This window comes from Dermacentor variabilis, chromosome 1 (genome assembly GCF_050947875.1).
Source record: "Dermacentor variabilis isolate Ectoservices chromosome 1, ASM5094787v1, whole genome shotgun sequence".
Lineage (NCBI taxonomy): Eukaryota > Metazoa > Arthropoda > Arachnida > Ixodida > Ixodidae > Dermacentor > Dermacentor variabilis.
In genome coordinates, this window is record NC_134568.1 from 183,260,505 (window position 1) to 183,404,683 (window position 144,179).

Sequence of the window (144,179 nt, forward strand, 5' to 3'; positions counted from 1 at the left end):
TTCGATGGGGCCAAGCCACTGCACTGAATATCGATAACCAGATGAAGAGGGTGGTGCCGGCGTATGCGATTGGTCCGTTTTCCCTTATATGGCTTGAGGTGGCTGGTCGAAAATCGCGGCGGCATGCAACGGAAGGTTAAGAATGCAGCTAAAACGGATCCTCAGCAAAGAAGAGTTGGCAGAGCGCGGTCGTAAACGTGTCGAAAGTGTTCGAAAACGTTGCACGCCCACGCAAGAAGGTTTATTTTACGCAAATAAACCCATATTCTCCGACAGGTGCGAGTTGCCAGTGCCTGAGGGATCGGCGGCAGCCATCTTTCATTCCTTTCGGAACAGGGCAGGCCTGCGGTTATTCAGAAAAAATTCACTTTTCTCCCGCATATTATTGCATCTTTAACGCATACACGTCACATTGACGCAATGAGCTTTCGCGATTTTTTGACATCGCGTGACAGGCAGGTGAAGTGGATGCAGACCGAAAACTTTTGACCAATACCCGAGGGTTAATGGCTAGAAGGCTTCGAATCAGAAATAACTTTTTTTTGTTCGGTCGAATGATGCATAATTAGTATGTACGCGTCATATCAGATGGGGAGCTATTGCGGTTCGCATGACGTCGCGTGAAAGACAGGCGAAGTGGGGGTGGTCCAAAAAAGTTTTTGACCAATCGCGAAGGGCTGAGTGCAGAATCGCAATAGAAAAGTTTGGAATAGCTTTACGTTATAGGCACCCCTGCTTCAAGGAACGAGCTTTCATGACCCCAAGGACGATTCCTCGGCAAGCCTCCACGCTCGAGGCCTGAGAGTGTGCGATCAAGACAGATGACCCAGAATGCCAAATCATGCTGGCAGAGGGGGCTAACCGCATCGCGGCAACATGGCCTCCATGCTGCTTCCTCTGCCAGGGTTTCTACTACTAATTCACGCCCCCAATAAAGTTTTCTTCTTTCTCTCTTTCTTAACGTCCTCACGGATCATAAGCCTTCGACGTTCGCTTTTTGCGGTAATCACAACACTTATACCGCAGGAGAGATCATCATCAGCCTGGCTACGCCCACTGAAGGGCAAAGGCCTCTCCCATATTGTTCCGACTACCCCAGTCAGCTGCTTATTGTGGCCATGTTGTCCCTGCAAACCTATCAATCTCATCCGCCCACCTAACTTTTTGCCGCCCCCTGCTATGCTTCCCTTCTCTTGGAATCCAGTCCGTAACCCTTAATGACCATCGGTTATCTTCCCTCCTGATTACATGTCCTGCCCATGCCCATTTCTTTTTGTTGATTTCAACTAAGATGTCATTAACTCGCGTTTGCTCCCTCATCCAATCTGCTTTTTTATTATCCCTTAACGTTGCACCCATCATTCTTCTTTCCATAGCTCGTTGCGTCGTCCTCAATTTAAGTAGAACCCTTTTCGTAAGCCTCCAGGTTTCTGCCCCGTAGGTGCGTACTGGTAAGACACAGCTGTTATACACTTTTCTCTTGAGGGATACTGGCAACCTGCTGTTCAGGATCTGAGAATGCCTGCCAAACGCACCCCAGCCCATTCTTATTCTTTTCATTATTTCAGTCTCATGATCCGGATCCGCGGTCACTACCTGCCCTAAGTAGATGTATTCCCTTACCACTTCCAGTGTCTCGTTACCTATCGTAAACTGCTGTTCTCTTCCGAGACTGTTAAACATTACTTTAGTTTTCTGCAGATAAATTCTTAGACCCACCCATCTGCTTTGCCTGTCCAGGTCAGTGAGCATGCATTGCAAATGGTCCCCTGAGTTACTAAGCAAGGCAATATCATCTGCGAATCGCAAGTTAGTAAGGTATTCTCCATTAAATCTTATCCCCAATTCTTCCCAATCCAGGTCTCTGAATACCTCCTGTAAACACGCTGTGAATAGCAGTGGAGATATCGTATCTCCCTGCCTGACGCCCTTCTTTGGGATTTTGTTGTTTGTTGGGAGGTTGTTGATTGGATTCATTATTGGGACATTGGCAGGCAGCAACTCTATTTCATCTCCGAGTTCACCGTTGTTGCGTACTCCAGGGTAGCGTACCGTACTGCTGCCGAGAAGTAGCGACGCCTGCCTATCGAAGCTCGACCGACATTACTTATTGGGTAGCGTGGCGTTGTCGGCGGGCTGCAGGCATCCGGTAGATCATGGCCCTGAAGCAGGGGTGAGACGATTTGCTAGTGCGAAACTTGCGCTGTTTATTCAAAGGTAGTTGAAAGAAAATAAGAAAAGCATGAAGTATGAAGTCTCAAGTATGAAGTCTCTCAAAGTACATTTCGGAGCCCCTTAAATAGGCTCTCTACAAGTGTGGGCGGGATCTTGCGTCGCGTCGATGACACGTGACAGGCACGGAGAGAGGGCCCCTCCTCCTGCAATACCAAGGGAAGGAGAAGTCGATCCTCTTTACGACGAATCCGGGGAGAAGGTCGGGTGAATGACCTCTCCGGCGCCGTGGGGTCCGGCCAAGAGTAAGAGAAGGGGATGAGGTAAGCACACACAATGCCACGACCATGAGAGGCGACGGGGATGAGGTCGCTCGTGGGCTCCGGCTCAGGGGGTAGGGTGAATGACCTGTCGCCACGTGGTGTCAGACGCCAACCCTAACACCGTGGATATACGATTCATTGAAGGCCCAGTTAACGCAGCAGCAGATGCCCTCTCCCGTATCGACACAGCGTTTATACATCGATCTTCGGAATTACGTCATTAGCCTTGTCCGACGTGCCCCTGCCATTTTCTTCAGGCACTATGACTTGCTATATGTCAAGCGGTCGAAGAAGTGCATTCGTTTCATTCTGACTCCCCTATCAAGTATTTCACAAACTACATGGCGCATGCCAACCCGGATTTCGTGCCACCCAGCGTCTAAATAATTCCCGCTTTGTATGGCCAAGTGTGAATGAACTCTGACGTGCGCCACTGGACTAGCGAATCCCTTCGCTGTCCATGTTCCAAGGCGACACGACACGTGAAGTCGCCAATTCACTCCTTTCGTCCACATAACGCCTGGTTCAATCACATTCACATTCACATCGTTGGCCCACTACCATCCATCCCGAGGTGCTCGCTACATACCCACTTGTGTAGACGGTTATACCCGCTGGCCTGAAGCATTTCCTCTCACTGACGTAATGATACTTACAGTGGCTTGCCCGTTTGTCACTGGTTGGATCTCGCGCTACGTACGGCCCCAGCGTTGTTACGACAGATCGCAGCCGACAGTTCGAATGTGATCTCTTCCGCGAACTCACATGCCTGCTTGGTGTCCGCCATATCCGTACTACCACGTATCACCCATCGGTAAATGGAATGGTTGAACGCCTTCACCGCCAACTTAAAGCTACTTATACTGCCCGCCAGGTTCGACCTTCTTGGGCTGAAGACCTTCCTCCCGTCCTGCTAGGCGTGCACTCCTCTTTCAAGGAAGACCTCAACTGCATGGCTACGGAGTTCGTCTACGGCTCAATGTTGCGGTTTCTCAGTGAATTTTTCGCACTAGCTACTGCCAACACACCCGATCCAGACAGCTATGTTCAGCAGCTCCGCTTCCTGTTTGCACGCTTGCGTCCTTGCCATAGTACTGTTGCATCCTCAAGTAATGCTTTAGAGCCTAGCTCTTAGGCGCCCGTTCCTGGGTTGAGCGTCGGCGTCGGCGTAACCGCGTGCCCTTGTCGCCGTCTTCTACAATAGCTGGCGCTTTGGCGCCACTCTGATAACCGCGCGAACGTGCTCGCGCCACAACTCGCGCTTTCGTCGTCTTCTTCCACAGCTGGGAGTTCCAATCAGTCGGCCGAAGTGAACGGACGTGTCGTCGGCGCGCTCCGCAACAACCGAGACTACGCGACCTCCACCGACCGCCCTTGACCGCCCTTGCCCGGGCCGCTTTCGCCGGGAGTCATATGGGAAGCGGCTTTCTCGCCGTTTCCCACCGACTGCCTTTTCTTCCCGGGACTTTTTTGCCGCTCCCCGCGCCTCTACAGCTCTGAAGCAGTTCCAACGCGGCTGTCCTTGCCGGGGCTATAGATGCCTTGGCGTGTTTTCTACACCATGAACCAAGAGCGCCAAGCGACCAGCTCTTCCGAGGCCCATGTTCTAAACGGGCGTGCAAAGGGCCTTCGGCCAATTCACCGCTCTGTTTCGATGGAGCATTGATCTACCGCAACGTCATTTTCCAACGAGGAGAAGCCGCAATCTGCCACGGAGAACGCCGCCGCGCGTTCCTCGACAACAACGAAGACGCCCGAGGTGGATACCGCGGGAGTGGCCGCCGATCCCATCGTCGCCAATTTTTCCTCCCAACAACCAGAGGTAGACACTCCTACCGGGGAAAGGATGGAGGAAGATGCTACTCCGAACATTTACGACGTCAAAACTGACGACGACACAGGTGGCTGTTGGAAGACAGTCATACATAAGCGACGCATCCGTCAAACGCACGCTAAGACGCAACCCTCCGAGAACATCTTGGGCATTCCGGACGCCTCCCAGCCTACCGTACGCAAGCGCAGTCGGAATCAGAACCTGCCTCAACTTCCTTTGCACGATGAAAAGATAATTCTGTGGCCTCACGGAGGACTTTGCCTCGATAAGTGGACGCGCCCAGAACTCGCCCATGCTCTATGGAGTGCAGCCGGCTTGACCACCGACGATTGTCAGGGCATCATATTCCGACTGCGACCTCAGCAGAACTTGGCAATCATCAGCACACCCCAGTCACATGTAGCCGACGCATTGTACAAGGTGAGGGAGCTGAACCTTGGCCAGCGGGTCTATCCCATCACAACATATTTTGCGGCCCCAGACAACTCATGCAAGGGAATTGTTCCTGGTCTTTTTCCCGGTACACCATCTTCCAAGCTAGTGGATGAGCTTTTGGCTCCTGGAACTCAAATACTTCAAGCACGAATGATAGGTCAAACCAACGTTGCGTTGGTAACATTTGAAGGACTTAAAGTGCCTCGCTACGTGCGTTTCTATGGTGCAGAACTCCGCTGCTACCCCCATCGGCCCCGCCAACTGGTCTGCAAGATATGTCCCAAGCTCGGCCACTGGGCTGATTACTGTCCTACGCCGCATGTGGTCATTTGCGCGACGTGCGGGACTGACAACCCCACCCCGTCACATCCGTGCACCCCACACTGCAGATCCTGTGACGGGACCCACCTTACAGCGGATCCAAACTGCCCGCGGCGTGCTAGGCAGACACTGAACAAAGCTTGGGTGCGGAAAGCTCTCGAGAAAGAGCAGCGTGAACTCCAACCCTCCAGCGACCCGACCACTACCACAGATACGGCGGAGACCCGAACGTCGCGCGCCCCAACGAAGGAGACCAGATAAGACCGGTCGGAGACCCGTTCGGGATCCCGTCGCAAGTTCCGGACCCGCTCCAAGTCTCGGTCCCGATCCCGCGAGGCATCGGTGTGCCTCCCAGAGAAGCGCCCTCCTTCCCCATCTTCCCAACAACCCTACATGAAGGCCCTGCAGACCAACGTACCAGCCAAGGTGACCCTGGTTCCTTCAGGGGTGCAGCGGACCCCGGAGAAAAAAACAGCAATGGAGGCGCCTCGGGAAGTAGGTCGGGCGGAGGGTCCCCCACAGCTGGCTCCGCCCCGTAAATCTCTCCTTACCCCTTTCCCTATTACCAATTCGTTATCAAATCCCGATCCTCTAATAGAAATAGCCCGCCTACGTCGTGACATGGAGGGGCGCTGTGAGCGCCTGCAAAAACAAATGGACGCGCTGGTGGCAGACATGAACACTAGTAGGCGGCTCTGGACAGGATAGAACGCCAAATGGAGGCCCTTCAAATAGGGATTACGGAGCAAGTGAAATCATGTATAGAGCGCACTTTCGCACACATGCAAGTTCCTGAGCTTAGCGGTAACAACGAAAGCGCGCTTTCCGACTAAGGCTCTCGGCCGCAACCTTCAAATGTGGGCACCCGGCGCCCGCATCCCTATGCACGACCGCCTGCCTCCTCTCGCGATGATGATGGCGCCGCGTAACGCGGAGCAACTAGTGGTGTGGCAGTGGAATTGCAAGGGATTCCGCCGAAAATGAGGTTCCCTACAGCAGTATATCGCAACATCCACGAACCCTCCCGATGTCATCCTCTTACAGGAAGTACATTGCACCCCTTCTTTATGCGGCTACAACACGCTCTCGGGTGTCTCTCCTCTTCTGGGAGCCTTAGTTTCGAAACATGTTACATGTCGCATGCATACCACTGACATTGACATTCCTCACCAAATATTGGAAATAATTACGCAAAGTAAACGCAGCGAGAGTCTGTTCATACCCAATGCATACAGTTCCCCCCGTTCGCGAACGCACTGTTTTCAGCACCTACTAACAGAATTTGGTAGGTGCTGAAAACTGTGGTCGGCTCCCGGTGGCGGCACCGGGAGCCGACCACATCCGATTCGCCACCCTTCGAAACCTCAGTGACGCGGATATTAACCACCTCACCCATATCTTCAATGATTGCTGGCCCAAGGGCATGCTTCCCGAAGCATGGCGACACGCCGACATCACACTGATCCCCAAACCGGGAAAGCCTGTTAAGGTTGAAAACTTACGACCCATCTCCCTAACATCCTGCATTGGTAAGCTCATGGAGCATGTACTCTTGCGGCGTCTGCAGCCCTTCCTAAAAGAAAAATCATTCGTTTCTAACTCTCAATTCGGATATCTGGCTCATCTGTCTGCCAAAGATGTGCTTTTACAATTGCGGGAGGAAGTCATAGGACCTGCGTCGTCCGCCCAAACGAGAGCACTCATCGCCTTAGACCTAAAAGGGGCATTCGATAATGTTGAACATGACCTCATCCTACGCAATGTTGCACATTCACACTGTGGAATTCGTATGTACAACTATATCCACGCATTTCTTCGAGATCGCACAGCCACCGTAGGAATGGGACCGCATCGATCCGGTACGATTCGCCTTGTAGGACGTGGGACTCCCCAGGGCTCAGTTCTTTTCCCTACTCTATTCAATATCGCGCTCGCAGGGCTCCCCCGACTACTCGACCAGACCCCTGATGTCGCCCACGCTATTTATGCGGACGACATTACTATCTGGTCGACACGAGGTTCCGACGGAGCCATCCAGGACCGACTGCAACAAGCAGTCGATACAGTTTCCGAGTACGCGAGAAAATGTGGCTTAAGATGTGCTCCGGAAAAGTCGGAGCTCATAATCATTCGCCCCCGGAGCCGTTCCTCTACTCCCCCTATCACTGTGCACGTGGATGGCACACCGATACCACGGTTAATCGTGCTCGTATCCTCGGCCTACACGTCCAAGCGGATGGCAGGTCAAACTACACTGCTTCCCTTCTATCCAGACAGATTGAGCAAATTCTGGCCATGATGCGGAGGGTCTCCAACAGGCGCTCGGGCCTTCGAGAAGAGGACCTGCTGCGCTTGGTGGAGGCATGCGTGATCAGCCGCCTTACATACTATCTCCCATTTCAGCGGTTCACCCAAGCGCAACAACTTCGCATAGACTTAATGATTCGCAAAGCGACGAAGCTGGCCCATGGCCTCCCGAATTATACTTCCACACGCCGTCTCCTTAACTTAGGGACACATAACACATCAGGCGAGCTGCTAGAGGCACATTGGGTCAGCCATCGCCAGCGCCTCCTACTCACTCCTACTGGCCGCCACCTTCTCACACGGCTAGGATAATCTGTCCCACCCGTTGAGTCTGAAACCCGTCCAACGATCTTGTCGTGAGCGATACGCCAAGCACTAAGTATTCATCCATTGCCACGTAATATGCACCCCGAGTATGACAAAGGGCGGCGCAAGGCCCGTGTACGATACATTGGCTGCATGCTTGCAAACATCCCGGAAACACATACTTTATACACGGACACATCACGCACTCAAGAGGGCTATACCTCGGTAGTTTTGGATGGCACCGAATCCCTGAGAGACTCTGCTGCAATGCGCGGAACAAATACCGCTTACGGAGAAATTCTCGGTGTTGCTCTTGCAATTCGATACGCCATCCGTGTTCCTGAGGAAGTGTATATATTGACGGACTCCCAACAGGCATGCCGGGCGTTCCTATCAGGACATGGCATCCCGAGAGCGGCGCACCAAATTCTCAAACAGATCCTGCAAAATACACCAACCACACTTCCCCGCATCCACTTACTCTGGACCCCTGGTCATACCTCGCTGCCGGGTAACGAACGCGCACATGCGGTTGCCCGAGAAATTTCCCTCCGGGCGACTCGGCGTGGTGAGGCGACTAGTTCAGAATGGGGGGATCCCTTGCTTCGTTACAAAGACATACTCCGTCATTATACACGCATTAGTTGCACCCACGCCGCACCACCGCCGTCCTTCTTGCGGGAGGAAGCAGTGGCATTACGCCAGTTACAAACCGCAACTTTTCCAAATTTTGTCTCTCTCAGTAAATTCTACCCACACTTTTATGTAGATCGTTGCCCTGGCTGTGGCAGCTCGCTCACAACTTCCACGTCACGATTGAGTGCACTGCAAACCTCTTTCCTCCCTTGCCAACTCTCCTTTACCCCCTACGCAACAAAGAGTTGTGGGACGATGCCCTCCGCGACGGACCTCCCGAGGTCCTCCGAGCTGTGAAACAACGGGCTCGAAAGATCGCCGGAATCATCTTAGGGACCCTGGACTGAGGGTTTCTCCCACACTGCTCTCGCCATTCAAATATTATTAATAAAGATGGTTTACTCTCTCTCTCCACAGCTGGCTCCGATGCCACTCATCATGCTAGCGTTGCCATACTGCCTTTCCCTCTGCGAAGGCGCTTACGGCACTGATCCCCTGCCTGTCAGTGAGGTAATTTTGGTCTGAAATTATTTGCCTCAGTATATCGCGAAATGAAAATACGCATAAAGCTGCGCTCAACTTTCGCATTAGGAAATATCGTAATGGTCAGACATTTTTTTGTCAGCAAGACATGCCTACAGCGAACAACGTTTTCGTACGGCATGAAGGCATCCGACCATTTCTTACGCTTCCCTATGGCAGCACTTTCAAAGTATTCAAGCAGACAGAAGAAAAAGAACTGTTACCACCGACCTCAACGGCCGTAAACAAGTCGTGGCGTTAGACAGGGCAAAACCAACCTACCTAGCGGCCTCGCCATCGTTATTCGCTTTCAACGACTTTCCAACCGCTGAAATGACTGATCTACCAATCACCCAGCATCAAAGGCTGTTTCCTGGGCACCGCTGTACCGCTGCTTTTCTGCTAAAGGGGGGGTAGATGTAGAGCCTAGACATTAGTGGCACCCACCCACTCTGCAGGATTGGCCAAGAACGGGTTAGCTCCATATAACACTACGAAAAAAGAATGATAAAATAATTGTAAACAAAATTGGGTAATAAGTATATGGGATCTAATGGGTAGATTTTAGCTTATGATTTAATGGAATGTAGAAATAAATTAAAGCAAAAAGACAGCTAATATAACTAATTTTGTATAAATATAACAGAACCTTAAGTTTTGTTTTTATAGTAGAAATCATTTTGATCCTGCAATAAATCCTGGATGGCATCGCCAACCTTCCTGTCGCGGTGCCCAAGGGTCCAGGCACCCAAAGATAGTAAATATTGAACATTTCGGTATAATCTAGAAAGGTGAAACGGCATTTCTAAGGCTCTTTTTCGCAATTCAGGATATTTTTGACAATCAATGAGAAAATGACCTATGTATTGCTTCATGTTCCTACCAAGAGGGGCAGTTCGGTGAGGGAGCAAGACCAGCTCTGTGTAGGTAAAAATTGAGAAATGGAATTCGGCAGCATAGTCTAGTGATTTCGGCTTCAAGTGCTCGGGATTGACAGAGTTTGCTATTTCAATATTGTTGCAAGTGCTGAAAATATGTAGAATTTGTTCAAGAGGAGGCGTGACATTCACGCAGCATCATTTGCCTCCCAGATATCGCCCTCATGATGAAAGCTGATGCCGGTAGGATTTCAATGACTGAACCATTCAGGGACGATTTCGCCAACAAATCTGCAATTTAGAATTGGGCCCTTGTGCCCTGGTACCAAAACAAATCTAATCAAAACCAAATGGAAATGGGGAAAAGAGGGACAGTAACAATGGAAAAGGGGGACAGTTATCATCCTTGCCAATGCCTCCGCCGCGTTGTCCGACTAAACGCCGCACGCAACAGCCGCGTCACACCAGGCAGGAGCTTTGCGCCGATCCTCGCTCTCTTGCATGCGTAATTAAGCGAACGACAATTAAAATTTAGAGTCGGATATCTCGGAGCACAGACACGCTAGAAGAATTCATCCAACTGACACTGCGTAGAAACACGGTGGCCTCTAACTTTTCAATACAAACATATCCCACTTGCTGCAGTCAACAAAAACGTAATTATTCATTTTTAGTTAATTGGGCTGCTGACAGTGACAATTATCATCTCACTTTGTGTCCCCCTGGCCACATAACGTATATGCGCAGGTGGTCTTCGCGTGGGTCCCAGTGCCTAATTTTAAGAAATCCATCAAGCTTAATTTTGAGCACCCTGTATAGCGCTGTTTATTAACGAAACACTAAGTGAATCTTCGAAATCAGTATAGCATTAAGCCTATAGCTATTTCTTTTTCGCGTCGTAAAATCTACTTTTTACACCGATTTCATTTAATCAGTTTATATTATGTTACCACCTCGAGTGTCCGCAATCAGAGGCGAATGCTTTTTAGGTGGATTAAACAAAATCATTTTATAAAGTCTTCCGGGAACTAAAATTTCAGTTTAGTCATTTTGTGGCGTAGATAACACATACGAAGTGCTTCTAGCTTTGCGACCTGCAGCACATGGCTCGTAAAGTTTCAACGCATCAGCATTCTACTAAGTATCGCACAGAAATAACTGTGAGGATCGTAGGCAGGAAGTTTGATAGGCGTATTGTAAGCGTAAAATGAATAAAATGTACAACACTTCGCTGTACTGTATGCTAGTCACTGCATGCTAGAAAAAAAACACCAAATCGCGGAATATTGTACGAAACGGTAAACATTTACTGATGCTGATACTCAGATGTTCTCTGATAAAGAGTTCAACAAGGTTTAGGCAACTGCAAGGATAAAATGTGGCACCCACTCAGACTGGTGCCTGCCCGGGCCATATTTTCCGTCGCGCTCGAACACCCCAGGCTGTGTAATCCAACACTGGATCCTGCTTGTCTTGCCTGTAAGTGCACATAATATCAATCGAAATAAACCGGAGAGTTGAAGCAATATCTTTTCAGAAACGATTCCTCCCAATCCCCGTTTCCTTAGAGATCCGGCAGGCTCTGCGTGCTCATTGAATAATAAGAGGACACAAAAGAGAACAGTCATTTAAGCTGTATTAATAAACTGTCCTTCTACAATACCAAAAAAATATATTACGCTGAGGTCCCGGCGCCTTGGTTTCGCTGCAAAAATCTAAAAATTTCAATCTTGTCCTTCATTTTCTTTTTTAATGACCAACCTATTAGCGCAATAGTAATATAATATATAGGCGTAAAATTATGCTAAATTATTCTAGGCTGATTTAGCGTTCCTCTTTAGCCTGTTTAGCGTTCATTGAAATGCGTTTTGCAAGACACGACACGCTACTAGCATATGTTGTTGTTGTTGTTGTTGTTGTTGTTGTTGTTGTTGTTGTTGTTGTTGTTGTTTGTAAGAGATCATCTTATCCGAGTCGGTAAACGCGACACTAGCTGTGTTGTCTTCACCGCATCGAGCACAACCTGGCTTAATTAACGAGGAACAGTGAAACACTGACTAAGCTGAAGAAATTGTCTTTTATTCACTCCGCTGCGGTAAAGACAAAGAATGGCGGGCATTGCTTGTCGGCAATTTCGTAAAAACCTTGGTCTTGGAAAAGAAAAAAGAAGAAAAAGGATGGCTTTCCAGTCATACGCGAAACCAAACTTTTTTGCAGCTAAGGTGGCAGCGAGCAACAAAAACCGGGTAAGTATAGGAAGAGCTTTGCCGAGCCAGCTTCGAAGGCATATGAACCCACTTAAAGCCCTCAGAACAATGACCGCCCTCAATAAACACTCCAGTCGAATGATGCGTGTCCTACCTGCTTCGCCTTAAGTTGTGTGCTATTCAGAGATCGCACTATTTTGTTGCTCGGCTGTTCTACTTTCGCGTTCTGTAGGGTGATGGACGCAAGCGACGTAACATTTCCATCACTTACAAACGCAAAAGCAAGGCCATCGTTTAGCCCCATTACGATAGTCGATCGAGCGCCGGAATGGCACGTTGGTATGTGCGCTTGCAACTGCTATACCGGAAGTGCCATTGGTTTGAGACAAGTTTGCTTGTTTTTAGCATGTGTCATTCTCAATTAAGCGAGCTTTAGCTTAGTCCCCCACCCCTCCGCCCTCTCTTCCCCGAACGATGACAGCGACAGCGGGGAACCTAGGGTAGGCGGGACAGTAAGCGACCTTTTAATTTCTCTGCTTGGCGACTCTATTGATGAGGCAAACTTCATTTGGCAAACTTGTCCCTAATGACACTACAAGAATGGCCAATTAGAACTGCTTAAGGATAAATGTCATAAAGATCAAAGCATGCTGTACTTTTGCGCACTAAAAATAAAGGTGTTAGATTAACAAACACTATATTTATAGGCGGAACTGCTACAGAAATCGTACCAAGCGTTAAATCAGTAGGAGTACTTTTCCGCACACGGCACTTTCTACCGCGTGGCATTGTGAAACTTATTTTTAACAGTTTGTTTCTATCTAGCGTTTGCTATTGTCGTGTATCATAGGGATAAAACACACAGGTCAACTTGCAGAAATTAAGCATATTACAGAAACGCTTTCTACAAGCTATAGATGCCGTTTCTAATTGTAGTGACATTCCTCCTTTGTTCCGAAAATAAGACATTTTGCAAGAAACCAGGCTTTATGATTATGGGGTCTGCAAAACTTGTAAGCAAGAACTAAAAAATGGCATGCCTTCTTTGCGAAAGCTAGATCATCTTGCAGACAACCTTGCCACGTATCCTACCTGAAATAATGAACTTTGGAAAGTTTGAACGTACAAAACAACCTACGGTAAACCAACGTTACAAAACAAGTAACGCAGACTTCTGAATACATCGCACAAAAGGAAATTTAATTTAGAGAGCGTAACTTTCAAAGAATGTCGCATTAATTGCACACCCACTTAATCTCTCGTATCGTTTCTTTTTTCTTCTTTTTTATTACCACGTCATCATATTGCTCATTTGACATTCGTTTTTTTGCTAGCAGTAACTTTGGTTGCTCTGAATGTCAAATGTTTTCTTTCTGAACTATCGCGATTTATTTATCATGTACAGTCGCGATCAATTTGAAGGTGATCGCTCGAGCTGCGACCGGCGGGACTTCCAAGCAGCATAGCGGCCGATTTCGGAACTGCGAAGATAAAAATTTTGCTACCTTCTTCCCCTTTTACGCTCGTCCAGGCTGTAACCGTCACCCCCAAGACTAACTCGTCGCATTTTTGTGCTTGTTACCCTTTCATGGCAATGATGTGTGTGCGCCCCTGCCTCATGCATACATTGGCTAACAATCACGCCTCTGTGCGATAGCTGATAATGCAGTCGAAATGAATTAGCAGGTTATCTCCCGAAGGGTGACGAAAAGCTGCGAGTTGCCAGACGGGAGTGACAGCTGCTCAGCGAACAGCAAAAGAGAGAGAGGGAAGCTATCTGATGGTTCCCTCTTGACTGACGGTGATGACGTAACGTGGCCCTGCTCCTAGTTTCGGTCGCCGCTCGAGCGATCACCTTCAAATTGATCGCGACTGTACCTTAGCGTTGTTAATACGTCTCTCCAAACTTGACTACTGTTGTACATATGACGTCATGTGGCTGTGCAGCTGCCATCTTATGTTGGCACGTGGCTTTGTCAAGTTGTCGATCTCGAGATCTTTTTCCCCTGGTCTCCAGTATTACGAGTGTTAGTATGACTTGTTGTAGGGCTAGTTAGCACATGATACTTAAAGTGTAATAGGCCCACACCATGAGAAGAAGAAAAACCGACGGTAGGGCAGGAAGTAACTCGCAATTCACTTCAAGTATCATGTACATTGCCTACGATATAAATTTATGTATTATTCATTTATTATTATTGTTAAAGGGAGGGGTCACTGACAAAATGGAGCTTAACAAAAGAATGGACATGATTATTTAAATGGTTCGGCCTTCGAGGAACACCAGCAGTACCACAGTATATGCCGATGCGCTGCTACATGCCTACGATCCGTTTCATCGATTAATTTCATCGAGTTCATTGGTGACGTGAATGCATCATGGCGACATTTAACGATAAATAATTTTCTTTTATAGAATACATGTTTGTTTATAGGTGAAGGATGCTAGAAGCAATGGTTATGGGTGTCCCGGATGACTGCCCTTCATAGGATTAATTTCTCAGTGGCCGGATTCTGCTGATGCGCAAAAGGTTTGATGGACGCCGGTTATGTTTTCAATAGAGATAGAAACAACTTCATGTAGTCGCCTGCAGAACGACACCATGACTAAATGGCGCCGTGACGCGGGCCCTGACGTCTTCTCAGCGGGTGGTCTCTACTCAACTCCAGCGCGTGTTACTCCCGCGGACGGTCGCCCTTAGGGGCAACGTTCCGTCAGTTTCGCTCGGCCTTTGTCTTTCAAGAGCCGCCGAGACCTGCTGGACGGCCCAGGTTTGGCTTTCGTGGTCGTAGCATTGCGCCGCAGCCGCGAGTCGCGACGGAATCGTTGTACTTGTCGAAGCTTCGTCGGGGAAGTTGGTGCAATCCCATAGGATGTGCGTCAGGGTGGCCCTCTCCCGATGGCACACGCAGCACACATCACTCACATATAATTTCGGGTATAGATGAGTCATTAACACTGGGGTGGGTAAAGAACCAGTTTGCAATTGTGTGAACAGCACCGCCTCCGCTCGGCTCAGCCCCGGGTACGGGGGTGGGAAAGTCCTTGAAGTAATACAAAGTTAACCACGAGGCAGGTCGGACTTGTAGGCACGTATTAACAAATAAAAAAGAAATAAAAGAAGTGAAGGCATTTACACGAGAACAGTCCTCAACAGCAGCTGACAGTGAATCGCTAAGTTGGACATATTATTAGCAAAGGCGGCACCAGTTAAGAACGAAGCGTTTTGTGAAATTAGAGCCTGAACTCTTTATTCCAAGCCCGGAGCTCAGCTGACTGAGTCATGATGTATCAGTTAATTAGTAATATGCGTTAGTAAGAATTAGCTCTTAGATGCGAGTGCGTGCACCCGCATTTGGCGATGATTACATCAGTGATGCTGTATTTCTCTTTTTTTTTTTGCTGCAAGGAAGAAAACTCCTAGTCAGCATTTAAGCGCTTCACACTAGAATACATCTCATGCTGCTAGGAACAACATTTCGATATCTACACTGGTGGCTCTGTGACGACTGATTCATCCGCCGTAGCAGTGTGGATTCCATCAACAAGCGTTAGTATGTCCGCGAAGCTAAGCCACAGGACCTCTTCCGTTTCCAGGGAGTTGGTAGAGCTACGAGCAGCTTTCGTTTACATGTTGAAGCAGCCGGTGAGCCCCTGGGTCATCTTTAGAGACTCATGTTCTGCTGTCTTATCCCTGAAATCGCCACGTTCCAACGGCCAGATCATCTACGACATCAACTGCTTACACAGCGAAGCCAGTGGTATGCAGCACAGCGTTCCTCTGCAGTGGCTGCCTTCTGAGTGCGGTGTAGCGGGCAACGCACACGCAGACTGCGCTTCTGGTTCGGCACACAACACAATACAGAGATACTCCCGATACCTTTTTCTAGGAGTGATGGATCAGCTCTGGCGTCGTGTCCTGCTAGGGGCGCGCAGCGTGTGGTCTGGGCTGATTTGGAAAAGCAGCACGGACATATTCGTATAAACGATCATACGTGCGACTTTCGACTGCCATATGTGGCCCTAACAGGTGCGACTTGGAGTGTACTACGTATTCGTCTAAACATCGCAAACGCAAAGTATTTCCTATCTGAAGTCAAGCTGATTACGTCACCGCTGCGCCCTGCGTGCAAAGTACGGGAAGATATTGACCACGTAATCTGCGCTTGCAGGCTATATGCACCACAAAGAACGGCCCTAATGTCCGCATTCAATATGCATCAACTGTCATCCTTTGAACCAAAACACTTCTTTTGCCCGTGGACTGGCACTGCACTTCCGTAGCGAGCAACAAATACACCTTCGTGTTTTCTTATAGACATTAGTCTCAATGAGACACTTTAGTTGGGTCTTGGGTGCTGTGTGTTGTGTATACTGTGTATCTTTGTTGTGAATGGTGCACATCATTTGACTTTTCAACCTATCTATTTAGAATAGCATGCTGGGCACGCTGCTAGTCAAACCTCTCCAGAATTCATTAAACCTCTCTCTCCTCTCGCCACACCAGCTGAGCGCGTAGTGGCTTTCGTGTTGAGAAAATAATGGAAAAACGTGGGTCAACTGCCGGTGAAGTGGGCTGTAAACGGCGTTGCGCTGAGCTTTCACAGCGCAGTAGATATGTGGAACATGGTATGGTGGAATAAGGAGAAGAAGCTTTCCCAAGAGCAGTGGCGTAGCCAGCGTGTGGAACAGCGGGCACGTGCCCCTCCCGAAATTTCTCTATTAGTATGCAGACTTCTCAGTACTGCTCCACCCCTTCCTTCCCTCCCCGTCCTCGGTTCCACGGTGAAGAGGGTGCATCCCCTTCCCCCCCCCCCCCCCACCAAAATAAGATTGCCTACGGCACTGTCAAGGAGCGGCCGAGAAATAGAACGGTTGGGTGCCTAAGCTATGCGTTCGTGTCGAGGAAGGCAGATGAGACAACACTGAACAGCGAGAGCGATAGAAAACCACGTGCGTAGTTGCCGGGCCACTAATTATTTCCAGCCATTTAATCGCACAAGCGAAGAATGCGTGGCTGTGAGAGCCATGGTGGTGTACTCCAGACCCGCGAAGACAGGGGATGGTTTAGTGGTTAAGGGTGAGTTCGAGATATAATTAAGTTGCCCAATTGTCCTTTAGTATATATTTGATGAGTATTATGCACCTGGATTAGGCCTGACATGGCGAACTTGCAGCGGAAATTTGGGAGCGCGGTACCTTGGCCGCGAAGGGCGGAGATCGCAAAGGGCAAACGTCACTCGTTGGAACTCGTGGATTTCGCCAATTGGTTCGCTTCATGCATATGAAAAGAAGATGCCTTGTCAGCCCTTTTCATCCCCTCGAAAGTGTAACTTGCCAAGTGACAACATCGTGTGTAAAGCCCATGAGAAAAAGCTCGTTTTTTCTCACACGGCTGCTCCCGCTTTAGATATGCTCCAAAACATTATCCGTTATCAGATAGAAAATCTGCTTATTTGGCGACAAGTAAAGCTAACATAGAGTTAACGACACGAAAGGCTCATTGCTACATTGTATTCGGCGAATTTATACCCTCGTTCTTGCCATTCCCGTATATGTTCAATCCAGCACTGAGACATTCCGAAGAATAAAATGATTCCTAATGACCGCCCTGCAGACCACATAAAGGTTGTTGCCTCAGTGCTGTTATGTTTGTTTGTGTGTTCGTTTCCTATAATGTGCTATAGGAGATCACAAGCCCAAACAAACCGCTATCCCTGAAAATGCGGTATAAATGTTTACCGTATTCAGAGTCCTTTCATTTCGAGACACAAGCTGAGTGAGAATATGGAATGCCTAGATAGAGGGTTTCCCCCACAACATCCGGAACTAACGAGAGTACATGCTCACAGCGCACAACTATAAAAACCAGGTATCAAACCGAATGCGTGCAAGGGGTCAAGCGGCGCGTAGAGAGAGGGCGGCGCTTCGGGCCCGCGTAGGATATCCCGTGTCCCTGTGCATTGAGTTGTTGGAGTGGGCGGGGAACACGCGGAAGCACGCAGGGATGAAAAGTAAATGCACCTCGCAAAGAAGACGGCATTGATAAATGGCAGCGAGCATTCATTACGGCTGCATTCAGGCCCCGCTTTAGCGGTCCGATTGCTCTAGCATTCGCCAACCCGTTGCGATGAACTTTTTGCATAGGGTTGGTTGCGACATTTATATTCAAGAATGTGCATTATTTTCGCCCACACAGCTCGAACGCCGTAGCACGCGCGAAGGGGAAAGGGTGCAGACGATGCAGTCGAGCGACACCAGCAGCAGAGAGGGAAAACCCCGGAAGTGGCACCCCGACATAAAAACGGGCAACTATAGAGCCGAGAAGAAAAATACCAACGTCCAAGCAGCGTTCGCGGTCGCAGCGCATTCAGAGCTGAAGGTAAACGAACAAGGCCGACAAGTTCAGCCGCTGTAGCACACTCAGCGTAGCGAGGAAAGCAGACACCGACAAGAGCAACAACAGCAGCCAACGACCACCGTCGCGGTCGCCTCGCCAAAAGGTCTGCGTGGGGAGGGGACATTGAGAATGCCGATGCGACGAGCGAGTGCGGATGCGACTCGCCTGAATGCGCTTCGAACGCACGTCCGGGACTTTCAACGAGCGGCCGCGCGTGGCTCCGAAAGCAGAAGCGACGGCCGCCGCTGGGCTGAAAATGGGGCCACCACTTTTATGAGCCCGGCCGCGTCCGGGACGCGGGCGACCGCCAAGCGAGGACAACGTCCCCCGAATGCATTTCTGCGGACCCGAAGCCGGGTGACTGCCACAGCGCTGGGGACAGCCCGGGAGCACGGCCGACCGCCCGACGCGCCAGCAGCCGCCGATCGCCATGCAGGTGAGCAGTGTCGACAGACTGCAGAGGCCGGCCGCTCGCCGGTAATGCCAGCCAGCGGCCTCTGCCAAAGCAGCCTCTCGTTCTTAAATTTGGCGAGGTATTTGCAGGTATTTACACGCACTGGGTCGTCCATTTTCGGCCAACACGCCGTCGTCGGTATGCATTCCAATGTTGAGCATTTATTCCAATTTATGGAGGAAATCCTTCGATATGACGTGTAACAAAAAAGTAGGATCTAGCAAGTTTAGTCCACGGGCCTTAATTTCCAATTGATGCTGTTATGAATATTTCCACGCTAATGAAGTGTTCCCCTCAGTGTGAACAACCCTCTACAAGATCATATGTATAAATATATATATATATATATAGCAATGACACCTTCTCACATGACAACAGCAAGAAACCCAATCTTAGCAATGCTGGCTTTCAATGCACAACGTAGATTTCACCTCATGCCCTGGTTGTGTTTGCGTCGACCTGCAGAGAAACCTGCCACGGTGGCTTAGGGACACGTGGCGTTCTGTAGCTGAGATCGAGTCCCGGATTGGATTCCCGGCCGCGTAGGCCGCATTTCCAGGGGGGCGAAAGGGAAAAACAGATCGTGTAATTAAATGTAGGCAGACATTGAGGAACCCCACGTGGGCAAAATTAATACGGAGCTATCCACTACAGCGTCTCACACAGCCCGAGAAACTGTCTCTGTCCGTTAAACCCCATGAATCAATCAATGAACCGATGGATTCAACAGGTGACCAACTAGGTAAATTAAATAATGAATTCAACAAAAAGAACAGACACTGAAATCTCCCGTTCAAGCAGAAAGGAAAATAATGTTTCCCCACACGCCTTTTGTTCATAGCTGGTTCATTGAAAGAGTTGCATATCTCGCTACACATCAAGCGGGTATTGAGTGGCCTTTTCGCTCTAACAACAGCGTTCGCAGGACCCTGTAGCGATCTGTGATGCGATCTCTTCTTATTGTCATGATTGGTCAAACAATTACCAATGCCCAGAACGAAGGAGCTCTACAACTAAGGAACGCCTTCCAAACTTTGCAAATTCAGGTGTCAAGCGATGCAAATTTCGTGCACGTGATCGCCCACTGAACGGGCACTGATGTCATTGCACACGTACGCAAGTGTTTCCAATCTCGTGAAATTGATTTTACATGACTGTGAATGAAATTGCGACCTCTTCATCGCCACGATCTTTTCTTTATTGAAATGAAAATAAAAGAAAGAGACGTAGTCACTTCATAATGGTGACGGCTACTCCTTTTCGCATAGCGGAAACAACAGTATAAAAAATATATGTAAGAAAATGAAAAGAAACCTGGTCATAGGGTCAAAAATGCATAGCACACAGTCTTATACACTCGTGAACCTATTAATATAAAAGAAAAATGCAAGTTGCACCACAATGACTTTGTAAACAAAGTCACAAACACACACGAGCGGCTTTACTTTATATGCCAGAACATCCAGTCGCGTTGTCGCCTCATGCAACTGCCACTTCAGTTTCAGCAGTAGTAGCTAAACTACTATAAACAAGACCGATATTAACAAGTAACGCGTTTCGGATAACCTCATCCTTTCTATTGTATTCTATCGATAGATGAGAAACGCCAGGTCGTTTCAATCGAACGTCTATGCTGCTAGATCCTTGTTTAGCAAAAGCGCTCGCTGCCTGTAGGCGCCGAGCCTGACGAGCGTGAACCTCGCCTTCAAGCCGTTGTGTAGTAAGTCGGCCAACTTAATTCGCTACAAAGTGATCTAACAGAGTTCGGCACTTCTGCATCAAAAATACTTCTTGTGGAGGAAGAGGAGCGGTGCGGCGGAGGAGAGAATGTGATGCAAGATCCGTAGATCGATTACCAGGCACAAATGCGTAGTATATGAAAGGCTGCATCCTCGAATTTAAACTCGGTCTAAGGGAATGCCTTCGCACAACAGCTAACATAGGCTGAAAGAACTCGCAGCAAAAGAACATCAAATCATAGAAACAGCTAGAGTCAGGAGCATTTTCCCCGACCTCTAGCTCTTGCGTTGCCGTTGTTGCTGACGGCTGATTGTGATGTGAATCGGGAGACACGAATAGCACCAGAAAAGCGTCTTTCTCCCCATGGTCTTCGATGCGCCGAAAAAAGCAAACCGAGCTCCTCTGTTCCAGTTTGCAGCGTCCCTTGGAGCTATAGGCCTGGTCCTGGTGCACTGGTTGCCGGCTGTCACTGCGTGGCCACCGTCACCCGCCGACTTCTGGGCAGCGTACCGGCGTTTCTATCCAGCAGACGGCGGCGTCCCCTGGACGGCCCAGTCGAGCCCCACCAGCGTTGTGTTTCCCACCCAGCGTTACGCACCAGACAGGTATATACGTGCATTCTTTGAAAAGTTTTGGATACTATTCCTTGGCCGTGGTTTTCAATCCTGTGTCAGAATATTCTGTTACTCCCGCAGCTGGATTCACTGTGAGCTATTAACTTGGTTTGCGTGCATGAGATTGATGGACCTTTTCATTTCTGCTTCCTTTCTAATAGTTCAAGTCTGAATGTTACTTTGAATTTGTCAGTGCTATGTTTGCTCTACTTTACCTATTTATAGCGCCTGGTTCTTCGCGTCACTTTGCCGCAGTATGTATTAGATAACATCATTTATGTGTTCGAGGCAAGCTTCAATCTGCAAGTGAAATTGAGAAACCGAAAGTAACAGTGTCGCTTCCAGGCTCTACAGGCAATCATTTATTTAAGCTTAACCGCACGGGCCTACGTTGCTGTGGCGATTTTCGTTCTTTCTACCTGGTTTTTGATCCCCATGTTTAATTGTGAACATCGATGCACTTATGGTTTAGGGAATTCCACGTCAGCCTTTTTTGAGCTAACGCCGAAGTGCCTGCAGCGCAATGTTTAGCCGCCAACCCCCTGGTCCTGCCTGCCCCTCAACGTCTTGACGTGTCTAACTTTCTGTCACAGACTTTCACCACTGCGACAGTTTTCAATAAGCAGCAACATTTCCACGTGCATAATCTGAGCAAAAGGAAGCCGGCGCAGCTGGATTAGCTCTGACATGTTAAAATAAAGCCCTCGGACTTGAAGAACGTAGCGCTGCAACACGTGTAGACGTAAAAGAGGGGACCTTATAACAGTCCTTGCGGAGATATTAATTAAAGCTTTCCACTGCATGCTCCGGCCTCGCGAAAGCCAAGAAGACTCCCACTTTTGTGAAGAAAAACAGCACCAATATTACATAAGACGACCTTCAATCCTTGCTGCTAGTCAAACGGATTTACAATTACTGCACTTGCCTTTTTACCGCAGCTAAAAATATTAGGTTCCCAGAAGCGTCCAATACTTAGGTTCTAACGTTAAGGAGAAACCAATCATAACATATACTGCTGTTTTACGTCTATCACTATTGCTCAATTCTTTCCTCTTCGCACCTGTTGAGTCGAATTGGTTAACTTTATAAAAAGGAAAGAGGTTGTCTGAACACTAAAGATTATCCTTATCAGAAATTCAGGGACACTGTCAATATTACGCTCGATGAAATACCTGGGCGGCTTGGGAATAGGTCGCACTGAAAATCTGCTTGCCCCAAAGAAATAATTCTAATGTACTGAATAGCTTCCCTCAAACAATCATACAGTCATCTCATCCAAAGTAGCGCTTGGCTTTTCTCTCTTTTACATTTGTGTCTCCTATGTAATAGATCATGGTTGCATAAAGATGCACCAACGAGACGACCCACAAATGACGAGTCACGCGCGGCTCTTCTGCGCGTTCTCGTCGCATGTAATTGAACATCCGTTAAGGCAAAAAATTGCATATGAACAAACGAGTGTTCTGCATACACGTAAAAGCAGTGCGAAAAGACAGCACTACAAGGCAGAGAAATACACAGGACGGGCACTGAACTAACAAATGACTGGTTTATTGCACACAGGAGGGAATAGACTACTTATTCTCTACCTAATCAAGCACCATGGTGGTCTCGTTATCAGACTCGTCTTCACCGAAAACAATCAAGTTGTTTCTCCCTCCCCTGTTTTCGAGTTCGTCAACCTTTTCGACGATGGAAGTAAGTTGTTTGTTCAATGCAGATACCGTGGTCTCAACGTCATCGCCTTTTTGCAAAGGGTAGCCCAAAATCGTTGCGGAAAAAGGAGACCTGGACAGGAAAGACGAGCGTCCTTTCTGACCAGGTCTCCTTTTTCCTCACTGATTCTGCTGTACCCTTTTCGAAAATCATGTCAAACCAACTAGCCCAACAGCTTACTATTCTAAAGGTAATTATTATCATTAACCTTGCAGTCCAGCGCAGCCACAGTTGATAATTGCTTCTTAACAAGCTCGATACCACTTGTTAGGACAGAAATTGTTTGTTATATGTTGTTTGAGATGCTCCTCAATAGTGGACAGCATTTTGCTTTGGCCGTCCAGTAATTTATGCAGCATTTCTTTTTCGGTTGTCCCGGGGTTTTCTTTCATATCACTGCAGAGTAAAAGATCGCCAGGCAAACAAGGCACGCAACTGAAAATACACTTAACACGCAGCATATGGGCAGGGCAGTCGCAGCAGCAAGCCGATGAACCAACTCACACAGTTTTCAACCACTTTATTCTTGTTGAGCAGTTAGCGACTGAGTATCGATCTTTACAGGCTCCTTCACGTCTGGGATCGCGTCCCAACGAATGTCTTTTGCAAGTCGACACTCGCCAATGTCTGCACTGCATGGGCCAGATAGCCGCCCCTTTCGCATGTTTGACCTACGCACACCTTAATCAAACCTAATCTACCTTAGTCTACCTTAATCCAATGACCATTCAATCATTAATTAACTCTGCTAATCCTTATACAGGGCTGAACTTGCTTTGGCTCTCGTCTGGCCTTCCTTGGGCCACGTGATATTTTCTGTACCTGAAAACACGACCTTGAAACAAAGATCTAAGGCTTTCGCCTTAAAATTGACAGTCAATTCAGCATACGCCAAAGAGAGTGAAGGCGAAAGCCTGCGCGCTCAAGAGACATCCATGAAATTACTTGACATTCTCATTCGATTGCGTTGTTACTTCTTATTACTTGTTTTCTTCCACTAAAGGTCATGGGTTCGAGTGCCTTGATTAAAGCACCTTAATGAAGTGTGCTTTTTCTGGCATGATTAGCGGCATCGATGTGGCAGCGATGTAGAAGAAGATGACCACGCACGCGCGAGCAGTGGCATGAGCGCTTTGATTTTCTGTACCTCACAGCGTAGAGATCTAGAGCTCTCGCCATTAAATAATTAATGATAAAAATTGGTAAGAAATGTTCACAAAAAGTTCATTATATATGGCACAGATAGAAAAAGTAACCACGCTCAACTCGGACCAGCCTTGACTCTAAAAAAGAGTCTGAAGCGAGGATGAAAGTGTTGAAGGGGAAGCACAGACTATTTCATGGGAGAGAGTATTACGAGAGTGAATCAGAAAGTATTTGCTCCTATTTTTTATTAGCTAAAATAAGATACACAGACGTAATTACAGATCTACGTACCATTCTACGTACCTTACATTATTTATTCACATAGTCCCCACATCGGTTCAGACATTTGTCCCATCGCAGCACTAAATTCGAGATGCCCATTTCGTCAGACAGCGAAGCACGCCGCTTTCCCGCACACTCACTGTCACGCTAGTCTTCACGGTCTTTTGCGAATTCACAACACCACCACCTCACAATTCTCAAAGCGAGACAACTTTCCGCATACATGCATGGGCTGCATTTCTTTGTGGATTTCCATGGGCATTCGTCCCTTGTTAAATAGAAAACGAATCACACTTGGTCGCTCGTACGCCGTGGACGTGTGAAGCACAACCGCTATCTTCAACAATTGACAGCTGCGCCGTGCCGCCGAGCTATCGGCAGATAAGCCAGGGCGGTCCAAGAAAGGTTCACCGCTGGGAATGGATAAGTTGACTTTGCATTTACAGCCGTAGTTTGGCTAAGGAAAAATAGGGGCAAATACTGATTCTGGTTCTGGTTCGCCGTCGCATATTCGCAAACTGTTGGGGGGACGGGGGGGGGGGACGGGGGGGGGACGGCATTTGAATAAGTTAATTCCGCATGCAAACTCTCATACCTTAAAACTGGTCTGTACGGGCAGATATGTACTTAGGCTCTTTTGTGTATTTTTCTTTCGGAATATCCATCTTATAGTGACAAGACATTAGAAATGAGAGGCAGCCGTAAATATGGCCTGAGACGCCAGCCTAACGCAGTTTGGTGATCTCTTATAGAAAAGTCATATTGACCTACGACAAAACGGGCCGCTCTCAGCTGTACGCGGTCCACAGCGTCAATATTAACTTTAGTGAAAGGGTCCGAAGCACCGCATGTGTACTCTAAATGCGTGCGCACGTTGGAGATATACAAGGTCTCTTTTATACTGGCCGGCGCTTGCTTAAAGTTGCGTTCGAAAAAGCTTAATGTGTTACCAGCTTTAGATACTGTGTAGTCAATGTTTGGATACCATGTTAAATTGCCGCAAAAAATAGCGCCTAGATATTTGTTTTCGTTCACAACGGACAGTTCGGTCGTGTTCATGAGATACTTAGCTATAAATGGTTGTTTTTTCTTAGTAAATCTTGATAAATGACTTTGAGAGATTCAGAGTCATGATTCATGTGTCGCACCAAGACATAACATTATTTAACTTATTCTGTAGCTGTTCACTCTCTGCCTTGGATGAAATCTCGCGATAAATTCAACAATAATCCGAATATAATCGACCATGTCAAGACTAGTTTCCAGACGGTCATTTATAAATACGTGGAAAAGCAGCGGGCCCAGGACGAACCCTCGCGGAACACCTTAGGACACGAAGACGTCGGTTGAGCGTACGCCCTCAAGAATTGTACCCTGTTTTCTTTCAAAGAGATATGCTTCCAGCCATTTCAATAATGTAGCCGACAAATTCAGGTTGCTCAACTCCTCTAATAACAGGGTATGGGACACGGCATCGAATGATCTTCCAAAGTCTAAAAGTGTGCCGTAAACCTGAAAACCACGGTTAAGAAATTCTTAAACATCGTGAGAAAAATTCGACCAACTGAGTGTTACAAGGAAAGCCAGCACTACAGCCTTGTTGAAAGGACCGAAGATATTATCTTGCAGATTAGTCATTAAGGTAGTGCAAATGACATGTTCGTGTATTTTACAGGGGACACTAGTGAAAGGATTTTGTCTGTAGTCGCACGTCATGATTTTGGACCACTTTTGTGAATTTGGATTAAGATTTGCAATTTTCCAGTCAGAGAGCAAATCTACTATATTAAAGGACACGTTAAAGAACAAGGTGAGAAAAGGAGCTACAGACACTTCACATTCTTTAAGCCCAAAATTTGATTTAAAGTTCCACCTGGTGAGTAATTCATCGCGGATAAATTCTCCACAGGAACCTCGAGACATCACATCCCTGGTTGTCGAGAATCTCGGCGTTTTCAGTTCTTCTTTCCGTTTTCGACGATAGGTCCTACGCACGTGAAAGCCCTCCATGCTGTTGGTTCTCTAATTTATAATTTATTATTTCTTGCCTCTTCACAATTGGCGACAAGTTGGCCAACACAGCCCGCGACAGTACGATGAACGGGCTCGAGGCAGCGCGGCCAAACTGGAAGACTAACAAATGTTGGCAAACATATCTCAGTTGCGCAACGCGCTTGCAGAACGAAACAAATACGTTTTTGGTGCGTAAAAATTCCAAAATATAACACCAAATGTTGCACAACGCGCTCGGGGGCTGTTCCGCGGTTTTCTTCGGCTCGTGTCTCGCCACCATAGCAATACATGTACATTGGCTGTGCATGGAAGAGAAAAATGAGAGTAGGGCTGTAGGCCACGTCACTGATTCATCAGAGAGATCCCTCCGTGCGCTGTGTCAACCGCAGTAAGCGGTGTCCGCCCAGATATCTGCCGGCTCCACAAAGTAAAGCTGCAGTTATAACCAAACACAAACATTTCAGTGACGTATATTCGTACCAAGTACATAAGCCAAGAACAAGAAATAGTGGTATTCGAGCCGTCATGATATCATCAGGCAGGTTCCACACGCTCAATACTGTCCGTTTTGCTGCGCGGCACATGGGAAACCCATTCTGTCCGTAGTCTTCGTCTATTAAGATTTTTGTTGGCAGAAGAAAATGCGGTGCTTGCATTTGCGAGAGGAGTCAGCATAATATATTGACACGTGTGCTTGTTTACCTTTTCCGGGTAACGGCTTTTTCACCGTCTAACAAATGCTATTGCTCAGCGCGGGACGCGCCTGCATATATGGGAAGTTTCTCGAATGTTATCGATGGTTATTTCTGCTGTCTGTTGTCACCGAGGCTTGCGTAATCTGACTGCATGTGTGACGCGAATTGTGTGGAACTTCCTGGAAGACACGCGGGCACCAGCGATTACTCTGGAACCTTCAATGGCTCATGTATAAAAGCCGACGCGCTTGACCGGCAGATTTCGACCATGTTTTGACGATCGCCGGCCGTGTTCGCCGCTATCGCTGTGCTTTGAGCGTAGCCTATTTTTGTGGCCGCAAGTTCACCCAATAAAAGTTAGCTTCGTCATTCAGAGATTGGCCGCTGTATTATTCACCGTCGCTACAACGTGACAACATTCTTATGTGGAATGGTAAACACAAGTGGTGGACTATTTACAAAAGGGCCGTAGGGCTTAAGCAATATGAAACGCAGTTGGCACAAACGATCCTGCAAAAACATGGCGGCTCACCAGCATTGGTATGCAGGTAATGCATGAATTTTTCTGAACGTTAAGCATATTTGTATCTAACGTTCCAGTGGCTTTGGAGATTGGCCTAAGTGACACGTCTCAGCATAGAAGCAAAAGAATGTAATAATATTGACGTATTCTGCGGCGTATTAGCACAGAAAATTAAGGAAAGATTGTCTAAAACCGTGCAATTTCGGCAAAATCTCGGTCACTGTGGTCGTTTCAAACAAGATCTAGCCAGGTCGCACGCTGAATTTATTTAAAATATATGGCTGACAACAGGCGAAATATTCCATTGCAGCTTCCTAGAATGTCTGAGAGCAGTGAGTGGTTTGGCGGCCGAAAATACTGAGGAGGCGGAGGTATAGGCACGGCGCAGTGTCTAGCACAATGGCGTCGAGGTATGGAGCTTCGTTGATCTAGGGGGCGACATGACTTCCACGTACGTCAGCTGCGCTGACTGGAGCCTGTTGGTAGCCGGCCAGACGAATTTCGGCAAACGATGACCTGCTGTATGACCGAGAACAGAGGTTGACATGCAGAGATGGCGCGCCATCACTGAATACGAATGCAGGCTTTGAATATGTTTGTGGTAGCGCGATTAAAAGACAGGACAAAAGAAGACGCACAGTGTGTGTCCCTGTGTGTCTTCTTTTGACCTGTCTCTTAATCGCGCTACCGCAAACCTATTCAAGGGGCGTTACCAACAAGCCCACATTGCAACCTTCGTGAATTTGATTTGACGCTGCAGAGGTCTGCGATCAGTGTGGCCCAGCGGAACCACCCAACTGGAAAGTGATACCATTTGGGCTACCGATTAGCGTACCGAGCGCTTATTTATTTATTTATTTATTTATTACAAATACTTTCAGAGTCTGAGGCCCTTACAGAAAGGAGTGGTTTATGCATATACACGTGTGCAATAATACAATTTATTAAAGTACAAATTAACGAAATAACTAATCTTGAATGGCACTTCTGAAGTTCGTATCAATAACGGCAGCGATGGAGACAGGAAGGTGGTTCCATTCTGCGTTGGTTTTGGGGATGAAGGAATCATTGTATAAGTTAGCTCGGCGAAATGGTGGACCACAAGTTTAAACTTATGGTCGGTTGAAGAAAAAGGTTGCTTTTTAACACTTCACTTTGATGATAAATTTTGTTAAAGAGGCCGAGACGAAGACATTTACGACGTAAACACAGATCGGGCAGGTTTAGTGTGTTCTTCATCGCGGATGCAGAAGCGTAGCGGGAATAGTTTGACGGAATAAGACGGGCTGCGTGACCCTGAACAAATTCGAGGGTAGCGATTAGTACGGATTGACTAGGGTCCCAAAAGCTAGGTGCATATCCTAGTTTTGGATGGACTAAAGTTTTATGCAGTATTAGTTTTAAGGAAGACGACGCTTTGGAAAGGTTACGGCGCAGGTAGGCAAGAGTACGGTTAGCATTGCGACTTACGGAGTCAACGTGCATGTTCCAGGATAGGTCTATAGTAATATTAATGCCAAGGTATTTATAGAACTTAACGGAATTCAAGGGGGCTCCTTTAGGGTAATAAGTGTAGTTTGTGCTGTAGAGGCGCCAGGTTATTCTCACGGTCTTCCTTTTATTAACGTTTAATTGCATAAGCCATTTGTCACACCATATGGAGAATTTGCTGAGATCTTTTCGGATATTTAGTGAATAATATTAATTTGTTATTTTGTGGTAGATTATGCAATCGTCTGGCAAAATCCTAATTGATGAAAAAACAATACTGTCAGGAAGATCATTAATATATGCACGAAACAACAAAGGGCCCAATACACACCCGTGTGGTACGCCGGACGTAACAGAAGAAAGAGTAGAAGAATAATCCTTAGCACTTATATATTGGATTCGGTTTGAAAGAAAGTCTTTGATCCAGTCCAATACACTAGTGTCAGTATTAAGTTTTCTAAGCTTCAAAAGGAGTAAGTGATGAGGTACCGTGTCAAGTCCCTGTGCGAAATCGAGAAAAATGCAGTCGCTATCGAAACCAAGGTCAGCAGCTGTAACTAAATCATTAGTAAACGTTAGTAGGTGGGTCTCACATGAAAGCATTTTCCTACATCCATGTTGAGAGTTAGTAAAGAAAGAATTGTTCTCGAAAAATTCAATTAGCTGCGAATCTATGATATGTTCTATGATTTTGCATGGGATACTTGCCAGTGAGATCGGACGATAGTTATCTGCTAAATGAAAAATTATGGGGTTTTACGTGCCAAAACCACTTTCTGATTATGAGGCACGCCGTAGTGGAGGACTCCGGAAATTTCGACCACCTGGGGTTCTTTAACGTACACCTAAATCTAAGTACACGGGTGTGTTCGTATTGCGCCCCCATCGAAGTGCGGCCGCCATGGCCGGGATTCAATCCCGCGACCACATGCTCAGCAGCCCAACGCCATAGCCATTGAGCAACCACGGCGTGTGTCTGCTGAATGAGCATTACCTGATTTGAAGATAGGGACCACCTTCCCCACCTTCCAGTCACTGGGTAATGTGGAACACTGTAAAGATTGTTCAAGAATTTTTGAGAGAGTGATTGCTGAGTACATTCCAGTTATTTTTAAAAGGTTTGAGTAGAGTAGCTCAGCACCAGCGGAAAAGGAGATCTTCAGATTATCAATGAGCTTGCTAACGCCAAGCCAACCCATAACAATGGGATCCATAGGGGGAAAGTTTTAATCAGATAAGCATGGTAACATGCAGGAACGGCTGCAATAAAGAAGGAAATGAGTGCATTGTTTACGACTGTACAAGGCTGGCTAAGCGGAAGGATAGTGTCATCGCTATCAGATAATTGTATGAGTCGTGTTGAACTGAGGAGAATGCTCCCAAATTTACGAAGGTTCGTTTAAAATACCGATGGCAGGGCGTTGTTAAGAAAAGAATCTTTTGCGCACTGAATCACGCAGGCACATTCTTCATGAACACGCTGATATGCCAACCAGTGATTAGTATTGTCAGTTCGCTTTGCGTGACGGAATATTAATTTCTTTTTATTTGATAGGCGCTTTAAAGAAGAGTTGAGCCATGTTGGCGGGGGATTACAGATGATTTTCGTTTTCGTAATATACCGTTCAACGAGATATAGAATATTTTCTTTATACAAGGTCCAGTTTTTTTCTACGGAATGTTTGCTGAAGTTACTGATATAGCCTTCTGTAAATAATAAATTCTTGAATGGCAGGTCAATATTTATTCAAAAGAAGTGAAGGTAGAACTTGCTCTCATAATAATCTTACGGGAAGGAAGGGAAGAAGCGTACGTCTATTTACAGATGGCTTTTAATGGCGGAGCCAACATGCATAGAGCAGCAAAAAAAAACCTTAACTCATTTTTCGTCGTCTCCAGGGCCACCATCAGGGTCCTCTTCTTCGCACGTTACACACTGTGACATCATCCCCGTTGGAAAAAGCACCTAATTGGGGCGGCTCATTGGTCAGAGAAAGGTACGGTTCGAGACGGCTCACGTGGACGATCTCAGAGAGATATGAAGGCACGGTGGCATCCAGTGGAGACGCTTCATATGTGAAAGGGGCCGCCTCGTGAAGGATGCGGTAAGGTTTATAGTATCGCGAGACGAGTTTCTCCGAAAGACCAACGCGCCGAGTTGGAGACCGAACTAGCCCAAGAGCACCTGGTTCGTATTCCACGTCGTAATGGCGCTGGTCTTAACGGCACTTCTGGCTTGTCTGTGAAGCAGAAAGACGAATGCGGGCAATCTGGCGTGCTTGGGTCACTGTGGCTATGACATCCCGTGTGTACTCTGTCGGCGAGCCGAGTGTGGTCAAAAGGAGAGTCTCGAAAGGCAAAGTCGGCTCACGGCCGAAGCGGAGATAGAAGGGTGAGTAGCCAGCTGTGTCGTAGCGCGAAGAATTGTAAGCGAACGTGGCACATGGTAGAGCAGTGTCCCAGTCGCGATGATCGGAGGCAACATACATGGCTAGCATGTCAGTTAAAGAGCGGTTCAGGCGTTCGGTAAGACCGTTAGTTTGCGGATGGTAAGCGGTAGTAAGCTTGTGTTTAGTAGCACATAATCGAAGCAAGTCGACTATGACTTTGGCGAGAAAGTATCTTCCGGGATCGGTGAGAAGTTGACGAGGTGCACCGTGGTGCAAGATAACGTCGTGAAGCAAGAAATCAGCGACGTCTGTAGCGCAGCTGGTCGGTAGGGCTCTAGTAATGGCATAGCGGGTTGTATACTCTGTAGCGACGGCAATCCACCTTATATAGATTTGTCTGAGAATACCAACGCCAACGCGAAAGAAAGGGTCGATCAGCAGACTGGTCTTTTCCGTCGTTGACACGACTCACACGCGGCAACATAACGCTGGACAGGTGGTTGAGGTGGTGCCAGAATATTGTGCAGATCCCATGCATTGTGGGAATCCATCTAAGAGAAGCTTTCGTGCTGGATGCTTTGATTGACGATAATTAGCGGTGATATTTACGGTTAAGCTTAATTTCGTCAACGTTTAGTCAAACACGAGAGTGGTGAGTTGATGTTAAACGTTACCTTGAGGGCACCAGTGCTGTTTCTCTGCGTAGTACACAGGCCACTCAGGGAGAGGTGTTTGCTTGGGGCTTTTTTGTGTTCCATATTTAATACTCTCTGAGAGAGAGAGAGAGAGAGAGAGCAAATGATAAAGGAAAGGTAGGGAGGTTAACCAGGACTGAGCCCGGTTGGCTACCCTACACTAGAGAAAGGGAAAAGGGGACGGAAATATTAAAAGAAGAAGAGAAAGTCTACTCGGGATATCGTTCAGTCACTTAGTCCTGATCACAGACGCTGACTCAATCCAGTAGCTTTCAAATATCGCAGCACAGCTTTTGTGGCCTTTTGTAGCTGCGATATGCGAGGCCATGGTCCCAAGATCTTGTTCAAGGTGAACGGTGTTCTATCTAGCTGATTGAGAGCTGTGCAGAGGTCATGTCTTTCGTTTTCAAAAGATGAGCAGTAGCACAGTAGATCTTCTATAGTGTCCTCGACACCGACAACCCTCGATAACCTCTGAGAGGGTTGATTATAGTCATTGCCTTACATGGTACTTCGCATCGTGGCAGAAGTATTAAACTTGAATTGGATTATGGGGCTCTACCTGCCAAAACCACAATCGCTTTATGAGGCACGCTGTAGTGGCGCACTCCGGAATAATTTTGACACCGTGATGTTCTTTAACGTGTCCCAAATCTATGTGCACGTGCGTTTTCTATTTCGCCCTCGTCTAAATGCGGCTGCCGTGGTTGGGGTCAAATCCAAGGCCTCTAGCAATGCCATAGCTGCAAAGCTACCGTGGGGGGTACAGAAGTGTTAATTTGACGGTCGACCGCTTCCGTAGTGTCGTCTGGGCCCTGCGGTGCGCTTTAATTAATGCGTCTCTGCTTCTGCACGCCCTGCGTAGTTTGTCCGCTTGGCATATTTGCATGGTGTTTATTTCTAAGAAATCGCAGCAAGGTACTGTAGCGTAACTTGAACTTAAGCTTATCCAGTTTCCCCACAAGCGCTGTCGTAAACTAGTAGGGTTTCCTTGCCTTCTCACGTCACCTTCATCCCTCCCCCCTTTGTATGGTAACTGCCTCTTCTCCCTCCACTCTACAGTTCTACCTACATCCCCTCTGGACTGGCACGTTATATAGTAGACACGGAGGCGCTGCAGGCTCTGAAATGCTTCTGAGGGCAGTCACGGATAATTACAGCTGTCAAGAGGCTAATGTGGCGACGGCCAGGGAGCTCCAGAGGGCATTGTGCACATTCCACGTGGTGGGGCGAAAACGAGTTTATAACGTCGTTTTTCCTCTCTAACTCGCCCCTGGCTCTAACTCGCCCCTGGCTCTGAACCACCCCCCTCCAACCTGGTGTGCCTGACAGCAGCGGCCACAGCAGCCACAGTAGCCACAGTAGCCGCAGCAGCAGCAGCAGTGGGAAAGTCGAAGGAAGAGGCGGAGAAAGCTTAGCTTTCAAAACCGTCACCGAATTCGGTCATAGGTCCGAGAGACGCCAAGGTGCACAGCGGTGGAAACGTCATGTAGTTGCTGTAGTATAATCTGTCGAAGATGAAACGGAATGATGGTTAGGAGCTCGGGCCCGTCGGGATGCTTGTTGCGGCGATACAGGGTGTCATTCTATAGCACGAACATGGGAATGGATGGGTCAGACGGATCAGCGAGCAGGCGTTCGATAAGCTGCCCTAACGATTCATCGCGTCGTTGTTCAGCACCAATGTCTTTCAAGGCGGAGAGCGAAAGAATGCAGATCGGTGCGACATCCACTAAACCATCCGGTACATCGACGTGATGACGAGACAGGCAGTCGGCGTCCTGATGTAGAGAACCTGACTTGTAGACCACAGTGTATGTGTATTCCTTCAGCCGTAGGGCCCAGTGACCGAGGCGTCCGGTGGCATCCTTGAGGGAAGAAAGCCAACAAATGGCGTGGTGATCGGTTGTAATTGGAAATGGTTGTAGGGTCGGAACTTGCTCACCGCCCAAATCAGGGCGAGACACTCGCGCTAGGTAATCGAGTAATTGCTCTCGGCTGGACAGATGAGACGGCTGGCGTAGGCGATCACGCGGGTGTGCTGACATTGGCGTTAGTTAAAATTGCGGCGACGCCACTGGCGTCAGTGCGGATTTTGTTGGAGCGGAGGCGTCAAAATGGGCGAGAACAAGAGGCTTGGTGATGAGTAGCGTGATGAGCGGCGAGAAAGCAGATGCTTGTTCAGAGCCCCAGCAGGAAGTAACGTCTTTCTTGAGGAGGTCTGTCAGGGGACGGGCAACATGGGCGAATATTTCCACAAACCTGCGGAAGTAAGAGCAAAGGCCAAGAAAGCTTCGAACATCTTTGGTACAGGTTGGTAAGGGGAAATTCTGCACAGCGCGAAGTCTAACCGGGTCGGTGTCTGACTAACCGACGAGACGTCCGAGCATGGCTACTTGGCGGTGATCGAAGTGGCACTTGGACGAGTTGAGCTGCAGGCCAGCGGTGCGAAAAATTGAAAGAACACATGAAAGTCTTTGAAGATAAGTCCCAATAGTTGAAGAGAATACGATGATGTCATCCAAGTAGCACTAACACATGGACCATTTCAAACCAGGTAAGAGCATGTCCATCATCCGTTCAAAGGTCGCGGGGCATTGCACAAGCCAAAAGGCATTACCCGGAACTGATATAGGCCGTCTGGTGTGACGAATGCGGTCTTTTCACGGTCTATTTCATCCATGGCAATTTGCCAATATCCAGAGCGAAGGTCTATAGATGAAAAATAAGTGGCACCGTGGAGACAATCCGGAGCATCGTCAATGCGGGGAAGTGGATATACATCTTTCTTGGTGATCGTGTTTAGATGACGATAGTCAACGCAGAATCGGCAGCTGTTATCCTTCGTGCGACGGGGACAACGTGGCAAGAGACATGCCTCGAGGAATCACTGGCGGGCACTGTCCGAAATTTAGGATGGGAAGACACGCGTGATTGTCCGTTACGGAAACAATCGTATGTGGGAAGGAGACATTGTGGGAAAGCAGGACTGAAGTCGCGGGAGTAAAGACATACTCTCCTTCAAGTACAGGTGGGAGGGCTAAAACAGTGATGCAGTTTGCTACTAGAAATTGGAGGCGAATAAAATCTGCACAACAAAGCTAAGTTGTGGCCTGAACAGGAAGGTCAACGGGAAAAGGCAGGGGTAGGTCAAGTTGTACAACACCGGCTGAACAGCCAATCAGAGCAGAATGGGTGGTCAAAAAGTCGAGTCCGAATATCACATCATGAGGGCAACTCAAGGAGTTCAAGCAATTCAAGAATTCCCACAAGGCAGTGTCTTAAGTCCGTTTCTCTTTAATTGTGTCATGGCGGATTTACCGCGGAGATTTCCAACTGCACTGCACTACTCTATTTATGCGGATGGTGTTTCCATTTGGGCCTCTGGTTCGAGTACATTCCAGCCTTATTCAATCAACTTTGCAGGGAGGCCTAAACACTGTGGACAAATTCTTTAAGGAAAGAGGAATGGAACTGTCTTACATTAAGACGGCTGTGTTGGCTTTCACCAGAGGACATCCAAAGAATTTTCAGCTGCGCCTTGAGGACAACCTTTAGACTTAATGAAACAACACAAATTTCTGGGGTTATACTAGACAAGCAACTTTCTTGGAATTCTCACATTAAAACCCCCGAAAAACAAACTCATCAATAAATGTTCTTTGCCGCGTAACAGGCGCGCCAAGGGGAGGGTTGGTTTCATCCTTACTAAAAGTACATAATGCACTTATAAAGCAAAATATAGCATGTTCTTCACCGGTTTTGCATGGAATCTCTCATTCATCTGAAGAGAGACGCCAACGATTAATAGCTAGGAGCCTTATAGTATGCTTAGGCGTTCCTCGAGCAACTTCAAGTTCCTTAGTAATTGCACAGGCACGTCATCCTCCATTTCCTTTTATGAGGACGGTTGAAACCTGTCGACACTACTTTCGCGTTTCAGTGCAACAGAAAAGGCACCCACTAGCAAGTGCACTAATTGAGAGCAGGGGCGTAGCCAGGAGGGGGGGCTTATGGGGCTTCAGCCCCCCCCCCCGAAATTTTTTCGTGCTGTCCATGCACCGCCGACCAAAGCAACCCGCGGCGCCGTAAATCATTCTGGATCTTGTCTAGAACGTCTTGTTCACGCTCGAAAAGCCATTTTACCGCAAAAATTGCCAACTTGGGCTGGATTTCGCGGCAACGCCCATGCACCGGGAGTCACACAACGCAAGCAGCGCCATCCATGCAGAAAGTTTCAAGGACGTTTTGATGGCGAACGGGCTCGCCCTGGCATCTCCCTAAGGCCGCGGAATCTACGCTCTATCATGGAATCTGCGGAGAGCGTGAATGTCAATTCTTAAACTTTGTGGGTATAAATCTCTCATAAACTTTTGATGTGAACGGTGCATTGACATTTACAAACGTGTGCTTTAGATTTTCAATTGCGGAACTTTGTAAGTTTAATGTTCCAATAAATATTTGACGCCAAAGGTTCATTAACTTTTCCAAAGTCTTCCATCGGGCCATACAACGAAACAAGCCAAATCAACACACTATCAGACAAGTTGACAAAGCCCGCCGCGAGGCCCGATGAGACGAAGCGTTGTGGTGGTTCATTCGTGCCGTCATGTCGCATAAAAAAATATCAACATTTTTTTTTCACCAGCGTAAAAGCATCCACTGAAGACACTAAAGCCAGCCAAGGTAACTACGTTCTTATTTATTTTTTCTACTTTGACTTTTAATCACGAGGACACATTGAGCCTCTTCAATTTTTTTTTGTTCTCGCTCTCCTACACGCGGGCTGCCAGAGCCAGCCAGTGCGCATGAGTTTTTCTCGTGTTGCCCCGACCACCGCGCGGCGCACTTCGTTGCGCGTTCGGTTATCTCTGGCCGAGTGCATTTACGCCTTGCAGAGTTTTGGACGCTTTCTAGCCAGCAAACGAGAAAAATACACAATGGTCACTCGCCGCCATCACTGTGGGGACTCGACGGATTGCACCGCATTCGCTTGAGCGCAACCTCTGCAGAAAATCTTGTCTTGCCGATGTAGGATACCTAGCAGTATGCGCGTAGTTCTTGGTGGACTAAGCGTTTCGTGTTTTCTTTGATATTCCTTTAATAGCCACATTAGTTGCCCAAAGCAGGCATTCGATTAGGACCAACATACTTTCCTTTCCGTTTTTTTTTTTTCATTACGGTGCCCCCGCCCCACAAAAGGAAAAAAAACGTTGTTGCGAAGAAGCGAATTGTCGCATGGTGAAAGTTATATTTTGTTACTTCTTTTGCGGAAAGTAATGGACCATGTGACGCTTCAGCTGCCGGATACGCTTATTATATTATTGCGAAAGCAATTATATGGGCACTCTAGGCGCATTCCTTCCGTCGCCCTCATGTTCCGCATAAAGTCCAAGGGTGATAACATCGTGACTGCGCGCCGCATGCTGTATGTGCAAGTGAAAGCGTGTGGCGGGTGGAAGGGAATGGGTGAGCCGACGATGGTGGCTTAGTCTTGTGTACGCAAGGGAGAAAAGTGAGGAGCAAGCGCGCCGCCTTCCCTCGCGCGCGATACATCGGGGGGAGTGGATGGAATGGAGGCGGGATCTAGGATTCTGTGAACCTGTGATTGCGCAATATGTTTATTTGCCTTGTTTCAACCATTATATACAGTGACTTTTTCTTAGATACGTAGATTTATTGGAGACTTGTACGTATGTTTAGATATCTTGTTGCGAGGTTTTGTGCATACATGCAGTGAACTTTGTTTCCAGTGGCACTTTTTGCCCTTTATCAAGCTGTATCTTCGCATTTGTATATTCCATTGTATATTCACATTTCCAATGTACGAGGGCGAGTCCAATGAAAGTGAGCCTACCCAGCCTGCGCAGTTATGGTTCTGTTCATTATCTGCAAGGCCTGCGCGTAGCACACAGGCATCTCTCATTTACAAAAGTGACACGCAGGTGTGAGGATAAATGTTCTTTAATGGGCTCATACACTGTGTTGAACATGGTCGCGTGACGTATTGGACGCTCCAGATGTTGAGCAGCGTGGTGCCGTGATGTTTTTGACAGCTGAAGGTGTTTCCCAAAAACAAATTAGTCACCGTATAGCTGCCGTGTACATTGAACATTGCATTTCATTGGCCACTGTGAAGCGTTAGAACAAACGCTTCAAAGAAGGACGTGAAAGTTGCAAAGACGATCCCAGACCGGACCAAAGCCACCCCTAACAATATTGCAAAGGTTGTTGAGCTGATGACACAAGAACGGAGGATAAGCATCGATGAACTGGCAGAGCATGTGAACATCAGTCACGGTTCGGTTCACCGTCACCGTTCACGCCATAATTCATGAACATCTCGGCTATCGGTTCTTGTGTACGCAATGGATGCCCAAGATTTTGAACCACCGCCAGAATACGGAGAAGTTCGGCGCCGCCTTTACTCATCTGATTCGGTAAGGGTGACGATTTCTTGTCGGCAATTGTGATCAGAGACGAACCATCATACCACTACTACGAGCCTGAAACACGACGGCAAAGCTTACAATGGAAACATTCGAATTCACCACCCCCAAGGAAAGCAAAGGCCGTCATTTCCGCCGGAAAGGTGTTGTTGACTTTTATTTTTCGATCGACAGGGACCATTACTGATAGAATTTGCTAAACCTTGAGAGACTATCAACTGTTTCCGATATTGTTAAACGCCGGATCGGCTGGGTGTCGCAATCAAGAACAAGCTACGTGAAAAATTGACGAATGGGGTCATCTTGTTCCACGACAATGCCCGTCCCCACGTATTGTCAGTGCGTAGCGTTCAAGAATTCGTTTGCAGCATCTTTGGCAATGGCAATGCAGTTATTATTCATGTATTTGATCTGTAAGCAAATTGTTTAAAAGGAAGCTTTAGCTCGGGCCCAACTCCGACGTGGCCTATTTAGATACATATAAAACGCAGAAACGCTTCTCTGAGATAACTCCAGAATCGCTTTCAATGAGATTTGTTGCATTCGAGAGAGTAAGTTAAATTCTAGTGTCTGTTAAAAGCGGAATTTCGATTTAGGGCCCGAACATTGTTTAAGATATTTTGAAAAATTCAAAACTTCGAAGAAAATGGAAGCACAAAGTTTGCTAATGAATAGCTCTGCATCAAGAACAGATATCGCGGTTCTGCAAACGGCATCTATTACACTATTCAAAGCGGACAAATTCGGTATGTCTATTTGTATATTACGTGAGTGGGTTGTGTTATGTACAAGGGTTCTGCAAAAGCCGTATTCCATAATACTTAATTTTTTTGAGACTCATGTGTAACATTAATTTTGTCCGCTGTAGATGTACTATTAAGTGCAATTCACAAAATTGTGATATCAGTTTTCATTAATGATTTACAGAGTTGTAAACTTCATTGTTTCGTTTTCTGAAAATTTTCCATGTTTGCCACTTTTCAATAACATATTGACGACCTAAATCGAAAATTCGAAACAAACAATCACTAGAAATTATGTTTTTCTTTTAAATGCAACAAACCTCATCAAATTTGGTGCAGTGGTTGCGAAGAAAAACGAATTCTCATTCTATATGTGTTTAGATAGGAGCATCCGACCTAATGTTTCCTCTTAGGAGGAGGCCGAGGTGCATTGTGAGCCCCCCCCCCCCCCCCCCGAACGAAATTTCTGGCTACGCCACTGATTGAGAGGGACAGGGCGAACATCCATTCGGTGATTCAGGTGCACGAAGATCTACTAACACATCATGAATTTTTGTTCTCAGATATCTCTTAGCCTCCATGGCGACTCGTAGCTCCAAAAATTGAATTTTCGGTTGACGGAATTATTCGCAAACGAGATATGTTTACGCTAGCAGCACAGCAACTGGCGTTATAGCAAATATACTTTTGATACCCTGGCTATATTCAAGCGTATAGGGATGGTTTTTGCCAAACAAATTCTTCTACAGCTGCCTTTGTCATTCCTGAATGGAACCAAATACAAAAAATTAAAACTATCTCACACGACGTCATCAACAACAGCAGAGTTTTTTGCAGTATTGTCTTTGTTACGCTACATAAATTCAATGAAAAAAGGGGAACAATGGTTCATCCTTTGTGACTCGCAGACAGCTTTGTCTGCACTTAATAGTGACATCAGCAATTCGCAAAACATGGCGTTAGTTAACGAGATACATAAGGAACTCACAAAAGCAAGTGAAGAAAATCGTACAGTAACGTTCCAATGGATATCGGTCCACTGCAGTATCGCTAAGAATGTTACAGCAGATAAGGCAGTTCGGCAAGCGCATGTTAATGGTCTCCCTCTAACAAAAGGTGAATTGCGCCGCATACTAAGACGGATATCAGCCTGTGGTTGCAAAGTGATATGGTTTGATCAAAACTCGAAATCTTCCGATTTATCTCACATTGACCCATCCCTTCAATTTAAAGTCCCGTCCGCATTACCTACAACCAGAGCCTTTGAAACGCTGATTCACCGTCTCCGTCTCGGTACCACGTACACAAAACACTTTCTACATAAAATTTCAAGAGCTGACAATGCGGAATGCACTTGTGGCCACGCGGATGAAGATGTACAGCATCTTCTGCTAGGATGTCCGCGACACGACACACACAAGCAACGCTTAGCACTTGATTTAGTGGCCTTAGATGGCAGGCCATTCAGCCTCAGGAAGATATTAGGTCCTTGGCCAACATACTCATTGCAAAGACGAGCGTTAGTGGTCCTTCAAATATTTCTAGAAGCGAGCAATATTCTCGGAAAATATTGAATGGAAGGTTTAAATGTGATAGAGCATTCTACGTTTTTCTTTTACCCGACTTTGGCCTATCCAATTCCTGGTTTTTGTAACTTCATAAGACTTTAATCCGTGATTTCTTATGTGCCCTAATTTTAATCTAGCTAAGTGACCGGACTTTATGTTTACTTTAGTGCACATATGTGGCTATACTCTGTGACTGAGGGACTTTTAGTTTTAGTGTGGCATTAGTCTACTTACGTGACTGGACTTTGTGTTTTTATGATTTGGAGTTGTCTTTCAGTTATAGTGTGACATTAGTGTACTTATGTTACCGGAAGTTTTGTTATGATTTCACTATTTTTGTTACGATTGATTCGTTTTTTTTTTTAAATGCCTATGTGAGAAGGAGTAGCCGGCGCCAATTAAAGGCGACAACATCTCCTAAATACCATATAATAATAGAAAAATTCTAACTCAGCTATTATTGAACTTGTATCAACCAACTCTTTTGTAGGCCCGTATTATTTTATATATTTTCATGTTTCTGTGTCGTGTTTTTAAGGTGAAGTGATACAATGAATGATCACTAAGTGCTCGGAGGTAAGTTAACTCAGAAACTAACTCTGGAATGGTAGTAAATAGTAAATCAAGAATACTGGAAGATGTTACGGTTGCACGAGTCATCAAGTGAACGAGTTGAGTAAGGTCAAATATTAAGTCAGCACAAAGATTAAGGAATCGCGTACATCCGGAGGAAACATTGTGTTTACGGTATTGAAATCGTTGCTCCATGGTACTGTAGGAAAGTTGAAGTCGCCTAAAATAAACAGAGGCGAATTGTGAAACTTATTAAGTGTATCATAAAGATCATTACAAAATGATGAGGCAGCTGGAGGACGGTACAAAGCACAGAAAATAAATTCACGATTTGAAATATATCCACTTATATAAACAAGTTCCAAAGACGATATGATTGGAACAGCCGAGGACACGAATATGTCACTAACATCAATAAGTACACCGCCCCGAACGGACATCATGATCCCAGTGGTATATATATTGTAATTATTTTCACATTGAAATATTTCGGAGTCTTTTATCTTAGCAGAGAGCCGGGTTTCAGTTATTACAACCATATCAACAGTGCAGGAATCTATGGCTGATGATAACGCGACGCGTTTGTTAAGAACGCTTCATGTGTTTGTAAAGAGCAGCGATACATCATTTCCGCCTTTCTTAATGGTTCTGCGCTATGATTACCTTGAAGTTGCGCCGCCATTGCCCCGCGCGTGCTTCTGAGTAACAGATTCTAATTCACGCACTGAGGCAACAACTGCGCAGCAAGCATACGTTTTATTGTACATCATGAGTTTGTTATATCACAGTGAACCTGACCGGCCCCTCGACTTACTAAATTCCATTCACTTCTTACGAGATTGACGGGTTGATTTACAAAAATCTTCACCGACAGTTATGCCGGAGATTTTAATTTTACTTCTTTGGAAAAAGATCGTATCCTTTAGTTTTCGCTGAAGAGAACTTTGCAGTAATAGGGCGGGTTTTGCTGACTATAAGATTGCCTAGTTTGTGAGCTCTAGAAATATCGTCATCGCTTAATTGCAAGTTAAGCTGTCTTGAGAGCGAATCACTCACAGAGCTTTCTGACTGAGCCAACGTTCCAGCTGAGTTGTCGGGAATGCCATAAAACAAAAGGTTGTCACGTCCGGAACGCTCTTCCAAGACGTCCATAACGTATTAAAACGCTATGTCTTTGGACTATCTCTAATACTATGCTCGAGATTTCAGTTTCAGATCTATTGCATTCAATATTTTCAATGATTGCCTCAACCCGCCGTGGTTGCTCAGTGGCTATGGTGTTGGGCTGCTGAGCACGAGGTCGCGGGATCGAATCCCGGCCACGGCGGCCGCATTTCGATGGGGGCGAAATGCGAAAACACCCGTGTGCTTAGATTTAGGTGCACGTTAAAGAACCCCAGGTGGTCAAAATTTCCGGAGTCCTCCACTACGGCGTGCCTCATAATCAGAAAGTGGTTTTGGCACGTAAAACCCCAAATATTATTATTATTAATGATTGCCTCAGGAGCAATCAAAAGATTCGACACGTCACAATCTTTGTATGCCAGCGCTTCTTGGTTATCTTTCAGTTAATGGAAATCGTCCATTAATTCCTTGTGGCGTGTATCAACCTTTTCAGAGAGCGCTGCAATGGCAGATAGCAAATCACTATGGGTCAGCGTTCTTCGATTGCTTTCAGTTTGCAAGCTACCCCGAGCCGCGCGCGAGAAGGCGACCCCCTCCCCTTTCCTCTCACCACGCGGCGCTGCTCTCGCTGTCGGCTCGAAGCACTCGCGCTCGGCAGCTGTTGCGAGAGCCTTCGCCACCGGCCTTTTCTGAGCTGTCACGTGGAAACTTCAGTCTCAGGGTTAAAGAACTGTTTTCGCCTGCGCGGTACGGGTGAGATAAAGAGCAGCCTAATGCAAGATCCCGAAGAACTGATCGCTTAATTTCTTTGCGTTTTGTTTATCGCACACACTTCCGACTTTCACCCCGAACATTTTAGTGTTTGTTAGAGTAACGCTTATTTGATAGAATACACGAATAAATATGGAAAAGCTATAATTAGCTATGTTTCGTTCCGTTTCTGAACCACAGTCACGAAATTCCGCGCTCTACTGCCGACGCATGGAGCACGCACCGCACATACTAAGCAGGGTTTTGCATGGTAATTTTTAGAATGGTAATTTCAGTCGACACAAACAAGCCTTAAATGAAGACAAACGTAGTCGAAAGCATGGAGGGAATAGCTACAGAAGAAGAGCTTTTTTATTTGCAATGGCGGCGTTTTCTCTGTTTTCCAGCTGGTGATTCACGTCTCTCGCATAAAAATGCTTGCGAGTCACAATGACGAAATGCCGCACCTGGCATGTAAATGTGGCCATGTGCTCTGCACATCCAAGTCGAGCAAGGTTTAGCAATTCCAGCTCGTCTAGCTCGTCCCAGAAGATATCCTCCAAAAAGGGACCTTCTCTTAAGGAAATACAAACTGCTTTGTTTGCAGTATTTGTAAACTGTAGCATGTTTTTGGTGGGATGCTTTAGGCACCCTTGCTTGAAGCTCTTGCACACTGTAAGGTATGAGTCACTTCCAACAAATGGCACTGGAAAGCTGATATCTTCCATTCAGGAAGGGCAAGCTGTGTTCTTGGAGAATTTGTGTACACATAGCCTGAAGAGTAGTACGAGATGCTGTCATCCACTTCTTCCTTGGAGTAAATGTGGTCGCTGTCATTGTCTTTGGGCAAGTCAGCTTCAGAAGTTAACTCGAGCATTCTGGACTCGATCAGCTCATGTAGGCAAGCTTGCGTCCAACGGTGTGGTTCTCTTGATTTCTTCAGTGGGTCTTGAACACCCAGAAGCACAGCACCTTCCACACTTCCACGCATACCTCTCTTTAGAGGCGTGTAGAGACTAAGCAGTCGGAATATTTGAGTAAAGTTTACACGGGAAAAAGTACAGCTCGCTACTTCGATCAGGTGACGGCGACAATGGGAAGGGACCGCGCCGGTCGGGCAGAAAGCGGGACGAGCGCCACCGCGTGGCAGGAACCAGAAGAGCGACACTCCGCGCGCCGCATCTTTCAAACTGAAAGGAATCTAAAAACGTTGACTATGGGTATAGTCCGGGATTCATGTCAATGTCACCGCAGATCAACAGTTGTTTCGTAACAAGTGCACTTTCACATATTGTCATGAACAAAACGCTTGGGCACGGGAGAAGCAGAAGTCAAGCATTACTCGTACGCTTGGAATAAAGCGTTAAGCTGTCGCCAGCATGCACATAGTAGAAAAATGGATTCTTGAGCGACGACTGCATAGCTGCCGCTCTGCCGCACCCACTGAAGATAGGTAGTTGAAGTCCGCTTCTTACACTTTCGTGGGACAGCACTGTCGATGATGACGCCCTTTCGTGGTCAGTTATGAAGAAGATGGTTCTGCGCACGCTCGTGTCATGTAGGCCACAACAGTCGATCGTCGGTTCCGATACCAACAGCTCGGGTAGTGGCGGTGCCGACGTGGCCGCTGACAGCTGAGGATACCGAGGAAGCCATGGTACAAGCAGCACGACAAATTGCACATAGTAGAAAAAAAACGTGCGTAGCTTGCATTATATTGGTGCAGGGCTGGAGTCAACAGCGGAGCTTGTGATCACCTAGCTTTTACGTGGCTTGCGTAAGTTGTTTGTAGGCTTTACGAGGTTATGCTAGGTTTTGCTTAGTTTGTAGGCTTGTCTAAGTCATTTCTAGGTTTTGCGAGGTTATGGTAGGTTTGGCTAAGTTTCTTCTAGGTTTTGCGAGGTTATGCTAGGTTTTGCAAAGTTGTTGCCTCGGTGGGTTTGACGTTGGAAATTTTCGAGCAGTTTTCCGAGCAGTTTTCAGGCGCCGACTCTCGCATTCCCTGAACTGAAACTCGGGATCCTCGACTCGCGTTGCCTCTTCTCAGCCGCAGCTTCGGCTCGGTGTTCTGGATCAGCTCGGCGGCGACGCACCGCTTCTCGCTTGGCAGTACGGCGCTCTTTCTGGTAAGCCGCTTCTTCTTCGGGCGTCCGGACTTTCTTCTGTTTTCCCATGGCAGCAGCACGTACGCACGGAGTAAAGGAGGCGAGAAGTGTGTCACCGCGCCCGCTGTTCCGAGCTTTTACTCGCCAGTGACGTTACGACTCCGCCCTACGCGCGTGAGGTGCGAGGAGGTTACGTGACTCGCTGCTCTCGCAGGAGGTTTCTAGGCAACGCGAGGCGGCGCACAGCTGGGCTGAGTTTTCTGGTAACGCTCCATGGCGGAACGAAAGCTTAAAGGGACACTAAAGGCAGATATTAAGTCAAGCTAAAGTGATAGATTAGTGCTTGAGAATCTGTAGGGCGTCAATATTGTCGCGAACAGGGCCTTCGTAATCGAGAAACTGAGGTAAATGCAGGACATGATTAGAGACTTGCCCGGGGCATTCAAGCACTTGCCCGATGACGAAATCACTCCTCAGTTAAATTCTGTCTATAGTACTCAACCACTCGTTGCAAAAAACATCATTGTATTAGAAGACGAAATAAAATGCTGCTTATCCAGTTCTGTTTCATTTTTAGAAAAAAGAACTAATTGAAGTTACTCTTGACAACGCCGCGGGCGGTCTAAAGGTTTCGTTTTCTCTCGACTCTGCGCCGCCCACGCTTTCGCGTTTCTTCAGTTTCGTTAGTGCGTAGTGCTGCACTGGTTTTGCTGGCTCGCGAAACTCGCACAAACTGCAAGTAGCAGAGAATGCAACTTCCATGTTATGTCGCGGGATGCCCGAACGGTCTACGCCACTTGACCAAAAAGCAGCTGCAGCAGCGAATCTACCGCTCTCTCTTGGCTTGGTGCCGCCGTCTGTCGGGCGCCGTTTTACTCACCTATGACAGCAAAGGGTAGTGATGGCGTATGCAACGTCACCACTCCCCCGGTTGGGTGGCGGAAGATTTGAATTTCAAAAGAGGCATTCGGACCCTTCAGATGCAATTTTCTCGTAAACGAAGTCTTTTCTTGACAAGAAACAAGCGTTGCGAGGTTTCCAGAATGCGATTTAAACAGTCCACGTCGACTTCTTACTTGAGTTTAGTGTCCCTTTAAACAGCTCCGCTGTTAAAAGAAATTCGTGAGCGATACCGGCATAGCTCAGCTAAACAGTAAAGGATCCTTAGCCAGAATAATTTGAAAGGCTTCCTCTCTGTCTCTCTCTCGATGATGTCGACATGCGCAATGGATGTTTTGGTCATTAATATGCGTAGTTTCCCATAAACTCTTTTCCAATAAACGTTTTAAATTCAGCGCTCTGGTGTTCTCTCTGCCTCTGTCCCCGTGTGTGCGTTGCTTCTCGTTTGGAACTACGTGTTCAGCAGCAGCACTCTAAGCCACTGAGCGTGTATATCTATTCAACTGCACAATGATTCAGCAATAACGATTAAACTAGCGAGGACATTTATAGACTACTTCATATAGAAAATGAAAATGAAGAATAGAAGAAAAGACAACTAGCCACCGATGGAAGCAGAGTATACAACTTCCACATGACGCTTGTGGCGCTCTACCCACTGGCGATGGCAATGGCTGTCGTTCCGTGAAAGTTATAGCGCATTTCTTTTCGTTATCTTAAATATGAGCTGCCGTGATGGTGACTGACTGCCGTCGCTATAGCATCTCGCATGGGGCAGCATGAAAACTAATGAGGGGAGCTCGAGCCGGCAACACCGTTCACACACAAATCATTAGCGCTAACACACACACACACACACACACGCGCGCGCGCGCGCGCGCGCGCGCACGCACACTCGCACACACGCACGCACACACACACACACACACACACACACACACGCACGCACACACACACACACACACACACACACACACAGAGACATCATTAGCTTTAATTGACCCCTGTTCTGGTATTCCTGGAACCCTTGTTTAGGAATTGTTTCCACCATCCAGCTTATGGCCTTGGACCTAAATAAGTTTTCGTAATTTGTCGCCGTCTGGCCATTTCAAAAGAAGCTTTAAAATGAAATCATGACACTTTTCGTATCAACCACTGCCGGCTGCTTATACAAGATTGGTAAGGAAATTGGCGCAGAACGTAGCGATGTTCTCGTGTCCAGCACCGTAACCATTTCCAGTTTTCCGTACAACTGCCCATGGATGCGGCATCGCTTCTTGAGCCCCACGTGTTTAAGGTTGCTCCAGCCTGCCCCTTTGCCGAATGTCGATGATACCAACGCTTCGCAGCATTAGTAGCCGAAATTCGTAATTTTCATGATCTGTTTCTGTTGAAGTCGTTAAGCACCCTAAGCAGCAGCACGTCTTAATTGACTCGTTACGAAGTTATAAACAGGCTGCTGTTCCTGCCCGGACGAAAAGGACAGTTATTTATGTTAATTGTGCTTCTAGAAACTTCGCGGTCTAATTGTAAAGTGCGCCTTATTACAAGCGACATAAACTACTTCTGCAACACGACTGAAAGTGGTGCGATAACCTCCTGTTATATATATATATATATACAACCAGCTCAACCCTGATATACTGTGTGCCCGTGATTCTGCAACGATCTTCAAAGTTCGAGCCTCCTTAGTGATTTCACGCTGCAAGTACACATTGGCTCTGACTATATTCCAGTGCATTAGACATACTCGTAGATCTCCGTTTCTGTGTCAAAGCCGCGGTTCTCGGGTGCGCGTGTCGAAAGCCCACGCTCGTCAGTAACACCGCGGCCGCACTGCTGTACCCTGGATTTGCGCGCGCGCCGCAACCTTTCGCGCCAGCCACGCATGGCAACACGCGTGATGCGCAAGCTCTCGGTGAGCGAGAACTGCAAAACTTGCGCAATCCGTTAAAAGTTCAGGCGCAGCAGTCTCGGAGATGCGCTGCTTGCTTGCTAGCCCAAGTGAATGCGTATAGCGCTCTGTAAGTGTACGCGTTAACTGTACGATAAAAAAAAAACAGCGGAAGAGAGAAACGGGAAAGCCAGCAGTGAAAGCGCACAGCGTAAACAGAGGCTGCGCTCTGGCGAGTTCTGCAGTTTGACTGCTATGAAGATGGATATGCTGTGTCAAAATTCCTGGGTATGTCGCGCAATAACGCCTGCCGTCTTGGTTTCTTTCGTCCCATTCCTCTCGCTTGGACAAGGCATTTCTATTTTTCTTGCTCTTTTGCGTTTGGTCAACTGTTTCTCACATTACTCATACTTCCACTGAAAGAAACCATTTTCGACACGTTGGCACAGCCCCAAAAGCAGCGAGGAACTCGTGCTAGAGGACGAAAATGAACGACGCAAGCTTCGTGCCACGCAGTACCAGAAAAGAGGAAAATGGTTAGAACCGCCACCCATGAGCTGCGGTCTTAAAGGCTGCAATCTGCTTCTCGACAGTGATATTGTCACGTTGTAGTGGCGATGAAGAACACAGTGTAGGAAAATCTGAATCACGAAACTACAGCTTTTTTTTTTTTTAATGGGAGGGCCTGTGCCCACAAAAGCGAATGGCACTCGAAGCACAACGATAGCCGCGAGCGCAGTTGGCGATCGCCGAAAACTTCATCATCGGATCAGCGCGTCGGTTTTCATATGTGAGTCGTCGAAGGTTCCAGCGCAATCGCCGGTGCCTGTGTGCCTTCCATAAGGTACTACACAATTGGCGTTGCGCATGCAGTCAGATTACACAAGAAACAATCATATTTTACTCCGAAATTGCACGCCAGAGCGAGAGCCAGATTCGAAGCAGTTCTCAGCCAAATCTAGGAACAAGCGCTTGTCAGTGGAATTAAAACGCCGGGCACCGTAGGAATGGAAAGCATGCCCGCCCGTCCTCACGGCGCAGCAGATCGCCCTGCGCGAACCACTGCAACCCCCCAGTTTGAGCGATTTTTTTCAGAGCCGAACATGAAGCTGCGGTAAAGTACACTCCCGGGCTCTCGTAAATGATCAGTTGGGAAAAACCTACTGATAGAAAAGCTTTTTGTCAAAATATCTGCCTCTATAGCGCTTCTTCAATAAAGTGTGCGGGCACAAAGAAATATAGAATGCTGTCTAAAATCAAGTTCCTAGTTCAAGCAACTTGGTCGTGCCAGAAAGAATAGGAAGGAATAGTGCGTTTAAAAGTCAAAAATATGTTGGAATAAATTATTCATGCAGGCAAGGGCTTTTGTCGAAAGCGCCCTTAGACAAGGATCGATCACGAAAAAGATCGATCACGAGCACTCGCTCTTACGTTCATATGCACATATGCCGCAGCTGCAAGAATAAGCTTGCAGCATTACAGTTCAATGAAAAATACCAAACTAGCGTGCATCTCTAAATTATTTAATTTTTTTCCCATTCGGGGGTTTTACGTGCCACAGTCACGACATGATTATGAGGTACGCCGTGGTGGGGGACTCCAATTTAATTATGAGCGCCTGAGGTACCTTACCATGCACCCAACGCACGGTACACAGGTGTTTTGGCAGTTCGCCCCCATCGAGATGCAGCCGCCGAGGCCGGGATATTATCTCGCACCCTCCGCCTTATCAGCGCATTGCCATAGCCGCTACGCCACCACGGCGGGTGCACGCATCTCCATAGAGCACTTAACAGATGCCCTTTTGCTGGTTGTTGGAATGTGGCTGTTCTAAACGTGCTCAACGTTGACGAGGCCTTTACAAAATCCTCGCCGACATCAATTAATTAAATTTGTCGTGGATCTAACGATCAGTGACATATTTTACCTAATTGGTGATATCATCAATTTGGAATTCTCGCTAATTAGTTTCGAGATAAAAATGAATAATACGGAAACTTGGCGCACGTACGACCTGCATTATTCACCGAGCCTATATAACGCTTGACCGCGATGGCTTGCATGCAAAGAGCTCGATTAACATTTCAAAAATATGTATACGTTTACCTGATTTCGCATTGCCTGCTCGTGTAATTACGAACATATTAGCGCTATTGTGATTGGTAGATGCATGTACCAGAAATAACGTAAAAGCCGAGGGTGGTGATGATGTAAACTTGAAATCTGCACACTCCACCCCCGTGCTTCCGTAAATTCCGTACTGTCTGCGTCTAGTTAATAGACAGTTTTAGTACTGCGCTAGGACGATACGTACGCAGCACGCAAGTGCTTTGAGGAACGTGGGAGCGCGTATGGCGTTATATTTTAGTACTGCGAAATACGTAAGTGGGCGAGCGTTAGACGCCGGGCGCGTAGGAGTGCATCGGCCGCGTCCGCCAGTACGTCGAACCGTCGGTCAAACTAGACGCTGTTGATCTCGCTAACGTGATGTAACGTGTGGGCGTGTTCAGTCTTCGTCGAACTACATTTACGCCTTTAAGAGAATCTACTTTTAATATGGATGAAATACATGAATCATATCGAGAAAAATAAAAACCGAGTGCTTGCTTTCTGAGGCTGGCACGGTCATTTGCGACGAACTGCGCCAAAGCAGGTAGCCTTTCGCGCGAACAGCACACATTGAACACATTCTCAAAAGCAATGTTCCTATTTTCGCTATGCATTCCCACCGTGCAGTATCCGCGGGAATGGCTCCTGCGCGTTCACTTCAAGCAGCAAAGCCAAATCGTAGGCCATTGAAAAGTACAGCCTTCCGCTGGTCGCCTTTGACGCTGCCATTTTGGGAAACTCTTTTGTCTCGCGCTCTCCCGAACACACGAGAACCACGAGAGCAGCACGCCATGCTCCCTACGTACGCACGCAAGAATCGGATGAATGCGTGCGTACGCAGCGGCCGCGTATACATCACGTACCGTTCGTGTTGCGTTCTGTACATGCGCACTTTGCAGAACGTAGCGATCTTACGTACGCAGTACTAAAACTGTCTAATATCCTGAATCAAAAATTGGAGGACGCTTAAGATTCGCCTTCAAGAGTGGAACGCGATAGTGTTATCGCACCCGTTCGCACCGCCCACTCATTCGCTCGGCGTGCTCTTGAGTCACACAAAGACGAAACGTGCGCCTGAGCAAGCGGAACGAACCAAAGAACTCGGTGTCTCCGAGAGAGAAACGATCTACGCGAGCCAAACGTCGTGATCGGCCCGGACAGCCGGGCCGCGACGCGCCATGCAGGCGGACGCGATCATGGGGCTGATGCCTCGATGGGATCGTCCTCTATCTCGCTTGGGAGCACTACGCAGACGCATGACTCCTCGCCAGCAGCACGGCACACCTCGCAGGGGACGTTTTCCCACCAGACGCGCTACGGCGCAGCGATCACGTCAGAGGCGTCCCGCATCGGACGCTGCACCTAGGAATCGCGCTGTGAGCGGAAAGAGGAGCCGCGTCGCCTAAACACGAGGGTTCGAGTGACGCACGCTGGAAGTTGGAAGGGGAAAGAGCGAGAGAAGTTATCAAACGCAAGGGTATTGGGGCATCCTCGCACCGGTCCCCACACGGCCCCAATGCGCTCAAACGAGACGAAGGGGAGACACGGGCGAGTGGCGCGTCACCTGTCGGGGCAGCGCCGCAAGATGGCTCTGCGTGTGCGCCAAGCGCAGCAGAAATGTAGCGTAAACGTACTTCGCTACGCGTTTAACTGCGACTTCTGTAATTTACATGCTCATAATTACCGATATACACACCAGTATAACTTTCTACGGCACGTTTCTAAGGCAACACCGCATTCACTAGAGGCGCTTTTGTCCCGCTTTGAAGCATCGAACTCATGGCTGCGTGGTAGCGTCTCCGTCTCATACTCCGGAGACCCTGGTTTGATTCCCAGCCAGCCCATCTTGCAAGTTGTTTTTATTTATGTGTTGCCTTGCGCCATTTTTCGCTCATGGCCAACGCCGACGACACCGGCTTTTCTGCGACGCAAGCTCCTTAACGCTGTCGCGTTAAAGCTAATTGGGTTTTATGTGCCAAAACCACGGTCTGATTACGCGGCATGCCATAGTGAGAGACTACACAACAATTACAGCAACGTGTGGTTGTTTAACGTCCTTCTATGTCTAAGTACACGAGTTTTTTCGCATTTCGCCTCCATCGAAATGCGGCTGCCGTGGCCGGCATTTGATGCCGTGACCTCCATACTTAGCAGCCCAACACCATAGCCACTAAGTAACGGCGGCGAGTAATGTTCTGAAACCAAACATCCACGTCGCGCTCGAAAATAAATTAAATCTCTTGTTTCCAACCCTCGTGTTCTTTTTCGGCGCGAAAGGACCCAAATAAACGAAGCGTTCGTGGCATTGCTGCCGCCGAGATTTGGGATCAAAGTTTTTGTTTCCATTTGCGAATATTTTCGCGTGTATTGCGTACACAATGATAACAGAAAAAAATCTGAAAGTTAAGGCTACCGGACGTTCACCTGGTTGACCTCCCTGCCTTTCCTCTCCTTACTTTCTCTCTCTCTCTCTCTCTTGCAAAATGCAAATGAAACTACGGCGTTTCTTAAAGCTCTCGCGACTCAAATTACTCCAAATGCGATTTTGCATTTGTGTACGAATGAGTTAGAGGCACAGTAGACAGAAAAATTCTGCAGATACATTCAATAACGGTTATTACATGACGCACTTTATTTGGAGTTCTAGTTACGAGGGGGCTTATACCCTTCGCAGCCATGTGCCTTTTGCGGCGTTCGTGTCTCATAGCCCCGAAGGTACGCATAGGTGCTTCCATGTCTTCACCACCAAATGTTTACAAGTCCGAGCCACTAAAGTAATAAAGACAAAAATCATGGCGCTCGATTTTTTTTTACCACATAGTTTCTTACAATAATTACTAGAGAGACCTGTGGCGCTACTCTCTGCGGGAGCTGCAAACAGGACGGTTCAGTCAGCATGAGAATGATGGTTAAGCACATGTGTTTGCACAAACTTCGTCCTTCTGGCTTCAAACGGCTTCGTGACTCTGCAAGCTGATCATTTTCAAGAAAGTCTTAAGTAATTAAGTAAACATTGCTAAAGTTGTCCGGCAGCTGCAGGATTCCAAGACAGGACCTCAAGCAGAGTAGCTCAATTTTGAAACCATTAAGCCACGAATGCATGCACCGACAACCGGCATAGAACACCCTTAAGAATTTATCGGGCGCGAGCCAGCGTGGTGAGAGGCTAGGTTACTATTTGCCCACCTCGACAGGCGGGCCACTGCAATTAGTAGCGATTATGTGTGTTCGCAGAGTTTGAGTGCCTTCTGCATTTGGATGCATTGAAACCTAGGCCAGTGAAGGCACATAAATCATATTAAATGAAGCCTCAAGGACGTCTGAAGCCATAAGCACGAATACCTGACTAATCCATGTACAAATAATAATAATCATCATCAGCCTATTTTATGTCCACTGTTGGACGAAGGCCTATCTCTGCGATTTCCAATTACCCCTGTCCTGCGCCAACCGATTTCAGCTAGCGCCTGCGAATCTTTCATTTCATCACCCCCCCCTCCCCTGGTCTTCTGCTGCCCTAGAATGCCCTTTTCTTGGCCCCCATTCTGTAACCCGAATGGTCCGCTGGTTATACATCCTACGCATTAGATGACTTGCCCAGCTGCATTTTTTCTCTGAATCTCAATTAGAATATCAGCTATCCCTGTTTGCTTTCTGATCCCCACCGCTCTCTTTCTATCTCTCAACGTTATGCCTAGCATTCTTCGTTCCATGGCTCTTTGCGCGGTCCTTAACTTGTTTTAGAGCTTGTACGTCCGTGTCCAAATTTCTGCCCCATATATCAGCATCAGTAGGATGCATTGACTGTACACATTTCTTTTTAATGATACTGGTAAGCTTCCAGTCAGGATCTGACAATGTCTGCCGAATGCGCTCCAACCCATTTTTATTCTTCTGTAAATTTCTTTCGTATGACCAAGGTCCCCTGTGAGTAATTGATCTAGGTAAACGTACTCCTTCGCAGCCTCTATAGGCTGACTGGCGATCCTGAACTCTTGTTCCCTTGCCCGGCTATTCAACATTGTCTTTGTCTTCTGCATATTAATCTTCAACCCCACTCTTATACTCTCTCTCTCTCTCTCTCTTAAGGTCTTCAATCATTTGTTGTAACTCGTCCCCAGTGTTGGTGAACAAGGCAATGTCATCTGCAAATCGAAGGTTGCTGAGATATTCACCGTTGACCCTTACTCCTTAAAAAAAATTAAATTGTGGGGTTTTACGTGCCAAAACCCCTTCCTGATTATGAGGCACGCCGTAGTGGAGGACTCAGGAAATTTCGACCACCTGGGGTTCTTTAACGTGCACCTAAATCTAAGTACACGGGTGTTTTCGCATTTCGCCCCCATCGAAAAACGGCCGCCGTGGCCGGGATTCGATCCCGCGACCTCGTGCTCAGCAGCCCAACACCATAGCCACTGAGCAACCACGGCGGCTGATCCTTACTCCTAAGCCTCCCCAGTTTAACAGCTTGAATACTTCTTCCAAGCTCGCAGTAAATGGCATTGGAGATATTGTGTCTCCTTGTTCTTTATAAGTATCTTTCTACTTTTCTTGTGGAGAATTAAGGTGGCTGTGGAATCTCTGTAGATACTTTCCAAGATATTTACCTAAGCGTCCTGTACTGCTTGATTACGTAATGCCTCCATGATTGGTGCTATTTCTACTGAATCAAATGCCTTTTCGTAATCTATGAAAGCCATATAGAGAGGCTGATTGTACACTGCGGATTTCTTGATTACCTGATTGATGAAATGTATGTGATCCATTCTAGAGTATCCCTTCCTGAAACATGTCTGTTCCCTTGATTGTCTAAATTAAAGTGTTGCCCATATTGTATTGGAGATTATCTTCGTGAATTATTTATATAATACTGGAAGTAAGCTAATGGGGCTATAATTTTCCCATTGTTTAACGTCTCCCTTTCTTGTCGATTAGTGTAATGCTGGCATTCTTCCAGTTCTCTGGGACCCTTAAAGCCAATGGACAGGTCGTATAGAGGGCCGCTAGTTTTTCAAACATCATGTATCCACCACCTTTGATTAAATCGACTGGTAGTCCATCTCCTCCTGCCACTTTTCCCCGTTTCATGTCTTGCAAGGCCTTTATAACTTCATCGCTACTTATAGAATGAGCCTCTGTAACTTTTTCATTACTACTTCGGAGGTATCGTCGCTCCTCTAGGTGCTGTACAAGTCCGTATAGTATTCTGCTGTTTTTACTATACCTTCGAGATTGTTGATGATATTACCCTGCTTATCTCGCTTATCAGTGCATACTACTTGGGTTGTCCGACACCAAGTTTGCTTCTCACTGATTTCAGGCTGCATCCATATTTTACTGCTTCCTAAGTCTTTTTCACGTTATTATTTCGATCATCCCTTATTTTCTCATCGTTGATTAGTTGTTACAGGTCCGCAAATTCTATCCGATCTCTTGCGTTGGACACTTCCATTCTTTGTCGTTTCCTTATTAGGTCCTTTCCTACTTGGGAGGGCTTACCTACTGGTTGCGTTGGTGCCTTGCCTCCCACTTCAATTGCTGCATCTGAAGCTAGCCTAGTTATGGTTTCATTAATTGCCTCTATATCATCTTCATCTCTCTTTTCTAAGGCTGCATATTTGTTTGCAAGTGACAACCTGAATTTTTCTGCTTTTACCCTTACTGCCGCTAGGTTGGTCTGATTCTTCTTGACCAATTTTACTCTTTCTCTCTTCAAATTGAGGCGAATCCTAACCCTCACTAACCTATGATCACTGCGCTTTACCCTACCTAATACTTCTAAATCCTGCACTATAGTGGAATCGACAGAAAGCATGAAATCAATTTCATTTCATGCTTCACCATTAGGGCTTTTCCAGGCCCACTTTCTGTTGCTACGCTTCCTTGAAAAGGGCGTTCATTATTCGCAGCTTATTCCTTTCCGCGAATTCTACCATTTCTCCTCGAGTGTTCCTAGAATCCACGTCACAGTTGCCAATTGCTTGTTCCCCAGCATGCTTTTTCCCCACTTTTGCATTGAAGTCGCCCATGACTACAGTATACTGAGTTTGCACTTTTCTCATCGCTAATTCAACATCTTCATAAAACTGCCCTATTTCTTCATCATCGTGATTGAAGGTTGGAGCGTAGGTTTGTACTACTTTTATTCTATATCTCCTATTCAGCTTTATTACGACCACCGTTACCCTCTCTATAATGCTGTAGAATTCGTCAATGTTGCCCGCTATGTCCTTATGGATTAGGAATCCTACTCCGAACTGCTTCTTATCTGGTAGTCCTCTATAGCAGAAGGCGTGGCCATTTGTCAGCACTGTAAAAGCCTCACCAGTTCTGCTAAACTCAATAAGGTCAGTAATATCCAAAACAATGCCTGATAGTTCCTCAAAGAGTCCTGCTAGGCTAGCTTCACTCGAGAGGGTTCAGTTGTTCAACGTTGCAAGGGTCAATTTCCATTGGCGGCCTGTCCGGGCCCAGAGACTCTTAGCACCCTCTGCTGCATTACAAGCCTGACCGCCGCCTTGGTCAGCTGCTCCGCAGCTGCTGGGGACTGGGGGTCATTGGATAATCGAATGAGCCATTTGCGAGGCCGACTGCACCAGGGACTTCAATTCCTGTTCTGCTGAGGGAGTGTCTTGTTGAAGCTTAGTGGGTCTTCCTAATTTGGTTGTACCTGGATTAGTATAGCCCCACTTGCTCTCGGCGTTTTTGCCAGTGTCAGGTGCCACTCCAAGCCTGGAGATGTAGTGTACTGGGGGAGGTGAATTCGAGTTTCCCGCCTCCAGAAAATAAAACGCGAGGATTCGAACTTCTGACTGTGGCAACCGAGCATCCAAGCTAGCTCAGTCAGATAGCCCTGTGGGCTGTCAGGCCACCTTATGTCGGAGAGTTCCAGCCCAGGCGATCCCACGTGCCAGAAAACAGGCTTGAATTATCCGCGATATACTGCGGTATTCCGCTGCACTACATAGTATTTCTCCATGGTTCTAACATTGTGGTTTCAGGGTCTCCCGTTCGCATGCGGCCATGAACGCGGCTAGATACACGATATATTTTCGGCGAATGTGAACATAACTTCAAAGTAGTGTGAAAGAAATGGAGAAAAAGAAAAACTTTCAGTGCTTACCGAGAATTCACGAGTGCGTATGGACGCAGGTACACCAAAGAGCTTACGGTCGCGTCTGCCTGCCTCAGGCATCATTGCCATGCATTCCCACGGTGGCTGAACGTTCGCAGCGCCAACGTTCCCTCTAGTAATTATTGTAGGAAACTGTATGATTTCTACAGCAGCGTAATGTGTCGCTATACGAAGCCTTCCTTAGCTTCTGACGCGACCGTGATATCAGCTGGAAACAACTATTTCTCGTGATTGAGACTAAGGTGAACCAAGGGGCTCTATATTTTGTTAGTTACAATCACGCGACGCAAGCAGAAGTTGAAGCCAAGGAAAGTATAGGGGAGATTAACTGTCATATTTAATTAAAATATAGAAGTGATATGGAAAAGGGTAACGAATGTGAATGAAAATGCATCCTCTCGTAGGTTGGAGTCGAACCCGAATCTTCCGCATTACGCCTACGATGTTTTACCGTTGAACTTCCGCGGCGGCCGTCCCCCCATGCACTCTTCTGAATGTTTGCGCATTTGTACTAGATCTGGCTTTGTGAGTGTTAGCCAGCGCCATCCACGGCCATGGCGACTGTTCTGGAACATCCTTTCAGTCGCGGGCGCGGCGTAGAACGTGAGCCTAATAACTGGCAAATGGCCTACAAACACTCGTGGCATATTTCATGTGTGACAGCTTGTATATGGTGCACGCTGCACACCTCCTGTACTTTGATGCACGCACGCGTGAATGCGCACGTGCAGGTATGCGTTGCCCCCGAGTCTATGTGCTGATCGTCAGACCAGGTTACTCCCCTAGAACAATCTTTGTGGAGGGAGGCCCACCGTAATAATTCCTAATGGACGATAGGTTGTTCGCGAGGATGCCGAACAGGTCGACGTGTCAACATTTGGCGACAAACCCGCCATGGCATGCACAGAGTCGTTACCGTTTCAGGAGCGTCTTTTGTCGGCCGCTGGTTCTGTAATTACTGATGCATTCCAGAAACTTCCAGCGTCTGGCGCTGACTTCAGGAAAATCAAAACTAGGATCTTTTGCGACTGTTGCTTGCAACATCCATCAACCAGGGTCTGAAATTTAGCTTGGCACCTGCAAATCTACGAAGGAAGTGCCGCTAAGAGCTCTAATACCTGAATACAAATATATATAAGCGGCGCGATAGGCGCATATACCGAATGTATAATTCACGTTAGGAAACGGCCATGGTGGAGCCTGCAACAGGTATTACTGTCGGGATTCTCTCCTTGTCTTGTCAAAACGAAAGACATGACCTCTGCACAGCTCTCAATCAGCTAGATAGAACACCGTTCACCTTGAAGAAGATCTTGGGACCATGGCCTCGCGTATCGCAGCTACAAAAGGCCACAAAAGCTCTGCTGCGATATTTGAAGGCTACTGGATTGAATCAGCGTCTGTGATCTGGACTGAGTGACCGAACGATATACCCAGTAGACTTTCTTTTCTTCTTTTAATCTTTCCGTCCCCTTTTCCCTTTCCGCAGAGTAGGGTAGCCAACCGGGCTCAGTCCTGGTTAACCTCCCTATCTTTCCTTTATCATTTGTTCTCTCTCTCTCTCTCTCTCCTTGTCTTGGAAACATCGCGTAGCGATGGCCCGTCGACGCTTTCTGGGGAACCTTGCTGTGCTAGTGCGTGCTTTACAGTATCCCTCCTCGTTAGGCCACAGTCAAGAGGTCTTTGTTTACATATAATCTCAAAGTATTCTAGGCTTAATCGTATTTTCACGTTGTAGTGACGGTGAAGAGCCAAAATATAGCCGAAAGTGTAAATTAAGAACAAAACTCTTTATTATTCGAAGTTGTGCTCGGAAAGACAAGCAACCTACAAATCACAACGGTAGCGGTGAGCATGCTTATCCATCGTCGTATGTGATCTCTCGGCTCAAGTGTTTCCGGTATTTACCGTAACAAAAATCATCGATGACATTCAATTATATCTCAAAAGTGAGTCTGCTGAGGGCAACACAAACTGAGAAGACCCACCGTGGCGACGTAGTGGCTTTGGCGTTGCGTTGCTGAGCCCGAGGGCGCTGGATCAAATCCCGACCAAGGCGGCCACATTTAGATGGCGGCGAAATGCAAGAACGCGTGTGGTACCGTACATTGGGACCACGTCAAAGAACCCCAGATATTCAAAATTATTCCGGACTCTCCCCCTACGGTGTGCCTCGTAACCGTATCTTTATTTTGGCACGGAAAACGCCAGGATTTTTTTTATATACTAAGAAGAAACGTCACGGAATTCTTACAGCAATTTTTTTCCCGGACCATTGCCAAAGCCAAAGAAACAACCGCGGAGGTTCATGTAGCTTCGAAAAGGCAAAGCACTGCTCGCGTCGGAAGTTCGACCTGATTAAACACACCAGATCTCCACTGGATTCACGACAACCATCCGGAGGGAGACAGACAGAAGAAAGGGGAAAGGCAGGGAGGGGGGTTAACAAGACGGGAAAGTCCGGTTTGCTACCTTACACTGTGGAGAGGGTGGATGGAGATGAAGAAATAAGGAAGAAGAGCGAAAGAAAGAAAGGGAGCACAAACGGTCACTATCACCGCATACTAGCACCACGCAGTAGCATTTGTAGCACTACAAACACCAGTTCAGGCTGCAGCCGCTTGTGCAGGTTTGTTGAGCTTAAAACTGCAATGGTGCCCTCGTCGCCCTTCGCTGCGGCGGCTTGTGAGATCGGTATTCTAAAATGACTTAATGTCATTGATTAAAACGCGTTATCGTGGTTGCGAGCGATCGTCTCTTGTAAGCTGTAGCAAGAACAGTCACACAAAAAGTGTTAAAGCCACAATCACACGAGGCGTTGTCGTCCCATTCGATTTGGAAAGCAAGAAACTTCGTAAAAGCCACTCCTAGTCATATTCGACAAAGCAGGGCAGCCTTGCGTCGGCAGAGTCCAGCTGTGATTCGAAGGCGGAGAGAAGAGTGCCGGTGGTGCAGCCAGTTGCCTTGAAAACTTGGGGTGTTCTACATGGATAACGTGACATTTCGTGCAAGCACTTCAAGTTTTCTAGCGGCACCTGTTCTTGATAACAGTACCGACTCCTCTTAGCTACCTTGAAGCGCCGACTGAGGAGCGTTTTATGCATGTTCGTTGCCTATGACGCCGCTGTGACTTGGAAGCCACTGAACTGTCACGTGGTGTCTTTCCTCAGCCAAGGTATGGATTAGTTCTCTTATCTCAAATACTAGTTTCCGTGTGGTCCGCGCTGCAGGTCTGATAGTAGATAGCAGTGCTGCTTTCGAATCACTGCATACTGGCTGAAGAGACGAAGGGCAGCGCAAAGATATGCAAGTTCCGCAGACGTCGATGTCGTTGGGCGGCACGTCTGGTAACTGATGGCGGTGGCTCTCGCTGGGGAAACCACGGCTGCGAACGGGGTCACCGTGTCCTGTCGTGTAAAAGGAGGACAGATAATTGTTTAAGAGCAAGATGTGACAGCTCAGGTTTGTTCCTGATTCCAGGTGCCATTAGGTGCACCTGGAATGCATTAATGCATTAGGTGCATTAGGTTTAGGTTGAACTAAACACCATCGGGAGGAATCGATTGCTTAGTTGCGAGGGTGAAGCCTAATGGAAGATTGGTGTAATAAACAGAAATCATATCACAATATGACGCCTGCGGCCTTTCTGACTGCAGTGTTGCGAGTAATAATTAATAATATTTGGGGTTTTACGTGCCAAAACCACTTTCTGATTATGAGGCACGCCGTAGTGGAGGACTCCGGAAATTTTGACCACCTGGGGTTCTTTAACGTGCACCTAAGTTGCGAGTAAGTGGGAGCGAGCTCAGGCAAAGTGGTTAACCTGCAGTCTCCACAAAACCTCCACAGAAATATGTGTTTGTGGTGGTTCGTCCCAGGCGATTGCAATGATCGCCGCTGTTTACGCGAAATTCGGCAAAACAAGGCAAACTCTGAGAGCCCGAGCTTGAATAGCCCGTAGAGCACGAATATTTGCCCTGTAAGTGTTGGTCAGTACTGGAAGACTGCAATTCAGAAAGATTATAAAAGGTGCCCCGTACCATTCCAACATTGATATTACATGCTCCGACAGTCCCTAAATATTTCCGCCCAGGAAATTGAAAAGCTCAAAAATTGCTGTCAGGCGCAGTTTCAACTAGGTCACGTGCGGGCTCCATGGACTCCCTACCGCTCTACAGTGTACGCGGTTTGTTCATGCTCGTCTCTCTTTCTCTCTGTCTCTCCCTTCCACTCTCTTTCATTTTTTATCCCCCTTAACCCTTCCCCCCGTGCAGGGTAGCCAACTGGAACTACCTCTGGTTAACCTGCCTGCCTTTCTATGTATTCTTTTCTCTCTCTCCATGGGAGATCTCTATCAATGATTATGTAGAGAAATCTATGAGTCTTTACATCAGAGATGATCTGAACGTTTATAGAGACGGCGTAGGATGTCATCGGTTGCCGAGTGAATATTTCAAAACCTTGGATGCAGAGGTACACCGCTGTCAGAGTAGCAGCTTTTCGAAGCCTTGCACGTATCTGAGGACGTGTCACACCCGAAGGCCATACACACACGTCGTCTGCGTATATTAATATCTTGATCGCTGCTGCCAGATGTTCAACGAGGCCAATGAGCGTAAGATTGAACAGGGTGGGGCTTAGTATTCCACCTTGAGTGATAACCGGACAACAGCGACAGTTTAGTAAAGCGGGCTTGAGCGAAAAATAAACCCACGACGAATGGCAGTATACATGCGTATTCACCTGCCCTTTCATTCTCAGTTGATTCATGGCACGCCCGTTGTTTCTCTTTGACCACTGCATGCTTTCAGTATCACTTTGCCATTTCCAATCTGATAATATGCGTCTTTGTGCAGACGGGCAAAAGTATAACAGTCTTAAAGACAATGTCTTCTTTAATGAAATTAGACCAATTTGGGCTTTGTCGGATCTGGGTATCTGGCTGCCACTTTCGCGCAAAATAAAGCGATTTGAGGTCTTGTAGTTAACGTACGACAACCGAAAATGCGCCAAAATGCAGCTATGAATAAAAAAATACACCAAGTTCGCGTAGAGCTATGTATGGAACACTAACAATGCCTAATTAGCGCAACAAAGTCCAAATTAAGCCCCAGATGTGCTCGTGCAAACTGCACGCACCTAAAACCGGAACCGAAAGTTTGGCTTTATTCAACGAAAAATATGGGCCAATCCCGTAGACAGTGCAGTCCACAAAATATGGGTCGGTCGAAGGTAGTGCAGTCTAAAGAACAAACCACATGGTACACTAATGCGTCCAAGAATATTTTGTCTTTCTTCGATGTCAACGGCTGCTGACTCGCGTTCTTTATATACTTTATATAAACGAGACATTCGCAATAACTTTGTTTTAATTTTTACGTAGATCCTCTGTGAGGTGCATTGCTAAGCTGCTCGCTGATGTGCGGAGCCACAATGATTTCCTTATGTTCGAACAATAGGAACTAATAAAAGAAAAACTAAAACAATAATAAATAAGGAAGTTTCAATACCGTCGTTTCAAAAGAAGGAAATCTTTCGTGCGCTGAAATTTCTGTGCACGCCAAGGCAGTGGAAATAACACGCGGCGTCCCACCATACTGTCGTCTGCTACCAAAGGTATAGTATGACGACGTAAACAATCAAATAGTATGCTTGTTATATCGATACATTTAACCTTTTCACGCTCGCCATCGTATGAGCTATCTTGTTTCAGAAGTTTGAGAAGTACTTAGAGCAGCACGAGCTGTTAGTCGACGCAGAAAACGAATAACCAGCACATAATATCACATAATAAGCAGCTCTATTTTGTTTTGCTGTGTCGATGGATTTACTGCGTACAATTGTGTCTGGATCACTTATGATCTGAGAATGCTATCTCGTTTCAGCGCGCAGACGAACGAGATCCTAAATTTGAATGTGATGCGAGAGGCTCGATATTATGTGAGACGTCTGTGATTTGGGAAGCCGCATCACACTAGTACGTGGTTTACTAAACGAGAACATGACTGTTTTACAAGCCTACGAATAGCGATTCGCAGCTGTACTGTACGACCCGCAAAGGAAAAAAGAAAACAAGAAAAAAGCAAGAGACAGAGAGAGACCATTCCTTCTATTCACGAGCGGCCGTTTGTTTAACCTGCTTGCGGCATGCTCGCGGCGTGGCTGTTCTCTTGCGCGCTTGGCAGGCGCATTTCGCGTGGGGGGCAGCGTGTTGTAAACGACGCGCAATTTGGACCTCATGGCGCTCCGCGATCCGTTATCGCCGCTGTAATCGTTGCGATCATCACCACCCATCACAGCAGGCACGAAAATCACCTGGCGGCCGATTTTTGGCAAGTGGGCAGCAAGCGCCGGAGCTATGGCACGTGCGGTAACGCGGAAGCCGTTGTTATTCATTATAAAGGTGATCTCTCTCTCTCTCTCTCTCTCTCTCTCTCTCTCTCTCTCTCTCTCTCTCTCTCTCTCTCGCTCGCTCGCTCGCTCGCTCGCTAATGAGTACTTGTACGCGGCTGTTCCTCCACGTGCGGCGTCTTCTGTCTGCCGGAAATTTGACGCCATCCACGGCGACACACGCAAGCGACCCTTGACGATGCCAGTCCTCATCCCCTCATCGAAAGCGAAAGCGATAAGTGCCGTGCAAGGCCTGTTATTGCGAGAGAATCATCAAATTCATCAACAAGATAGTTGTATTTTTTTTCGTATTTGTGGTTTGTTTGTCTGTCTGTTACTTAAAACTGTCACGCCGACGCAGACCCCCGCCTGTTTCTCTGTTGGAAGCTCATAGACCTTGAAACCTTGATCTATTCTGGAAAAGACTTGTGGAAGCTGAGACAGTTCTGGTATCACAGGTACCAGAGGTAATACATCTTCGTTCCTATGTCCATTACAACTATACCTTGATTTAGGCGAGTTAGTTCATCTTGACAGTTTTCATAATAAAGCGCTAAAGACGAACACGAAGGAGCACATACGAGGAAAGCAGGCGATACATAAGGAAAGCAGGCGACAAGTGCGTCAGCTGTTCATCTTTGCTTTTGCAAGAAAAATAAGTGACGTTTCTTTCGAGATATCTAGACACTTGAACTGATCGACCATACAATCTTGTGTATGATGTGAGCCATATCAATGTTTGTGTGTATGATGATGAGTGCATGACGTACCTGATGCGCAGAGCATAAATACATGACCGTTTGGAATAAAACGTTCCTTGGAAGTAGCGCCAGTCCAGTCGTATGTGTTCCTTCGTCTTCGTTTTTAGCGCTTTATTATGAAAACTCTTTATGTCCATTACTTCTTCTTCCAAACATGCATTCACTATTACGCGATTCATTTCATTCATTCATAGTGACAGTACAGCAGGGGTCTGTCACAGAAACGCAATATGAAGTGACAGCAAGTGCATTACAACGGTGACGCTCTCAGCACACGCCGCCTTGTCAACAGTTTCAGAGCGACTGCGCGAGTGTTAATAGCCGTCAGCGACCCCAGAAACGAACCCTCTGCATCACTCCCAGCGATGCAAGGTCCTTGACTCTGTAAACTGCCTCCTTTGTTCTCTGGAACAATTTGATGGAGAATGTTCCACAGAAAGACGACAGGCTGCTTGGAAACAGCTCTGGTTGCGTACGCAGAGGCTTTGAAAGCTTTCGGCTATGAATTAACATAGCAATACAGAAGCTCCCCTTGATCGTAAAGAAATTTAACAACAGAATTTCTAGAAACATATATGAGAAGGGCAATTTGCCACGAATGTAAATAAATATTTCAACATAGTTAATTACAGCAGAGCTCACTAGCCGTACCCAAACCCTCAAAAGAGCACTTAGGTAAATTTGCCTCAATTGATACAAAAAATAGGGCTCAGCTTCCATCTGTCTGATGCTGCATATATTTCATAACTCACAGAATACAGCTCTGTTTATCGCCGTCCTGGCAAAAGCTCATTAAATAAAGAACGTAACGTTTGACCGCACAAGGTGAGCATAGCATGTGATCGCCAAATCGTGTGAAAAGAGGGAGGGAGGGGCCCGGGTCCATAAGTCTCTTAGATCGCAAGAACAAAACAAATAATACAGCTAAGAGCCCTCATTATATACCCAACAATCGTAAGTATACGAGTAGCGTTTTAGCGTTACCAGCAGAAATATCTGCTACAACGGCATAAGAGGTTGAGTCCAAAAGCACTAAACACGGCTGTCGCAGAACGTGATGGTCACTCTCAGCATCGGCTATGGGAGGACGTATACGCAGGGCCTGTGTTGACACTGCATTCAAAAAATAAGAATACGAAGCCTACAAGTTTACAAGAACGCGCAAGCACCGCGCGTCCTTTACAATTTGACTCCTGCGCTCCGCGGTGTAATATCTGCAATGACCGCCAGCAATCCCAGTCGTCCGCTGTCCTTACACTGTTGGCGCAACTCTCTCCCTCTGTATGACTGCAGGATGGATCCGTACAGATTCGGCTTCACCACAGATCGCTACGGCCGGGGCTTCGGATACAGCTGCAAGGATGTGTTCGAGTGCCAGGCGCTCAAAGAGAAGCAGGAGCTTGCCGCCGACAGCTACCGCGCCTTCTCTCCCCAGAACTTCGCCGTGCCACCACCGCTGGCCGCATACCGCGAGCCGCCGATGGCCGAGAGGCGACCGTCGGGACACCAGCGGGGCGGCGCTCCGCCTGCGCGCTTTGCGCCTGCACCGAGGCTGCCCCCAGTGTCGCCCTACTGGTGATCGAGAATCTCTCGCTCATTGTGGCCGAAGGGAAGGGAATAAAGGCAGGGAGGCAGTCCCTACACAGGGGAAGGAGCGAAAAGGAAAAAACGAAGGCGATGCGAGACCAAGATGCGCGCTCGCGTGAATTAGCGCTTACCACGAAGTCGCAAGGTGGTAGCACAGACCACTTGCTATGGAATGGCCGCAGCGCTCCTCGGATTGCTTACTACGGTGAACTTTCGAATTGATGGTCTCGAAATCTTGCGTTGCGCGAAAGTTCTGTCATCTTCCCTAAATAGGACCACGCGGAGAGTCGTGACATGGCACGTAGACCCCGACGAAGTCTAGGCAGTGGTTACACGAATTGGGATTACTCACCAAAGAACCAAAGCTCCGTGCCGCGTCCTGTACAGACGCGACTCCGAGAAATTTCTACAGAGAACAGGAGTACAAAGAACGGGCAAACGAATTCCAAAGCACTTACGAACACAACGGCAAGAACCGATTGAAGGAAGTCTAGGCCGGAATACGAGGCCTCAGAAAAAAAATGTGCCCTCTAAAACTCGAACGTCTGGACGCGCTGCAGAAAGCAAGTGCCGATATCAGGAAATCCCCGACAGCAAGGGATTGCGCCAGTTTCTTTCGCTTGAGGTAGCTCCACTTCTGCGCGTAATTGGCAGTAAGGCCCAGCCGAGAAAGTGGCGCAAGACGATTCCCACCGTAAGTTTACGAAGTTGTTGCATTTGTCGCTCATCGCCGTCTGGAAAGAAGCTCCATCGGGTGTATGGGGCTGGTTTAATTTCTCCTTTCGCAGAACATGCCCTTTGGTCATCCGCTAAACCTAGCGGCGTGTCTGTGAGCTTACCGAGAAAAGCAGCGTCGTAAGACTAAGCTTTTCAAGTGCCGTCGTCCATGCGAGGAGCACGTTTGCGCATCAGTTCACCCTAAATATGAGCTATCGCTTCGTTCCCGACCAGTCTGCGCCGTGACGAATCTAGGCCGCAGACTAACGTATGCACGGGCTTAAGAAGGGTGGTCTTAAATATACGCCGCACAATACAATCGCTACTTAAGTTTGAAAAGTATATACCAAAGCGGAACGCTATAATCTCCGGCGAAATCAGATAAGTGTAGGAAATCGCAGTGTATACGTATACAGGCTGGCTTTGTGCCTGCGCTTTCGCAGTTTTATAATGCAGCTCCCGATTTCAATGTTTCCGTAGCGCAATAATTAGTGGAAGATGAGTCGTTTTTTTTTTCTTTTTAATAAAGGCGCCGCCACTCTGACTGTTGTCTCCATTGGACCTCTTATGCATTTTACATGTGACAGAAAACAACGTCGGGCGAGCTTTTCTTGTCGCCTCTGCGGTGGACGAGCCACAGTGGACATGCGTATTTGTTTATTTGAATATACTGCCAATCCCCAAGGTGTCATAGCAGGTAGGCACATATAGAGGACAATTATTACTAAGAGTACCAATTAAACTGAGGAAGAACAATACAATCAATGACAAGTGGGATGAAATAGCAAGCGCATTTAAGTAAAATAAGCTGCGGCCAATGTCAAAACAATAAAAAATAATAAAAGCAAACTGGTAGAATGATAAATGACATTTTGAGTGGGTATAAAATTATGCCACCAGCGAGAAAATGAAAAAAAAAATTTTAAAAAGATTCAGCATGATTAAGACTGTATTCTGAATCGTAGAACTCTAGAGAAACAGAACGGCGTACTACAGCACCTATATTAGAGAGGGTTAAAATATCAGAAAGACCGTACGAATGCAGTTCTATAATGAGTGACTGGTAGAAGGCAAAAACGATCTCACGGTTTAAGTAATTCGCTTTCAATCGCACAAAACAGCGTCAGTGGTGCACATTCGGTAGCATACTGAAGAAAGCTATTCCATCCTCCCAGAGTTATTGGGAAAAGGGGGGTGTTCGAAACAATCGGTACTGAAGGTGTGTTCGACGAGTACGTGCGAATGCGTATGTCTCGTTGCACGCATATGTAAGGCGAACATGCAGTTTGTCACGACATTATTTACTTGGGTACTCGCGAGTACGCACATAAACGTCAGCGCCAAAATGAGTAGTGACTCTGACATCACTTTCTGCTCGGAATGACGGCTCGTACACTTCACGTATCGTCTCTTACGTACTTGCTTTATTACGCAAGTAAATAACGATAATGATCAATCAATCAAAGGAATTTATTAAAGCGCCCAGGAACAACCTCGAGGGACTTGGTGCTGGCGCACTCGACAAAACAATGCACATGAAGAACAATGCAAGCTCACACACACACATAAAAAAATAATTTCGCGAATACAGATTTTAAAAGAGCATAAAATGTATGCACGAAGAGAATACAAAGCAAAAGTAGAGAAACAGAAAAAAGGATTACAGAATGACGGAACACACAACAGATATGAGTTTTTTTTCAGTTATTGAAACCCTCTGCAACTCTTTTCAGTAAAATAGCAAAATTAGGCATTAAGATATCCAGGCACTCTGAATGGATGTTATATGTCGCCTACACATAGAGGGCCACAAAAATCTAAAGGCTGAAAGGCGCGCTGTTTACTTAATAATAATAATAATAATAATAATAATAATAATAATAATAATAATAATAATAATAATAATAATAATAATAATAATAATAATAATAATAATAATAATAATATCTTTATTGCCATAAGAAATATACAGAGTTATCATCACGCCTATCTAAGCCTACAAGGGCTTGTGGGACATGGCCCTGCTGATTTGGTAAGGCAATACATTAAAATAGGAAAACAATGGCATATCAAAGGATAATAAGGCTGTTACGTTAAGCGCGCGACATTATATTTTGCTGCGCAAATTTATTACAGCCGTACCTAGAGTTCAAGCTTACATAAAACGAACAAAACAAAACAGACAAACCAAACGCAAGAATTCAAATCTTTGAAACAATTTCCACATAAATATTACATGAGGTAAGAAGGCAAACCTAATGTGAATATGGAACATGTTTAACCTACAAAGCGCGGATCATCTTTTTCAGTTATATTTTCGAAATTGCTGTGAAAATGTCCTCTGGCAGATTCTTAAACAGCTCAGGAACGTACACACATCGCCGGGCCCCGCCGTATGTCGTTGCGGAACAAGGCACAGTGAAACGCAAGCCCGAACGGAGCATGCGTGCAGGTTTATGCCGAATTTTGAAATCCGAGTCCCAGAAATGACGTAACACCACTGTTTCAACAAACAACGAGCGGAATGAAGGAAAACCTACGGCGGTAAATATGTTTCAAGATGAAAGCAGATGGCGAGTTATACGCTACACTTTGGAGCATGTTTTTTTAAAAGAGCGTCCCCCCGGCTCTCCCAACGCGCAGAACAGAAGGCGAAAATTGTGATGCCATTCCTTAATATTCCGTACGCAAGAGCGTGCACAATTGTTTTTTTTACCTGAAAATGAACTATACATTTACAGTGATAAAGTACTCAGGCAAGACTTCGGAGTTTACTACATAAATACGCTAAATGTGTTTCCCACGACAGGCTTGAGTAAAAAAATACACCCATGTAGTTTATTGACTGCACATATTCCACTGAAGTACAACTACATGGCGAACAAATCTTCTTGTGCAAATAGATATGTTCATCTATCGACGTCATCTTCAAGGGATTTCTGAAACAAATCAGCTTTGCTCTTGAATTATTGATTACGAGAAAGTTTTTAGAAAACCAATCAATTACGTTATAGATATCGTTTTGTAGCGTATTGACTGCCAATTTGTAGTATGAATGCTTTGCTAGTAGAACGGTGTCATCAGCGTATTGAAAAAGTGTGCATGTTGAAACAGTGGACGCAAGGTCATTCATGAAAATATTAAACAGTTGCGGGGTTATGATAGACCCTTGAGGGCCGTACTCCAGCTTTAATAGGCAAAATAGAGCTAGAGTGATTGCCTAATACTATTGTTTTCGATCTGTTCGACAGATAACTTATAAGGATGTCATGAAATGGTCCCCGGAAGCCCAATAAATTTAATTTCTTCAACAGAATGTCATGGTTAACTGTCTCAAAGGATTTACTGACATCTAGGAATAATGCAATGCTTAACAAATTTTAGTCGAACGCGGAAAAAATTCATCAGAAAAGGATTCTAAAAGTAAGGTAGTACCTTTACCGGTGACAAAACCAAACTGATGAGGAGACAAAATCGAGAACTTGTTAATGAAGGAAAGCATTATTTCCGAGAGAAAGTTTCCTAACACTTGGGACAGTATAGGCAAAATATATATAGGTCTATAGTTTTCAATCACATCCTTTTTTCCTCCTTTGTGAAGTGGCTGGACTAAAGCAGTTTTTAGTCCTTCAGTGATAGAAGAATCGTCCAGAAACCCGTTACGCATAAAAATAAGGATGCTTGACAGCGTTTCAAAGTTTCTTTGGAGCATGCGCGCTGAAAAGCCAGCAAGACCGGGTGGTTTGTTCTGTCTGAAGCTGCAAATGATCCACCGTAAATCAAGTTCCGACAACTTCGGCAGGAAGGCGGAGGCAGGTACAGATTTTCGGAGCCTGCAGTCCAGCGCATGTCCTTGATCTGCTCCGTCAGACGAACGAGCAAAATGACGGTTAAATATATTAGCCGTTGTTGCGGGGTCATTCGAAAAGGAATGAATGGCAAATCTCAAGTCTGCTTTACCTCGAAGGTGATTTATTAAAGACCAAGGCTAGATTACATTGATGTAAAATATACTGCCGTTCTGCCGATCTAACAAGGGCGACTACCCTGTTTCTAGCTGCTGTGTACTCTGCGCGAAGTTTTACATTTTGGGGGGAACGTTTCGAACGTTTCCACAACGCATCTCTTTCCGCTATAGCGCGAATTACGTTAGCATTTATTCAGTTATGATTTTTCGGTGTTTCCTTGTTACAGTTTTTTTGCCAAGTTTTCAAATATTTGTATTTGTTCACAAAAGCAGTCTAGATATGTGTACTTTGAGTTCATTAATGTAGACCAATCAAATGCCCTGATTATGGCATCCAGCTTACGCTGGTCTATTATAGAAATCTTGACAACGTTGCTTGGCGAGTCCTCTGCGCAAGCGCGTGTTGCTATTGTGGTTGACGACACAAAGTGGCAAGCCACAAAATAATAATGTGCCAAACGTTGTTTTATCACACATTAATCTAAAGAATAAGTTGAAGTACTAACCAAAATATGATCTACGCATGAACTGACTACATGCGCATTTACCTGGTCTTCTCTGGTTGAAATGTTTATAGTATTTTCAATACCGCGGGAAGCTAAAAGGGAGAAGCAGTCCGCTACCGCACCCTTTGTGTGACAAATAGCGTTCATGTTGAAGTCTCCAGCTAGGCATATTAAATCCACCGGGTTTAATCGCTGTAAGAAGGCTTCCGATTCTGTTAAAAAGCGTCTGACACTATTTGAAGGGGGACGATAAAATGCGAATACAGATAGCAGGAACCGCCCCTGAGCCACTTTGATAGAAAGACATTCCGCAAAAGTGAATGAAAGATCAATGTGTGACACGCCATACACGTTTCTGACGAAAAAAGCAATCCCTCCTCCTCACCAATGTGATCGCGTCACAAAGTGCACTTGATAACCGTGCAGGGCAAACGTATCCAGGCCTTTATCTGCGACGTTAATTTCTGTAATAACAAACAAATCCACAAAACTAAGTGTTGAAGTGGCAATAATTTTAAATTCGTCCCAGTATTTCCGTAAGCTTGTAGTGTTAAGATCAATAATTAGGAAGTCACCTTTCAACTTGTGACTGCAGCTATCACAGAAGGACTGAAATTCAAGAAACTCTTGGCAGGGGCTTGCCATTATGTAAGATACTCTTTGCAACGTCTGCTAGCATGTTGATTCGAATCAGAGCCGAGGATTCATCTTTCATTTGCGAACATTTTGCCGGCTTTGACCCAAGTGAACTTGTTTCCCTTTTCTTTGGCTGCTGTCCTTACTTGCCAAAACAAAACCCGATTTTGCTTGGTTAGATTTCATTGAAAAATAGTTTTGGCAGCTTACTTGGAACTCCCGCAGCTTGCCATGAACCTGGAACCACCTTTTCTTAGCCGTAACAGACGTGAAGCGCACCAGGACTGTGGGAATCGAGTCGCATTTTCCTTGTAAGCGATGAACGGCCACACATCTGATAGGGTAAAATCCGCCAATCTCCGTTTATCAACGAGCTGCTCCAATGTCTTCTTCAAGTCTTCGTGATCTTGAAGAAGACCGTGAATTTCCGGATTAGCATTGCGGCTATACTGCTCACTGTCATTTTGAACATCGTGCAGACGCTGAAGCTGCTCTGCCTGCATTTGCACTGTAGAAGATAGCGGCAATCTCAGATTCGTATTTTGTATTTTGAGCCTTGAATTCGTTTAGCTGGGTGATAATTTAAATTAAAATTTTATTTCATTATTATTAAATTATGGGCTTTTACGTGCCGAAACCACTTTCTGATTATGAGGCATGCCGTAGTGGGGAACGCCGGAAATTTTGACCACCTGGTGCACCTAAATCTAAGTACACAGGTGTTTTCGCATTTCGCCCCCATCTAAATGCGGCCGCCGTGGCTGGGATTCAATCCCGCGACCTCGTGCTTAGCAGCCCATCGCCATAGCCACTAAGCAACCACGGCGGGTTTGGGGGATAACCGAGTCGTACTTATTCGACATAAATATCACCCCTTCCTCTAGATGGTCAACAGACTGAGTTAATTTGGAAAAATTTTCTTTGAGGCCTAGAAGTGTGTCCAGTTTTTGAGTCAGGAATGGTAAGCAGAGAAGTCTCTCTTATGCCCTTGAACTGAGCCGCCAGTGACCCATTCGGTATCGCGTTTTCCGCCACATGAGAAATATCAGACTGTGAAGTGGAATCAGTCCGGCTCTTTATAATTCTACAGGTATTGCGAACCCAAGCTTCTCTTTTAGACAACCCCATTGTGATGAGCGTATTTTAGGCAATACCAGAGCAAGATTTGCCTAAATGATGGGAAAGGTTACAGCTTGAACACTGTATTAACTTTCCGTCAGTGGGCAGCTGTTTATGACACACAATGAAATTACCATCATCACCAGACATGGTGAATTCAGGAGGTAGCAACAAAACTGCAATCAACAACCAAAATTGCAGTCGGCGGTGATACAACCAACAAAAAAAGTAATAGAGTCGCAACACTCTACCTGTTAAAAAATGAGGTGTCAGCGTTGGCCGAGGGTATCGCTGCCAACTGCAAGGAATCGTGGGCGTCCAGCCAAATTATATAGGTGCCCCTCTGCCAGAGCTTCCAGGTGAGTAGGCGATTGTCGCTCAGTCCAGAAACTAGCAACCCAGTCCTGGTGTAGCACAATGATGGGCCGGTCCTGCGACGCTTTACGAGAATCCCGGAATTCAGGAGTAGCAGCGAGGGAGGAAGCTTGAAGAATTGGCAAACCAGTTGCAGTGCAGCCCCAACACTTTCCCGCGGCACACCTGTAATCTGTTGAAAAACGAGTTGTCAGCGTTGGCCGAGGGTATCGCCGCCAACTGCCTATGACAGTAAAGATATTATTATTATTATTATTATTATTATTATTATTATTATTATTATTATTATTATTATTATTATTATTATTATTATTATTATTATTATTATTATTATTATTATTATGAGCGCTTACAGCTCGCAGAAAGCCAGTGAAGCGGCGATACATGCCAGCACCGCTGGAGCGAAACAAGGACGCGCACCGACGGCTTCGCCGCAGCTACACCGGGCTTTAGTCAACGCTGTGCACGTCCGGCCTCTGTGCCAACATACGAGATGAGCCCCACAGGAAAGCGTCGGCGTTTGTGCCGGGAGGCTACTTTCGCGCATTGATTTTGAGTATAGCAGGTGCAAGTACTTGCTGATAGGTTCTGCATACTGTTTTAAGAATTCGTTCGGAATTCCATCAGGGCCGCTGCATTTTTTACGTCGATATTTAATAAGATAGAAAATGTACCAGTTTCGGAAATAGTTGGAGAGCCAGCTAGTTTTCTCTGTTGAAAACCAAAGGCAAATGGACATGGTTATGCTGGAACATCTACATCACGCGTAAACACCGACTGAAAGTAGTTATTAAAACCATCTGCGGTGTCTTTATTTTCCACAGGGGATGTTACACGGGCGCTGTTTTGAGAGTGAATGTTATGCCAAAATTTATGGGGGGAGTCCATGATGAAATGTTTTAATGTGGTGCTACTGAAGTGCTCTTTAGCGCCCCGAATTTTGCGTTTTAATAAAGTTGTGAGAGAATTTAAACGCGAGCAATAATCAGATTTCACGCATGATTTTTTAAAGTTTTTCTTACCTTCTTGATTCTACGCTTTAAGTGAATTATTTCGCGCGTAATCCACAGATTGTGTTTTCTCGTCACCTTTTCTATTTTCGGAACGAAACAGCTAATGCAGTACATAATATGTGCGCGAAATTTCAGCCAGGCATCGTCAATGTGACTGCTCGTCCGTACAAAAATCACAGAAGTCATGGTATTCATTGGTAACATACGTCACGATATGCATAATTGTCGGTCCATAGGTATCTAAAGGCACTCAGACCACATAACGACACAGCGCATGGTATTGAACGGCGTCTTTGATTTTCCTGTATTACCGCTATACGCCCGCCATTATTGGGCCACCGGGTATGGGCCCATTCTTGGCCAATACACCAGAATGAGTGTGCGGCACTATATGCCACTGTGAGATAAGGGGAGCCCTAAACGCATTCAGATATGTGGGGCACCCGCACCCACACAGCTCTCATTGGCGTTCTGCCCTCGACAAGCATCGCGCAGAGACAGCTAACAGCTACAGACGACGAGGCTGAGCACGTGACATGCCCCTGTGCTGCTGCATCGCGAAATCAAATAAACTTCGAGTTATTTAGACTATAACGTTGCATTCGATCTAAGTGTAATCTCTCTTGCTCTCTCCTTTTTTTCTTTTACCTTGCACGAATTGCTGCTTGTGCATGGTAAAAAGAAATGTAGATAAAGACGGTTCGCGAAGATAAACTAACTTTGTGTTTCTCTTTTACGCATGATATAATACCGTTCAGTCCTGTTTGCAGTTCCTCGACTCAGAGCGTGCATGATGTTTTCGGACAGAACGGTTCCCGTCCACGCGGAAATCTCGTGAGACGCATTCCCTCTAACGAGAAATTTTCTCCCTAATGGAAGCACTGTCCTCCCGTCATGAACAAGTACGCAAGCTCTCCTGGTGTTTTTTTTCTTCCTTGTAAGCAATAACTCTAACGGCCAGTAATATAAATGAAAGAAATAGTGCCTAAATTGCTTCGAAATCCCGGTTCTGGTTCTCGTTAACATAACGTAATGACTAGGGGATAAGTGGACGCGGTGACAAAAGGGGAAAGCACGAATTGAAGACAACTTCATTAAGCGGCGACGCTTAAAGAAATCCGCAACGAGAAAACGCGATTGTCGCGTGACCTGCTGGAAACACTTAGTAATTAAACCAAGCTGCGGAGGCATGCCCTCGAGCGCGAGCGAGCCAGACTGATTCGCCGCCCCGAATCCGTGAAGCTCGAGAAAACGGATGGAAAGGTAAGCAGGCGAGGTAGCTCGGAAAAGAAAATTCACGCAGGAAGTCCTATGGGAGTTGTCTAAGCATGCGCAAGCATTGTGCCACTTGCTCATCTGCGCGCATCCCTGTGTCATTATCAATGTAGTGAAACTTGATCTAGCCAGTACAAACGACGCGTTGCGGCAACACGAACTGCTGCAGGTGGCGGCACAAGATGCGCTGATGACGTCGTTCCGATCATTATAAGCCGTTATCGCTCTTTAGCGCCTTATCCCTCCGCGTCGAACCGTCATCCAACGGGAACAACCGTACTCCGGTGGCGGCTGCGGTTGGCGCGGGCGCTCGGACCCCATATTGAAAGCGATCTGCGATGAGGACAGAGTGCGCCGAGTGCTGATAGCTTCGTGTGTGCTGTGTTCTCGCCACTCAGTTCGCGTTAAAGCGAGAGAGGCAACACGAACGTCAATTCGCTCGCTGCTGAGGGCCCCATCTTGAAAGTGATCGCCTTACGTGACGGATGGACGGACGGTCGGACAGACGGTTTTTTTTTTCGTTGATTAGGAATGGAAATGCTTACGCATTTAAAAAGGTGTGCGGTGCGCTCCCGTCTACGGTCTCAGTTGCGGTTTCTAGAAGCAGTACGGCCTTCAGATAAACGCACACATGCATCAAGGTATGGGGACCGGCCGCCGGCTTCAGGGCACGCATGCAAACACGGAGGCGTACGCTCTGGTACGCTAGCAGAAAATGCTCACGTTGGCGTCTGCTCACGTTGGCGAAGCAGTAACCGCGCTCGCAGGAGAGCAAAGCTTGCTGCGCCAGCGAGCATGCACTCGCGGCGAAACCTAAACGCACACGCAGGACACAACTTGGAGCGCATAGGAGCAGAGCGAGAGCGGAAGGAGGGCGTGGGCTCGTGGCTCAACCGCAGAGTGGAGGACGCGAACAGCTCGGCCGCTCATTGCGTGCACGGGTGCGTGCTAGCGAGCCCAGTAACGATGTCGGCGGCTGTCTGCGCCGCACGGGCTCGCTTTAATGCATCGCGGTTACGATGGCTGGTGTGCTACGCACAACGGGCGTTTTAATTCCGACAGGAATGCTACAACCGTGATCCCGCAGGGGTTTCCGTGCCCCGGTACTTTTCTGCTAGCTTTTTGTTTTTCCTGTGGAGCAGCAAATGGAAAGGAAGACGAGAAGTTCTTCCATATGTCGCACTTTCCTGATTTGCTGCGCGGCACAAGAAGAGTACAACGAACAGCGCTGTTTCGTCCCGAATTCCGTGGAAGTGGCATTGGCGCCAATTCCAACACTGTCAATCTAGACGTGTTGATGCATTTCGTTGTCCCCCTCATGACTGATTGGGAGCCCGATGAGTGGGGTAGTAATGCCTTCCAGCTGACTTCCTTGCGTGCGTGCCGCAGGTGACATGTCTGAAGATTAGGTTTGGAAGGAAAGCCGAACGACCCCACATTGCAATTCTGCTTTAGATTAGCTAAGAAAATTTTAAAAAGACGTTGAGGTCGGGGAGGAAGGCTTGGCGCATTATGTGACGCCGTGGACAACGGCACTCTGGCTGCGCGTGCGCACTTGCGTGCGTGCGAGCTGGACATTTTACTTAGTACCTCGAAAATAAAATGGCACGCAGTGCCAGCTGCCGTTTTCCTCGTGCTGGGCAAAGCGACGCGTTCACCCCCGTCGGGCAGAGACAAGCTTGAGTGAGCGCATACGCACACTAACATCCGTGGGCGGCAAGAAAAACGAAGCGGAAAGAAGAAGAGCAACAGAAACAGGCGGCGCCTGGGTGTCGGAGCCATTTGCATAGAGAGCTATCGATCTCCGCGCTTCCAAAGTACAACACGCCCGCCATCAACAAAAACAAAGCGCTCCCCCAATTCCCTCCACCCGCTTCCTCCTGCGTGCCCTCATCCCACTTCCTTGCTCGATACTCCTGTTTTCGGTGTGGCCTGGCAAAGCCAAAGCGCTGCATTCTGCATTCATGCGTCGAAGCTCCTGCGGAAACAAAAACAAGTTCATCTCTCACCGAGAAAGAAGGACGGCGTAAATAACCAAGAAGCGGCACAAACAGTCGCGCGGTCTTTTTCCAACTCTATGGCTCCCGAACGACAGGAGGAAAGAAACGTGTAAAACGCTGGTCTTAAATCTCGGCGGCGGCCGCAGTTGTTGCTGCTCGTTTCTGGTCGACCGACGGCTGTTTGTCGGAGTCACTATACCGACTCTGCCGGACCCGTGCCAAGTTTGCCCCGCCGCCCTTCGTTTTCCTCCACTTGGTCGGTGCTGCAGAACCGAAGATGCGTTGCTCCCGCCTTCATTTTCTCTGAGCGGGACGGCACACTATTTTCGCGCAGCGGCTTAAACACAAATCTCCTGGGTCACACCAAAGCTCACGAGCCCACTGGGTTCAGCTTCCTCGGGGCGAATTAACGACTGCGCTGGTCGCGCACAGAGGCCGCTGCTTACGGAATAGAGGGCTGTGTACTGTCTAAGTTCACGTTTCTTTTCTCTCTCTCTCTCTCTCTCTCTCATTTGTACCTTCATGGCGTGCAGAAAAGAAGAAAAAAAGAATCGTTCCATGGCGTGCCCAACGTTGAACAAAGACTGTGGCTTCAGATATGCCCTGGCCTAATCCTTAAAACTTGTCACGGAACCAAGGAACCAGCGCTGCTCCTGTGCTCTTCCTTGTCCGTGTGTTTTTTGGCGTCGTTTAATATGAATGAACCGTCATTCGAATGCAGTAAAAGAAAATATAATTGCGTTAGATGTAAAGGTTTAATTAATAAGAAATTCCGCACCCAAGTAACAATCACGGTGTATCCAGACCTTGTGGCAGTGCTTCTCTGTCACCCATGCCCCTCTGTAGGTCAGGAGAGCGCGAAGAGACGTTCTTTTTTTGTCAGCGCGAATATTGTTTGCAGCGTGCCTGACGTTCACGACCACCATTGGGATATTCGCTTTTATTCTTTATTGGTAATTTCCTCTTCACCTTTCATAATCTGTATTCAGCTTTCTTGCAAAATTTTCGGCCTTAATTCAAGCTTTCAGTGAGTTAAATCATTCAGGATTCTGCATTGGTCGTCAGTGATCCTTTGTCTTTGCACGTCCCTCACTGGTTCTGATGATGAATGTGGTGTTTTGTGGCGCAAGGGCCAAATGTGGCCAAGAAGCGCCAGGCCGGTGGTAATGCGTTCGCAATGGAGCTATGAATAACGAAGGGCAGATGTTACGGTGGCTGTAACGGGGCCTAAAAACAGTCGCTCTAAAGTGCATAAAACCTATACAATATAAAACTATGCCGATAGTTAATGGGCTGTACAATGGACACGAAATACACATTGTGAAACAATGACGATTTAGTGAAATGTCTCACAGATATACTTTTTGCCATAAGCACTACTGCCTTAACAGAGTCCTTGGGATGCAAGGGCCTGTAGGCATGTGCTATGCTAGACTACCATCACAGCGGCATCCTCTAGAAAGAGGATGTGCTATGACTTTCTGGGGCTAAAAACTAGCAAGTCGACATCGTTCAAGAAACCCAGAACTGCTTGGTGTCAAACAACGGTTCTTCACCAAGAAACATTGCTGGATGGAGAGGGGTGTGCAGGCGATATACAAGAGGAAAATGTCTCTTTCTCTCAGCTTCGGCTTCCCGACACTCCAGGAGGATGTGGAGAACGGTCAGCCTCTCACCACATCTACCACACGTTGGAGGCTCATTTCCGGACAGTAAAAAATTGTGGGCGTCATAGGTGTGTCCTATCCTGAGTCGACAGAACAGGACATCAGTTCGTCGTGTTTTCGTTTTCGGGGGCCAGAAACCTAACTTTGGCTTAATCAAGTGAAGCTTATTCGTAGTTTCCATGGCCCACAAGCGTTGCCAGTGGCCTCGCAGATTCTTCCGTAAGAGAGGCTTCAAATCTGTGACAGGGACAGCAGCCGTAGGAATAATAGCTTGCGAGGTGATTGATGTAGTCATTTCGTCAGCTAGTACATTCCCCTCGATGCCTCTATGGCCAGGTACCCAGCATATAATGACATGCTGGTTAGACATATACGCTCAACAGAGAATGGAATAGAGCTCAGTAAGTACGGGGTTTCTGTGTTTACAGAGTGACTTCAAGGCTTTTACGACGCTTAAGGAGTCTGTAAATATAACTGTTTTTTGAGGATTTGATTTTCTGATATGTTTCACAGCCGACAATAGTTCATGGGCCTCAGCCGTAAATATACTTGTTTCAGGGGGCAGTACACCGGATTCCGAGAAGGATGGACCAATGGCTGCGTAGGACACCCCTGCATGCGACTTAGAAGCGTCTGTGTAAAACTCTGTGCACGAGTACTTGTACTGGAGCTCCAAGAAATGCATTTTGATATGTGTCTCTGGCGCATGTTTAGTGACCTCTACAAAGGATGTGTCACACTCTATCAGCTGCCACTGCCATGGCGCTAAAAGTTTCGCTGGAGCCATAAGACAATGTTCAAGCACCGGAACACCCATTTCCTCACTGAGGTTCCTTGCACGCAAAGAGAACGGTCTTCTCGTTGCAGGTCGGTTATTGAAGAGTATGGCATCGGTCATATCGTTTATGCATGAATAAGAGGGGTGTTCGCGGCTAGAATTTACTTTGAGGAAATATGTAAAGCTGCTATATGACCTCTGAAAATGGAGTGACCATACATTTGCTTCTGCATAAAGGCTTTGTACAGGGCTTGTCCTGAAGGCTCCGGTCGCGAGGCAGATTCCTAAATGATGGACAGGATCCAACATTTTTAAAGCACTTGGTGTCGCGGACTGATATACTATAGCGCCATAGTCGAGACGTGAGCCGACAAGACACCTATACAAGTTCAAAAGACATTTCCTGTCACTGCACCATGTTGTACTTGATAGAAGTTTCAATAAGTTCATTGTTTTGAGGCACTTAGCCTTCAAGTATATAATATGCGGGATGAATTTCCGTTTCGAATCCAGTATGATGCCGAGAAACTTGTGCTCGGCGCTTACAGGTAATCTGCTACCAGAGAGCTCAATAGCAGGACGTGGTACTATTCCTCTCTTATTCGTGAAAAGAACGCAGCTACTTTTCTGTGGGCTCAACCTGAAACCGTTTTCGTCAGCCCATTTTGCCACTTTATTTAAGGCATGCTGCACATGTCGTTCGCAGATAGTTAAGTTGCATGATTTAAAACCAAGCTACACGTCATCTACATATACAGAGTATGACATCGTTCATGGGATAGCCATGCCCAAAGAATTCATTTTCACAATAAAGAGTGTGCAGCTTAGCACACCACCTTGTGGAACACCAGTTTCCTGCGTGAAAGACCTTGACAAGGCATGGCCCACCCTAACACGAAATGTGTGGTTAGAAAGGTAACTTTCAATGACACTTAACATACTCCCGCGGATACCCATAGCGGAAAGGTCTCGAATAATACCGAAGCGCCATGTGGTGTCGTATGCTTTCTCCAAATCAAGAAGTACGGAGAGAAAAAACTGCTTGTGTATGAAGGCATCCCTTATATTTGCCTCAATGCGGACAAGCTGGTCTGCGGTCGACCTGCCTTCTCTGAAACCACACTGGTAAGGATCTAGTAGTCTATTGCTCTCAAGGATATAGAGTAGGTACTGGTTTATCATCTTTTCAAAGAGCTTGCAGAAACAGCTTGTCAAAGCGATAGGCCCGTAACTACTAGGTAAGGACGGGTCCTTACCTTGTTTGAGTATGGGTATTATTACAGCTTCTTTCCAAGAAGATGGAATATACCCAGCGGCCCACATGACATTAAGAAGTGAGAGGAGTGTTTTCTGTGTTTCAGGATGCAGGTACTTGATCATTTCATAAATGATACGGTCACCACCTGGTGCTGAGCTGTTGCAACAAGCAAGAGAAGTTTTGAGCTCAGCTAAACTGAACGGGCGATTGTAATCTTCATTTTTGGCACATTTCCGATCAAGGCGCTGTCACTCTGCGCGTTCTTTGAACTTCACGAATGACTGTGAGTAATGCGTTGCACTGGAGAGATACTCAAAGTGTTCCCCCAAACAGCCTGCCTGGTCTTGCAGGCCATCTCCATGGGTACTTACTAAGGGCAGGGGGTTCGTCTCCTGGCCTTTTAGTTTATTCATCCTATTCCACACTTTTGCCTCGTCTTTGTACGTATTTCTTCTACATATGTACCGCTCCCAGCTCTCTCTTCGCACGTCGACCTATTCTCCTGCCTTGAGATTTTACTTGTTTGAAATTAATAAGGTTTTCAGCTGTTGGAGAACTGCGAAGCCATCCCCAAGCTTTGTTTTGATTTTTGCGTACTTTTCGACATTCGTCATTCCACCATGGGATGCGACGGTTCTTTGCCAGTCCGTCAAATTGTTTAATGCATTTTGTTGCAGCGTCAATAATAAAACAAGTTAGGTATGCCACAGCATCGTCTATATTAAAATCAGAAATGTCGTCCCATCCTAAACGCGTGATTTCTCGAAAAAGTTCCCAGTTTGCTGATTCGAGGTTCCATCGAGGGAAATGCGGCGAGCATGCATCTGGTTTGGTTAGGTTTAATGTAATTGGGAAGTGGTCACTCCCATAGGGGTTCTTGAGAACAGACCACTCCAAGTAAGGAAATAGTGAACTCGAAATGATGCTCAAGTCTATGGACGAGTATCTGTTATGATGTAACATTGTAATACGTTGGTTCTTTTTTGTTCAATAAACATGCACCTGAAGAAAACAGAAAAATTTCTATCAGACGCCCACGCGCATCGGAACGCGAGTCGCCCCACAGGGGGCTATGTGCGTTTAGATCACCAACGACTATGTATGGTGGAGGAAATTCATCAATAAGACTTTGAAACTCTGCTTTAGAAAATTGACAGGAAGGGGAGACGTATATCGAACAAACTGTGACTAACTTACCAAACAGCACAATCCGGACTGCAACTGCCTCGAGGAGAGTTCGGAGTTTGATTTGCTGACGTGCAGCGCCCTTATCGACTATTACGGCTACACCCCCTGAAGAGGTGAGTTCATCTTCGCGGAAAGTGGCATATTGCCTTAGAAAGTTGGTCTGTGTTAGTTTTAGGTGTGTTTCTTGGACACACAGCACCTTCGGAGTGAATTTGCGAAGGAGTTCTTTAACATCATCAAGATTGTGAATAAGTCCTCTCACGTTCCATTGTAATATTTGGGTATCCATAACGGGAACGAAGTTAGTGCTGTGTGTCTAGAAAGCGAATTTAGCTTACAGGACCCTTTTCCGGTCCTGTAATGCGATGTTCCTCTTTTTTGAAGCGGTTGAGCGATTCTCGCCGCTCCTTAAGCGCTAGTGGCGCCGTTTGACTTGGTGTCGTGTCCATCGCCTCCTGCGAAGCGCTGGACACCCGCTCTTGTGAGCGATTTGTTTGTTGAGAAAGCCTCTTCTCAAAGGATGAGGCCCTTGAGGCCACCAGCCCGGAGGCCGATGGCCCCTTCTCGGATGACGCAGCAGAGCTAGTCGCAACCGCCGAGGGGGCAGGTGACGTCACTGCGGCTCACTAGGTGAGGGCCGGACAGCCGCCGGAGGCCGTTGTGGCGCTGCCCCCTGACGCGCCACTTCGGCAAAGCTATTCTTCGGTAAGAAGGATACGCGCCTGCGTGCCTCCTTAAACGAAATATTCTCTTTGGTTTTGATTGCCACTATTTCCTTTTCTTTTTTTCAATGTGGGCAGGACCGCGAGTACGCGGGGTGCTCCCCTTCCCAATTCACACAGTGTGGAGTGTTCTTGCATGACTCGGACGGACGTTCATGGTCACTACATTTGGCACAGGTTAGTCGGCCACAGCAGTTCTGGGAATTGTGGCCAAACCTGTGACACTTAAAGCATCGGAGGGGATTGGGGATATACGGCCTCACCCTGATCTTCACATAGCCTGCCTCGATTGTTTCGGGCAGAACACTTGAACGAAATGTAAGAATAAGGTGCTTAGTCTGAATTTCTTTACCATCGCGCCACATTTTGATTCGTTTTGCACTGATCACATTCTGGTCACTCCAACCTTCAAGTAGTTCAGCCTCTGTCAGATCAATCAGGTCACTATCAGATACAACACCACGGCTGGTGTTCATGGTGCGATGCGGTGTCACATTCACTGGAACGTCCCCAAAAGAGACAAGATTAGGCAGCTTTTCAAACTGATTTTTATCTCGGAGTTCCAAAAGGGGATCTCTACTTGCAAGTTTTGTTACGTTAAAGCCTTGGCCAAGAATATCGGTTATTGATTTAAACACTAGAAAAGGAGAGATCATTCTCGCTGACTTTGAGGTTTCCTCCAAGTGAATAACATGAAATTTGGGAAAGTTTTCATTATGACGGCCATAGAACCTAAATACTTCTTCGGTGCGCCCTCGTTTATGAGGGCGATCAGGAAAGGGTGGAAAAGAACTTGCCATATACTTATGCGGGAATTCGGCAGCACCGCCAGCCACCCACCATGGAGCCCAATAAGGGGACGCTGGAGGACCGTGAAAAGACACGGCCTGCACGCGCCAGCTGTACGATAGTACTATAACATAATCTGTTATAACCAAGGCTGGCTATACCACACAAGGTTAACCCTTGCTGCCTTGCAAAAGTGGAAATAAAAAGGAAGCTAGGTGGAGACAGGAAAGACCGAAAGCAAGAGAAAGACGAAGATTAGAGAGGAGGATAGGAATAGGCAACTACCGATTTCCCCCGGGTGGGTCAGTCCGGGGGTGCCATTACATGAAGCCGAGGCCAAAGGGGTGTGTTGCCGCCGCCGAGGGGCCGTAAAGGTCCCAACACCCGGCATTGGCTCAACCCCCAGGATCCCCTCTTCCTCGGACACGGCTAAGCCGCGCACGGTTAGACACGGGAGAGTCCAACCCTCGTGTGCTCGGGTACGTGGTGTCGCAACACACCAAGCGCCTGCTGACGCAGACGCCCCTGCGGGGCACTGGTTCTATTGATTCGCAGATTTTACGAGCGTTCAAATTATAAGGGCCTCCTAACCTACCTTTTATTTGAATGGATTGTATGGCTGGGCACAAGAGCTTATTTCTTAACGAAACGATCGAATCACTCGCTAAAACCCCGCTGAGTCGTGCGGTCATTCGACATCTATCTTCATCAGCATTTATCATGTTGGCTTTCCAAGACAAATAAAACATGACTTTCTCTCACGACCCTTCCCAGGTTTCGTCCCAGGTTACAAACGACCGTTGCGTCGCTAGAGTAGTAAACTACAAGAAACGCGTAGTCTTAAAGTCGCCGACGCTAGATTTTAGTCCGAGAGAGAGCGGAAGTGATGGAAACGATCATTTCGCTGAAACCGCCGTCCCACCGCTGGGTATAGCAGAAAGAAGGTGGGCGCACGTGCCAGATTGGCGGAGAGATGAGAGGGCGATGAGGGGTGTTGAGAGGGAGGGAGAGGTATGGTCCAGGAGCCGTGAGAGGAGGGAGAGGGAAGAAAGGGAGTGGGACGGCCTCCATTGACTGCGCCAGATCCCGGGATCAACTTGCCGCGCTCGTCAGTTTCAACGGGATAAGTCTGCGTTCGCCGCGCATGCCGATGTCAAAAGGGTGCACCGCCTCGCGTGAGTGCCTCTCACCGCACGCGCCGTATATCGTTTGGTTGGTTCGATTGCGCATTCGGTGCTGATCAACACACGAGATAGGAAGACGCGCAGCTGGTTCTGAGGCTCCCTATAACGTAAAGCTATTCCAACTTTTTCTATTTCATTTCTGCAGTTGGCCCTCTACGAAAGGTCAAATTTCTTCACTTGTCTGCCACGCGACGTTCGGAAAGCCGCGAAAGCTCTTGATCTTAGATGATACGTTAACACTGATTATGCATGATTATACCGAACAAAAGAAAAATAACTATTTCGCATTGTACGAGTTCTGTTTTTCTTTTTCTCACTCTCAGCCCTCCGCAACTGGACAAAAGATTTCGGGTTGCGCCCATTGCACCTGTCTGTCACGTGACGTCACAAAACCGCAAAACCTCACCACTTCCAAGTGCGTGTACGCATGAAAAACGCATTATTATGTTGAACAAAAGTGAATTTCTTTGTGGGTAGCCTGAGACTGCCCCGTTAAAAATAATGAATACAAGGTGGCTGCCCGCTGACCGCTCTGGTACTTGCTACTCCGAGCTGCCGGAGATAATGGATTTATTTGCGTATAATAAACATTTTTTTCGGGGCATTAAAACGTTGTCGAGTCCTTTCAGCACTCACGCGACATCGCTGCCACATTTTCTTCCTTGAGCATCCATTCTAGATGCATTTTGACGCTTCCGTTGCACGCCACCGCGTTTTTTTTCCCAGACACCGAAAGCTAAGCAAGAAGAAGCGTCCCAATGAGCGACGCTGGCACCACCCTGCTTTTCAGGTTATCTACTTTCACTGTGCTAGCCCGGCCGCACTGAAACCATCTCCACTTCTGCATACTCTTCGCCTATAGTCAGCTAATTAGATAAGAAAAACCTGTCAAGTAAGGCAATCCTATTCGCTTGGAAAGCAAACAAAAGTGATCTATAAACAAGAAGAGAGTTGCATTGGTCTGTTCAAAGAACGCTGCGAGTCACCGCCCGATGCTTGCGTCGGCGGTTACGTAAATTTCACATCATAATAATAATAATATTTGGGGTTTTACGTGCCAAAACCACTTTGATTATGAGGCACGCCGTAGTGGAGGACTCCGGAAATTTTGACCACCTGGCGTTCTTTAACGTGCACCTAAATCTAAGCACACGGGTGTTTTCGCATTTCGCCCCCATCGAAATGCGGCCGCCGTGGCCGGGATTCGATCCCGCGACCTCGTGCTCAGCAGCCCAACACCATAGCCACTTGAACAGGGTGGCAACAAAAGAAAAAAATGATTGCGGCGTTAGACATGTGTCCCCTTTAGTGCCTTGTAACACTGCTATAGTTTATCAGATTTCACTTAAGTGCGGCAAACCTTACATTGGACAGAACGGAAGGTGTAATAATATTAGACTAAATAAAGAACGTCAACAATCACTTAACCACCCTGATGCTCTACATCTAGCGTAGCATTGTTTCGAGTGCGGTTGTAAACCTTTGTTTGAAGACACAAAAAATCTTTCAACACAGAAATTCCAAGCACCACTGGAAATAATCGAGGCATTTCACATTAAAAGATTAGGAGAGACTTGCTTTAGCCGCACATCATTGTCTCTGTTAGAATGCGAATTTGAATATCTTCACAGCACGTGTGTTAATCTCAAGTAGTGTCTTTTTGTTGTTTGCTTTTTGGCTTCCCTACCTCTTGATATGTGTAACTGAGGTCTTTAGACCTTGTCAAGTTCATATGCTGCGGTATTTGCAATCAGCTATATATATATATATATATATATATATATATATATATATATGGGGTTTTACGTGCCAAAACCACTTTATGATTATGAGGCACGCCGTAGTGGAGGAATCCGGCAATTTTGACCCCCTCGGGTTCTTTAACGTGCACCTAAATCTAAGTACACAGGTGTTTTCGCCCCCATCGAAATGCGGCCGCCATAGCCGGGATTCGATCCCGCGACCTCGTGCTCAGCAGCCCAACACCATAGCCACTGAGCAACCACGGCGGGTTCAAAGATTAGGGTCGCCTAACAATTTTATTAAAATTACGATTAACTTTGAAGACCCCGTAATACAGGATGTTTCCGCGAACACTTTGAAAAATATTTAGAGGTTGCTTGTGGCAGCAAAATTCTAGTTGATGAGCTGGTCTACTCAAAGAGGCGGACATTATTCGCACAAAAAATTGAACTGCAAAATCGTCAAATTAACAAAAATTCACTAATTAAGTTCTTAAGTAATTACCTTATGGCCCATATTGCAACTAACGAGTTCTAGCCGTGGAGTTCGCAAGGCATGACCCTCTTAGAACGAATTCTCGGGATGACACCAGTTTCGAGGTGGTAATTCCCGAATTTTGATGGGAACTGCATTGGCGTTCCAGTTAGTCTTATCTTCCAATGCATAAAAGGACTTTTTGTTAAGAGAGTAACTGCAACGCCAATGAATTTCTCCGCAAAGTTGCGGAATTAATGTCTCTAAACTGGTGTCCTGAGAAATCCTGAGAATTCGTTCCAAGTGGATCCGCTTTGCCTACTCCACGGCTAGAATTTGCAAATTGCAATACATGCCATAAAGTAATTAGTTAGAAACACAACTATCGAATTTTTTTTAATTAGTGAATTTTGCATTTCAATTTATTTCATTTTTTTTTGCAAGTAATGGCCACCTCTTCGAGTAGTCCAGCTCATAAACTAGAATTGTTCTATCTGCCGCAGGCAACCTTTAAAAATTTTTGAATGTGCTCGCTGAAACACCCGGTACATCTAAACAGGCAATATGTATCCGACCCATCTGCTCACTCAAGAATACGCTCTCACTTGTTTTTGTTTTAAACGCATTTGCTTATAAAAATTTGAGCGCTATATGCGACAGCGAATCGCAAAGAAAGGAAGGCAGAGCTTGTGGTAGACAGCCTTGACAGGAGGCCTTATTCGATCATATTCGATTGCAGGGGAAGCAGGTAAACACTTAGCTAAGCCATCGTGGCGTTAATAAGACAGACGAAGAACTGTGTATCGCCACCATTGTCCGTCACCGCCAATTGTACACCGCCACTGCATGACGGCGAGGGCGTGACTGCCGTGCTTCATTCGCCGCTTAAATTCATGGGTCAGCTAGGGCGACGCTCCGAACTATCGGTGGCGATTCCTAGTGCGGCAGGTGCACGTGTTTTGCCTTTGGCATTTCGCATAACTTTGGTACGGGACACAGCAAGACGGGGTGCAGCCAAACTTTTCTTTCGTTGTACCACTTCGAAGAAAGAGAACTGAATGTCGAATTGTAGTCGAACTCATCTGAAGTTCAACAAGGTGGACCTGGTGGCAAGTTTGAAAAAGGTATGCTCAAGTAAAACTCTTGCTTGGGCTAGTTGGTTCACGCTTGAATTACTAAAGGCAAGGCGCAGAAGACCAGGACTCAAGAAGAACATAAACGGCGCCGGTCCAGTCGTTTGTGTTCTTCTTGAGTCCTGGTCTTATGCGCCTTGAAAAAGGTGCACCGCACCGTGCGTAGGCTTGGCCACCCTTTCTTTCGGCAGGCCACTCCTCGCTGGGGCGGATCCTGCACCGAACCTCGTGATTTGTCATGCCCAGGCCAAAATACTTGCGCGACTTTGCTATTTGATAACAACGACTCGTATGAAATAACGAGACGGGTCATGGTGTAGACGTCACTCTTCTCTTTTCTTCGCTTAATTTAGTTTTATACGGTTTCCTTTTTGTTCTAATGTATTCCTTTATTTTCATAATTCTACAGTCCCCAAATTCTTTTTTTTCTGATACTATAGCCTGGTATATATTCAAATTGTGTTATATTTTTTTTACATTTAAATAAACTTTAATTTCTTATGTTTAAGCTATTCGATTCTTGGCCTGAGTGCCTCTCGACGCTACCAAAGCTCACAAGCTCATTTTGTTAAGAGCCCTCGGAGCGAATTAACCAGTGGAGAGTAGCCAACAGGACTCAATACCTAGTTAACCTATCACTCAACCGTTTATCTCTTTATCTCACTTTATCTGTCTCTACTCTGCTTAACCACCCAGCGTGAGGCAAGCAGCAGGCTTCCGTGGTCAAGTGTCGGGCGGCAGTTTTCTACTTCTCGTTAGTCGTCCTTTGCGTTTGGTTTTCTTGCCTATTTATGTGAGTTTCAGCTAAAGCAGAAACTCATTATAATTAAAATACATGTATTTTTTTCTTTTCCTGACGAAGGGGATTACACTTTGCTAACTTCTACCCTTGCACAAAATTTTCCAGCTGAGATTTTTTATACGTAGTGTTATCAAACGTCCGCGTAGCTCTGGTGCCGACTAATGGATGAGCTATAAAGCTGAAGAACTCAAAGGTTATTCAGGTGCAGCTTCGAATGACTCATACACACTTCCAGGAGATCACAGAGGTCAATCAATTTGGTCGCAAGGGTACTCTTTGCTCTTCAGCGATCAGCACTCTGCTTGGTGAGCCCTCAACTGCTGTGTGTTGGCTGCAATCTCGGCGCTTCATTCCACCACACCTAGTCTGCTCAAAACGATTGCAAGCCAGTTCGAAAGGTCTACCGGGTTCACTGAAGCTTAGCTCCTACAGAAGTACTGGAAATGTTTTCGGTTGAAGGCGCAGTTTCCGTCTACCCATGCAGTCGCCATGTTGACAACCGGAAGGCTCCTACAGACTCGTGGTCGTTGCTAGAAAAGTTTGTTTTGCCGCAACGAAAACACTAAACCTTTTGAAAAGAGTTTATCTACGACTTCAGTACTTGGTTGCTACTTGGGTTCCAGGATAAAGGGCTCATGCGCACGATCAGTTGTCCGATGCCGAATTCACGGAAACAATCACAACTCAAGCATTTGTAAGTCGCCTAATAAAAAATGCCGTACCTGCAACGTTACTCGCCGTACACATCATTAGAACTGCACTATAAAGACACGCGAACTTCAAATTCTTGAAGCTATCAGACGTCAGTGCTGTTTTCATCGAGAAGCGGTTGTCGTGGCTCAGGACAAAACCCAAAGCTATACCGGTGTCGGAGCTAGTCAGCGCATTTGCACAGATGCTTCTCTTTCAAAGTATATTGCAGCTGCTGCGTAAACAGCGCATGGGAAAGGCAATGAAAGGCCTTTCAACAAACCTCTTCAAATTCCTGGCCCAAACGCTCTCCAATCCACAGCGCAGGTCTTTATTGCCCTTGGTCAGCCCTCAAGGCGTCTATTCCTCCCAAAACGTCTGCATCGTGTAATATCGACAGCGCTTCCGCCGCCTGGCATTCCCCTCACAGGAACTTCCATATCTACTCAAAAGACGTAGACTGAATCAGGACCCCTGACTGACGATTCTGAATGTCGGGTTCTTTTTGAGCGCAAGTGTCCCTCAAGAGAGTTTCGCGATAGTTCGCCTAAAAGATGAGAGAAATTAAGCAGCGGTTTGAAGAATTTCATGGAAGTACCTAAGAGGTACTGCTACCAAAGATACCCGTCACAAACAGCGATCTAGGGCACTATAACGTAAAACTATTCCAAACTTTTCTATTCCATTTCTTCGATCAGGCCTCCGCGATTGGTCCAAAACTTTTTTGGACCACCCGCACTTCACCTGTCTTTCATGCGGCGTCACGAAAACCGCGATATCTCCCCATCTGATATGATGTGTACACACTGATTGTGCAAGATTGGACCGAACAAAAGAAAAATATCTATTTCTGATTCGACGCCTTTTCGCCATAAGCCCTCGGCTATTGGTCCAAAGTTTTCGGGTGGCACTCACTTCACCTGCCTGCCACGCGACGTCACAAAACCGCAAAAGCTCACCGCGTCAAAGTGACGCGTACGGATTAAAAATGCATTAATGTGCCCAATAAAATTGAACTTTTTCTGAATAGCCACAGGCTGCCCCGTTGTGAGAAGAATAAAAGAATCGCTCAGGCACTGGCTACTCGTACCTGCCGGAGAGCATGCGTTTATTTGCGTATAATAAAACTTGTGGCGTGGTTGTGTAACGTTCTCGAGCACTTTCGGCACGTTTACGACCTCGTTCTGCCAACTCCTCTTTGCTGAGGATCTAGTTTAGCGTCATTATTAACGTTCCGTTATACGCCGCCCCGATTTTCGACCAGCCACCGCAAGCTAAGTAAGGGTAAGGGCCCAATCGCAAATGCTGGCACCACCCTCTTCATCTGGTTATCGGTTTTCAGTGCAGTGGCTCGGCCCCGTCGAATCCCTTTACACTTGAGCGTGCTCCTCGCCTCTTGTCAGCCAATTAGATAAGAGTAGCCGCTCATTGTAGGCAATGTTATTCGTTTTTCAAGTAAACAATTAAACTAAATTATGGGGTTTTACGTGCCAAAACCACTTTCTGATTATGAGGCACGCCGTAGTGGAGGACTCCGGAAATTTCGACCACCTGGGGTTCTTTAACGTGCACCTAACTCTAAGTACACGGGTGTTTTCGCATTTCGCCCCCATCGAAATGCGGCCGCCGTGGCCGGGATTCGATCCCGCGACCTCGTAAGTAAACAAAAGTGACCTCCTACGAACGAGGAGAGCGTTTGATTGGTCTGTTTAGAGAACCCTGCGGGCGACCGCCCGATACTTGCGTCAGCGGTTACGCAAATTTGACGTCAGGAGATTGGAATAAAAACATAATGGAGTAGTTTTACGTTACAGGGCCCCTAGTCGCGAACGATGAGAAGAATTTATTCGGCATTTCAAAAGTGAAAGTTATTTCAAAGCTTTACATCCGCGTGTTTAGCAATGTTCTAGAATCATATGGGCAAAGTGACATCGAAGAGACGTTGTGTGTGTTACTCGATGTGTGGGTGTCCTTTTGTTCATGCATAAAATTCATTCATAGCCACACGGTTCACCACTGCCTCCCGTAAAAAAAAAAAGCAAAATAAGCACAACAGTCTTTAAGACACACTTTGCACGAGCTTCCATGTTCATATTCCTCAAGAACAGCACTTGCGCAAGGCTTCCCTGCATTGCTCGACAGCTCCGGCGGTATGCGTAATTCCGGGGACCAGTGGCACAGTCTGCACCGTTTCGCCTGTTTATTACGCTTGAAAAACGCCAAGGGAAGGAGACTGTCAACATGTGTCCCTTTCACGCCTTCCAAGCGTGAATCGCACTGATATTCTCGCCTTCCTGGCACGATGCTCACGTGCGCAGAATTACAAGCAAGTTTTAAAACAAGAAAATAAACTCACTCAAAGGCCCGCTTCTCAAGCGCGGTGATCCTGTTGGTTTGGTTGTTTCGAACCAGCGAGGAGAAATCCGGAAGACAGGACGTCCTCACATGCAGTAAATGCGACAACACGGTCTGCGTGAGACAAAATAGAACGGGTAAGCGAGAGGGGGTGGATGGAGGCGGCACGGACGTAGAAACACGCACGCAAGAGAGACGGCGTGGTCTTCGAAAAATCCGTGCCTAATGCTGCTCTTGGCACTAAACGTGTGGCGGCTGAGAAGCGTGAGCGAGCGGATAACGTCCACTGAATAAGCCGCATCACAACGCGGCCACGGGTAAACGCGGAAGACCTAGTGCGCGCCGACTCGGACGTCGAGTATGACTAGACATGGGGAGCTAGCAGCTGAGGTGCAGACGTGTGGCACAGCAAAGCAGCGAACGTATACGCAAAGCCAATGACGTATAAAACACAACACGACCCCATTCACGCAAGTTCTGTAAGGACCCAAGGCGAAAACACTGGAAAGTGCATCCCGAGCTGCGGGATTTCCACGCGCACATTGTCTACGGGAGAATCGCATGCGACAAAGCATGAAAATTGTAACCACGCCGTACAAAACACACTGAACGCGATTCAAGGACCCCCAGAGATCGAGAAAGACAGAGAAAGCGAGTTTATGACAGTACAGAGGAATGCCTACGCAGCCGAGTAAAGGCGACAAATTATGCGGCTCGTGCAATCACGATCCCGTCGGACAGCGTGGCATGAAAAAAAGCTTCTATGCGGGCGGCACTAAGCCGCCATCACGTTTCGCTGGCTTGCATCTTTTCTGGTTAGTTCAGTTATGACAATAGTCACAGGCAACAGTTCTAAATAAATACATCTATCTCTTAAGTTCTTAATTATTTAGTTTACGCCACATAATGCAATTTACGAATTGCAGCCGGTGTTAAGAACGGCCAGCTGCAGTGCAAGTTTGCCAGCCATTTACGCCAGCGGTGCCAACCTCATCTTGGAATGCCGCCGCCAACTTCTAGCCACGGCGTGACTAAGTCGACTTTGTGTCAGGAACAATACGCACGTCCTCCACTCTCCGTCGCTTCAGCTAGGATGCGTTTGACGAAGCAGGCTTTGTGCTGAAATCGCCACCGTTACGCTCTAGCCTCGTCGCCGTTGTGACTGAAGGAGTTCGACGAAGCAGGCTTTGTGCGCAACACGACACGACAACGCGGACCTAATCTGCTACGGGTGGGGGAGTTGCCGCGGGAACGTCGTCGTGGGCTCCTTCCCACGCACCAACCAAGACGCAAGACAATGTGCTACTCGGGCGCGCTACCCGAGACGGCTCTGAGTTCTACGAAATTCGTGTGGTGTCGGTTTCGGACCGTGAATACGTGTGTGTGTGCATGTGTGTGTGTAAACCGTCCCGCGGAGAGGCGGCTAGTTTGTGGGGACTAAACGAACGTTCGCGTCACCTTGTATCACGGGAGGACCGAGTGTTTAAAAACTGCTGTTGTGCGGATGCTCGACCCACTTTCTTACGCAGTCATGTTAGACTGAGACACTCCCTCAAGCAGTCGTGTTAGATTGACGTACTTTATCTCGCAGTCATGCTAGACTAATGAACTGCATGTAAATACTGTAAATAAACCCATATTCCTCGTTGTCGATGAGAAGCAGTCCTTCCCTTCATCAACGTCCTCAGCGTGGATAAGATAAGGCCAGCTACCTTCGTATTCATGCCGGACTCCAATCTTGACAACAGATCACGAGCGATGGGATTGAACCCCCAATCATAACACCGGTGAGTTTGCAAGACGTGTCCCTTGAAATGAATCTACAGGGATACACCAATTTCGAAATAATATTTCTCAAATTGTGGGAAGAGAGACATGAGCGTTCCAGTTACTTTTTTTGTGCTTCAATGCATAAAAATGCGTTCTGTTAGAAAAAAAGTAGGTGTACCAACAGTCTACTTTTATGGCGACTTGGATGGCGCGTATCTCCAAAGTGGCGTCATTCTGGAAATTCTTTCGAAGAGGACACGCCTTGCAAACTCACTGGCTACAATGCGTACATTGTAAAATCTGCCGTATATTAACTAATTAAGATGTTAATACGTGAATATCTAATTCGTTCAATATGTGTTTCGATTTCACGTGCAAGTTATGTCCGCCGCCTTGAATACTCCAGTTCAACAACTACAATTATGTTATCTGCCACAGGCGATTTTTTAAAATTCCGGGAAACTTGAAAATGATCACTTCATGTAGCTTCCTGGACTAGTTCGGCGCATATCGTGTCTTGTCTCACTATATTTACTTGCGTAAGTTCCAGCAAACATCAATGGTGGCACGAAAAACCTCTGCATCACTGTCCATCTGAAGGCTTTCTTTATTTTTATTTTTTATTTCTTTCATTTCGTTCTTTGTCCACCTGTTGGACAACACCGTAAACTTGTGCAGGACAGTTCACAGCCGCGATAAAGGGAAATTTAGTGGCCTGCATCTGGGCTTGCCTGAAATTTAAAGGGAGACTAAAGGCAAATAATAAGTCGACGTGGACTATTTAAATATCATTCCAGAAGCCTCATAACGCTTGTTTCGTGCGAAGAAAGCACTGAGTTTACGAGAAAATAGCATTTCAAGTCTGCGAATACCTTTCTCGAAGTTCAAATCTCCCGCCACCAAACCGGGGGAGTGGTGACGTTGCATACGTCATCACCATAGAATAAATAACCAACTTTAGAGAAGGGAAACTGTACCTTCCACAGTGGTTCGAAAATAAGCGGCGGCAGCGCATGGAACTTAGCGGGGGGCCCGACAGATGGCGCTACTTAAACAGAAAGCGTCTTTTTTTTTTTTAGTGCTATATTCAATATGGAGGGATGGGGCCGCTTTACATCCTAGGCTGGGTATGCACCGTGCTCGCCTTGCTGGCTTTGCGGCATGCCTCAGCTGCCGTGTTTTAATCGCCAGGAAACCAAAGAGCCTCTACTGAGGCCCATACAAACAAGCCACAAGTGAGTGAACAGGACGTGCGACTTTATTGGCAGGAGAAAAGCAGTGCACCTTCTCGTGCAGGAGCAGAAATAAAATTTGCGTGTCGAGATGCGCTGAAACCATTAACGCGAGCTCGTAAACTGCTCACTTTCGTCGTCGCGCATGGCGATCTGGTAACGAGCGACAATCAGTAGCGCAAGCAAATTGGGCAGTGCACCACCTGTTTGCATCGACAAACGCCGTAACTTGCATTGCGAAGCAATCGGCTGACGCAAGGCATCTGCTGCCGCAACCAACACAGCGACATGGACTACCCGGCATTTTAGCTTTACCTCCTTTCCAACCTGCATGTTTCCTTTTGTTCTTTCGGGGGCCGCTAATGTGTAACTCATACTTGGTGCCCCGCGTTCTCAACATGGGCATCCCCATTTCGCAGCCACTTTTGCAGGCCTTTCCACCCATATGGCCATCAACTTCAGACACTTCGGACCATGTAATCACGTGTGCTGGGGTGCGATCGGAGATGGTTGTTCGGCGCGTTCGTTCAGTTACCGGTGCGCGCGATTGGCCTACTCCGCGCCGACGTCGCCAGCCGCGGGGCGCGGCCACGTTTTTGGTGACGTCAAAATGACGGCACTCTCTTGTCAATCATCCTCCCACCGAGCATTTCGTCTGCTAGACGCCGAACCCAACGGGAGCAGGGAAGTTTGGAGCGATCATACGGCTTCGTATGGCGCGTCTGGTGGATTGGATTGGATCCAACCGGCGGCTGCGGCATGGCACGTTTGGATCCAATCAATGGTTTAATTCGAGAAAAGGGCGCTCCCGTTGGGAACTTAGGTTGTTGCGCTGGCGTTTCTAGAGGAAGGAGGAGAGCGGGTGGCGGTGCGGAACGCGTTTGAAGAAATGGCAGAAAGTGAATTCCGGCGTCGTTTCTGTTTCTCGAAACAAATAATTCGTTGGTTGTACAGAGAAATCGACCTCATCATCGGTGCCAGCGAGCCACTGGAATGTTGTCGCTGCCTCTTGAAAAGTACGCCACTCTTCCCGGCGTTTTTTTTTTCTTTTATCTTCTCGCTGTGCGCGACGCCACCTAGGGACGACGCAAAGAAACTAATAGTTATAAATTGCAGTAGCCACACGTACTACTATCTGAAAACGTGTTTGGGCTTGAGAAGAAAAAATACATTTTTTAGATAAAGATTTCATTCATTTGGAAGACGAGAAATATTTCGTTTTGTAGTATACTGTCTGCAAGCAGACGACAAATGACCGAAGTAAACTTCCGGGGAGGTCACCGCCTCCTGATTGGCTGCTCTCTCCGCCCCGCTGTCACAAATTTTGCATACTGCAACTTTGTGAGGAAGGAAGAAGTCGACTAGTACGGACGCTTTGACATCGGCTCCAGCTTTCATCAATGTTCTCGACTGGGTCTGTCTCCCTGCGAAACCGGGCAAGTTATGCCTTAATCGACGTGGCACGTCAAGAGGACTCTGCCGATACCGGATTTTTGTCGGTGGGAGGACATTTTGCCGTTCTGCGAGTGTTTGAAACACGGCGAGGGTAGGCTTAGGCCTACTCCCGCGCATGTGGGACTTTGAATCCAGGATGGACGTTGTGGAAGGAGAAGAGATTACTCAAGAAGAGGCATGCGACGCGGAATGGAAGGTGGCGTATGGCCGCCGGCATGGCAGGCGCAGGGAAGAATATTCTTCGGGTCAAGACGGTGGAAATACAAATGGCAGACGGAGGGACGGCGGCCGCACCGCCGCACCACGCGACGCGATACGACGCGTCACCGCTGCTTCGAGGCTGCCTCGACTGCCGAGGGACACTTTTCGCATCATTGTCAGACCACGCGACGGCCTCAATGTCAGCAAGGTCAGTAAAATACGCTTTGAGCAAGCCTTGGCCATGGCGGCATCCTTGGCTATGGCCGCAATCGAATAGGACACGACGTGTCCCAGTGGAGTTCAGAACATTTTTGTGGTGTGCGCCCCACACGAGAAAAACGCGGACGAGTACGCCCGAGTGCAGCAAATCAGGCTCGGCGAAGGTACGTTTGGGATGGCGGCGTACCTGGCCCCACCCGAGAATACGTGTAAGGGAGTCATAAGAGGAGTCGACGTGGAAATCAGCGAGGCTCAACTCAGAGCGACAATTGTAAATCATCGGAATCCGGGCGCTTTGGAGGCCAGGCGGACCAAGAACACCACGGCGGTCGTGGTGCTTTCGAGGGCATGAGGGTGCCCAATTACGTGGAATGCGGCGCAAGCCTAATTCGCTGCACGGTCTACCGACGCCACACCCAAGTCTGCTACGAGTGTGGAGAACTGGGACACCGGGCTGATTTGTGTCCCAACCCGGGAAGCAAGCGGTCTCGCACCTGCGGCAAACGATCGCCGGCGGAAGATCACCAATGCGATTCGCAATGCACGTTGTGCGGTGGCCCGCACCCCACAGCGGCCAAAGAGTGTAGGGACAAATTTCAAATTCCATATATCGTCAGAAGAAGACGGCGGCAGCGGCGTCGACGCGCCGAGCAGCTGAAGCTGTTCATAACGTCATCACGGCGGGCGGCAGGAGCCGCTCGCGTACGCCAGCTGTGCAGAAGCGCAGCTGTGAAGAAGCCGCTCTCGCACGCCAGATGCGCAGAAACGCAGTGCAGTCAGGCAGCGCGCCAGATCAAGAGGGCGCTCGGTGTCCAGCGTGCGGATCCAGGAGAAGCCTACCTGGGCGGATCGTGTCAAAGAGACGAAGAAGAAGGAGCTACAGAGACCCACGGAGGTAACGCGGTCGGCTTCGCCAGAGCATGGTAGTAGGTCGCACGTGGAGGCATCACTTAAGGAAGTTAAGGAGCTTAGAAAGGAGGTACGCCGACTCAAAGCCGCCAAGGCAAACCCAAAGTCCATTGAAATAAAGGCGAGCGACCAGACGCCACAGGTAGTCGAACATATACCCCGCGTAGGACTCACTAAAGCAAAGCGTAAGGCCCCCCTTCCTAACGACGAGAACGACTCGGAAACGTCTTAGGGAGAGGTCCAGCAAAGAAAGATGTTGGAGAAACTACTTAGGATAAGTAGAGAAAATCAGGAAAGCGTAAAGCTTTTGGTCCAAAGAGTGACCGTACTAGAAAAAAAGGCGGCGATTAAGGCCAAAGCCAAGGTCCGAGCGCAAAGCAAGGCAGTGAATCACTCCGAGGTTGCTCCGGCCGTGGAGCAAGGTAGGTTGGTGTAGCATCATGGCGGATGATCACAAAGAGCTGGTAATATGGCAGTGGAACTGCGCTAGTTTTCAAAGGCGCAAGGCTCCGCTGCGGCAACTTTTGGCGAATGAGGTGGAAAAACCGCAGGTTTTGTTATTACAGGAGACACTATGTGACGACCCTACCCTCTCTCGCTTCAACACTGTGTCGGTCAGGAACGAGGGAGGCAGAGGACTAGCTACGATGATAAAAAAAATCTAGCATTTATTGAACATCCAATCCAATCTGGACGGGGTAAGATGGAGGCCTTTTCGTGGAGGTTACACCGCACGGGCGTCTGAAGCAGATCGTCTTTGCGCTTAATGTCTATAGCCCGCCGTCGGACCAGAGACAGACGTTTAATTCCCTGCTTAGGAAGGCGACTTCGATAGCCAAACACTCTCCTCTGATAGTTGCTGGGGACTTTAACGCCCCTCATAATGCATGGGGCTATGTCAGACGAACTGTAAAAGGAGAGAACCTGGCGAGGACCCTCCATGATCTTTCGTTTTCGGTAATCACGGACCCAGGGTTCCCCACTAGGCTGGGCACGTCAGTTGCGCGAGACACAACGCCTGATTTGGCCTGTGTAGGGAACGTAGGTAACGTAACGTGGGCCAATAAGCAGGAGAACCGGGGAAGTGACCACTTCATAGTAGCGGTAACATTAACGGTGCACGCCCGACCGGCCAGGGTATTTCGAGTCACGGACTGGGAGGAGTTCAGGAAACTTAGGAAGGAGCGAACGAGCACATTTTCCTCGTTTGACGAGGCTATCGAATCGCTAACGGAGGACGTCGAGAGGGCTACTAAGGTAGTACAAACAGAAGCGGAGGTCCTAAGAATGGATCTGCACCTAGCGCATCTGTTTGAGGCGAAATCGTCAATTCTGATGAGGTGGAAAACACAAAGGTTAAATCGTAGGTTGAGAAAAAAGGTTGCGGAGCTTAATAAAGAGATCGAGAGATATTGCGCGGAGCTCAATAGGCTACAATGGGACGAGGTCTGCGCGGCAGCACACGGGTCCATGCGCTCAGGAGGGAAGTAGAACCTTCTCAAGCATCTCCTGGGTGACGCGCAGACAAGGCGTAATCAAAGGCAAACACTTAGTAAAGTCATACACCGGCACAAACAGGAGGGAGGTACTGAAGAGTCACTTTTGAATGCGATCGCGGATAGATACCTTCCTATGGGGCCGACGCAGCGAGAGGATTATCCGCAGATTGAGGGCGCGACGGTAGAGGAACTCGACGCGTCTTTCACAGAATCGCAGATGCAGGGTGGTGATCTACAATTTAAACAGCAGATCGGCTCCGGGTCCGGATAAAGTTTCTAACAGGCTATTACGAAACCTGGACGTTAAAGCAGTGGAACTACTAGCTAAGTAGGTCAACAGGGTATGGGAGACAGGACAGGTGCCTGACGGATGGAGGTCGGCTATAGTGACACTCATTCGTAAACCAGGAAAACCCCTTCATTTGAACAACATGAGGCCAACATCACTAACCTAGTGCCTAGGCAAGGTAGCGGAGCACGCGATCTTGAACAGGGTTTCCGGGACCATAGAGCGCAGAAACCTCTTCCCACATAATATGGTTGGTTTTCGGCCCGGCCTATCGACGCAGGAGGTTATGCTAATGCTAAGGAAGCAAATCTTTGATAGCGGCACCCGGTACGTGAGAGGAATTCTCGCCCTGGATCTCACTAAGGCCTTCGACACAGTGTTACATAGATGCATTCCACAAGCCAAGGCCGGGATAGGCCTGGGAGCCAAATTCCAGGCCTTTGTCAGGTCCTTTCTCATGAATAGAACTACTGCTATTCAGGTGGGGCAGATTCGGTCGAGCGTGTACGGATTGGGAGCTCGAGGTACCCCTCAGGGATCAGTCATCTCGCCACTGCTCTTCAATATAGTCATGAAGGGTCTATCAGATAGGCTGGGCGGCCTCCAGGGCATAGGTCACGCACTTTACGCAGATGACATCACGATATCGTGCCCAGGGGGCTCCCTAGCTGAAATGGAGCAAGCTCTACAAGTGACCTTGGACGAGACGGAGGCTTACCTCGCGGACACGGGTCTCAAGTTGTCTACGAGTAAATCGGAGCTGTTGCTTTACAGACCCGCAAGGCAAGGGGTTCGGGGTCTGACACCCCTCAACCAGCTACCCGTGGTATTATACGCGAATAATGGGCAGAAAATTCCTAGAGTGGACTCAGTTAAGATCCTAGGCCAGCTCATAGACGCGAGGGGCTATAATACCAGAACAATTACCCACGTTACAGCCAAAACGGAGAATATGTTGCGGCTAATTGCTAGAGTGTCCAACCGAAAGAAGGGGTTAGGTGAAGACAACCTCCTTCGGATGTACAACGCTTTCCTCATGAGCCATATTAACTATGTGGCGTCAGCTCTACTGTGGACAAAAACGGAAAAGACCAAATTAAATACACCCATGCGCAAGAGCATCAAGAAAGTGCTAGGCTTGCCTATTTCCATTAGCTCCGACAGGCTAGATCAACTCGGTATGCACAGTAGCATAGACGAAATCATAGAGGCACAAGTCACTGCCCAGGTGGTTAGGCTATCGTCGACCCAAGCTGGCAGGCGAATTCTCGACGAAGTTGGCATAGCTCCTAGGATAATGGAGGACCAGCGTATAACATTGACACGAGAAACGAGGGCGACCTACCTGGTGAGGCCCTTCCCGCGGAACGTACATCCGCAGCATAACGAGGGTAGACGTAAAGCCCGTGCACGAGCCATTTTGAAGAAAGTTAGAGATGACAGAGACTCTGCGGTATTTACAGGAGAGTGTTCGCATTGTCGGTTGTAGACGGGCGGGGGGTGCTTCGCTCCTCGGCCTCGGTCAGAGCGGCCATCGCGAGTATGGCAGAGCAAATTGCGGTTGCGCTGGCCTTATCAGACCCAGAGCGTTCCTACATTTACACCGACTCGAGAGACGCAATCAGAGCTTTCGAGTCGGGTAACCTCGCACGAGAAGCGGCCTCTATTTTAGAGAAAAGGGCTTGCCCCGGTTTTCATTATATCACGTGGTTCCCCGCACTATGGGGACACCCGCCGTGGTTACTCAGTGGCTATGGTGTTGGGCTGCTGAGCACGAGGTCGCGGGATCGAATCCCGGCCACGGCGGCCGCATTTCGATGGGGGCGAAATGCGAAAACACCCGTGTGCTTAGATTTAGGTGCACGTTAAAGAACCCCAGGTGGTCAAAATTTCCGGAGTCCTCCACTACGGCGTGCCTCATAATCAGAAAGTGGTTTTGGCACGTAAAACCCCAAATATTATTATTATTATTATTACTATGGGGACGAACGTTCTCGAGGGCTTCCCAAACCTCAACGAGCTTACCCACGACCGTGCGCGAGAACTAACGCGCCGCGACGGTCTGGAGGCTCCGGAGGGGCAGGAAGGGACACAGCAGAACGATCCACTCCTCACATTTCATGAAATTACTAAACATTACCAACTTGGTCGGAGAACCCCAAGTTAAATAACGCGAAATATCGAAGCGCAATAAACTGGTTTTAGCACAAGATAACCAACCGATGTACGAACCACCGTTTATATAGGTACGAACCAAAGAATCCGTACCTGCCGTGCACGCGAACATACCGGTAAAAATTTTAAATCCAGGCCAGAGGTCACGTGGGAAGTCGATGATGCTGAACGCTATTTTGCGTTTAAAATGGCAAAAAAACAACAAAGTTGGTAATAAAGAGTGCAATGTAAAATTAGGAGTGATAAATTTGTGCTCTTCGTCATGTAATAAAAACGCTTCGTTTATTGTTGAACAAAGTTTGTAGGTTAAAATTGCGCTTACTACGGCGCCTCTAGCGGGAGATAATGCGCTCAATGGAGAACCTTTTTAATTGGTGTGTTCTGCCTGTTTCTTTAGCAGCGCCGCGCGGTTGAGTTTTTCGCCCTCTGCGGCCATTTGTTGAACTTGAGAGTGTCCGGGGCCTACCATCACCATTGCTGCTGTCGGTGAGTAAAATGGCACCCGACAGATGGCGACTCCAAGCCAAGACATCGCTTTTTTATTTTTTTTTATTTTTTTATTTGACCTAGGTAGGACATTAGGCAGTATAATAGCAATAGCTTGGTGGCGCGATCTACCGGCCCGTTCCAAAGAGGACGCTCATTACATCTATCCACCCATCCACCCAGAGCGGTGGACTCGTCGCTGCAGCTGCTTCTTGGTCAAGTAGCGTAGACCGTTCGGGCATCCCGCGACATAACATGGAAGTTGAATTCTCTGCTACGTGGAGCTTGTGCGAGTTTCGAGCCAGAAAAAACCAGCGCAGCCCTACGCGATAACGAAGCTGCTGAAATGCGAAAGCGTGAGCGGCGCAGACTCGAGCGAAAACGAAACCTTTAGACTGCCCGCGGCGTTCTCAAGCGTAATTTTAATTAGTTTTCTTTTTTTAATGAAATAGCACTGGATAAGTAGCATTTTATTGCGTCTTATAATACTATACAATAATGTTTTCTTTTTTTTTGCAAAGTGTAGTTGAGTGCTAGCGACAGAATTTAACGGAGGAGTGCTTTCGTCATCGGGCAAGTGCTTGAATGTCCCGGGGAAGTCTCTAATCATGTCCTGTATTTACCTCAGTTTCTCAATTATTAAGGCCCTATTCGCGATAATATTTACGCCGTAGAGATTTTCAAGCACCAATCTGCCACTGTAGCTTGACTTAATATTTGGCTTTAGTGTCCCTTTAACCTCGGTGCTGGTTTTCTAGTACCATGCTCACCGCGTAGCGCACACCACAACAGATGCCTGAAGAAGTATTGTTGCTATCAGCACTCATTCTTCGAAGTGTTCTCTGTGCAGTTGGGTGGAGCGTTGATTTCTTTCAGGGTGGGTGGCCTCCGTTCCAACCAGGTTGAGGTGCACCGTCTTCTTCGTTGTTTAATTTATGTTCAATGATTTGTTTTTTCTTTTATTGTTGACATGAGAACAATATGATGGGGATTACTGGCGACGGCTACGGTTCTGGCCTCTGCAAAATTCGCAGTAGATGCCGCTGGAAAGTGCCTGGAACAGCTACGGCTGAAAACTGCGCTGCATAAACAGTGGCGTAAGGGCCTGCAAAACGATAAGACCTGCAAGGCTAAACGGCTGCACATGTTTGCAAGCACGTCTGCGATGGGTGGAACTTTGGACGCCTATTGTCATTCTCTGATGCTCCCCGTATGAGCACAAGACGAATTCGAACAAGCCTAACGTTCATGATATCAAGTATCTTTTAGCAGTGCGGCACGGCATGTCGCACTAATTTAAATATGGTATGTTATTTAAAACCACAGATAGTCGACTCACCTGCAGCCCCATGACAAAATTCTGTAGCTGACCATAATGCACGCCGTAACAACAGCAATATTCAATGCAGACTTCCTACTAAGGACTGCTGTCGAAGAACGAAAGCACGCGCAATCCGCACTATAGCTGCGCTTCGCAGGCAGGAGCGCATCTTATGGTTCCTTATGTTTCTGAGTGCTTATCGATCCCGGTGCCAAGAAAAGGCGCATACTACCAACACTATCGCTTGTATTTCCCTCGTGTCTCGACGGTTCAAAGCGTGTTTACATTCACGTTAACTGAGTTAATAGTGATGGGTGAGTCTGTGGCGTTTCGACAAATAATGCATCGGTGGGGCGTGAGAGATGCAGGAGACGGGGAGACCATGCCGCGCGAAAGAAGAACGACGGCTGACAAAAGTGGGACTGGGAGCTGAACTTTGACATCATGTCAATTCTGAGAGCGCAGTTTTTTCATACTCCGTTTTTCACGATGCGGCGCGGCCGTTCGATAAGGATGCAGATATTGGGGACTGTGGTGAGCTCAGTTCTCTCAAATTGTTCGTTGGTTGCAGGGCCACTGAATTATTGACATGTTGAACGTCGGCGAACTTACAAGTTCCACGCGACAATGTGTTTTAAAATAGTTCGAGGCTTGAAACCAACTCAGTATGAAATGTTTGTCACCTTTAGAAAGTACAGGTACGCAGCGACAATAGGGGCACCTAACCGAGGGGTTGCGAGAAACATGTCTTAGGTCTACTGCAATTCACTTGTTTGAGAAAGAAAATATGATATGGCATATCAACACTGCATGTGTGGGCGGCTGCATCTGTGTTGAAGCTGATTCCCAAGCCAATGAACGTCAACCACGAACGTCAACCAATCCACCAGCCGACGGTACTGGGTGGATTGGTTGACGAGTTGCTCCGATGTCCAATGCGATTTTCATTGTGACGTGCCATACACGTGACATTAGCATTTCAGTCACTAAATGGCAAGCACCATGGACGTCACGGGCTAGTGTCCACAAGTGAACAAGCAGTGTCCACAAGCCGCAGCAGCAGCAGCATCATCGCCAACGATGATGGTGATGATGATTTCTATTACGACGATGATGATGGTGATGATGACGATTTCTGATGGCATCTACTTACGTGTTACCATATCGCGCACTAACACTCTTCCTTTCTCTGTTTTATCTCAGCGTTATCTAAGCGAGTGACAATCCCGTTCCAATCTCACACCTGCTTTTTTTTCACGCTAATACTGCAATGCAAAGGTATCCTTGCTTATTTCCCCCAGTGACCAGTTGTTAACGCTCCCGTCAGCTTTGTTCGCGCGCTTCTAGAAGGTCACGTTCCCTGTGGTTCCGGGTCGGTGAACATCTCTACATTCGATTACAATGGGCTGAGTTGCCTCTTCACCACGTTGATATTGAAGCACCTTCTTGACACCTTATTGAACCTTTCGACTAGGATGCATGTCGCATATCGTCAACACCACACATTTGCAATGGCGAAAAGTACGGGCGTTACAACTTTCACCACGGCTAATTTAAACTGAATTTCAAGAAGGCTTATGTGAGGGTATATTGTCTACGCTGCCAACGTAGCAGTCTCCTAATTGGATGCCCAACCATAATGCTGACAAAACCAAGAATGAAAGACTGCATACACCGAAATGGTAAATGTCTCCATTTCCTTTAGTTTTTCTTTAAAATGAGCGCCGCCTAAAGATTTGCGGAGACAAAAATTGCGCCTTTAATTGAAGCACCTCAAGTTCGCTGGGTTTGTGTTATTATTAAATGTAACTTTGGGTGTGCTGCATCGGTCGACCACAAGAGCCTAAAGCTTGCGCAGTGTATTCCATATTTTAACTTGGACACAAGAAACGATTCGAGTCCTCATGTAAAGTTTACAGCGCCTAAATACAGACAATAAAAGGCAACTTAGTCAAAATATATCAGCGTATTTGCAACAAGATCAGTACTTAACAATAACCGAGTACGAACTGTAGCTGTCAAGAAAAGGCGTGGAACCTTTCTGCATTAGCAACCGCTAGAAAAAGAGTTCTCGGAAGTTGGTTGGAGGAAAACTTATAATGCCCAGTATCAACGCTACTTTCGCGCGTTACAACGAAACTTGTGACGACAAACACCACTGTGAGTTTTTGCGTGGGGTTACGTAACATAATTAGTCACTGCCATAATAATAAATTCATGCGCGTCTCTGCTACACCACCAGTGGAAATTGATTTTTTTTTCTTTCCTTTCTTTTTTTTTTTGCATAAGCAGTGCGACTCGCTATAACAATGCCCATGCCGATTCTTGTTCTGAATATCACTTCCAGGAGCTAATCTTTCAAGACAGATTATATTTCGGAACAGGTGGTTGTTCATCATCACGGGATGAAGCTGATACCACAGTCGGACATGTTTCTGATCGCATGCATTTTTAAAGTACGCATACTGACGAAGACGCTGAGCTGATGTGGCTGATAATTTGTCTGCACATTGCGTGTATCGACCGACTAAATATGCGTCGCTATTACCTCGCCCAGTTCTCCATCCCTTAAGATACTTCTAATCTTACTTGACCGACAAAAATTTAAGAGCCCAGTAATTTGTAGACTGATGCAAACCACGCCGTCAGTTAGGTTGCCTTAGACATGTCATTATCCTTGCCGTTTTCACCGCTCTTAATGCAATACACATTTTGCATACATTGCTTGTCTGGGCCAGGACATTGGACGCTGTAGCTCTCCGTGAAACTAATCTACCCCAAGGCTAATTCCACCTACCGGGCTTACGAAGCAGCACCACATGTGCAACACCAGCCTGCGAGTCTATATATGGCGTATTGGCCAAATTCCCGTGTAGGAGGGTTCACAGGCTGAACATTTGTCTGCGATGAGTGTTCTGCCTGTGAGCCTCATTGGTGCAAAGGCAGCACATTTCGCCACTCCACTGCTTAGCCTTCTGGTGTGACATGTGTGTCATGGTCTTGTGGGTAATGTGTGGAGATTTCAACGCCTCTCATCCGCATTGGTGCTCGACTCCACAAAGTCACTGTGGTGAGGAGATAAATGAAGGTAATGCGAAAAATTAGCGCGAAATAATCGACTGCGGATCAACTACACTTGTAAACCGATAAAAAAAAGAGTACCGCACTAAATGCTTTGAGGATTTTGCATGAACGTGGTGACTTCAACAGGGACTCCTTAAACCAACATTCGACAACAAAAATAAGTACAATTCGAATGCCATGTTACTAAATGGTTTCTAGGAGGCTCACACTTTCCACCTAAGACGCATCTTATAAAATTTCAGTTTACAAAGGGGACTCTCGATGAATTTTTGGATACGTTTAATTTATTCGCAATCTACTGCGGGCCATGTGCAAGTCCAAGGAGGGGGGATAAGAAGAAACATTCAGATTCAAATTCAAATTTATTGCACATAATTGAAATAATAAGAAGTTTTGTATATACAGAAAGATGTCTCAAGGTTTAATCACAGTGGATGAGACCTTCCATGCAAGTAAAACGAGCGCACAGCAGAATGAAAGAAAGCAGGAGAAATATAGGTTACATTACAAAAAAGAAATGCATAACTGAATCAAAACAAAACAGTACTGTAAGGTAACGCAACAAAATGTTCACAGGTAGCTGGGATTAATTATGGTTAAAAAGGAACATGTTTTAATTTTCTCCTAAACATTTCCAACGAAGTTGAAGATTCCATATGTATAGTTATACATTCCAAAGTGATATTAAAGAATAAACAATGAGGATCTGCCGTAATAAGTACCGATACTAGGCAAGAAGAAATTACGATGCGTGGCGAAGCGAGTCGAGTTTACATTAAAAAACACAAGTTGTGAGAAAATATCTAAAGTATGCACGCGATTACAAATTTTAAACTTACATAATGCTTACATTGTAAAATTATTGCCAGTGGAGTCAAATGAATGATGCCAACGGCTTGTTTCTAGAGTCTAGCCAATGGAGAGAGGTGAAGGGAGTAGGTATGACCCCATATGATGTGCATGGATGAGTATGAAGGCGTCATGTAATGCATTTAATACACGGAGGCGGAAGCAAAAATCTGGCTTCAGGAAGGGTACGCGGGCCAATATATATTCTTATTCAGACTGAAGAAATGCAGCTATGACATATAAGATGAATTTCAACAATGGCTACGAGAAAAGTTACATGACCGGAGACTGCCAGGGGTTGGTTGCTCATTCAGAGACAAGGAGACACAGTGTTCCTGTTTGGTGAATGAAAAAAGTACGACAGATGATTTAAAGCGTTATTTGATATTTATTTATTTATTTATTTATTTATTTATTTATTTATTTATTTATTTACTTCATACACATACACGTTCCTTGAACTTTGACACTCCTAATACAAACTCATTAAAAGAAGCCATCGTATTCAAATGGTTAAAGCATTGGGCTGTATGCGGTGCTGCAAGACATGGGCTCGATCCCATCATCGGTCACGCATTTCGTCACAGCATTATAGACAGACTTCATCCACTCAGGAGATATATAAGAGAAAACTTGAGGTGTGTTTAACGTACGCGAACGCGTTCCAATTAGGACGAAATCGCAAGTTTCTAAGCGATATAAGCTACAGAAACGTCACGGATAAATTAAAAGTGTGCATGATCGCCCGTGACGAAGGCGCACGCAGCTGTCGAGATGTCACAATCATCACACTCTAAATATGCTGAGAGAGTTAGCGGTGCCAAGTTCTGGCCTTCTTTATACTTACTCTTTTTTCTACGAATGGTATAAACTTGAGGCGTTACTGTTCTTTCTCACGCATGATTCATGCGAATAGAGTAGGAAGACGCGGTGCCAATCGGGTGCTTTCTGTGTTTTCTTGTGTGCTTCCTATCGAAAATTTTGTCGCAATTAGTGTTATGTCGCAATCTTACTGCGTTATTTATCCCTGTAGCTGCTTTTCGATCGATTTTATTCTTCATGAATATTCTCTTCTTTCTCCTCCCACCGTAATGCCGCAAATAGGCACTAAGTACCTTAATAACTATATTAACCAATAAATAAATTAGACACTACCTGGATGACCCTGACTTTTGTTAAACTTGTGACTTTTTTTACGAACTTTGTCTTATTAATAAGAACCACCTGGAAAGTTGTTTGTATATTGTTCTTTATGAAATTTCGCCTTTTTTTTTACGTCCCGAAACAGCACAGTGGATTATGTCGTAGTGGAGCTTTGCGGATTAATTTCGACCACCGGAGGTTGTTTAACGTGCACCCATAGTACGGCATCAGAGCGTTTTTGGCATTCAACCCCTATGCGAATGAGTCAATCGCGGCCTAGATTCGAACACGCCTCAGCAGCCCAACGCCGTGCTGAGAGGAACCACTGCTCCGAGCTACAACATCGCACTGATGCACTCGGGAGGGTCGTGTTTCGTAATCAAATGTAACACTAGTGTCACTGTAGTCAACCCTGCCACACAAACCACATTACAGCAAGTAGCGTTGGAAATTAGAGAAATTCTCCTCCTCCTAGCGGACAAAGGACATCATGTCATGTTTCACTGGCTTACCCAACAAAGCTGCACCATCGGCAGTAAACGTGCCGACGAGGCTGCTCCCATTCATCGGAAGACGGCATACACAAATCCATCCGATCGTATTCGTGCACGCTACGTCGCATCATCCATACTGAACACAAAGTTCAGCCACAAGCAATTACGAATTATTCGAATTTTTCTACGCTTTCAACTCCCCATCCCAAAGCAAGACATTCCTTATTTTTCTACTACAATTAGCGTTTAAAAAATCTTTCGCTTTTCGTCTAATAAGGGCAAGTAACTCTGCCTGCGACGGTTCTGGTCGTTCTCTGACCATCGAGCCCGTTCTTTACGTCTGTCCTCCTAGAAGCTATATAAACGCCCGTTCACCTAACTCTACTTGACAATCGACCACTATCGGGCGAGACTCTGTTAGAGGGCGGTCGCAGCTGAAGGCGGCGAAGACCTTGCTGCATTTTCTGCGGTCAACTAACTTGTCATTGTGCAGAAAAGTTATTGTGCAAGCAAGTTTATCGTCAACTAACTTCCGCTGACGGCTCTGCGCGCGTATGCCTGTTGTCCCCTTTTTTTTCTGTCTTCTCTGTCTGTCATTGCGTCACCCAGTGCAGGGTAGCGAAGCAAACTTGCTCTTCTTGGGGACTTCTCTGCATTCCCTTTGTGCTTACTCCTCTCTTTAATCATCCCTTTCATTTACTCGTGCAAACACAATAGAAGCCCGCATGCTTTTCTACGATAAACGTCGCAACTTTCCTACTCCGTCCCGCGCACAACGTTTCTTTCATTGCGATCGCTGCGACTGTCTGCCGCTAGTTTCATTCGGCCTATATGTCTGTCTGTGTGTCCGGCTCTCTGTCACTCACTCTCTTTTTGTGTCTGTCAGCCTCTCTCTCTCTCTCTCGCTCTGTCTGTCTGTCTGTCTGTCTGTCTGTCTGTCTGTCTGTCTGTCTGTCTGTCTGTCTGTCTGTCTGTCTGTCTGTCTGTCTGTCTGTCTGTCTGTCTGTCTGTCTGTCTGTGCGTGCGTGCGTGCGTGCGTGTTCTTCGCGTTGCCGCTACGCATGGTGAAGCAACCAACTAGTCCGCTTTCTGCCTTGACCACTCTACAAAATGAACCAAGAATCGGGGTCCGCATAGAATAAGCTTGCTTAAAGGACGATCTGAAAAAAGGAAAGAAAAACAGATTTTCACAAGGGTGTTTTTTTTAACCACGTGTCATTTCCTGCGCCGTGCAGTGCAACTGGGCAAACTGTTTGCTTACTACTGGCGCATCTTCTTTGCCCTTCCCTCATTTCTCACACTCGCCCACTGTGTACTTCTTTTCATCCTCTCTTTTGTGTCCGATCTTGTGCACGAAGTTCTTTTTTTTTTTCATAACAGCCGTTTTACAGCTTGTTGTCCCACCCCCTTCAACATACTCGCCGAAGCATACGTCACCGGTGGCATATTCGAAACGACTTGCATTAAGCCCGTCCGTAGAAGAGTCTACCTTTCTTTTTAAACATGAAATGCGTTTAGCTCCCGTTGTCGGCGACCTTCAAGTGACCTTGAGCCAAAAGCCAGAGCCGGTATCCGGGCAACTTGCGAGAACAAAACGAGATCATCCGGCAACCAGTCAAAACTTGAGAAAATGCGGTCGCTGGCCCCATGGCAACCCTTTGTACAGGACCGCATTACATGCGCCAGTTACTGCCCAAACAAGTTACAAAAATATATTGCTTTGGAGCTCTTAATGTTTGTTCACAATATCGATCAAGCTGTAACTTCTAGTACACTGAAGTTCGATTTGTCTTATCCAGTAGGGGGGGGGGGGAGGCGACTTTCAAAAGGCACATACAAGGCACCATACACTTCATTGTCATCTTTTGGCGCTGAGACAGGGTTGCATGTGCTCTTTTGAACGCCAGTGATCCGTGAGTTCCGCGGCGCAGGTTTTGCGTCGCCTGAATAAATGGCGCCACGCTGCGTGGCGCCTCCTTCAGGCGCTTTTCTTCTAGCTGGGCAGTGCACTCTGTCTCCCTGGTGTCTTTCGCTGCCCGTCGTGCCGCCTTCAGCCGGTTTTCTTCTTCTAGCCGGGCAGCGTCCAAGTCGACCTGTGCACAGTACGGCGTGGTGCGGTGTGGGGGGGTATGCTCTTGCGAACGTGCACTACACTCGTCTTAGGATTGTTGCTAGTACCATCTCCAACCAATCTGCTTTGCCTAGTTGCGATTTCATGCTTACATCTACTCGATTACGGAAGTCAGCAGTTTATTTATTTATTTATTTATTTATTTATTTATTTATTTATTTATTTATTTATTTGTTTATTTTATGAACGTGAGAACACTGCTGAGTGCGAAATCGGGACTACGGCACGATATGTAAAACACACTGTACTGTTGGTGGTGAAAATAAACTTCAACTTCACTTCAACTTCAACTTCACATATTCAGATTTCAGTACTTTAAGATGGCTGAGGATCGTCGCGAGCAATTAGCAAAAACAAAAAGCTTCGTTTTTACAACGGTAGACCCAACGCTCACATAACGTACATTCCACATGTTTTCTTCTGAAAAACGTGACCTCATAAGGGTCTGATATAATCTCGACAGGGTGACGTGGGTCTTCACCGCAGCAATCAGGATCCGACGACGAAGCCGCGCATAGTGAGGATGAAAAAAAAGTGTAAAAGATTGTATTCACTTCATTGGCACATGGATGTGACTCTCATCTGAGTCTCGAGCGGTCTCATTAACACGTGAGCAGGCACGGCCTTAACTAACCTCTGGCGGTCCTGTTGTTGTCGCCGTCTTCTTCCGGAGCCTGTCTTGCCCATTTGTCCATCCTTGGTGTCAGCTCGGGGAAAAGGGGTGACGTCGTCTTGACGTTCGTTTTCTGCTTCGATTCTTTTGTGTCAGCTCGTGGAGAACGAGGCGGCACCGATTCGGAGAAGAGGGCAATTACGATGACGTAGGGAAGCCCGCTTGAATGCTTCTCACACCTGACAGGTCGATCATAACCGCCCGTCCAGCGCCACAGGAGGTCTCGAAGGGGCTGCAGTATCCGAGCGCCTCGTGGAGATCTGTAGAGCCCCGTGCTTCTTGCTTTGTTCCGCCGATCGTTCCAAGGCGCGCCTGGTGACACCTTCTGGAAATAAACCACGCCCAGCCCAAGGCGCGACCAACAGCGAGCACCTAACCAACCTAGAGAAGTGGCAAGTTCACATGTTCTTCACATAACCCTATGAGATCGTACCTGCAGCCCTCATTTGAGATTCCTGAAACCTAACAAAGGAGAAAAGCCGATTTCAGTGCATATTTCGACCAGCGTAATGCCTAACGTGTTTGTGCTTCCTTTTTCCGAGAAAGCCACGTCAGTTGAGAGACTGAGAAAGCATTAAAACCCAGCAATGGCGTTAATTATAAATTCAAAACGGACAAACAAAGTGCCTTCGAAGAAAGGCAAAGAACAAAAGGGGCCTTTATAGTAACCAAGAAACTTAAGGACGCGTCTAATTTGACGATTACCAACTCTTAATGCGCATTTGACTGGATCGTTATCGGAAGGCTTTCAGGCCTCGCGGAAGGCATCAAAGGACGCCAAGCATACGCTGCCCTCTGTCGTCGTCTGCCACTATGTGTGCCCCCCGCTTGCTTTTTCGTCCATGAATATTGCCACCAACGTTTTTTCCCTCACTCTAGCGGTGCATTCTACTGCAGTGACAGTCTGACTGGTCCTGTTTGCACACGCATATCTCCGCCCGGTTGAACCTTTTAGCCGCACCCCTACTCGCGGAGACGCGTTCTGATTTGTTGCTACGTGACGCCTTCGTTTTTTCACCCGCCCCAACGAGTCCTTGGGAGTTCTTTGTGGTGGCCTGTTCGCTTGTCTTACAGGCTGCGGTGTGGCGACTTTCTCTATTCTTTGCTGAGCCGAATACTGGGTTCGCTTAATCCCGCGATGGTTAACCAATTTTTTCCAAGCCAGGCGGTCGCCTAATGCACCTCTGAAGTTCGACAGCCTTGGGTTCCTGCCTTCCTACTTACCGCCCTTCATTCCTATCGCCCTGGCATTTTCCTCTCCTTTTCACGATTCGGGACAGTCGCCCAAGTGCGGAGGTACGAGAGAGTTTTCCAGCGCTTCCTTGAACCTTTTGGGTCTCTTTAAACTGGTCTCGTCTCCGCAAGGAACGTCCTCCGCGAAAGTCCTTGCTTCTACTTTCGCGACGTAATCGCTCCCTTCTTCCGTCGCGATTCCTTCAACAACTTTCAGTAAGTCTGAAGAGCTTTCCGAATGTGTTAGTGCTATATTGGTCTCTAATTCCTCTGCCAGCCCTTGCTGCGGTATTCTCACTGACCCGGATGCCTCCTTGCTAGCGCCTTCTTCACTGATTTCCCTAGCTATAGGCTGTGCTTCGTGAATGTCACTGTCACGAGGCATATTTTTGGCTTCATTTCAGTGATTTATCTCTGCCGCGATCTCTTGAGCCTTCCAACGCGTTAGTGCTTGGACCGCATGGTCGCCAAAACTCAGGGCTTTTTTCTTCACCATCATTTCCGAGTGATATGAAGATAAGTAGGGATGGTGTTTTGACAGATTTGGCGATACAGCTGCTTCAGTCAGCAATAGTCCAAACGGCCCTTCAATCTTTACGCTGGCTCTGGGCAAGCAAACACTATTCTTCTCGACTACCTGCCGGATCCACGCATATTCCCCGGTGAAATCCTCAGGTTTCACAAACGCAGGGTGGACAATGTCCATTGTCGCAGCTGAGTCCCTAAGTACTTTACACGGCATTCCATTTACTTCTAGTTCGCGAAGGTAGGGTTCTAAGAGGTCCAAATTGTCATCGCCGTCTTTCACAAAAGAAAAAAACACTTCTAGGCTTCCGACAGCCGATCGCAAGGTGTCCAGGCTCCTGGCAACTGAAATAGACGACCGGTTTTCTAGCCTCAAAAGCTTTTTTTTTCTTTTATCTTCTACTGCGGTGTTATTCACTCCTGAATTATCGGGCTGCACGTCTTTTGTGCCACCTCCAGTCTTTTCGTGGTGAATGGGGCGCCTTTTTTCCTTTTTACTCAATTAAGTGAATGGCTTGACACGCATTTTCTCGAATTCGCGACGTGCCGCGAATTCATCTGCTAGAACTGCAGCACGTTCCAAGTCCTTTTCGCCCGACCTATCTTGAATCCACAGGCGCATCTCTTCGCTTCATCATCATCATCAGCCTGGTTACGCCCACAGCAGGGCAAAGGCCTCTCCCATACTTCTCCAACAACCCCGGTCATGTACTAATTGTGGCCATGCCATGCCTGCAAACTTCTTAATCTCATCCGCCCACCTAACTTTCTGCCGCCCCCTGCTACGCTTCCCTTCCCTTGGGATCCAGTCCGTAACCCTTAATGACGATCGGTTATCTTCCCTCCTCATTACATGTCCTGCCCATGCCCATTTCTTTTTCTTGATTTCAAGTAAGATGTCATTAACTCGCGTTTGTTCCCTCACCCAATCTGCTCTTTTCTTATCCCTTAACGTTACACCTATCATTCTTCTTTCCATAGCTCGTTGCGTCGTCCTCAATTTGAGTATCCCTTTTCGTAAGCCTCCAGGTTTCTGCCCCGTAGGTGAGTACTGGTAAGACACAGCTATTATATACTTTTCTCTTGAGGGATAATGGCAACCTGCTGTTCATGATCTGAGAATGCCTGCCAAACGCACCCCAGCCCATGCTTATTCTTCTGATTATTTCCGTCTCATGATCCGGATCCGCCGTCACTACCTGCCCTAAGTAGATGTATTCCCTTACGACTTCCAGTGCCTCGCTGCCTATTGTAAATTGCTGTTCTCTTCCGAGACTGTTAAGCATTACTTTAGTTTTCTGCAGATTAATTTTTAGACCCACTCTTCTGCTTTGCCTCTCCAGGTCAGTGAGCATGCATTGCAATTGGTCCCCTGAGTTACTAAGCAAGGCAATATCATCAGCGAATCGCAAGTTACTAAGGTATTCTCCATTAACTTTTATCCCCAATTCTTCCCAATCCAGGTCTCTGAATACCTCCTGTAAACACGCTGTGAATAGCATTGGAGAGATCGTATCTCCCTGTCTAACGCCTTTCTTTATTGGGATTTTGTTGCTTTCTTTAGGGAGGACTATGATGGCTGTGAAGCCGCTATAGATGCCTTTCAGTATTTTTACATATGGCTCGTCTACACCCTGATTCCGTAATGCCTCCATGACTGCTGAGGTTTCGACAGAATCAAACGCTTTCTCGTAATCAATGAAAGCTATGTATAAGGGTTGGTTATATTCTCTCTTCGCGTAAGGACCCATAGAACTGCTCCTTGTAGATTAACTCAACAACCTTGTCGTGACAACCGAACGCGTCTTCCCCTTTTAGCCATTCAAATAAATTGGCTTTCAGCTTGTAAGTGAAACATTGAAAAGACTCGGCCGGCGTTTTAGCTGTCTCCCGGAAACGACGATGGAAAGCCTCCGCTGAGAGCCGATATTTCCTTAGCAATGCAGCTTTTACTTTCTGATAGTCATCTGCGTCATCTCTCGTTAGCCTTACAAAATTTATGTTGCTTCGCCAGAAAGAACGGTAAAAATCTCTTGTGACCAACTCTCTAGTGCCAACCCGTTTTTCTCGCAGGTTCGTTCAAAAGTAACGAGAAACAATCCCATGTCATCGTTTACCTTGTACGACGGCATGAGATCCCTTATTATTACTCCTGCTTCACCTGAACGTCTTTCATCTATTGAAATGTTATTTGCCGATCGCATGGCCAGATCCCGCTGTACGCCTAGTTCTTTTAGTTTTAGTCCGTGAGTTCTCTGTCTTTCTTCTGCAGCTCTCTGCTGCTCTAGTTCCTTTGTTTGTGCAGCTTCCATTTTAGCAGCTCTTCGCCTTTCCTCTGCAGCGTATTGTTCAGCTTTCTCAGCTCTTTTCTCTATCTCTTCCCGCGCTGCTGAAATTTCATCCTCAAGAGCACCGCACTTCTCAATCGCCTCAACAAGCTGCGGCTTTCTCTACTTTTCCCGTCCTCAATTCCCAGCTCTTCACAAAGTAATAACAGCTCTAGCTTTTTCCATCTGCTTAAATCTATGGTCAATCCCGATCGAGGACTTTCTTACTTTGCTGTGACCTGAGGAAGCTTTCAAGAGGAGCCTGCACGTACACAAACTAATTTGCAGTTTTAGGAAACATACGAGCGAAAACTTGGCAAATTCTCAAAGAAAGTCAAGCACTCACCATTCTGCTGAAGCCAGGACGAAGGCTGGAGTATCCCGTTGCTGCCTACTAGTTGATATAATCTCGACCGGGTGAGGTGGGTCTTTACCGCAGGAATCAGGAAATGACGACGAAGGCAGGCATAGTGGGGATGAAAAAAAAGTAGAAATGATTGTATTCACTTCACTGGTACATGGATGTGACTCTCATCTGAGTCTCGAGCGGTCTTAACACGTGGGCCAGCACGGCCTTAAATAACCTCTGGTATTCCTGTCGTCATCGCCGTCTTCTTCCGGAGCCTGTCTTGCGCTTTTGCCCATCCTTGGTGTCAGCTCGGGGAAAAGGGCTGACGTCGTCTTGACGTTCCGTGTCAGCTTCTATCCATTTGTGTCAGCTTGGGGTACAGCGGAGCTTGTCTTTCCCTTTTGCCCATCCCTGGTGTCAGCTCGAGTAAAAACGTGGCGTCTTCTTGACGTTCGGTTTCTGCTTCTATCATTTTGTGTCAGCTAGTGGAGAACGAGGTGGCGTTGATTCGGAGAAGAGGGCAATCATGTTGACGTGGGGTAGCCCGTTTCAATGCTTCTCACACCTGACAGGCCGATCATAACAGGCCAGTTTGCTTGTGGAGCTGCATATGCACTTTCATCGCTTAACACATAGCCATTGTTGTTGACCTGCTGGTCTCCACCGCACAGTAATGTTCGAACGAACACGAGCAGTACGCATTCCCGCTGTGCGATTGGAGTGAGCGTAAAGGAACTAAGTTCTCCGGGATGGTCGTAAATAAAGGTCGTGTGTAGTTTATGAACGCGGCTAACTTTTCCTAAAATCGTTGCAGTATAACCATTAGGCTATACTTATAAACTGTGTGCGCAGGACAGCTTGTTTGCGACTGTGCGTACCAATCAGTTAGGAGCAAGTTCCATAGTCTCACTGTCTTAGATGAGCTTGTAAAGATAATCTTACCGCCGTTTGCACTGTTTTCAAGCTTATATACAGAAATGAAGACGAACTTTAAGGTTTGCTGTACATTTATTTTTCTCGTTCCTAGAGTGCACCACGAGTAATTAGAATACAAGCACCTATGAAGCGAAATAAACAATCAAGGGAGAACTCCCCCACTTGCAGCGTCCTGGACTATAGCGCTTAATGAGTTGAAACTCTGGGCGCCAGCCATGCAGTTTTAGGATGAGAAAAATGTGCGCAGAAAAATCTGCCAGCGGAAGAGAAGCAAGATTTCTTGAGATTTCGGAGCCCGGGCTGGCGCTTAGCTAGGAGCGCTGACGAACTGCCGAGCCAACATGCGAGCACATGGAACAGTGAACAGACAACCACTAAGCGAACAAAAAAACTACCTTGAAGCGCAGTGGCCAAGAGATGGTGCGAGGGCCTCATCAGCTGCTGCAGTGTAAAAGCAGCGCCACTGGAAAGTTTGCATTATGGAAGGGAGGAGTGTCCTGCGGCACGCGAAGTGCACCACGCTGCATGCTGAGAGAGGGGAGCGGTCAGAGCCTAAACGCTCCCAAGAAGAAGGCATCGAGGCAACAAGGAAAAAAAGGGTTCGAACTGTTGCTGCTCTGGGTAAAAAGAAATCACGCGCGGCGAACGGTCGCGCGCCGAGAATCACTCGGGACTTATAGAATAGTTGAGAAAGCGGCGAGCCACGCACATCGCCTCGCAAAACCGGAGACACGAGGATCTCACGAGAAGCTGGCCTGAGGAAAACAGCGCGGCGGTGATGTCTGCTGCTCAGCAAACGCCATTTGTCAAGCCTAGGTTCAAATGGACATTTGTTTAGGGAAGCGCGCGCGGCGATGACAGAGTGGCCGACGAGGTCGAGTGGCGGGATGACGCTCCCAAGGCTGCGGATAAGGAGGCCACAGAGACCCGCCCTTCTGCGGCTTGTGCAATGCTTTCTTCGTCACAGCACCGCAGTGGACCAGATTTATGCGAAGTAGTCGCTACGTTTCCGTGCGCGACGTCCTTTTCTTCTTTTGCCGGCACTCGTACTGTTTACATGGCGTGGAGAACGAAATCCCTTTGCCCTTACGATGGCCATGGGCCCTCACTCTCCATGCTCTCTTTGCCGTTCTTACTCTCATACCGTCGCACTTGCATTTGCATGTTCTTACTTTCATAATTATCCCCCTATTTACTTCCATCTCGCTGCTTACGCCTGCCGTGACGTAGGTGTACAATTTGCTTCTGTGTTAAAATTTGCGTCGTTGTCTAAGCAATCTTTCTCCAACTAGACGATGTCTACGCTATAGAAGACGATGTGCAAGACTAAGATACAACTGCGGTTCCTCTCTCATCATTTCGGTACAGTGCATCGTGTGACATTTTATTTTGTTTTAGTAGAATAAAAAAAGGACTTTCTCATTTTAAGCAGCGCCATTACGTATGGATGGATCGTGGTATCGGATGTGGAAAACGCGAGACGCGGAATTAAGGACAACCTAACCGTACAAGCCATCGAACGAACGTAAGCTGCGGCGTCGAGGAGAGCAGCAAGAGAGGCAAAGCAGTTACGCAAGTGCTTTTGTAAATCAAGTTTCGTAACTCTCTTTCCCTCGTTTCACAAGAGCTCGAGCTCCCACCCCGATCCTGCTTCTCAATCTCTGCTCCGCATGCACTAATGCTTTATGTTCCTGGCTACCAGGCGTCGCTGTGGTGGTACATATTGGGCAGTCGCGTTCCTTGTGCTCTGCAGCTATTAAAGCGGGCTCTTGGGCACGGCAGACTTACGTCGATTGCGAAAGCAGCAGACAAACGTGGCATCGGCGAAATACCTTCAATTTCCAGCTATAAGTGAGACTGGGGCGTCACTTTGGTTCTTCCTCGCATACGTACTACTGGACGCATACATCCATCTTTTTATTTAACATATTTTTTTCTCGCTGCATGGTTGGGCAAGGGCAACGGCTACATTACGCTGATCTTTCTGGCCGCTTGCGTTAGCGCTATGAACGTACTCGAATATTGCGAAGATGAATGGCATGATCAATTTTAACTCACAAGCAGAGCCTATTGGCGGCACCGTGTATATGATCGTCGAGGAGGATGTCCACGATCGGCTCTCTGATAGTACGAGATCTGCGTGGATGACTGAACGGATCATTTGCAAACATATTCTACCCATTCGCGAGAAAAGTATTTTCCAATAAGTATACTGTCACCCCAGACTTGTAGAATAAGGCATTGTTCTCATTCAACAGCTTCACATTTATCACCACCAAGCTTCTCTATATGGGCGCCCGAGAAGACCCGTAATTAGGCTCTCTTTTACGCGTAAACTGCCTATAGACTCCCACTTTTCTCGGTATATTGTGGTGTAAGGCGTGTTAACTGCTTCTGGCTTTGAAACGTCGGGATACTGAAAGCCATAACCTCTTACTTTAGTTGGGCCCATATAACTGATTACGGTATACCAACGCATGTGCGCATTAACAAGTAAAGAAAAAAATGACTGAAAAAAAGACAAGCAGCGCAGCACAATAAGCAACACGGCCAAATATGCCCACGCAAAGCCACGTTTCGTATGCATTTATAACCGTCATCATTCTCGCGAGACGCAAAACAAAAACACCAAACTTAGGACGGAAATTTGTATAGCTCAGAAGCGAGGGGAATATCATGGCTGCTACCATCTTCCGCTTTCTGTTTACACTTCCAAGCCAGATCTCAGAGATGGTCGCTAGCTAGAAAACAAACAAGCAGCTGGAACGAGAGAAACCTCGTTTATTTTTTTTAGTGCCCGCAGCTGCATCAATTGTCGGGTGTACATTTGCATATAGCGAGAGCCTCTTTTTCTCCCTCTCTCTCTCTTTCTCTCTCTTTCTTTTTGTTTGTTTTTTGCTGCCACAACTTACTATGAAACCTGGAAGGCAGCCTTGCCTAATGAAGATTCAGAAAAAAAAATAACAAATTTGCTTCGCCTATATGAGGTATTTTCGCTAACTGATTAGCACACAAGAACAAAAAAGTAAATTGTGAGGAGAAAAACCCGCCGGGTAATGCTTGCAATCGTTCCAGATCAGTCGGAACTGTTTTTCTGTCCGTGCATGCAGTTTGGCACGTTATGTGCGTCTTTTTCGGTGTAGTTTGCTGCGAAACTCATATATATGCGTTTGCTTTTATACCGAGTTTAGCGCAACTCCCGTTCAAGGCACATCATGCCCCCCCCCCCAAAAAAAAAAAAGAAGATGAGGAAGTGCTGGCAATAACGTTAAAACAAAGGTTTTGCCAAAGGTTATATATGCATTATTCTGTAAATATAGTATATATGAAGTAATAGTTCTGCAGGAACCCACAAGGTGTTGAGAAGTAAATGATAAAGGGAAAATCAGACATCCACCCGTTCGTAGCAATTGCTACAAAGGAAATCCATACGGGTTCCTCGAAAGAAAAACCTCGCGGTTGAAGAAAAATTCGTACTCGTCCTGGTCCGCTTCCTCTTTCGAGGAAACCGTATGGGTTGCCTTTGTAGCAATTGCTACGAACGGGTGGATGTTTGATTTTCCCTTCATACTATACATGCAATCATAACTGAGCGCGGTCACACTTATTTTAATGATTGCACAGGGGTATGCAGAAAGGGAATGTAACTGCTGATTTTGGTTGATCATTCTTATTTATTTTTGTAGATTTATCATGTCTCGTTAATGAAATTAGGGCATCGGTTAAATTTGGATGTATACCTAAGAAAGTGCCTCCCTGAATCCGAAAAGAAAACTATGCCCGAAAAGGAATTTCGGCCGTAACTGAACTCGAACTCAAACCGATATTCTTCGAACAGACCTGAACCCGAACCGAACCTGAACCGAAAAAAAAGCAATAGTGATTACCGTTTCGGAACAGTTCAAGTACGGACGGCAACACCACGGTAGTCAAGAACTGACGTCAAGAACAATGGCTTAGGCTAAACAAAATACGCAGGCGGCCCACCCAACTTGCAGCTTGTTATGACTCGAATGACTGCTTGCATGCACGGGTGCAGACACACACTGCGTAAAAGCGGAATGCTGCGTTTACGCAGTTTACACCTGGCCGAAGACACTTGCAGGTCCGAGCTCTGCTACGCCTAACTGCAGGTCCCATGGCAGAAGTAGTTTTCGAGGGTTTCCGAAGGACCGCCGATTATGTTGCCACTTAGCGGTTCGGCTGTTAACTCAGGAAACTAACACTAACCGTAAAAGAGACAAAAGAGAAAAACGCAGCCTCGACTGCAATAAGTATCGCAAACTCTTGAAGCGCACACATTATAGGATACATTAAAAAACAGGAGACGCGCATACGTAGGGAACCAGACAGGACAATCAGAGAAGCGGTAATTTTCGCGCTGCTGCCTCGAGTGTATGTCCATGTCCTGAAAAGCCAAGCTCATTGTCGCGCGCGGAATAGGACGCACAGCCCCGGATGTCACCTGCAAGAACTCCTTTTTCCAGGAAAGAGCACCAATCCACGACGGCTAGCGTGAGCAGCTGCATGAGCAACCAAAACAGCGAGATGGGATAGGATAGGAACAAACTTCATTTGTTCAACGGTTATTGCTGTTGGTGCCCGGGGCTAGGCTACCAGGGGTCCATCGCTCGAGGAAAATCTTCCGAGATCCTCGGCAACGGCCCTGGCCCTCTGGACGACCCACTCCTGGTCTTCGGGTGCCTCGCTGAGGAGGGCGGCTTGCCATCTCTCAGCGAGGCACCCCGCTTCAGAGGGTCCTACTGTTGTCTTCCCGCTTCCTCCTGGTCCTTCTTCCTCATGGCGTTGGCATTGCCAAAGCACATGGGCCATATCGGCCCGTTCGGGCTGGCACCACAGGCACCCGGGAGACGGGTGCAGCGTGGGCCATAGGCGGTGCAGGTGGTAGGGGTTGGTGAAAGTGCCCATCTGTAACCGTCTCAGGTCGACCGCCTGGGACCTGTCCAGCCACCCGTGGGGTTGCGGATATTTCCTTCGTTCCTTCCTGTAGTGACCAAGCACCTCTCGGTACGTTGCCGGAAACTCCTCGACATCGCGGTCGCCGTCCTGGTGATCCCCAGCTCCGCCCGTCGCGATTTGGGTTGTGTTGGTAACGACAGCGGCGGCGCCGGACGGGATGGCCCCCGCTGTCGCCGTCACTCCTGTGATCCTTAACAGCCAATACAACAGTGCTATCCATGGTCAAGCACCTAACAGGCACGAGACGTGCCCCTGATTAATGTCAAAGGAATGCACCACATCATCAGCAAATGTTGCACCAAAGCCGTTATCTACTATGGAACGCTCGGACGGCGAAGAAAATAGAAGTTCGTCTGAACAACCTCAGTCAAGTAAGACTTGCATCATCGCAACTGGATAAGGAAAACACCAGGACGCTCTGGTGCCACCTGTCACCTATACTGCTCTTTTCTGGCACTGATATATATATGTATATATATATACGTTCCCGCTGATCAATGCGTGATGGCGTACTGTGTTATTTTTCGACACTGCAGTCACTTTGCCATCAAGGCGCCCGCACGCTTCGTTTGGCCTCGTGCATACCCAGGAAATTCGGGCGTTGCCCCTTCGGCTATCTGCCGAACTTAACCGCAGTGCACCCGCGTAACTCGATGGGCGGTATTCAAAAATATAAATGTTTCAGAAGGCCACTCGAATTTCTACAACATTTAGTTAGCAACATCGAGAGGGAATAGCCTTCTAATAAAATTTGTATATTTATGGCGCTTAGTACTGTGTTCTAATCCTGAACAAAACATTGTTATAACGCAGCAGAGGCGTTACGACTAAGGGCCGTAAATACGCATGTTATTTGAAGGGTGCACCCTCTCGACATTGCTAGTTGAAAGTTGTTGAAATTCGGGCGGCCTTATGAAATATCGTTTAAAATATTTTTTTTAAAAAGCTGCCCATTCAGTTACGCTAGTGCACTGTTGTGAAGTTTGACAGATAGACGAAGGGGCAATGTCCAAAATTCCTGTACATTCCCGCTGAGACGTCCGTGAGTAAGGTCGCGTCAGTCTTACGTGCCAAAACGTCAGATTTCATCGAGAAACCAAGCCTCGGCTTGGCCGTTTCTTGCTTCCATTCGCCATGTGTGACGCTGCTCAAACAGATGCCATCGGCTCCCTCCCACATATCACGGTTCTAAGGAAGCATTTCATTCTACAGGAGGTGTAGCGGCGCTTCGAGATTGGGGTATGCCGGAAAATCCCGTCCCCCACGTAGGCATCGTAGAGAGAAGAGTGAGCGTGCGGTGTATCAGGAAGAGCGCCGCCAGATTGCAGAGAACGTTCAAGCGCCGCCGGTTTGTTGGAGGAGAAGGAATCGAGAAAGTAAACAGGCCGTTCAAGCGTGGAGCGCTGGTTAGTTCGAACGCCCCGTCGACGCTGCTTGAAACGCTACGTCGTGCCCTAAGAAAGTTCGGACCGAAGCAGACACTGCAGCAGGTTTAAAAGCACATGCCCCCCATCACCTCCTCCTCCAAAATTTTAGCGTACCAGAGATACCTCGCAAGTGATAAAACGACGTGTGACAACGGGCAGGTCGAGTCTATCCTCTACACGTCCTTTCAGGCACTACTGGGTTGCGTGCGGACCCGCACTACAGCTTGTACCATACAGCATCAAAAAGCCTCGTAAACAATCTGCACTCCAGCGCCTGACAGCAGCGCTACACTTATTCGGAGTGACAAATCCATCGGATCCCATAATATGTTGTATCCCAATGCGTGTGTAACCGTAAGTCACGTGACTGTGGGGTGTTCGCAGTACGACGAGGATCAGTGTGTGTTGGCGGCGGTGGAACGTTTCACCCTAATAGTTCCCTAAGCCATACCGACCCTTTCAATTTATATGACCACGGCCACTCGCAGCATCCTTCGTATGCTATCCCTTGCGTATGTGGCAACAACATGGAAGAACGAACACCGTCATTCGCAGTATATAGTCGCACAAGTATATCGGCCTATCAGACGGAGCAGGCGGCCAGTTCTACAACACCGCAATGACAGGCCACCTGACTGCGCTGGACAGGTCACGTCGCGACGGCGCCGGGGGAAAGCAACAATGGCAGTGGCATAAAGGATGCGGTGAGTAGCGAAGTACCTCCTCTCTTTCTTAAAAGAACTTGTGCTCACTGGATATGTTTCTTTTTTCTTGCTTTCGATCTTTGTCTTGATATGTAAAATTAAAATTAAAGATATAATTTATTGGCAGGAAAGAGAGAGAGGTCGACCTGAGCTAGTGCGCTCTAGTCTGCTGTTCTGCACTGGGGAAGAGGGAAGGGGAGTGAACGTACTGGGATGGGTGATGAGGATAATAGAGGTGGTGAGTGTTTATGCGTATTAGACAGTGGCCCTATTCGTAAATAAACATTTAAGTTTACGAAAGAAAGCATCACTGCAATATCTTGCTCGATTAACACCGGACGGCAGGAACTTTCGGAAACTGGCCTGTCAGAAATACGTCGAGGAGTGCTGCATCAACCTAACCCTTTCTAGGCTTTACACTGCCCAGCCGTGCGCCTGCGATGAGTTGTACTGTCTGCAGGTCGTTCTGCTGGGCCTCGTCCCGACGTACTACCCGCCGTCGTTGCTTAGTGAATATGGTGTCAGGCTGCTAAGCACGAGGTCGCGGGATCGAATCCCGGCTACGGCGGCCGCATTTTGATGGGGGCGAAATGTGAAGACACCCGTGTACTTAGATTTAGTTGCACGTCAAAGAAACCTAAGTGGTCCAAATTTCCGTAGTCCCCCACTACGACATGCCTCATAATCAGATCGTGGTTTTGGCACGTAGAGCGCCTTAATTTAATTTTTTCCCTTTTTTCCCCGAAGTACTAAGCGTCTCAACCTTTTCTACTTTGTCGACGAGACGGTGTACGACTGTGCTTTTCGTTTTCCGGCCGATCGTGTCGACTACGTTCCTACGCAGCCTGTTCCAGACCGACCTACTTCGTTCAGCGCCTTAGGACTTCCATGATCGCATTTCGTCAATCGGAAACTTGGCGTCGCTGTCAAGCAGCTCAAGCCTGCCTGCACCCTCAGTGTTTGGGAGACGCACTGACGTCGCCATTCAAGTGCGCGGCCACTCGCCTGCAGGGGTTCGTATACCGGTGGCCTGCTTTGTCTTGGTCTTTTGCGTCTGCCTTGTCGACACGTGAAATGCCGCCAGCGAGGCTGGTTCGCCACCGGATGCGGCCTCAGTCCATCGGCTCCGAGGCTTTCACCATGGTCGCTTCATAAATAGATACAATTTTCTACTATGAAGCGTAGACCATACACAAATATATCAATGACTCTGCAAAAACGTGCTGCGTCAGACGAGAGTGGCCCGTCGAGTAAGACGACAATTTCATGTGAAGTGTCGCCACAGTGGCTATGGCGTTATGCTGCTCCCGGCGGCGGCGACCGCACTTTCATGGGGGCGAAATGAAAGAACGCTCGTGTGCACGCTTAGATTGAGGTGCACGTCAAAAAACCCGACGTGGTCAAAATTAATCCGGAGCCCTCCACTGCTGTGTGCATCATAGCCCGAGGGTTTCTTCGGGGCATTAAGCCCCATAAATTATTCAGCCAAATTTAAGCCACCATACTGGGCGCTATTTGATACACATGATCAACGACAAAGAAAAAAACACGAAAAAATGGCGAAGGACGAAGCTTCATCTATAGTCTGTGCCCTATTTAGATGCCAGTCTCGAGCCTCCGCACACTTTTTTTAAGTGTTGGAACGCCTCATTTACTGTGCTTATTAGAGTATTCGGGTTCCTGTGCAGAATAAATTTGATCCCTTTCTCCCGTAATTGGTGTTCAGTCATACACGTGAACATACACGAGTTCGAATTTCGCTATTTCTTCCCTCCGGAGTTCTGAATGAAAAAAAAAGATTGTCTTAAGCTGAACGAAAAGGCTTTCGCCTCTGCACCCCGGCTGCTGTTACTGCAGAGACGCGGATAGGATGCAGCATCAATGAGTAGTAGGCCGTATCCGACAAAGACGGCCCCCCACCATCTCAAATGTCCGCCGTTGAAGGGTCGATAGAGATCTCCCCGAATGTTTGCGAGCAGCACGGCGCCACATGCATAAAAGGCAGTGCCGTTCACTGAGCGCATTCTCTATAGTGAAGCGATCTAAATACTTTCTTTTTAGTTCTAGCGATTCTCGCGAGTTTGCAAGAAACTTCCCGTCAGTTGTTCATAGATTTCCCACATGTCTAGCAGCAGTCTCGCGAAGGTCTCTTAGACGCGAGTGTCGTACAATAAGTGCATTACTATACCATGAAGGTTGTAATGCAGATTCCATCAAGTTTCCCTGTTATAGGAACACTTATAATGTGTGACTACCTATTTTCATGTTATTTTTTACTTTGCTGTCTCTCTCTCTCTCTCTCTCTCTCTCTCTCTCTCTCTCTGGGTGAGTGCGTGTGTGTGTGCGTGCGCGTGTGTGCGCGTGTGTGTGCGTGTGTGTGTGGGGGGCGTGTGCGTGCGTGCGTGCGTGCGTGCGTGCGTGCGTGTGTGTGTGTGTGTGTGTGTGTGTGTGTGTGTGTGTGTGTGTGTGTGTGTGTGTGTGTGTGTGTGTGTGTGTGTGTGTGTGTGTGCGTGCGTGCGTGCGTGCGTGCGTGCGTGTGTGTGTGTGTGTGTGTGTGTCAGGTATATCATCAATGTCCAAATTGCTCATGAAAAAGGTTCCTTAAATTTAATTCACTTGAGGGTTCGTGTTTAAAATGCGAAATTGAAGCCGAGCAGTTGTGAACTCATGTCTGCTTAGCAGGAATCCTAACACAAGCACTACATTCAAGATATAAGTTCCCAACATCTGCTAAAGAATGTATTTGCGTTACAGTTAAGATCATCTCTAACTGCTTGACGCATGCTTTAGGGAAACTGTTAGCTGGAACTTTAATGTATCTTTATACACACTTAAAGTTCCTTAAGTTACATTCTGGGGTGTTACGTGGCAAAACCAAGAATTGATTATGAGGCACACCGTAGCGGGGGACTCCGGATTCATTTTGGCCTCCGGGGGTGCTCTAGCGTGCAACGAATGCAGGGTACATGCAGCCACCACTCTAGCAATTTTCCACGGCGACCTCGTGCTTAACAGCGCAACGTCATAGCCACCAAGCAGCGATGGTGGGTGTAGCACACTAAAGGGACCCTGAACCACTTTTTATCCTTAAAATAGGCTATTTCAGAAATGCTTTGCCGCAAAAAGTACTTCGGTGCGTTCAGCAGAAGCGGACTTATTGGCAATCAAACACCTTGTTCGTGGTGCTTCCGCTCCTTCTCCAATACCTTGCACCGCGAAGGCTGCGGCGAAGCGGTGAAAGCCCACAACGCTCCGCCTACCGACCGTCACCGTGGCGCGCCGTTCAAGTTTGATTTTGTATGTTCACGTAGACGCCACTGCTTCCCATATTGGAGACTGCGACGCGCCAAACGTAAGCGGAACGCGGTTGTCCTCAGCGAGCAGCACTGCTCGCTGAGCGAGCAGCCAGCGTCGCGGCACCCAGCGGCGGCCGCGGCATCTACGCTACGTAGCAGACCGCAGCTACGTGCAACTGCAGTGCGTATGCCCAGTGTTTCCTTTGTGCACCACGGCGCTTGAGTGCGTGCTCGCGCTCATATACTCCCGTCTGGTCGTGCTACGTGGTGCGGACCGGCTTTTCCGAAGGATAGTAAGGGCCGATTTACGCTCGAGCCGCCCATCGCCGCAAGCCGCACCGCACGCTTGCGGTCGCGCGAAAAATTGCACGTATCCAGCACTTGTGCACAAATTACCATTTACACTGCGTGCACAGTGTATACCCCACACATTGTAAACCGAAATTTGTGCACAAGTGTTTGATGCGTGCAATATCTCGCGCGACCGCACGCGTACGGTGCGTCTTGCGGCGATGGGCGGCTCGAGCGTAAATCGGCCCTAACCACATCCAATTTGTGCATTTTGAAGCGCTGTCAATAGCTCCATACGAAGCGAAGTCTGCGAGGGTGTCTAAGCAGGAGCAGCCATGAGTGAGCGCGCTGGCAAGCATGCGTGTGGTCTGACCTGAAGTTTCGCATGGTTCGAGGCTCTAGTTGAGCGTTCAAAACTAGTTGCAATTAACGAGACCCGATTTAGTGAGCCGGGTGGCCAAAGTTTAATTCCTATGCGGGCGGCGGCGCCCGAGCGTGAGCAGACGACAGTCGGCTTCTTCCTGAAGTGCGTAATTATTGAAATTCGAAAGCAGATATTCGCTTACTTCGGCCTGTTTAATAAATTGGAATCCGTTATATAACAGAACGAATTAGCGCCCGGAAACGAGTGAGGAGCAGGTTTCTGTTGAAAAGACAGTGTTTGAAAAAAAAAAAGGTGATGTCGCGCTCCAGGTATACAAGCTCCACGCGCCGCGCACGACTGCAAAACTTGGCTGAGATGTTCACAGCAGCATGTGCTATCCGCGGATTATGTCTTTTCGCCAAGCCCGAGGGTTAGTTGAGAACCCTTTTAAGGCCAGATGTATCGGACGTGGTGCCGCTCTTACGATTTCTGCTAAGCAAACTTGACTCCACTGCGGCTGGGCTTCAGTTAAATTTCCCAAGTTCAACGCCTCCTAAAGTAAATAATTAAGAAATCATTTAGTGAATATAGTTAGTTAGCCTTCTGAACATTGCACTTTGTTGTGTAGATAATTTCCACCTCTTCTATAAGTGCACCTAGAGATGCGCGATCGCGCTGTCTGTCACAGGCAATACTCAAAAATTCCGTTCGAGCTAAAACAAAAACAAAAAAGGTTGCATGAATAGAAAGTGCAAAACACCAGACAAAGCTTGCTAAAGTAGCCTGAAGTTCGGTGCTTGGTTTGCCTCAGCATGACAGTATCTGCCTTGTTTATACGTTTACTAGAAAGCAAGTTCTTGAGTTCATCTTATCTTGTGTCAGCTGAAATGCTGTATACCGCAGCTGCAAATAATTCCGAAGATACTAGGCTGTGTTGCAGGACCTACAATTGAGAAGACTTCTATCCCAGCCGATAGGAAACGCGCAACGTTCGGAGGTGCTTTACTGCAAAACTTGCACTTTTATCTATGGCGCCAACACGGCATTCGTCGATTGGTGGTTCATGCCATGAAAGAGGCGCAGTCACCCGAGCTCGCCGCGATATTCATGGTTGGCGCTCCGGAAGCTGCGGAATATTTCACTCTGTAGCATCCCTGCTTTTTCCGTCCGGACTCGCAGACCCAGGCCGGGCTCCAGACAAGGACTCGGTCTACATCAAACGGAAATAGCAGCACCACCGCGCGTGTCAGACCGGGGCCGCAATCTCCAGTTCTCGCGAGTCTCATTATCCCGTGGCATAGAGTCGCGTTACGAGCAGCTGTTCGTTGAGGGCTTCACGCCGAAAGTCGGCGTCGCCTACAAGGGCGCGCCCAGACAGACAGCCTTCTGTTAAGCGCAAAAGGGGGAAGGAAGCGGCTCGCGGAAGCAAAACAAACAGGAAGAAGACTTACAGCCAAAGCCGCGAGTCTCATATGCCTGAAAAGTGAGCAGCCCGAGCGGAACAACCTTGGAGGAATCGTCAATCGCGCGACAAGTGCCTTCCCGGTTTCGGGTCCCTAGGCAGGCCGGCCGAGATCGTTAACCGAAGCCGCTGGTATATATTGCTCTCGGCTGCAGTGTGCTTAGCACTCGGCCCTATAGTGGCAAAGCAAAACAGCGCCGGTCGAAGGGCGCTGTTCTGCGCCCGATCGCCGGCCGGCCTGCTGCTGGGCACACCGTGACTGCGGGGGAGAGGGCGCCTACACGGGACCCCAGCCATCCGCTCGTAATCTATGTATTCCGCGTGGAAAAGAGCCTTGATTAGCGCTCCCTCCCACGTATACAGCGGGAAAGCAGGCCCTTTGCCAAAGGCTTTCTTTTCTTTCCTTGGGCGCGTTTGCATGGTAGACGATACAATGCCACAGAAAATGGCAGTTGGTTGGCGCTCTGAACCGAGTAACGCTTGGATAAGTATCAAACTTATCACTTCTTTTGCGCGTTAGCTCGTAATAAAGAGCGGGGCAACCATCTTTTCGGAGCGAGCCCTTAAGAAAAACGCTCATACAGCTGGCGCTAACGATATTACTTTCTGACACTTTGTATATCAACTGCACACCCCGCGCATATGGTCCTGCTCGAAGACCTAGATACTTCCAGATTTTAGTAACAAAGCATCGCCCTCATTTGCTCGTTTACTTTCCCCAACGGCGACTTCGATGAGTAGCAATTGCAGTGCCTGGTAAGTGATCGCTGTAAGGCAGTCTTGGGCTGCCAACCTTGGTTTGGCGGCATGCACAGCTTTCTCGTATGAATTGTGACCCCGCGGGAGAAAACTTCTACCCGTATTTCAAGCCTTAAAGTAAGTTAGAGATAAGCGGGCCACCTAAAGGGCCGTGGAATCCATTTTCCTATAGTGTCTCGAAGCGTCCACGCATTATGTCTGTACCGCGAAGTTTTAAGCAGTCATTACAGTAGCGCGAGGTCTGGCGATAGAAACAATGTATAAACTTCAGCCTCGTTAAACTGAAGTGACCTCGTAAGTCGCTGCGAAAACTATTCCTAAATGCGATGGTGTCGTCGCTGATGCATACGACACTCCTTAGACTTACAAGTTTACGCGTGGTGAATGATCCGTCGGGCGCAAAAAATAACTTCTCACTTAACAATTTTTTGAGTCTGGATTCAAAAAGCTGGTAAATGCGCGCATGAGCGATTCGCAACAACAAGTGCCGGTCAACTGCGATTGCTGAGGCGGGAGCCACTGACACATGATGAAAGCATCCATTAGTATTGGTACTCTTTATTAAACCCTGAACAGGAGTTAGACAATGTTTACAGGTTTTACGTCCATTGAGTGAGAGTGAGAAAGAGACTTTATTTACAGAGAAGGCGAGTAAATTTGCCTGAGCTGTTGCGCTTTAGCCTGCTACTCTGCACTGGGGAAGAGAGAACGGGACCAAACGTACAGGGAGGAGGGGGGGGGGGGGATTAATGATGGTGAGTATAAGCGAAGGAATGAATACGTGTGGGACGTTGCGCAACAGCCCTACACTAAACCACCTCTCCGTGGCGTGCAGAAACTCCAACAGACGCTTTTGCTGTCTGCCTCGCAGTTGTAGTGCCAGGCCGCGGGCCGAGAACAGTGCCTTCCGACATATGCTTCCTCTCGACGCTGGTCAGGAAACTGCCTTAGCGCCCGTCGCTCCGGCCCAAATACTAGGCAATCACATAATATGTGTTCCAGCGTGTCAAGCGTCTGGCAGTATTCGCAGCGAGAGCCATTGACCGGCCGATAAGGCGTGCGTAGCGGCGGGTGAAAGCGACGCCTATACGAGACCTGTGTGACAAAGAGCCCCGGCCTCGCGGAACTTTCGCGGTTAAGCGGAAGTTCCCATAGATAGCTTGATCGAATACATGCAAGTGTCTGTGGATGTTGACAGCATGAGCCCTGTACATTGTCGTAAGGACATGCATACGTGACGAGCCAGTTCGTATCAGGTCGTGAGTAGGCAATCCACACCATATCAGACACATATAAGGTCAATCTTGCAGCAGTAGACAGCTTTAGTTTCACATGCGTATGAGCTATGCGTACGTAAATGCCTTGCGTCATCGAAATACGCATGCTCAGAAAGTGGAGAGCCTTCTGGCATCTCCCATATAGTCACGATAAGTGTATGACCTGCGCGCCTATAATATGCAGTGCTCAAAAGGAGAAATACGAACAGCAACGAACGCCTTTTACGCGTAATTTCATTCAAGTGCGACATGTAATCATTCTACCGGTTTTTAATCATGGAGTAGTTCCAAGTTTGCGATTTCTAGTCTGAATTAAGCCACTGTTACAAATCAAGAGGAAGCTGGAAACTGCCGCTCAGTCTTAGACATCGAGAGGGTGTCGATTTCGTCCTACAAGAGCACTCATAGGAAACGACAAACACAAAAGAAGCATTTTGCCGCTCAAAAGCCTGCAGTGACCACTTCAAGGTACTACAAATGCACAGTTCGCACATTTATTATGCCTCTGACTCCGGCGCGTCTTGGACAAACTTGCCTGCGGTAGGGTTTCACGTCTGTCGACAAAGTGCTCGAATGTGTATGCAAGCGCAAGGGAACCGGAAAAGTGTGGACACAGAATGAAGGAAGAAATAAAGAAAGTTAGAAAACAAGTACAGGGTAAGTGAAAGCGTAAATAGACAACCAGGAGACATCAAACAGAAAGTGAGAGAAACAGAGACAGTGACTTGGGTGCAAAGAATGGAAGAACAAAAGACCATGGAGATTTAAATGAATGAGAAAAAAGAAATTAGAATGGAAAATATAAACGAAACACAAAGGGAAGTGCCTTACTATTTGAGGCTCGAGCTGGCTGCCTATGGACAAAAACATAGAAGAAGAAGAAGAAGAAACTTTATTAGTGAATGGTCCGGCAGTTTTTGTTGTGGTGGCCTCACGTGGCGGCTAGAAGTCCTTGGACTCGGGTGGCATCTTCGGCTAGCCGGACGGCCCAGAACTGGTCTGCCAACTCTGAACTTTTGAGAGCCGCCTCCCAGCGGCGGTGACGCCGATGGAGATGGTCCCCGACGGCTCCCGCTGCGGGGGCGGCGTAGGGAAGAAGCAAAAAATCGCAACAAGATGAGGCATGTGTCTGCTGCAGCAAAAATCCGGAGACCACTCCGCACATCCTAATGGAAATCGAAGGTATTCACCCAGTGAGACCCGCAGTCAAGTATGCTTTCATGAAGTACATGGATTTACAGCGGACGGAAGCATCAACCAGTCAGCAGCCGAGATAAGCAAGATAATTTTGGAATACTGGTGGAAAAAAAGCAGGGAAGAGATTGATACGATCGCATCCGTTACAGCCTTGGTAGTGTGCTACAAGGTAGATGAAGAAGTCTTGAGGAAGAGAAAAAAGAATGAGGAGATGTATACAAGTGTATACAAGAGAGAGATAGCAAAGAGAGGAAAGGCAGGGAGGTCAACTAGACGAGCGTCCCGTTTGCTACCCTACACTGGCGGAAGGGAAAGGGGGAACAGAAAGAGGAAAGTGGGATAGAGGGAACACTGTCTGTGGACGCAGCAAAATTCTTGGAAATTAGTCAAGTCAAAGCAAGTGCTCCGTCTATACGTTAGGCTGCCGTCAATCTTGGTGGTTCATAGCTGGTGATGCATGTTGAAGTCACCAGTGAAGACGAAGGATCCGGTGGGCGTCAGCAGTACGTTGCAGTGCGTGGCAGTATATTTTTAAGCTAAACCCCAGCCGTTCTGACTTCAGTGCGAATATAACAATGCGGGTGAGCCATTATGCTTACTCAGGAGTTGCAAGTACTGAATTGAGAGCATCCCCAGCACTTGCATTGCACTTCGCGCTGACGGAGTGTGCAGGTTATTTAAGAGCATTCGAAAGGTATGCATCAGGGACTGGAGCATTATAACCACTTGCCGGTCTTCTTCGGGCAATTTGTCAGGAACCCGCGCCGTTCGCTCTACAGCCGTGCGCAGCTCTATCACTTGACGTGACTCCGGCTCCGGCTCTGGCATCGACTGCGGCATCGCCTCTGGTTGTGGCATCGGCTGCGGTATCGCCTCCGGCTGTGGCATCTCCTCCGGCTGTGGCATCGGCTGCGGCATCAGCTGTGGCTTCGGTTGCGACTTCCGCTGTTTTTCTGGCTTTGGCTGTTGCTTTAATAGTGAGGACCAAGTTGTATTGTTCTCCGCCATGGCCTTGTCAGGTTTAGATTGAATTGCCCTAGGCCTAGGGGGCAGAGGAGGAGGTATTGTCGGATGGGGCGTACTCTTCATAGAGGCATCAGCGTTCTTTGAAGTATGGCGGTGTCGGGAGCGTCGCTTTCTAACGGCCGCAACAGCTTCCCGACGAGACGAATGGTCTCTCGCCATCTGCTTCAAGATCGCCTTTTCCTTCTTCATTTTGGGGCAGTCCTTCGAGGAAGCATCATGGGAACCAAGGCAACTGGTGCATTTGAGAACCGTGGCTGCACACGAGTCTGCAGCGTGGGGCTCGCTGCAGCGTGAGCAAACTCTCGTGTTCTCGCACACGGCACTCACGTGTCCCAGCCTCATACAATTGCGGCATTGCAGTGGCCTTGGGATGAATGGTCGCACAGGGTGTCGAAAGTGGCCCACCTTGACGTGCGAAGGGAGGGTCTCGCCCTTGAATATAATTTTCATACAGCGGGATGGGCCGAGGCGATACACATGTGTTATGGCGGCGCCATCAACGGCAGGCTTCACTAGAATCGGCAAGTCGGCGCTGGAGATAGAGACGTCCACGTCGTAGATGACACCAGGAGTTGAACCACTGTTCTGGAAGATGTACGAGCGGAGCTTAACGCCACCTAGTTCTGTAACTTCAGTCAAATTTCTCAGCGCAGTCTCATGTGTGACGTCGATAGCCAACACATTTTTTCGTGTGTTCACTACTATCTGCTATCGCGTCTGCTATCTGATTTGGCGCCACTGCTTCAAGTTGCACCGATACGGACTGTCTGTGGAGTCGCCTCAGGTTGTCGGTAGCGACTTCTGGTATAAATAGAATCGTACTGACTGCGGTATTCTGAGTTGGTCCTACCTTTGGCGTGCTCGAAGACATGGATGCCCTGGTGGTGTGTCTTCGTTTCGCCTTGCGGCTCCGCACAAGATCGAAGGCGTCATAGGAGAAGTCCTCACTGCTGAGCGAGTAGACGCCGGTGTCATCGCCGTCGGTGTCGCTCTGGAGGCCGGTCCGCTTCCTAGACGCAGCCGCCGCTGAAGTCGCCATTCCCGGCAGAGGAACGGGGACGTCAATTTGCATCCGCGCCACCAACTGTGCCGGCTCTCCAAAGATGTACGCAGAAATAAGGAAAAAATAGCTGAGCTAGAGAAATAGGGTTCTGGCTCGCAGACACTTCGTCTGCGAACGAAAAGCGTGTACATAGCATACCTGATTAACTCAAACAGGCTAGGCGACTACTTGTTACCTCTCAGTTTCGAAGGGGATGCCAATAAACCGCCATCATCATCATCAAGAAGAGATAATCAGAGATGGTAAATTGGATACACAGGATAACAACTGGAATATACCGATAGGAACTCAAGTGTACCGCTTACGCTGTTGATGGAGATGCTGAAAAGGCTATAGGGTCATGAGGGCAGCGCCTTGAGCAGGGGGCGCATAAAGGATCGGACGTTCTCAAGAGTGGCGTATTTTGTGCGACCTGTGATAAAGCTCTGGGAACAAGTTTATAGGGTCCAGATATTTTTATGAGCGGCATCTTAGACAGGAAAAGAGTATGGTGGATGCCGTCCAAGCCTGCACGTATTGAAATACAAGTGAAGGATGTCAGAGGGCTGTAGCGAAAGCAGTCCCACTTCTGCCAGTGTGAATTCCATATCAGCATGGGCTGATGTGACAGCCTTCGGGCGCATTCTGAAACTATGGACTAATTATTCTCACGAAGCGACAGCATCTTTCTAAAACCAGGCCCTGCATTGTTCCAAAAAATCGTACGGCCGGGATTTATTTTTATTGTTTGTCTCAAAGCTCATATTTATCGTTTGCCACTTCTTTGTGCTCTTTTACAAGCAGGTAAAAGAAAAAGGCGTGCAATCACGGCGTTCCGTTTAGTGCCGCGCGCAATCACTAGCCGTTTGTGCCCTCATCAAGGCGCAACAATGTGCGAACGCATGTGCTAGGGGCGCGAAATTAATGAAGAGAAAGAATCCACGCTGGGAAGAAATGCTCGCCTGGAAATACGAGAGAAAAGCGCACCCACGTGCTCCCGCCTGCGCAGACACTTGCGCAAAACTGAAAAGCGTCCTCGGCTTGCGTGACCCACGGCCGGGGTCCGCATACAAAAACACTTTATTTATGCATTCAATAAAATGGAGGGAGGATCGAACCAAAAGCGAAATAAATTCGCTTATACCAGTGCAGGACGAGAGAAATTTGAGTCTCCAAGCTTTGTCACACTTGCAGAATCGTCACGTCATGTTGCTCGACCATATTTTGTGCTTGGCAAAATAGCATTAGCTAATATTGCCGTACTCTATCAATTAAAGATTAAAGAGGCCATTTGGGCATACTATCGAGATATTTCAGCTATGTGGTAAAGAAGTCTAGGTTCCTGATCAGGTTGGTTAGTTCAATGGCTTACTCATCAAAATAACCAAACTGATCAAGAACATAGAGTTTTATTACCCATTGAAAGAACCTTGTTCGAAGCATTGAAATAATCTCGGAAACAGCCTAGCAGCGCCTCCCAGAAGTCGCGCACACGCCAGTGGCCTTGAAAGCCCGAGCACTTGCGATTAACGCTTTCAAAGTAACACTTCCGAACATGCACTCTGAGTGCTTAATTCCAAGCGTAGATGGCCTGCAGTATATGCAGGTTCAAGCAAAAATGAGGTTCAGCTCTTTCCTTGAAGCAACATTTCTAAAATTTAAATTACTGCTCTTAAAAGCGTTTGGAAGCATCCGATAGAACTTCGGAAACTTTCTACAGCACGCCGAATGCACATATAATTCTGACATATTTTCAGCGTGCTTATCCTAGCGCACACTTTACTCTTACGAAGTCTTACCTTGAATCAAGAAGGAGGTCGACAAATGTCAGTTGCACACTGGGGTATAAAAGTTACAGATATAAGGTGCATCAGAAAGGCTGGCCACCGTTTCGATAGGGGGGCCTATCTTCGTCAAAGACAGGTATAAGGTGTCTCATAAAGGCTGGCCAAAGTTTCTATAGGAGGACTGCCTCTCCCCAATGTGCGGAAATCTGTAAAATTTCCCCAGGACAGCTTCATTTTGATACGTTTGATATTTCTGAAACGATCGCCGACGCACTGCTGACAACATTTGGCCTTGAACTGTTGAAACAGTTCAACTGCTTCATCTGTATGAGGTTACCCAGAATAGCGAAGTCCGCGTAATGTTGATAAATAGCCCGCCCACCTAATTATCCAACAACGCATGTTTAGCTTTTCCCACTCTTCGCGTACCCAGCATCCCCTCCAAGTTTCATTGGTTCTCTACGAGTGAAATACTGTCGACATATTGCGCAAACATGAGCGGACGTTCGGAGCATACATTCTCCGCCTCATTTAGTCGCAATAACAGCTTCGATGCAAACTGGCCGTTCCGACTCGCCGCATACGACAGTTAGGGACACGCTGCACCAACGAGCGAGCAGCGCGCAGGCTCGACTCACGCTCTTTGTCTGTGCATGCAGGCTGTGCCGAAATGTAGCAGCGTAGGCGCGGCGTGCAGGGTCCGGACGAATTTCGTAGGCCCACTAAAGATAACTATGACGGCGTCTGCACAAACCTCTATCGTCGTCTAAGTGACGACTATATGGCGTCTAAAGGAAAGTTTTCCACAATGACGCCTACGCGAGCGGAAAACAATGCTGAACGAAGCGCCACCCGCACTCACGTCACCGCTGACATCTTCCGATCGTCAGGGGCCCGTAGTTCCATTTCGCTGGCCGTCGAAGCCGCGGGCGATGGCATTTGCGATCTAGTCTTCGCCCATCTATTTTTGCCACCACTTTAACGTTTGTACGATTATTTCATAGCGATTAATGTATACGGCTGCGCGATTATTTCACGACGTTTTCGCCGTTTGTACTGTCATCGGCTGCGGCCATCCGACCACTAATATTGCATTACAAAGATATCTGCTCAAGCGGCGGGTGTCCAATTCCGGTGCCGCGCCATCCCCGGTAGCGTTACAGTTCTAGCCATTTTGTCGCTATATAGTAAGCGACTTTTTAGTCTGCTTAGCGCCGAATTTTTCTATTTAGTGACTGGCGCCATTTTTTTAACGGCAGGACAGAAACATTGGCGACATTTTAGCGACTTAGAAGTTAAGAAAGTTGCTACAAAAATGACTCTATAGCACGCGCTTTGTTATTCAAAACCTACAAAAAGGCGACCGAAGCTGGCCGCGTAGGTGCGTTGGCGCTCTGATCACGATGAAGCAACGGTGGTATGCACTCGCGGAGGCCGTACGCTGTGGTTAATTGCACGGAAGCAAACAGGCTTAACATTGTGCTCACAGAATGCATGTCTTCTTTTTTTCTTTATAGAACCCCTTAGAAAGGGTCTTAACACTGCGGGTGTTCTAGTTTCACAAAATACGTTCGATTAGTGGAGGTTCATAAGTGTACCGGTAAATTAAATTACTGAAGCTTATTGCAATAAATTTCATGGTGAGGTTTAAAAAGTAAGCAGTAAATAATAGGGCAGATCAACTGCAGAAAGACATACGCATCGGATGCGCCCCTGCGTTAGTCCACGCGAATGCGAACGGGCCACCACTGCTTCTCACGGCTTTCGGACAAATCAATACTGCAGGGACCTTTCAGGTGGATCAATGGGCGAGAACGCTATATTTCACTTGTATAAAGGTCACGTAATTATTATTCTCGTCTAAACAACATGATTGAGATCGTGTCGCATAACTTATTTCTCCTTTCACAGCGCCGAAAACAAGAATATTTGCAGGAAAGTGAGGTGATTCGTGTTCTTTGGAACCGTGCTACATTTGTATTCCTAAATTCCCAAGGTAAGCGCAGGATTCCAACTGCCATCATGCATTAGCTTTTTATAAATACATAAGTGAAGTTAATGTCCTCTACGCCCTGCTGGTATATTCACTGTTTATTCCTCACCTGCATGGACACTCTACGAACGCGAAACGTTTCGGAATATGTGTTAGGCCATGTTAACCCATATTACAGTGTTCTGAAAACGTCTACATTATGTAACATTCGCTCGACAGTTCTAGCGACAACTTTAGGGACTTTGGAGGGAGATTCAGCGAACATTTAGCGACCCGCTCGAAAAAATTGGCAACGCTGATCCCCGGTGTTCTCTAAATGTGGTTGCTGGCATCAGTTGTACACCAGATTGGACGCCGAATCACAGGTGACACGACACTTGTCCGCACCTGTAGCCGCATCCAACAAGTTTCCAGTGGGTGTTCCATCAGGTTCCAAAGGGCACAAAACAGTCGGCGCAGTCAAAGGCGCGCCACACGTTGAATGGGACACCGCCTGGTTCCACGTGTCTTCTGATTAGATGACGTCTCGCCAGCTTTGGGCATCGCAAACATACAAGCACGGTGCATAGATGATCGCGCGATGACTACCGCATCTGTAAATCCAAACAAAAACCTGCACGCCCTTCTCCTCGAGGTCCGCATCACGTGTACGTCTATATATTTGTGCTCCTGCAGTGATTTTATAGCCAGCAACAGCGCAAAGAACATGAGGACCAGCCCCCTGAAACAATGCAAAGCATGCCGTGCCGCCTCCGCAAATGAGCAATGCAAAAAAATGCAGGCAAAAAAGAATTTAAAAAAAGAAATCCAGGATTGTGGAGATCATGACAAAGAAATTCGCAGTTTCGTCCGAAAGGCGAAGCACCAATTGCGATAGCAAAATTGGTTGATGGCTATAAGAAGCAAGGCTAGTAGTTTTATGGGTCGTATAAACTTTTAAACATTCGCTTACTAACTAAATTAAAGAAACTCGGTGTCACGCGCACAGGTAAGCATGTACACATCTGGCTCCAAGACAGATTAAACTCGCTGTCAAAACGCTGAAGTGAGGAATCGCGGAAGCAGCAGCGAGCGAATTGACCTTCGTTTATTTCTCGCTTCAACGCGAACGAAACATCGAAGGCACTGCACATACGAAGCCACCGGCACTACCCACACCCTGCGAACATCTCAGATCGCTTTGAAGATGACGCCCGCGCGGGCGTGCACTTTGGCCACGTCGCAGATCGCTGTCAAGGTACGGAGCCCTCACAGCCGCGCCGTAAGCAGCAGCCGCCGGAGAAGAACGCCTCCTCCCCCCTCCCTCTCCTCACTCCCGTGCGTCGCGCGCGACAGGAGAGGGCACGCTTCGGGCCCGCCTTCCTCGCTCGCGCACGCGAGATTGAGCCGCGTTCGCCGGCTCATCCTCGCAGCTTTCACTTGCACATACAACATACGGCGCGCGGCGACGATTTCATCGCCCTTGGACTTTATACGGAACCTCACGGCGACGGCGACGGCATAAATGCGCCTGGAGTTTGCGTATAATTGCTATTGGAATAAAATGAGAATGTGGGCACGCGGCTGCGATATAGAAGAAGGCAGGAGAGCAATTTCGCTTGCAGGTGACAGTCGAGGGAGAGCGTCTGCTTCGGGGAGAGCAGCTCGCCCCCTCGCAGTATATCTTCCCAACATTTCATTTGCTTGTGTCTCGGCGATGCTGAATCATTTTAAAGAAAGCCTTAAGGAGGTACACTCCCTGGAAGACGCTTTGACTTCTACTACATCGCCAAATCCGACAGGGCCCGGTGAGGAGCCCTTTAAGATGTGAGCGATTCACACATACAGGCTCTTCATCTTGAAGACCATGTGCCAAACCTTTTCCCTGCTTTTTTTATCATTTTGACTACAAAGTTTACAAAATAAAAGCGTATCTGCGCATGGTAAGAATACTCCGCATGCATTAAAGATATCCACTGGCCAGCTATGCGGCGAGAGATAGCCTTTGTATATGTATCGAGTGCGTTTAGGCTTGCCTATAGAAGCGGAAGTGGAGCGATAAAATTATTATACCGCCTGATGCACACGCTGGCGTCTTTTTGGACACACTACATGTCTCGGGAAGATAGAGCGGTGCATCGCAAGCTTGCGTTCACAGCTGGGTGCATTTGACGCTCTGCGAAACCGTACGCGTTCACGTGACAGCCGTTTTCGAAAAGACCTTCTTTTCAAAAAAAAATAAAACAAAAAACATATTGACGTTTGATCACCGAATAAGGTCCAGGTGTGAACGAAGAACGGCTTTTACGCTTCTTGTTTTCTTTATACGTACAGTACTCCGTCATTGTAGTAACCGCGGCCACCGTTTCTTCTTTCTGCAAGCTGGAGCTCACGCATCTCTAACATAGAGCCTCTGCGAGGGCGCTGCAATATCGCCTGTTAGCGCTTCTTCTGAAGCCACGTTTCCTTCGCCTATCCCTTCGACGGTTTCGGGTCGGCCGGTCGACCAGTCGGCATCTCGCCTGATAGGACTCAGTCAACCGTTTTAATTATACCGCCACCGAATTTAATCGCAAAATAGTGCCAGTGAACGCACCGGTGTTTCTGCGTAAGAAAACATTAACTCCCAGCACAAAACCTGTACACACAATGTCGGATCATAGGAATCTATTAATGGAAGAGCGCGTGACTTTCAACGGCTTCTCTCATTTTCGCGCCTTTCTTTATATCTATAGGCTAGCCCATCCTAGGGCCTTTGGGCGTGTGCCCCCATTCTAGGCCAGTCCTCCAGAATGTAAATGTGCCCCTGAGACATGGTAGTTATACAGTGTACTTGGATACGTGTGGTACATCTCGGCGCCCATACACGTCTCCTCACCGTTCAGTTCTCGAAAAACATTGCCTTCTTCCTCGTGACATCACTGCGTCGACACCTCAGTGTCGACGCAGTGATGTCACGAGGAAGAAGGCAATGTTTGGTGTTTGGTGTGTTTGGTGTGTTTGGTGTTTGCATGTTGGCATAGCTCGTGAACAGTCGGTGCGTGTATGCATATCTCCCCTGATAGGATGACGCCACAGGCCTAGTAGAACACTAGACACTACTTTCACCTTAACAAAACGACACTAGAAAATAAATTTTTAACGAGAACTACAAGACACTCGGAAACAGAATCATGGCGACAATCATAAGAACTCGAAAATACAATCACAGCGATAACCATAACACAATCAAAATAAAATATAACGACATTCATAACACGTCCGAAACATTAACATAGTGACAATAATAATACGCTACAAAATATAATCGAAACGACAATCATAGCGACAATCAATTCATCGCATACAATTTAACGAACGCTTTCCTTGCGCATAGATTTCAACATGTGCGCTGAATCTGCATACATTCTTTTAAGACTTCGTCTAAAAATCATCTGTGACAGCCTATTCCCGCTTCTCCAACTGGATTACTCGAAATATCGTTCATTAGTTGCATGGCGAATAGCAATGTGCAACTAGTTAAATAATAATTTCGCTTCATATAGTGTAAGCAAATGAGTTAAACGTATTAAATTACGCAAATGAAGCTAGTTGGCGCAAAAGGAATGTCCTTTGGTGCGAAATTTGACACTTTGGCACCACTTTTGAGATATATCCGCGCATCGAGGTATATATTACAGCGTTTCAATTGTTACTGTCCCCAACACGCTACCAAAAAACTAAGTATAACGCCGATATACTTGTGGCAGATATACATATATATATATATATATATATATATATATATATATATATATATATATATATATATATATATAAGGAAGGCAAGCATGTTAACCAGTCAAGAGTCTGGTTGGCTCGAAATTTGACACTTTGGCACCACTTTTGAGATATATCCGCGCATCGAGGTATATATTACAGCGTTTCAATTGTTACTGTCCCCAACACGCTACCAAAAAACTAAGTATAACGCCGATATACTTGTGGCAGATATATATATATATATATATATATATATATATATATATATATATATATATATATATATATATATATATATATATATATATATATATATATATATATATATAAGGAAGGCAAGCATGTTAACCAGTCAAGAGTCTGGTTGGCTACCTACCCTACGCTGTGGAAAGGGAGAAGGGGAAAAGAGAGAAGGGAGAGAGAGAGAGGGTATAGAGCCGTGCACGGACAGTACTTGACCGCTCGTGCAAAGCAAACGATCTGAGAAAGCACAAAAGTGCCTTCACTGCCTTCTGAGCCGATGATCACAGAGTTCCCAGTAAATGGACGTGCCTTGCACGCTAGCCTGCTTATAATGTAATCATTTATAAATAATTAGTGCTTCTGTTAATTACAGTTATAGTTAGCGCAGTGATCTATCGCGCAAGTAATGGCCACTCTTCTGGTTATCTAGTTGGAGACGAATAATTGTGCTTTATGCCCACCGGCGATTATATAAAAAAAAAAAACTTGCACTTAACAGACCAGCTTCTTTCAAGCCTTCTAAGGTTTCGGCGCTTGAGTGGAAGCGAAATGCTTTTTTTCTTCCTATAGTGACGTACAGAAGATGTCAGAAGAGAAGCACATGCTAAAAGCTGAGTGCATTCTGATACTGCGGCTGTCTCTATAGAGGAGAGCTCTATTTGCATCGGCGCGAAGGGTGCTTTTGAAGTTGGCACAAATCGAGCGCACA

At 47.3% G+C, this 144,179-nt stretch overlaps 1 protein-coding gene across 1 annotated transcript; it reads left to right on the forward strand.

Moving 5' to 3' along the window:
• The first annotated feature begins 18,615 nt into the window (after nt 1–18,615).
• Nucleotides 18,616–67,451, forward strand: LOC142572523 (uncharacterized). Its single transcript, XM_075681693.1, has 3 exons — nt 18,616–18,778; nt 20,948–21,141; nt 65,897–67,451. Exons 1-3 carry the CDS (start codon nt 18,773–18,775, stop codon nt 66,180–66,182), a joined length of 486 nt encoding a protein of 161 aa, XP_075537808.1. The 5' UTR covers nt 18,616–18,772; the 3' UTR covers nt 66,183–67,451.
• The last annotated feature ends 76,728 nt before the right edge of the window (nt 67,452–144,179 follow it).

Coding starts and splice junctions, on each gene's coding strand:
- LOC142572523 (XM_075681693.1), top strand. Junction 21,142..65,896: donor CAGCGTTACGCACCAGACAG/GTATATACGTGC, acceptor GTATGACTGCAG/GATGGATCCGTACAGATTCG.